We start from the raw sequence: 118,843 nt of genomic DNA, 5'->3' as shown, positions 1-118,843 counted from the left end.
TTATATATTGGTTTAATATTGGTTGTTATATCTGACAAAATAATTCAGTGTAGACTTTTACCACTATAACAACAAAAAAAAAGAAAAATTATAACTTCAGCTGTACCGAAGCTCAAATAACATTTGCAAGCGCAATCGTTATAACATTAAAGGGTATAAAAAGATCTTTATATTGACTTTCATCGGCCAGTTTGGATTTCAGCTCTATGACAAAGTGGAACAATCTGAGCAATATGTTCGGATATTATAGCTTTGTAATAATCTATGCCACTTTTTTTTAATATATTTTGCTATGTAAAAAGTTCTCTAAGCGGATATTCTAGTCTAGAAATTAAAAATCGATTTTTTTTATTTTCAAAGTTTAACTCACTCAAGCATATGTCAACAAAACGATTTTCCGAAATTCGATTATTTTCGAAGGTATAAGCTTAAACCGCGTTCAGCTCATGACTTTCCTTTTCAAAACGGTACCCATGACTTTTCATGTTCTGCTGAACTGATTTGCCTGCAATTTTTAGTGAGTCTTCTTTATGGACTTTTCCAATTCTGGCACAGATTTTAATTTTTATTGTTTTAAAAAAATTAGAAACAGTAAAAAAAATTGTACAAAAATTTGTTTTCTTTTGAGGCAGTCGCTATTTCCAGAAAAAAGGCTATTCGTCATTAGTTCCATAAAGTGCTACATTATTCTACATTTCAGATTGAAACACGTGGAAGATTTCAGTTTAATATATTGTATTAATGACTAATATCTTAAAATAATGATGTTCAGGGTATAATTTTTCATGGTATTCGAGAAATTTTTTAATTATTTTTGATCTGTTGGAGAATACAGTCCGTCAACCAATGAGTTTTTAAATTTACGTATGAATGTTGGGCGCTTACCATTTATGAGTATAATTTCAGGATTCCACAATTATTTTGAGATTTATTTAGACAGCAAAATAGCTTGTGTTAATTACCAAAAAAAAAGCGGAACAACAGTTGTCAATTAGTTTTCACGCCTTTAATTAACAAGTAATGTGAAATAGACATTGTTTAGAAAATTACCGGCTATCCTGATATATAACATTCACTTCGGGATTTTATTTTATTTGTATGTTTCTAAAAAAATCTTCTCAAGAATGTATATTCGTTTATATGATTTTCAACTGTATTAAAAATACCTCTTTTAGATTTCGGGGCCACAAATTTTTTCGGGATCATTTCGGGATTGAAAATTTATGATTTGAACCTTCCTATAATGTTTTTCTGCAGATATTAAAACCACAATTTTTTTCGGGATCAATTCGGGATTGTATAATTAGAAGTTTGTAGGAAGAGCTGTTAAAGTATGATACTACCCACATACAACACACTGCATGAATTTTTAATATTTCATTTTTTTCCGAAAACCGACATAATGTAATGCAAAACTTCGGGATTGCTTAAAAATCTAGCAATTAAACCTAATTCATGAGTGCTTAGGGATTATATTGTCAACTCCAAAAATTTTCGGTAACATTTCAAAAAATTACACTGAATATTGAAACTCCTGTGCTTTTATTTGCTGAAACAGTATTTGCATCTTTCACACCGCTCAAAAACGCTATGTAATACGGTAGTAGCTGTTGATGGTTCTCTTTTTATGGTAGTCAACAAAATTATTCCATTCGCATCCCAAAATACAGACGCCTGCTGACTATTGCATCGCGCGCAGTCTACTATATAGAATGACTGTTGACTAGGCTTCGGAGTGAAATCATGGAGACATGTTCCATCCATTATCATATATCGAAACCTTAGGTATATTACGCTTGAACATCTTCAAACAATGCTCCGAATCATTAATTCGCCGTTATTTTTGGCCAAAAGTGCGCTCGCGCGGCACTAACTTTTCACAGAGCTCTCTCATAACCAAATATTCGTGAATGATATGACGTATACGTTCAGTTGATATCTTAAAAGTGAAGTAAAAAACGTGATCAAATTTACTTTGTGGATTTTATTATCATAGGTAATACATGGCGTATGAGTAACATAATTTCTTCAAGTTTGACATATAGTTTTAAACATATAGTGTAAAAACTTATCGTTATGATCTTCTCTTTCGTTGAGCCACCAAAAATGTTTTGTGAGAAAGCTGTTCAGAACTCTTGAGTAGCGAAACTTTTTCAAAAATTTTTGATTTTTCTGCGTCTAAATCTCCAACTCATCACCATGCTTAATTATTTCAAAATCTCTTTACACTCACGTCAAAACTAGTAATACCGCTTTTTCCGCCAGGCACATTTTTCAAGTTCCCAACACAACGCGCTTCGAGCTGTTTGATAACATAAATAATTCATTCATGCACTCAAAACATTTCAAGCAAATTGCCATTTGTTATGAATTTAAGATATGAAGTTTGTTACTTTTTGATATCCCACACTGAAGAAAGTAACAAATATGCCAATGCGTTTGTACTTGTAAATGTCTGGGTGTGTATGCATTACATCTAATTTTAATCTGCTGAAAACATCAAGAGTAATTTACATGCTCAAGTAAATCAAATGTATAGCGCCAGTAAATAAAATAAGAAATTCTTAAAAAATATGCTAACATAGATTAACTTTTGTGGTGAAGTAGGATTTTTCAGCCAAAATTTGTTGAATAAGGATTTAGCTCAGACAAATTTAATCGAAGTGTAGTCTAAGTAATTGTAGTAGTATTCATTGGATTTATTATATTTGTGATACTTGCACTGGTGCAAACGCTTCTTCGAATAGCAAAATAATATTCAATATTAATTGTATATAAGCTTTATCAAATGGACAAATAAATTGCATTGTTTGGGCTTCAAAATGCAAATATTGCAACTTTATCTGTAAGTGGCAACATTAAGTAATGAATTTATCAGCTGACAAGCACATGATATTTTATGATATTCTCCAAGCATAAGCAGAATTCAGCATTATAATAATCGTATACTTGTAAATAAGCAAAAGTATATTTATGTATTAGAAGATATATAATTTTTCATATACAGTTATTACCTGCAATAATCTTAAATAGATGGGAGATAAACTCTACTGCTCTAATGCACAAATATAATATACGACATTAATGTGGATTGAGAAATTTAGACAAGCAATTATGCAAATGGACTTAAATTTTCAACTTGACAAAAATGACAATTGAATCTCTGCACAATTTGCTGAACAAAGTTTCAAAACAATTTGGGCTAAAAGTGTGCTTAAAATGCATCAACAACTTTATCACTGTATCCATATATATAATAGGTATATAGATTTGTCTGCAGTACAAGTATGTGAGTGGGTATCTACATAATTTCCGAGCACATGGCAAATGTCTAAAGTTATGTGAACTGGAAGAGGGATAAATTTGGTTGAATTGAATATTTAAATATATGCGTGCATACAGATGTTCAATGTCAGAGTTGCTGAAAGTTATACAATTTGCAAGCGTGTAAGTGTTAAAAACTAAGAAGTGCTACGATTTCAATTAAACTGTTTGTACTAATAAATAATATAAATATTAGAATAATACAATTAAGTTTAATTTATTTTCAACCACATATACGAATCACTGTTTCAACAATTATTTTTTAGTGTAAAAAATATTGATGAAAAAGAAATTTCCTTAATTACTAAAAAATATATTTAAGAACCTCGTATTAAAATTAGAGACTAATTAGCTTAGCCGTTTTCGAGTAAAATCGTCACCAACTTTGTAAACATCATTTTGAGAAAAACACGTTTAAAGTTTGGTATTGTTTTTCCAAGCCCTCTGAATCGCCTTTTCCAATTTGCTCGTAACTTCGAAAATATTCACCAGAACGTTATGAAATTTTCTTTAAATATATCTACATACATTTAGAAGACTGAAAAAACGCAAATTTTCCTGAATTTTTTCTGAAAACTTTTAAATTTACTGATCCAAAAATTTGTACACATATTATGGTATCTTTAAGCTTTATTTTAAGACTTAAGTCGATTTGTTCCTATGAAATGTCGAATCAAGTTATTTTAAATTGTTTTATCACATATTTTTGCAAAATTCACTTTTCAGAATAATCTGCGTGGTTTAATTTCATAATTTTATTAGGTCAATTAAGAAAATTACTGTTTTAAGGATTTGAGATTTGAAGTCAGCAGAAGAAAAAGAAGAATAATTTTTTGCGAAAAAGGCGTCGAGTTGAGGTCACAAAACATAAGCTTGTCAACATAACTTAGCCTACATTCAATGGCGCTCCAAGAATTAGACGAAACTGAAAAAGCAAGATTCGCTGAAGACAGCCAACAACATAAAATTGTATTACGCATTGACTTGCTGGTAAACGCTCATTTAGAAGGTGACAATGAAGATTTGTATTACAATAATTGAAGTTCTCATTAAAAAAAAATAATCGTTTATTTTAAACAAGAACGGATCCTAAGTTTAGGCATAGCCTTAGATTAGACGTTGATATTCCTGATAATATATTTTTTCTTCATCGTCACGTATACGCAGCGTCTTATTTTCAGTAAAATTATATTGCCCTGCTCAAAACAAAAAATTATTTTTAATAGTCAATAGAGAGGCTTTTAGTTAAGTTTGGTTAAAAAATTTACGAAATTTTTAGGCTTGTTAATTTTGCTACACCCTTTATGTACTAACTCCTACAGAAACTTCGAATTTAATCATTCATGAATCAACTGTAAATTTGTTACTCTCCTTTTATTTACTTTCAACACTAATATGATTTAATTACGCCCACTACATTATATTTTCTCTTTCAAACGTGTTTAGGTATATTTTATAACCTTTACGAAAAGGCACTGAAATAAGAAAATAAAAAAAAAATACAACGGAAGCGCAAAAACACCCCTTTCTATCGATACTCAGCAGAAACAGCATAAAAGTCATAAAAACACGTTTACCCGTCACCATAAACATATACCGTATACCCATAAACACTTGCCTGCATACATATGTACATACACTACATACTCGCATATAAAATGTTTGCGATATTTACACACATCAATGTAAGTCATATGACTTAAATTTTCAGCTATTGCGCGAATAAACTTTTTCTCCTCTTTTTACAGTTTTATTTGGTAACAAGCGAACAGCCAATAATCGAAAAACACTCGAAAAGTGCTTACACTTTAATCACTGAAAATTGCCAGCCGCGAGGAATTTTTGCGCTACTCGCAATTTTACCTCAACAAAGTTACATCGCAAACATATTTATCGAGTTAAAGCAAGTTAAATTGGATTATTGGGAAAGGGGAAGCTTTCTCGAAAGTTTGGTAAATGTGTGAAAGCGAAAAGCTTTAAATTTCGCACGAGCTTGTAAACTGTTCAAGTGGGAGAGGGATTTATTTTTATTTAAGCAACAAAAATTTGTTAAGAAGTTGCAGACATTCCAATTAAATTTACGCAGCTTTTATGGCGAAGGAGGACATTTTAATTCATATTGTAAAGTAAGACTTTTATAAGCAAATCAAGAAAAAACATTTTCCTCGGTCACTTCATTGAAATCCGTCGCATTTCTGGCTCAATGTGTATGTAAACAAGCAAAATTGTCGCATTTGGGACGTAGAGCAACCTGAAGAGATTCAAGAGCTGCCATTTCATCCAAAACAAACTGTTGGTTGTGGTTTGTGGGCCGTTAGAATCTTTGGTCCATATTTCTTCAAAAATTATGTCGGTGAGAACGTAATCGTCAGTGGCGACCGTTATCGCGCCAACGATTTGTTATCTGAAATTGAAGCACGTGATCTCGACAACATTTAGTTTCAACAAGACGGCGGCACTTTGCACACATCGCATTAATCAATGGATTTTTTTAGAGAACACTCCGGTAAGCAGATAATTTCACTTTTTGCGCCGCTAGATTGGCCGCCAAGATCGTGTGATATCACACGGTCATTTTTTTTCTGTGGATCTAAAGTCTAAGGGACAATCCAGCTTTGCTTCAGGCCTTGGAGCAAAATATCACGCATATCATTCGCCAGTTACCAGCCGAAATAGTCTAACGAAAGAAAGAGTGAAAATTAGGCTCAATGTGTAGGCAATAAATGCTGAAAGAATGCTAATAAACATTCCCCATTAAATCAGTAGTAAATGTTTTTTTTTCTTTAAAAAGGTAGGGAACTACGAAAAGGGTAGTTAACTTTTCATTAGGTGAGGGTTGTGTAAGTACGGGTTTTATCTTCTCTACCAGCTGAGTTTCCAGAATTCAGCACTTTTTTTGTTAACTTCGGTGCAACCAAAATTAAAATTTTTTCTTGTTTTTTTTTTTATTTTAAAGGTCATAAAAATGTGACAATGCGGTATACTTCAGTAATCTCTTTAATACGAACACAAAGAAGCGTGAAAACATAAAAAGTAAATCTTTCAGAGCAATTAAAAACCGCGCGAAAATAATTAATTGGACTATGGTCCGTTTGCTGTACGCTCAGCGGCGACATTTCGTATAAAAAACAGTTGAATTCTCGCACTACAAACTCAGCTGGTAGAGGAGACAGAGCCGGCGCTTTCACAGCCCTCACTTAATAAAGAACTTTCTGTATTTATTTATATATAAATACAAGGACTTGCCGATAAATACTTAGCGTCACCGTCAATTAGTGTCACTATTAGCATAATGCCGCCAAATCGGTCTGGTGGACTGGTAGTTATTTTCACAGTAGTGATATTTTTACCGTGTTCGAAAGCAAGCGTATCCGCGGTTTTTAGAAAATTGTAAAATAGTCAATATCAGTCGATGATTCAATTCATGTTTTACGATGAGAAATATCTTAGTGAAAGAAGAATGCTTGGATACAGTGGCTCTTTTCTTTATGAGATGGGACAGGTAGAAATTGTTTTAATGAGATCGCACGTCGAATTTCTATGAACCACATCTAAGTGGCCGGAAAACGGACACCGCACAGGATAATGTGACAAAAGTATACGATCTCATATAGACAGACCGCCGAGATGTCTTAGCATAACAGTCTTTGACGGCATTTAAACGCAATTCGAAGTATTTAATTTCTGCGAAGTTTCATGACGGTCAACATATGTATGTATATGGATTCATTGGTACAGCGGCCAAGAAACAGTTGAAATAATATACTACTCCGCAGAAGACAAAGGCTATCAATAAGTGAAAAGAGACATTTCTATCGTTTTCAGAATGAGTTTTTATCGAAAGAGTGGCAGAATGACGACAACACTGCGCTATATCGAATTAATGCCATCAATGATTACAGAAATAAGCAATGTTCAACAAAGAAAAAGTGGTATTTCAAGCTGTGGTTCACACCTCCGCAAACGGTCAATGCCAAATGGTCAAATTACTCAACGAACTGGCAGAAAACATGTTTTTTGAAAAGGTTAAGGAAGCTAGAATATCACAGGGACAATTATATCTAACTTTGTTCATAAATAGCTCTTTTCCAAAAATATCCATTTTCTTTCGAAAACCAAATACTTACCGGAACACCCTTGTATTTGTATGACCGCCCACTTGCAAAATAATATACAATTCAGTGTATCTTTACAAAAACAAAACAAGCGAAGCAAAATTGCATAAAATTACTGCTTTCAGCTTTCAACACTCAATAAGATCCGCAACACTGCATTATAATGCCACGACAACACAGGCGCAGGCAGACAAGTTCACAGTCGAGCCCTCAGCAAAGTGTCAAAGTGGAATCGAGAGTGGCTGAAATGTTTTTAAGTGAAGCATTTCAAGCTCGAACGAACAAACGAACGAACTGCCAACTGAAAACAAATTGACTACAGACAAAGTTGGTTTTTTGGCATTACGCGTGAAATTCATTTATTCAGCGCAGAGTTTGCATTTCAAATTTTACGCTATTGCAGCAACGATCAGGAGGTACTCGAAAGAAAACTTCAACGAAATTATCTAAATACTCCCAACAAATATTGGTCCAAGTTATCCAGTCGAATCTCATGCCTGCACGTACTCAAACGGTGGCAGCTTAAGAAATGCACAGGATGTCATGAATAAAGGGTGTACTAATGCATTTGCTAAACACTGCAGCTACGATTCATATCAAACCCCTGGGAGAGCATGTTACAATAAGAAACAAGAACAAGCAAGGAAGGGTGCAACCGAACATTTTATTTTATTGTAACATGCAAGAAACAAACCAGGGAAATACCTTTACATGTAAAACGTCAACCAGAGGATCGCAATCTAAACAATTTTATATATAAATATACTCTATATACAATGGCGGCTTCAGAGGGGGGCAAATTTCCTACACCCCAAAAAAAAAAGATGAGGAACATTTTCGGTCCATTTATTCAGACACGACAAAAATTGCGGCAGAACTGAAAGTCGACGAAGTGAAACCAAAAATCTGCGGGAAAATCATATTGACTGCTTGATAGTTAGATTCAAAGGCCTAAGGATAATGAAAACGTCGCCATTTGGAGCTCATTTGAAGCTCAAAGGTGAACTTGATCACTGGCAGTGTCATTGGGAGCAGAAGCGAAAGGCAACAAGTTACCGACTACTGCATTGGAATCGTTGAAGAACTGACTTTTGGTCCTATTCCACATAATTTATACTTTTCTTCGTATATTTTGCCCACCTCCTGTGACGAATGTGATATTTGAATGTTGTTTTTCGACACTTCACCGGATGGAAAAGTGGCTGAGGGCGATCATGCTTCAAGATAGATTGATCGGCCTGGCGTTGCTGCACAGGCATCATGTAATTGAAGTCACTGCAAAAGAAGATCTCGAAAAATTCTCAAAACTTGGTCCATATCGTTTTGTTTTCTGAAATTTTTCTATTCAAAAACGAAAGTATATGGGAGTTGGACTAATATCGACCCGATTTTATCTATTAACTATTATCATTCCACATACTAAAAGATTTTCCCTGGGTTTCATTAAAGTACCTCACATACAATCACCAATCATATGGAGTCAAGTCAGCTGGATGTTCGAAAATCCTGGTAATAGTTATTTGGGGGGTAGGTCAATTTTTCGTCCTTGACAATTTTAGACACAAACATCTTCTGTAATTTTTATTGAGATAACTGAAATAAGGGGCGATATATCTAGTATTAAGTCACCTAAAAGTTCGAAAGTCTTTATATTAGGTACAAGTATACGCGTGCTCAGGGAAGTATTGACCCGATTCAAACCATTTTTGGTACATAGAAAAACTATTTTCAGAAAAGGTTTCTGCCTGAATTTCAATTGTATATCTCACACATTGACCGACTTCGGTTGTATCAAAGCTATAATACGCTTCAAACATCCATACAAAATCCCTTACAAGAACTTTGATCGATCAGTCTATATGGTAGCTATATGCGATTAGATCTAAATGATTTCTTTGGAGAATGCACCGTTGTCTCGGATAATAACTGTATACCAGCCATCTGCTAAACAATCGATCTAAACGATTTCTTCGGGGACTACATCATATCATATATAAAACATTAGACAGATATCGGCCGTTCAGACAAATGAGCAGCTTTTAAGGCCGTTGTTGAAGTCTCAGTCTCGGATTCAATAATTTTAGCTAGGATTCCACTGAAGTTAAGGAGTTATGGATTGTTGCGAGTTTTTTCTTTTAAGAAGCTAAAATTCAGAGGTTTCAGATTTCTGGTCAGAAGGCTTTATAATGTAATTTAATTTTCCTTTTAGTGTATTCAATTTGATATAAGAATCGTAAGGAGAAAAGTCTTTGCAGAAGGAATATTATTTTGAAAATATTTTATCTAGATGTACTTATTTATATGTATCTATATTTCTCACGTATCACGTTCAAACATTAAATACTTGTATATTATATACCTTGCTTTGCATACATTGTATCTATAGAATGTTGCAAATCTTAGCTTTCGTGACACTATTTTAAGTGTAATCAAGCCACGAGCTTGATGAGTACTGAAATATTTTGCTCTATTACAATGACTGCTTAGAAATGCGAATACATGCATACTACAAGTAGAGCGCTGGGTTTCCAAATTAATTTAGGGTATTTTTTGGCTACTTTGTTTTGACGGAGAAAGGAGTTCATTCACAATTTTGCTTGTATATAAATATTTCATTCACATTTGTTACATTCTCGATTTTAAGAACACAAGACAGACCAGTGAGTAGTAACAGACACAGGTATGGCGGTGGCATAAACGGAAATAAATTAAGTTAAGTTTCCCGATCGCATAAGAATTTATTAACGTAGTTAAAGAAGTATAGGAGGATAATTGTCAAATCAAATCTGAACTTTAGGGCATTAACTTGGCATTTATGTTTGGCATTCATCTCACAAATTACCACGCGAAGGCTGAAAAAAATGCAAGCGTTGCGAACCTGGATATATTGGCGAGAAAAATTTTGGCAATAAGATAACATACATAAAGAACTATTCCGCAAATGTTACGGAAACAATTTGAAGAGACTTTCTAAGCGATTTCTTACCCAAAATATATTACAGTCTGGCAAGCTTTAGATGTCAAAGGGATCAGTGATCTATATACGTATATACGAGTATAGGTCAACAGTAAAGCAAATGATTCGCAGTTTCGCTTTGTTTCCCTATGTGTATATCAATTACATAAATGCAAAACGATTTCGACAGGAGTAGCCACCTAGGACACGTAATTCAATTCCGTGAGACAATTTTTTATGAGGTACGTCAAATCAACAAACTATGCTGAAGAACCAGCTACGGTCGGCACGTTACTGGAAGGTAAGACCGGTTGACCAGCCTACTATCATTCATAATACCACTGCGACTTTGGCTAAATGCCAGAAAATTTGCAAGTTAATAAATTTAAAATAATAATTTTCTGTTTTTGAAATACTTTCTTTACCTCTAAAAAAGCGCCCTTTATAAATACAGTTTCTACACTTATGGTCAATGCGCTTTTCAACAGCGTCATTCACTTGTAGTAGATGAAATATTTAAGCTTTTGTGGTATTTTTCATTATTTCCATATGTCAATATTTATTCATGTTAACTAATTTTAATCTCAGCAATCGAATTACATTTCAGCTTTTTGATTCCTGCATTGACCGCAGAAATTATGCACATAAAATATTTCAACGGAAAACTTATAATATCCAATTAATAAATACATATGTGAATATAAAATCTACTTAAAGACTTTACTTGGCACTTGTGTCTAATTGGATCAAAGCTATGACCATAAACTTTGCAGTATGACAATAATTTGAAATCGTTCGGTCAGAAACTCACGCATCAATTAAGGAACTTTTGAACTTTACAAATGACTGCAGTCAAATCAGCAGCCGCAGTGTAATTGTGTGTTCTTGCCAACTTTATTCGAGTAGATATGAAAGTTCGATACAAATGAATGAATCGGAAAACAAAAGCAAATTTTCGTTTGATTACAAGCAATTGCCAACTGCAGCACATTAAATATTTTCGTATAAATGATTCATATATAATATAAAATATTGACATGTATGTAAAACAATAATTGGCATTGTGTAGATGTGAATGTAATCGCAACTAATTATGCAGAGATTGCAAGTTTATTTATTGCTCAAATCATTGTTAATTAAACATTTAATTTTACTACTAAATATATTCCTAATTGTTTGCGCTAACAAAGATAACTTTATCATAAACAAATTGTTTGTGAAACGTGTTATCTATTGATGTCAAAAATGACCAGGCTTTGGACAGCTAAACGAGGTTTGATATATAACAACTAAAGTTTTTGAAATAAAAAAAAAAAAACAATTCAGTTTTGAATGCTTTTAAACATACCCAGCAAATATAAAATTGGCCATATTTTATACTTTGAAATCGTCAATAAAGGTGAAAAGCAATCCGCCGACTGAAAATGAGTAAGTGTCCTCACACTGTAACAGCCAATCACGGACAATATCTTTCGTCAATTCTGTTTCCGGTAATTTTGATGTCAAAAATGCGCCCTTGCTCTGGAAGTTCGAGTTTTAGTCGGACCATCATGTAAGCTCTGCTTCGACATTTCCCATAATCTCAAATTACACAAAAGCTTCTTTTCTTTTTTTTGGCGTTGACATCGCTTACGCGGCTATAGCCGAGTTTACATGCAGTGCTATAGTCATTCTTCCTTTTCGCCATTTCACGCCAATTGGAGTTGAAGTGTATGCCAGGTCCTTTTTCCGTCTGATTTTACTAACAAATTGGAGGGTCCCTTCCTCTTCTTCTGGCTTCCAGTTCCTGCTCGTTTCGAGATGCCTCCTCGAATACTCTCAGAGCTGGAGTATTTTCATCCATTCGGATGAGATTACCTAGCCAGAGTAGTCGCTGTCGCATGGTATAGGTCACCGTTCCATCGACTGCCGTGAAATTCAGCCGTTGCTAATACGCAAAATAACATCAATGTCCGTAGAACTCATACGTGCAGGCGGGATGATAAAGTGACTTGTAGAACTTGGCTACTAAGTCCGTTACATAAAAATCCCTTTTCCATTCAAAAAGGAATGGATACAAAAAGAAACTCATTGAGCTGCTCACCTTACGTCCAAGCGTTTAATTCGAACCTGTTTTGTCAACAATTGTTCGCATGTGAAGGAAGCAATCGCCAAAGACATCAGCTTTGGCCGCTAAAATGGAATTGTGTTCATTCAAGACAACTCCACCCACGCATATCGATAGCGACTCACCAGATTGCTCCGGAGGCTTATCAAATGAGAAGTTTTTACAAAAAAACATCCAACTATGTAATTCGCGACGCCTAGACGTGGCCACAAGTGAAAATTAATATCGGTTTCCTGTTTAAAACGAAAACTGGTGATGTTTACAGGTGACGAAAACTCAGACTTAGACGCCACCAGCTTTTGAAATTCAACTGGCTCTTGAAATCCAAGTATACGCTAATAAAGAAGATCTGACGTTTTCGAGAAAAATTTAATTCAGCGATGAAAGTTCGATTTCTGGCTCAATGTGTAATCATCCGAAAACAGAATTGCCAAGCATTTGGGACGAAGAGCACAACCTAAAGTTCCGCAATCCCGTTTTCGAATTCAGGCCTCATCGTCCTCCAGTTACCAGTCGAAATGCACTAACCTGCAAAATGCCTTACGGATTTGTACCCAATTTTATACTTCACCGGATTTTTCCGGATCTTAGGTTTCAGGTCAAGAGATCTATTTTCTTATTTCCATATATAAAGAAGAACAAGAAAAGGTCATATGGTTTCTCTCTTTTGAAAATGGGGCGCCGAAGATCAATAAAAACGATCAGAAAACTGACAATGCAAAAGCGGTAATCTGACTTTTGCTTCTGACCAATGGAGTGTCTTTCTTTGAGTTTCAAAACGAAGGTCTTTCGACACGTGCTCAGTCTCTTTTCACGAAAGCTTGGAATCTATCTTTCTGCCAGTTCTGATACGGTTTTTGCTGAATTCGATTAATATTAATTTGGAACGCCGCAAAAATTGAAAGCGTTGGCTCGAATAACTTTTGAAAATCCGTCAACACTTCGAAGAAGCAGTAAGTACTCCTTATGTGTTATGGTGTTTTAGTGCAAGTTTTTACACAGAAAATTCTTCACTTCTGTCGGTATGAAACCGTAGATTTTTTTAGAAAGCATGTATTTTGTGAAATACCCTCTTCGATAGAGAGTATTGTCCACCCGACTCTTTCCCGCAGTGGCTTAAAAGCAATATTCCTGGTATAGCTGCAGTATTAATTTTGTCAGAAGTCCACATTTGAATCCATTGAATTACTACTGTTTGTGGTCAGAGTTGGAGGACATCGCTTGTCGAATATTCTTCTTTGTTGGCGTAGACACCGCTACCCCGGTAGATATCGCTGAATTATTCGTTCATTGGTGTGTTTTTTAAAAGGGGGGCCCCAAACACTACACACAACCATGGGGAGATAGGGTAATGATTCACCTTCTTAACTTTAGCTTGCCTTCAACTGGGGATGGCACCAGAGGACTAACCAGAGGACACTTGCTTTAAGACCGGAAGTCGTGGAGCTGTTTTAGCCATACGTAAAAGAATCTATTCTGGTCACTCTCGAGTGAATGGCGCAGAGATGAAGAACTTTCTCACTTGCCGAGAACTTCTACACAAATTTGAAGAGTCTTAAAAAACCTTTAGTTCGTCTTCAATATCAACCAGCGGGTTTGGCTGAAAGCAATGGGTAACCATTTTCGAATAAATTGCTCATTTAGTAAATGTTTTATTAAATAATTTATCTTTATTAAAAAGTATTATAGCTTCAGTTTTATTACGGACTTTAACAGAATTGCAAATACCAACTTCAAAAACGTACCTTAGGATATCTTAACTTTTACCGTAGATCTGCTAAATCTCTGAACCGAAACACATATTGTTGCTTTCTTAACAAAGACGAGTTTTTATCTAATATGAAGGAAAAGTCTTTTGGATTTCACCACTTAGGAAAACCAGTTGAATATCAGAATACGATAGAACGAAGAAGAAGTTAACAACTAAAGGTTATTAATTAGATTCATTTTTTGAACTTGTAGCATTTATAAACTTTTTGGACTTCGCTAGGCTTATACACTACCTTTTTCTAAAATATCTCTCTCATGACGGATTTGCCCCAGAAAAAACTTAATAGTTAGTCATTTAACGCTCCCGCCAGGGGTTGCCTCCATTTATGATATCAAATTAAAAGGAGTGACCCCGTTAATGTGATGCCATAAGCTTGGCAATTATGCCTAATTTCAAAAGAGTGATCGCACCTACCCACAAAATAATTTACAAACCTATTGGTTGGGGGGAAATTTAATGAAATTGTAAACAGGATACTTTACACAACAACCCAAGCAGATGACAATGTGTTTCATTGTAATTAGCCTAAGCCAAAAGGGAAACAATAATAATAATATCAACAGCAAACGCAATCGCAAAGAACAAGTGGCCACGGCCTTAGGGACCTTGTGACTTTTTCGGACTGTAAAGTAATTGCATTAAAAAGCCTTTTGCCACCTTAACGGACTTAAATGATGTAAAATATTGGTTTGATTTAATTGCCACAGCAGCTGAAAAGTCAAATGCTGTGCAACATATAAATTTATTTTATACATATTTTTTATTCCTTTTCACCATAAAGATTTTTATGAATCCTGCGGGTGTCTGCCGATTTACAACCTGTTACAAAATTTTTATGTGCAACATTTCCAGCAGGCTGTGAAGGAAGTCATGTCATAGGACATAAATGTGGCGTGAATGTGAAATGGATATAAATACACATACATATAAATGAATACATATGCATGTGTGTAACATATTTTTCGTAATCTCTTGCAATATAGACCTGAACGGGAACGGCTTCCGCCTAATATCCCACACACTTACATACATACTCTTCGTGTATGTTTTCGTACCCAACTCATTACTTTCATAGGGTATTAATGTCTTTCGGGTTGTTTTGCGCACTCGTTGTTTTTGTTTTTCCTTTTTTTGTGTTGGTTAGGCACTTGTTTGCCCTCCAAGGGCTCTTTTTCATTTTTTAGACCTCCGCTTGTCTGACCTCGTACCAGCCAGGCATCGATAAGTACTTGTCTTTATGAGTGGTTGTTATGGTCATCATGGCCCTATGTGTGCATTAGGCAAATATCTTTGTATGCACAACATAGTCATCTGCCTGCTTTTACGGTTAATCGTTTAACTCGAGCTCTACGCACTGGCATCCGGTTACATATTGATGATTTGACCGTCATCTGAATTTCATTCTCACACCCTTCGCTATTTGCAATTCAAGCCGAAATTGTGTTGGTTTTGTGTTTATTGTTTGCAACTCGGAAATTATTGTCAAGGCTTTTGTTATCAGCTTTCATGCGTTACTCTCAAACCGTTTATGTTTCGCCTTCGCATAGGTGTGTATGTATTTGTATGAATTTGTAAATATTTTTTTTTTTATTTTACGCCCAATGTTTGGTCCACTGTCGTTTAAGGACACTCGAATTGGTAATGCGTTGGAGTATAATTGAAAACGTGCCTACAAAAAGGGGTTGCAATTATTGTGAGGAGCTTGTTGAAAGTTCGGGAAATGTCTGGGGGTCAGAAGAGGCAAAAAAAACGCCAGATTTTTCAATCAGAAATACAAGATATATTGAGATAACTCAATTCTTAAGTTGGGTTGGGTTCGATTAGCACAGAATGAGCCATTTTAAAGCACTATGATCAGACTTCTATAAACTTGCTATCTTATTTTAATTTTGCTCTGAAACAACTTTGTCCTTTCGATAAACTACTTATGTATGTCCGCTCTGCTTTTTATGGACAGCCATTCAAGGTTTGGTGCCCGATGTTCTCCACATATTCTCTGTCTGGTTTGTGCTAGAGCTGTACATACACAATGAAAATGGAAATCTGTTTCCTTATTGACATCTCGTTACCCCTTAGAGGTTAAAAGGTCATCACGTGCGCGGATCAGGCATTCTTGAATTTCTTGACGATTAGTGCAGCTAAAATTAGCTACGACTTCGAAGGCCTCAAGTTGATGCTTATACCCGCCAGGAATACCTAAAGAGGCCTCGTACTCGCATTCTACACCGTTATTCATCCTCAAAAAGAGGAAGTCGCTACCTTGGTGGAACGGTAACCTTAAAAACCTAAGGACCCAACTTAGATAAACCTTCATATATTGAAGAAATATATTATTTAAAGACCAATGGTTCAGCGAGGCACTCCTCAAGGAGGATACAACAATTTCTCTGTCCACCACTGCTAAATATCTGGGGGTTGAAATCGAAATTAAACTAAATTGGAAGATTAACTTAACCAGCTAAGTAAAGGTTAATCAGACTATATTCCCTCAAGGTTAGATTACAATAGCCATTTCCGGGTGAAGATACACTTCGAGTCCAAAATGGACTGCGGAGTGGTTGCGGGTGTATACTCCGATAAACACGAAATCTCACTATATCCGTCTACAAACCCAGCCAGCATCTTCCAAGTGGAAATACTAGGTATAAAGAACGCCTGTTATCCACTATTGGATAATTTCGGTTAACAGAGAGCAACCATATACACGGCTAGCCAGGCAGCACTGCTGGCATTGTCGACGGCACTAATTAATTCCCGAGTAATTGCAATTGCAGAAAGGCTTTAAGCTCACTGGGGAGTAAACTCCACATGTCATTAATTTGGGTTCTCGGCTACAGAGACAACATTTTCGATAATAAAAAAAGGAGACGAGTTGGACACACTTAGAGCCTCTATAGATGAATCCGAAGCGGAGTTGATACCATATCCGCTAGAAATGATCAAAAGACAGCTTTTTATTCACTATGAACAAGTAGGTCAGAGCAGATGGAAATCAGCAAATATGACCCAAATATAATAAGACTAGAATCAAGGACTTACTACATAGGTCCAGGAATGTTTTTTTCATACTTACTGCAACTATAACGGGACACTGGCCGTTTGGAGAACACGCGCTAAAAATGAGTCTGCCCTATATTCTTAAGTATGGTATCAATACAAAAAGGGATCTAATCGACATTGGCGATACCGTTTGCAGCCTCATACTACAGAAATAAGTTCTTCCCTTCTAGTTTCTTCTAGTACCATTATTTGCATAAGGAATATGCCATATTTATTATGTCTTGGTTGTCCAAGTTTTGCATTTTATAGGGTCTTGGACATTTTTTCTGGGTGTTACAAATTCCGTGGCAAGCCTAATATAATTTTTGTTTCACATTGATTACTTTATTTTTAGCAGTTTTATTGCACAATAATTACATCATAATATAACAATAGCTATTGTTAGATTTGGTTTATATTCTAAACAATAAGAAAAAACAACCCAAAATACTAATATCTTATATAAAAATGCCTTCTCATATATTTCACTGATCCACAAACTACGTTACCGTTAGTAATGATTTTGAAAGCTGGCAATAATCGATCACATAACACGCCCTCTAATATTGATACTTTGATCGGTCCTCCGCTGGCTACCACTTCTATGTGCTGTCGGATACGGTCTATCTCCTTTCCGACGTGGAACATGTGTGCGCTCTTCTCCAACTGTTGTTACTGGTGCAGCTGCTGCACTCAAAACTGGTGTAGGCGGTGCTGTTTGCTGTTCAATAAATATCGGCTTATTAAGCATATGTATAAGATGTTCCGGAATGGTATCTAAATCAGACATTGGTGTGTAGCCGAAAGTAGAAATCACCACATTTGCGGAGGGACCATGAGTACGTGGACTGTTTGTGGGTCGTCGTAGTGCGGGTGCTATCATATTACCTAACGGACGACTTGTGCCAACAAACAAAGGGGCGACGTTTTTCGGTTCCATGGGCGTATAACCAGTGATAATAATATTCGGCTGACCCGGTAGTGGTGTAGGTTCCATATCTATAATACCATCATTTATCATGGTTCTGTCTATAACATAACGTTTGCTTTTGGATGCTTCAAGCTTATTCTTTTCTTCTTTGGATGATTTAACATCACTTGCAGATAAAATGCTGGCTTCGGTGTGTGCAGCCCATGAGGGGTACGATTTTGCCATATCGTATGGCTCGGCGATTGATACTTTCTTGGTTGGTACCAATGCTTGTACGGGTTCACATAGCATCTGCGGTACTACGGATTCAGCCATATTTTCCATATTCAACGATTGCTGCGCTGTTAATAGCGCATTGTTCGACTCGGATTCTACAATCATTTTATCTGCTGAATTCTCAAGACCAGTAATAACGCTCGTTGAAGGTGTTATGAGTGTGCTTTGAAAAGGTTTTGTACTTTCCGTCATGCTATTTACTATAACAACTGGCGTCCCATCCTTATCTGGCAGTGTTCGCATTTTTAATAACATTTCCTTAATCCCATCGGACAGTGTGGTTGATTTAGTATCATCGGAACTTTCTTTGTTGACTTGCTTTACGGTTGCTGTGAGTATTTCGGCTAAAGGTCTCGCATCAATTTTTTCATCGGCATTACTAGTAATATTTTTGTTTAAAGCTCTATCTGTTACTTCTGAAGTTCTTGCTGATTCCATAAATTTCATCTTTAAGTCAGCTTTCCGAAATGGTTTAACTGAGCCGCATAACGGATTAGCTTCCGAAGTAACGGCGCTTAAAGACTGTAGCGCCTTTGCCACCGTACCAGCCAGTGGTAGAACATCTTTAACCGGCAATGATTGTGGTGTAGGTGCAGCTATATGCTGATGATTTGGCGGCGGTAGTGGAGGATGTGGAGGAGTCGCTGAAGTTAGTTCTTTACTAATATTATAGGACGGTGTTGGAGGTAGTGGAGGAGTCGCTTTACTGATATTATTGGATGGTTGTGGTGGAAGTAAAGGAATCGATGAAGTTAGTTCTTTACTTATATTATAGGACGCTGGTGGAGGAAGTGGAGGAGTCGCTGAAGTTAGTTCTTTACTGATGTTATAGGACGGTGGTCGAAAATTCGAGTTTGCAACATTCAGTGTTTGTAGTGCCTTGGCCACCAAGCCCACTTTTACTGGCACATCTGCAGTAATGGTGTCATCTGAACTACTAGTTGGCGGGGATGTTAGTTTTGGGGAGATATGAATAGTTTCAGTTAGCGTTTTCAAAGTGCTACTAACAGTACCTACTGCGGATTGTGGTGTTGCATGTTCAGGCGCGTACTGTAGGGTTGCATTTGTGCCTAGTAATGACGTTGGAGTGGCCAAAGCTTCGTCCATAGGAGGTGGTGTTCTGTTGGCCATATTATCGTTGTGTGCTTTCGTACCTCTTTTCTTTTTGTTTTTAGTTGTGGGTTTCTTCTCTACAACTAGTTTGGGCTGTTGCATATTGAAACTCTGTCCAGGTTTAGATGGACTAGTATCAAAGAATTTTGTTGGCTGAGGACTTCCCACAGTTTTGAAATTTTTTGTTTGAAATCGTGTCGGAGTTGGATATGTTTTCTGTTTACTTCTCGCTACAAAATTTTGACTTGCTGGCTTCATTTCTTTGTTAACTAGATTCGATGGATTTTTTGGTCTTGGTTTGGGTGACTTTGGAGGTTTCTGTTGCCAGCGCTCTTCATATCTATGCTCGTTTCCCATTTTCATCATTGTTTTTGATTTCACTACGATAACTGTTGGCTGTTGGAATTCATTTTGGCCTTCAGCCGCTAGTGAAGGAGTGTCGTGACCGCCTCCTTCAACTCTTAGCTGATTTCCTATATTAGGGACTTTTAATTGGTTTGTTGCACTAAATTTGGACGAGTGACGAATAAGTTTTTGTATGATATTTGTCGATGAATCAGAACTTTCGACCATCGTTCCTACCGAATCGCTTTTCAATTTTTGAATTTTTTTATCTAGACGTTTAGCATTCGGGAAAAGCTTTGTGTTCGCTGTTAAATTTTGTATGGCTTTTGATACATTTGACGTATTTGGCACTTTTTTACAACGAGCTGGAACAATGGACCCTTGAGAACGATTAGAACAAGGCGATCTCGTGCCACTTGCAAATAATCCACCGCTATTCAATTTCTGTGTGAGTTTGCAAACTTTAGATTCTGGCGCGAGAGATTTTCTTCCCGGTAATGACCTCAAATCACCTGATTTCTTACGTAAAAGCTTCACTGTGCTTTCGACGGCAACGTCGGTTTTGGGCTTCACACTTTTTTTCTTGCCCAACCGTTCGTTTGGTTCAGCCGTTGGTTTGCAATTTACCAACCTTGTGGTAGGTGTTGTCTTTGCTCGCGGATTTGTTTTTGGTATTAATAATTCCGATGGTGGTGGGGGAAATTCTTCATCTTGTGAGTAATTTTCTGGTGATGGTGGTGGTGCAGGTAACAGTAAATTGGGCGCGACGACACCACGAGTATAACTCAGAGCTGCTTGTTGACCATTAATCGGTAGACCCTCTGGTAGTAGAGTGTCTGTTGGTTTCAATTTCGTAGTGGCGTGATTTTTTGCACGGCTGTTGGATTTTGTGGCAGTTATGGGTTTCTGCGACACCTTATAGGGCTCCCTCGAATTACAAGCGGCTATCAATGGAGAAGCTTCAGACAGGTTTCCGATATTGGAGTTCATACCATTTATTATTTCCATTTGTATGGTTTCCGAAGTTTTCGGTGAGACCTTTTTGGTGTCGTTCGAATTAATACTTGGTTTTAATGGGTCAGCTGCTGGCGGTTGTAATATAATTTCATTTTCTTCAATATTTCCCAGAAGAATTGTTGACTCAACCCCACCATTTAAACGATTTAACTTGTGTGCCTGGCTGTGGTTCATTAAATCATTATTCTCAAAAGCTTTCATTGTATCCTCAGATGCTTCAGTTGCATCGGGTTTTTGTACATTTTCCGCGATATTAGTTAAATCTTGCGAATTTTCTACCTTCGATGGCAAATATCGTTTACGCCTGGGTGGCACTGGTGGTCTCTCCTTATGCGCACCGCCTAAACTTCTATCTGTCAAAATGGGTTTCTCATCTTTTGGCGTTTCAGAGAAGGCACTCAATTTTTCCATGTCATTCAAAACAGTAACAGATGTTTTCGATGGATTTGGTTCCTCAGGTATTGGCGGAGGCAAGACATTAGGTTCCGAAAATCGTGCTAGCTCCTTCTCAAGTTCTTCATTCAATATTTGGTTAATTTTCGTTTTGGCAATTTTATTGATTTCATTAACAATTTTTGGAGCCACGCCCTCTGTCAGCGTATTTGGTTGCATTGTTACATTTCTCTCGTCAGTAACTTCCATTGCAGGTTGTTCTTCTAAATACGTTATTTTACCGATATTATTTTTTATGCTCAAAATATCAAGTGTCGGTTCTGCTCCACTGACGGTTTGTATGCTAACGCTACAACGATCCGGACGTGACGGAAAGCCTGGTATTTGAGATTCGCGCAAGCCGGTGGTAAAACGTTTTATATCTGATTTGAATTGGAATTTTGCAAAATATTCGACAATTTGACGTTGCTTCTCAATGCCGAACTCGTTGATTTTCTGTATCGATAGTGAGCGCATGCGCCTATACCAATCATTCAATTTCTCCCATCTTTTGCGATCGCCATCTATCGGAAACATCATGTCCAAGGCACCAAGACAAGCGACAAAGGAAATGTCGGCGGCAGTTAACTATAAAATACAAACAGAATGAGAGAAAAGTGATAGATAACAGGCTCTTAAAGTGGAATGACAAAGCTCGAACAGAGAACTTAGCATCTTTAGAGAAGGTTTGAAAGAGGAGAGCAGATAGTACTCAGAGATAGACCCCCACTAAAAATACAAGAATATGTATGTGAATATTTTTTAGAACCTTTTTATGAATCTAGCAACATAATTTAATTAGAATATCTGAAAATGAGGCACCCCGGGTTAAGCCTTTTTCAAAATCAATGCCGGGATAAGGTTTTTTTCCTTCAAATAATGTTATATAATAATTATATAAAGAAGTATTTGGAAAGAACTCAGAATTTAAACAAATTTTCTCTCGTTTCTTTAAGAACTATCTAAAATAATTCAAATTTAACGATTATGAGACCCGAAAATCTTTCTATCTATGTCAATCGACACTAAGAGCCATTAAATGAAATCCCGAAAATGCTTTGAATATATCTAAAAATAATAATAGAACAACTTCCAAAACCTTACATCTGTCTTGTTAATTAGTCCTAAGGATCTCTCCTATTAAATCACACGTCCCCAAAGAGACCACACCGCTTCACTCACCACAGATCCCGCCATGAACTGGCTATCGCTCAGATACGCTTCCATTACATCATAGGCATGTTCCACCTTTTTTTGATGATAATCCACATCTGTTTGATAAATGGTTTTTCGCACTAAATCCGTCTGTAATACAATCATTGTAAACACGTAAAAGACAAGTAGACCACTGGGTACTTACCATCAAATGTCCATGTATACGATGCAATACTTGACTCTCGAAGAATAGGCGAGACAACACGCAACAATGCCGCTTGTAACATTTCAAAGCAATCAATTGATTTGCCTTTTCGTTGTCATTATTCTCACAAACATAAGAGAATATCGCATTGCCGGTGATGATGAGATCCTTGTGCACCATAGTGGGTACGGTGAGTGCTGGATTGATTTTCGCATAGGCCGGTTTCAAGTGTTCACCTTTGATCATCTCGACGGCGCGCAGCTCAATGTCGACATCCAACATATTCAAAATCATTAGAACGGCACGCGAATGCGGATTTATGTCGTCGTAGTACAAAATTGGACGCACATTATAATTACTGTTATTGGCAAACATTTTCGTGGAACGATTATAATTTGATTTTCAAAATTTCACGCAATTTTCACTTTTGCAATGTGATTAGATAAATTTTATTTTTGAGTTAAAGAAAGACGTTAAAAAACACTGACAATTTATTGTTTTTGCTGATGATTAGAAGAATTTTATACAAATCATTTCCAAAATGCTTGAATTTTGAAATTAAAGGAAAATTTTACACATGACTTTCACCTTGATTTGTAAAAAGAGACTGATTGTTGAGTTTACAGTTTTATTACATCGAAATGGAATTAGAAAGCAATGAGTTGTAGGAACAGTTTTCAAATGATTGTTACATATAAATTAGAAGATTGAGTTGTAAAGGGTGATTTTTTAAGAGCTTGATAACTTTTTTAAAAAAAAAAAACGCATAAAATTTGCAAAATCTCATCGGTTCTTTATTTGAAACGAGTGAAATGAATCGGTTGGAAATGATGTAATTCACAAGAATTATAGGAGCAAGATTGCGCCACCTCGAATGTGTCCCAGACTAAACAAAAAACAAAAAAAAACGAAGCTAAATACCCTTCACAGGCTCATTTCTGTTAGTAACTATGTGTCCGAAGTTTTCCCTCAAAATGGCCATAGAATCGCGAGCTGTGTGGCATGTAGCGCCATCTTGTTGAAACCACATGTCTTCCAAGTTCAGTTCTTCCATTTTTGCAACAAAAAGTTTGTTAGCATCGAACGATAATCGCCATTCACCGTAACGTTGCGTCCAACAGCATCTTTGAAAAATACGGTTTGATTCCACCATACAAAGAACTTGACTCCGATCATTCAGTTTGTATGGCAGCTATATGTTATAGTTGCTTCACCCAAATCGGCAATTTTGCTTATTTACGTAGCCATTCAACCAGAAATGAGCCTCATCGCTGACAAAATTTGTCGATAAAAAACGGATTTCCGAACACTGATTTTGGTAATAAAATTCAATGATTTGCAAGCGTTGCTCGTTAGTAAGTCTATTCATGATGAAATGTCAAAGCATACTGAGCATCTTTCTCTTTGACACCATGTCTGAAATCCACGTGATCTGTCAAATACTAATGCATGAAAATCCTAACCTCAAAAAATCACCCGTTATTTGAAACGAGTGAAATGAATCCGTTGGAAATGAACAAGAATTATAGGAGCAAGATTGCGACACCTCATATGTGTCTCAGACTAAACAGAAAAAAATAAGAGTAAAATCTTCGCGTCAACTCTATCTTTATTGTGCATTATATAATATATGTATGACCGCATTAACATCAGAAAGATATACTTGAAATGTGATAAATAAGAGAGTCGAGGCAATAATACTTTGATTCTTCTTTTTTAGGAGTGAACTCTATTAAAATATTAACTCTACAAGTTAGATTTGATGCTTAGCTGAGCTTTTACTTTCATTTCAGATAAGAGTTCTACTCTGTTCTATTCTACTTTAGAGCAATCTTACCTTTAGTTTCATGCCACCTTCAATTGGATGTAAAAATTGTTTGTCAGAAATACTCCCAGATTTGGCAATACCGGCTGAGGGTTAATAGCTTTTTCTTTCTCCTATTTTGGTTGTTAAGGGAAGGAGCAATAACTGTGGTACATAGTGACTTAGCTAACCACTTTGACCGATATACCACATATACCTAATGGGATGACCTGATTTCAACCGCTCCTGGCGGCAATGTTTGTTTACGAATTTTTGTCGGATAGGCAATCTTCATAAGATACCGTCGTATTGAAGTCGGCATGCACGAGTCATCGTATTCGCTACAGATGCACCTCATCCGGATCATTTGTGAAATCGGACGCCTGCATACTAATCCCCAACTCCGTTTCTATATTCTATATTTTCCTTGCGGGACCGCCAACAGGCATTTCTTCACAAATAGACGCTTTAGCCGGTTATCTCTATATCTACAAATTTTTCAATACTTTACAGTATACTACTTTACTGTAACTGCCAGAATACCAAAATGAGACTCCTGACTAACAGAATCACTAAATTACTATAGTCAATATTAGAGACATGAGACAATCGTCTCACGCAGAATACCGACATAGATCTTGTCTCTCTAATCCATCTCTCGCTCTTTCTCTGCCACTGTTTCCTTCTAAGTTCTATGTAGACTCTCGCGCTCCATTCTCTAACAAAGTTCCACACCTGTTGGGATCGGATTATGTGCGGTACTCTTTTCTAGGACTTGGCCCTTTCTAAGATGTTTTTCTAATTCCTTTCTTTCATCTTTATAACATAGACATAGAAAGAAAATGATACACGGGTTTTCACTCCCGCATCCACAAAAAGAGCAATTATGCCCATCGTCATGTCCATATTTGTATAATGCAGTCGTGCTAAGTCAGGGACCGCGTCAAGGAGTAGTCAGTTTTACTGTGATACCTCTCAACCTTCGCTTGCACGTTTCTCATTAGCGCATGTGGCCATCTATCTTTTGTCGTTTTGCCACTCATTGAGGCTAGTTTACCTGCATTGCTTCCTCTCTTCGTTAGTAAATCGTCTGCCAGTGCTTTTTGTTTCGTCGAAAATTCTTTTGAGCTCCATCTCCGTAATGTCTGATAGCATGATACCTGAAATAATTTCAATTCGTGTGACACAGTTCGGAAAGCACAAGTTACCCTGAGTGCGCTTAATCGAACTACTGATTTCGCCTTCACCGCATATGTTTTGTGCTGCAATGATGTTCTCCAAACAGCGGCGAAGTACATTGTATTAATACTGACTGGCTCACTTTTATCAGAAGAGCGCATCTGCTCCAACTATGTCCACCTATGTTAGCGTATATGAAGTAAAAACAGAACCATACCTTTTAACCAAGTTTTGCTCCAAATATTGGATCTACCCAAATTCATGCATATAAGAGACAAACCACGTCAAGTGGACCCTAAAAATTTTGCTAAATCACCGATTTTGCACACCTCCTGATATAAATATTTCGTCAAAAATTGAGTTTTTCATAAAGTTGACCGAAAGTTTCAAAATCATTAAAGTATGTAAGGTAAGGGGAATAGGAAATGAACGGAACCGATTTTATTCATATTTTACACCAGCCCACATTATCACCGAGAAACGCATATTTTCTAAGTTACTAAAATTCTGAAATTCGGTATCTAGAGTCTTGAATCAAACCTTTTGCAACCCACTTGAAATTATTCAATTAAAAATCTATGTAAATAATATTAATAACTTTAATTCACAATATATGTATATATGTATTTAAATATATTTGTTTACAGTTCTTCTATGCAAAAATTTGTTTACTACTTTTCAGCAGCATTTTCTTGGCTCTCAGTGTTTGCCTCTTCACTAGCGGCTTCTTCTCGCTGCTGCGTCACCTCTGGCGCCGCAGTCACGCTATTCGGAAATTTAAATTTACCAAATCGTTCGATGACAACACAAAGTTTTTCCAGTCCCGTCTGATTAATGTGATATACCGGCAGTGCTTGCATGCGCCCAAACCAATCGTTCAATAGAGGCCATCTATCTGCGGCGCCAGCAGCAATCGGAAACATTAGATTCACCGTACTCAATGTGGTCACGATGGAGATATCGGCAATTGTCATCTGCCGGGGCAACGCAGATTGTATGTACATACATTGGGATACATTGTAAATGCACATAAATAAGTTATCGTAAATAGTTGGTAAATATGTACATTTTATTTTAATGTGAATTTGTGTGTGTGAAGTGTGGGCATGAATTTGTGTAAATTTCGGTAACTGATACCCCAGTTAATCAAATGAAATTGCGGTTATTCTGATTGATCTTTCGTAATAAATCGGGAGAAATAATAATATTATAACAGTAAAGTGAAGGCTGCTAAGTGGAGTGAAGATAAACGTGCATTACTTTTAGCGAATTCATTTTTACATTAGGGTGCTTTAAAAAAACATTTTAAACTTTTTTCCAAAAATACATATAAATATTCTCGTAAAATATAAAATAATTAATACAGTAATTTAATTTTTTTTTTTAATTTTCAAAAACTGAATTTACTATTGCACTACGTATGCCCCTTAAGATAAAAAAAACTTTTTTAAAGTTGAATATATAAATAGGTAGCCCAATTTGTTCACACAAAAAATTAAAAACATTTAGAACAATTTAAGAATTTCTTACAGAAATTAAATACTAAATTAAAGATTTTTTGTTACTTACATGTTCACCTGCCATATATTTGTGCCGTCGCAAATACGTCTCCATCATATTATACGCCTCCAACAGTTTGCGTTCGTGCAAAGTTAAATCGACACTTGCGAAACCACCGCGCACTATACCGGACTGAAAATACGGTATAAAAAATCCAAAATAGATTACTATTAAAAATATTTATGTATATTCTACAATACTTCATAACACTTTACTACTTTATACTTAAAAATTTTTGACTACATATACATACAGAAGCTACATAAGTAATTTTACAAGGCGATCAAGGCAATCGTGTGACTATCGACTTTTGATTCATTGACTGAAATTTTAACCGAAAAGATAAAAGGAAGTGTTAAAGCGGGACTATTTTTCCTAAATACTAATGGACAAACAGACAAATATTGTTAAACTGGCTTAACTCGTTACCCTGACAATTTATTCATATAATTTATATATACATATATACTATATATAGGATCTCCGACGTTTCCTTTTAAGTGGTATAATGTTCGTAGAGTATACATAAATATCTCACCTAATTTTTTCAGCATTTCGGATACGACACACAGTTTTTGGAATCCAAAAAATTGGCCGAACCATGAACAAGAATACTACCAAAGATCGAAAAAATTACCAAAAAAAAGTTCGCTCACTTTAAATCAAATCCTCGAACTTCTAGTGGTATGAAATTTACTCATATCCAGTCAAAGCAGTTGAAGCTTGTTTTCAATCTTCGAGTTTTTCACTTTTCTAAGGGATATTTAGGACTAACAGTTAAAAATTCAATCCTAAGCTGTAGCAATTTTACGACGAAGCTGAGAAGATGTTAGAAAATTTGTATTTTAATCTGGGACCAAAGAATTCGTTCCGAAGTTTTCCTTTTTTCTTCCCTCCTCAAATTATAAAAGCTTGAAGACTGCGTGATAGAGATTTCGATGCTCATTTGACGCTTATTTAAAAATGTTTTAGGAACTTGGTGAAAGCTAAGAGAACTAACCAGGAAGTGTTGATTATAAATGAGTCTAGTAAAGTCTCGTTCTTGAACTCAAGCAAGAAAGATTGTTACTTTCAACTTTTCCAAGTATAAGTAAAACGACGAAGCTTAGAAGAGATAAGAATATTTATACGATGGCAGTTTTGAAAATGTATATAAAACTGCGACCAAAGAAATGACGACGATATTTTCCAAGTGCTTTTTGGTTCCACTTCAAAAAGGTCTCAGGTTATAAGGCTTCAAGCCTAACATTTCTCAAAAAATGTTATTTACTATGTTGGTAGGACTGTCCTTAATTACTGTACCAAATATTGTATAAGCACGATCTGTCGACTAGGTTGTTTATATCAGCTGTTTAAGTCGGTACACCACAGTAGTGCTTTGCATTTCTGCATTAGATAAAAATATCGAAGAAAGAATTTGTCTCAAATTTTGTATTTCTAACCGACTTTCGTGAGCGAATTCGTTGCGAAGGTTAGAAAAGACTTACGGTGATTCAGTTTTATTAAAAACATAAGCCTAGGAGCGGTACAAGCCTTCAAAGACGGTCGACAAATCGTTAAAGACACGCTTCGTTCTGGACGACCTTTGATCTCTTTAACTGATGAAAGTATTAAAAAAGAGAAGGATATGGTGCTTGAAAATTGTCAGGCAAGTGATAGAGAGATAGCTAAAGGTTCGACATCTCTCGCAAGTTCGCTCGATTGATAAAAGAAATTTCGCTGAACCAGCTGAAGGCTATAGCAAAAAATGCCTAGAAAAGTGTTTAGAGGACTGGAAAAACTGTTGGTACTTATATCTTGTGCGGATTATTTTGAAGGCAACAAAATAAATACTGATAAATAAATAAATATTTTGCGTCTTTTCCGTCTTTCTTTTGCCATTCTCCGCCTGTGGACGTAAAGTGTTTTTCTTTCCTCTACAATTTTTTAAAGTTTCCATTTCAAAGTATATGTATGATAAATTGAAAGTGTCTTCATATAACTTTCACCAAAGCGACACTTGAACATGAAAATCGATTGGTTTTAACTTTTTAATCTATTGAAAATTACAGCAGCCATAAAGCATGTACTATATGCATGTCACCACGCTGCAAATTGAAGGGGGAGAATTTAGAAAACTTTTGTGGTTTAGTGGTTTCGCAACGTTCGAAAATCAATCAAATTGATTAAAGCCTTGGGTAAATTTAGTTCTAAATTATTTAAAACTGCTGAACTTAAAGCACTGTTACTAAACTGGTTGAAACGGAGAGTCTAATCGGTCGTTTAAAGTCATTGTAAATTTAGATTTTAAAATGTTTTTGTGAAAGATATAAGTACGAAAATGATATCTAGTAAAGTAAGTCCCGAATTACTAATTTCTAAAATTTTGTTAAAGAATTTTAACCAATATTTATTTTTTTTTTTTAATTTATAGAAACAGTTTTGAAAACTATTTTCATACGACACTATTTTACTATTTTTATCTACTCACCAAAAACTCACTATCTCTTCGGAAGAGCACCGTGCCCTCGAAAAAGAGCATATTCCACACTCGTATGCGCTCCTCATATGATAAAGGCCATAATTTTTCGTCTTCACTATCCTTCTCGAATTTCTCACAAAGGTGTGTAAGAATTATATGGCTGTCGGTGATGACCAGATTATCATGAACCAAAGTGGGCACCGTGTGATTCGGATTCAGCTGAGAGTTCAATAAAACAAGTAATTAACAACAAAAACACGTATTCATATCACATTGGTTTTTCACCTCTAAGAATGATTTTTCCAATTGACCGCCCTTAAACAAATCTACATATTTATATTCCACATCCAACTCCAACAATTTGATAAGCATCATGCAGCTGCGTACTGGCGGGCTGACATCGTCGTAATACAATACCAACTTGGACATTTTATCACTGATATGCAACGCAGAGTAAGAACGAAAGAAAATAAGCCGAAATGAGTTGATCAGCCGAATTTTAATGCTTATGCGATTTGAACGCGAGGAAGACTAACTTCAGCGATGCGTTGAGCGGCGCTTTTAAGCCGCACTTGAAGGTGCGACAAATACATACATGTGTGTGAATACATACAATACACACACACATAATCGTAATATATAACTATTTACATATATATGTATGTAACGTTTCTATATATGTATGTATGTGCATAAACCGGCATTATTTTGCAAGGGTAATTGGATCTCCTACTGTGACTTGAAGATGCTTCCAAAGTAGTTTATAAATGATTTTGATTTTTCTGTACATAGTCTAAACCTGTTTTTGTTGTTGCAGCGGCAAAATAATTTCCAGGAATGGTGTCGAGTTGATAATCCTTGGCCGGGTAGAAATTCGAATCTGTTCTGGTTACTTAGACCCGACTGTCGTGGGAACGGAGTTTAAGCCTCAAGTAAACACTTGTTGAATGAAGGTTAAGGAAAATTAATATTAAGGACAATGTTGGATGATCTTCCGACTACGGACGGACAACGGTAAAATTTGGTTTGTATGGGTAAAATGTGATTGTATCCGGTACCGAAGTTTCTATACACGAACAATCTGTTTTAATCGTTCAATTTGTACGGCCCGTTTGGGTGGCAAGATAAGTTCTCATCGACGTCATCCCGGGAAATGCGTTCTGTTTCCTTGGAGTCGGGCCTTAGGGAGAAGGATGTTAGATGTGTAGGATTAGATGGGCATGCAAAAAGGTGGTCATGCATATGTCCAGTATACGTATACTTGGTATGTCGACATATACTTCGTATGTCGAGGTCGATTCTGGATAAGTAGGAGTTTAACTTGCTACAGTATCCAGAACGAAGCTACGCAAGGTTCACTCTAGATTCTTGCGGCAACTCGAGATCGTCATCCGCAATGGGTAGTGGTTTGATTCCAAGTACGCCATGCACTGAAAGAAAGTCGATGAAGATGTTAATGGCTACACTTTGAATAGGGATCAGTGCATATGTGAAGTTTGTGGTTTTGTGTCTAATGTTAAGAAAAAACTCTTGATTTCAGCGAAAACTTCCCCCGCGGGACTGCTGGGAGAGGATTTATGTTCCTTAACGGCCTCACTGTGTAGGTGTTCGATCGAATACATCAAGAGCCATCCGGTGTGCAGTGCTCTGGAAAGTCTGAAGCTTCTTCGTGTGCTTTGCACTGCATGTATTGGTGCAGCGTAGTTAAAAACCGACCGTCCAATCGCCTTGTATATTGCCAACAATGTTTCTTTGTTTTTTCCTCATGTGCTGCCGGCTAACGACTTTAGGTTGCGGCTCTGTACTTTCCACTTACCGCGGTCGTATGGGGAGTGAAGGAGCACAGTGTTCCACCTAAAAACTTAAGAGTATTGACAGATGTATTTTTAACGTCATCGACTGTAATGTTAAGGTCTAGTCAAGACTCCTTCGTCCAGTTTGTGAATATCGTCGCTCCGGATTTAGTGAGAGAGTGTGTTAGGCTACTTGTAGAGAGAGAAAAGATTGGAGTGATAGCGGTTTTCTTTTGAGCACATGTCCTCAATTCCATTGCTCCACAACAATACTGTGCAATCAGCAGCGCACGGGATGATAGAAATTCCCTCTGGTTGTTGAGAGAGTTTCGAAATTGTAGAATTGAAACAGCAACGAGAAGAGCACATCACCCTGCGGAATATCTGTTTAATTCTTCTCAATTTGGAATTTTTACTTCGAAACCGCACGGGTAATTACCGAACGCTCAAGTAGATCATAGTCCACCTCTTCAATCCTGGAACGAGCGTGGTTTGTTCAATTGTGATTGAGAGTATTATGGTTTTTGGTTGAGGCCATAGACTATTCCACAAGATGTTGTGGTGATGCTGGACACTTTGCGGAAGCCATGCTGGTGGTCTGCTAGACTCAAGAGGTGAGTGAATATCGGGAATAGCAAGGCTTCACTACACTTGACGGATTTCCCAGGATTCAGTAGTGGAACCACTCTTCCAACTTTCCACACATCGGGTATTTAAAGAATGGTCAGCAACAGGTTGAGAACCTTGATTAAGTAACTTACTCCCGTGGAGTCTAGGTGCTTTAGTATCAGCTGAGCTACAGTGGTCCGTTATCGACGCCCCGGACAAAGTATAGGATCCTGTGGGAGAAAAGGAAGAGTGAGAAATATCCCAAAAACTAAAACACGATTTTGCGATTTGGCATATACTATACATATATAGTACATATGTATATATTTCATAGACGTTTCAACGTTTCTTGTGCGATATTTAAGGTAGTATTGTTATAAATATATTATTAGCATAAATGTACATATGTATATGTATGTAAATATTTCTACAAATGGTCTGTATACTGTTAACTAACATAAAATTAAAGAAAAAAGACCGTAAATATTTAAAGACGATACGGTTTATGTACTATTTTGCTATATACCCTTGATTATCAATTATTCCTTTTTTATTTTCAAAAAAAAAACATCATAATATAAAAAACCAAAAGTTTTTCAATGTAAACTCACCATAAACACTGCTCAGCTGTTCAGCTGTCAAAGGAACATCAGGGCATGACATAACCTTTTAATTTTTACTTTTCCGATACTTGCGCGTATTTTCTCGTAACAATAGTAATTTTAACAAATTTTAAATAAATATAATAATTATTCAGAATACAATAACAAACGATGTATTTAACGCGTCGGTTACCACGACTTTGCACAGGCACATCACAGTTGCTTGCCACCAGCTGCGGAAGATTCAATAGCAAAGTAGCTGCGTCAGAAGATCGCATTGAAATACCGAACCGGGTACAACGTTCTCCTACTGACATATTAAATGCATTGGCTAGCACAGTAGGACGTGATCCTACGGCACCACATTATAAATATCATGACGATCCCTATTTAATACCAATGTCCAATGTGGGTAAGCGTACATTTGCTATGGCACAAGAGGCCGGACGTAAAGCTGCTAAGTTTATAAAGGAAGAACATCGCGACCTTTTTAAGGTAATATTTACGGTATAATTATTTAATTTTTTATATTATTCATCCAATTTGTTTTACAGCACCAAGAAGCTCAACCGTCTATTGAAGCATTTGCACCACAAATGGTATTCACAGAGGAATCCGATGTTAATGCTGATACATTGCAAAACTTAATTCGACACTCCCAAATAACCGATGCCATAACAGTATACAATTTGATGAAGCAAAAAGGTATTGAAATCACCAACGACACAAAACAGCAATTACTAGAGCTCATATGCTTTTATAACAATGAGGAACCATTGCCGGAAGAGTGGATTGAGGAACGTTGGTTTAAGGCAAACGCAGATGCACGTGAGCGCAATCGTAAAACTTGGAAGGATGGCGAACTAGCTGAACAGCTTTTCGGTGAAATAGAACCAAAAACTGCGCAATCGTATGCCGCACTTATAAGGGGCATGTCAAAGTATTTCCAAGTGAGTTTTGTGATATTTTTTTAAGCATAGAATGAGTTTAATTAATTTATAACATTTACATAATAGGCTGAACGCGCTTATGCACTACTACAAGAAGCCACAGAGAAACAATTTGAGTTAGACACGCAAACCTTTAACGCCGTTATAAGTGTATCGAATTTTTTAAAAGAAACAGCGGATCAGCGTTGGGAGCTTTGTCGCGACTTACTTCAACAAATGGCTCATCAACATTTGCGTCCTAATTTGAGCACATTAAATGCGTTACTAGAAGTAGTGAGCACTTTCGGCAACTTCAAATTTGCACGCAGCTCCGCTCTAAAAGTACTAGCAGAATTCAAGCAATTGGAAATTGAACCAAGCCTAGGTACATACTACTATCTGTTGATTATATTCTGTCGAGAGCGAGGACCTGTTTCACACATCATAGTCGATATCTTGAATGAGATAAAGGGACGTGAATTTACTATACAGCATCCGAAGGACACATATTTCTTTGCTACCGCCATGGATGTGTGCCGCAATCACTTACATGACAAATCCCTAGCCAAAAAAATTGACGAATTATTACATACTGGGAACAATTACGATTTGATTGGTGATACTTATAAAGAGTCAGTATACTATCGACATTATTTCGCGCTACTCTGTCAGACTGAACCTATCGATGAGTTTATGAAGATATACGATTTACTTGTACCTAATGTGTACATTCCAGAACCGGGTATAATGGAAGAAATATTGAAAGCTGTCGAAATGAATGGCGCTGTCGAGCTTATGCCGCGCTTGTGGTCCGACATGGTGATTTTTGATCACATATCACGTGAAAGTTTAGTCACACGTACACTCCAAATATTAGTTGATAATCCTGCCCACGAAGATATACCTTCTCATCAATCTATACCCGATCAAGTGGGTAAAATCGCGTTGGATATTTATAAGAAAATTGCCGAACCCGAAGGACGGCGGCCAAAGGATTTGCAGTTTACAGGCAAAATGATCGGTGATATATTGATGTTGTTGGTGCGAAGTGGTGATTTTGAAAAAGCCAGCGAGGTGTTTACGCATATCGACAAAAACCAACATCGCATACCGGGCACACCTTCCGAGAAATGTCTTCAGGAATATGTTGACAGTTGTATTGAGAATAAGGCGCCTACAAAGGCTCTAACTTGTTTGCAATATGTTGTTGAAAATAATATGGACTCACAACCAATGGCTGAAAGAATCAACGCTGGTTTCACCCTTAACGAGGTACATTTATCGAAACTTAAATCTCTGGTTGGAGAAAACTTCGTAAGCAAGTGACTTTGTTAAAAAGGATGATCTGTAGTTATTTTATATTTAAACTAGTTTCGTAATAATTGAATACCTTTGTTGTGGCAATAAAGTTGTTACTTAAGAACAAATGTGAAATTTGGTGTTAACTGTTCATTAACTATATAAAATTATAGATAGAAATATTTTTATTAAACAAACACTGGTTTAAATCCACAAACAGTGTAAAATTCGATTCACGTAAGATAAATGCTTATAAAAATTCACATAATATACGGAATTAGACTAGAGATTCTTTACTTAGATTCGCATATGTCAATACTGAAGTTTTATCGACGCTTTTCCGTCTCGTCTATAACATTCTCCCAATGTATACCATCATGCGGTAATTCACTCTGAATGAATGGTGATATCCAAGTCAAGTGCATACGCTTGCCCAAAACCATTTCCAAATTTCGTCGTAAGCCAAGATCATACCGTTTCGCATCCCGCTCACAGTCCTTACCCCCACGTATTATAAAAGGAGCATGATAAGCGATAAGCACAATAGAATAAGCACTTGTAATTATATTCAGCATGTAGATGAGCAAATAAAAATTTTGCCACGAAACATCGAGGCAGAGCATAAACATTGGAAATACGATTTTGACGGCGGTAAACCAATTGACGTAAATCTCCGAATGTAGCCACCAAAAGTAGATACTATTATAAATGGCGGCATATGTGGCCCCAATGGCCAAATAAAGAACAAAGAAAACAAAATAACGATGATTTTGATGCCCAATACATGAACCAGTAAAGCCGCAATGATGATCCCGTTTGAGTATGCATGTATCACATATGTTACAATGCCAAGAACGCGGTGGAGCCAACATTTCACAAACCGAACAATATCGCCAATAGTGGCGTTGACGTTCATTTGTCGGTGGCATTAATACTACAGCTGCAAGAAAAGTATGAATTAATTTAAATGGATGATGTTTTCATGCACAAACTGACTTCTAGCACTTGTGTCTACCAACATGCATGCCAGCATATTCGCTTTCAAGTTAAATAGTAGGAATATTCCAAATAAGCATGTAAGCCAGTAGATTGTTCCATTCGTCGCATGGAACTCAGGGAGAACAACGGTCAACTCAAATACGAACGTTATTGGTACGAAAATTATCATCATTAAGCAACATCCAATATCGCGCAAAGCCCGTGGAAAAAACTTACGCCGCAGCCGCATATTTAATGAAATAAATTTAAAATGATTATTAAGCTTGTATTTTAAGAATTATTTAACACTTTTAAGTAATATAAACAAATATTTTCCATAGATTTTAGCCAATTTGCAACGAATATTCTTCTTCTTTTTCTGAATAATTTTATTCTACAAAACTAGAGTTGCCATAATATATATATTATTTGTATTTTACAGGTGCGTTTTGATTTTAGCCGGAAATAATCGAAAATAATAATATATCAATATAAATTATATATATATGATATTATAATATACATATTGATTTTTCAATATATTTTTAAGTAATATAATAATTATGTTTACCAAAAAAAAAAAACAATCAAACTTTTTATTCAACTTATAATGAGACGATATTTATTATGTTAGAAAACAACACTATAATGAAAAATATTTAACAATTATAAATTATGTTCAGGTATTTACTCCGAAAGAGTTCTACGTGTTCGACGTAACTTACGCTGTCTTTTATTTCTTTTTCGCGATAGCCTTACTAATGGCATACCTTCCTCATCATCCCAGTTCGCGCCATCTTCTAACAACTCACTGCTTAAAAAAGGCGACAGCCACACCAAATACATACGTTTGCCAAAAATTGAACGCAAATTAGTGTATAAATCTCTACCATAGGGATAATCTAAACGTCTTTCATACGAAGTACTTCCATTAATAATTGGTATCCAATGAAAGACCAATAGTATGGACGATAAAACAACCGCTACTACGTTCAGATTATAAAATATCAGTGGTACATTATCCCATATACCACCGTCAATTGTCATTAATATTGGGCAAATCATTTTATAGAGGCTGAGAATACGTCGAAATATTCTAGCGTGCACCCAAAACATGTAATATGTAAGGTAGCCGATAGATAATGCTGAACCAATAAACATATAAAACAGAAACATAGCAAAAAAACGAAAATTATAGTGACCGATGCAACAACCCGTGAATACACAATGATGATCACGTTTCAAAATGCATGTTTTGCAAGCTGAAATAGAACATATTTATTAAAAATGTAATGCTGTATTATTTATTATTTGTATATTTATTTACCTTTGCAGTGATACGATCTTGGTGGTACCAACCTTAAACAATGCTTACAGGTGTACCAGCCTTTGGTGTGTGGTTTTCGTGGAATTACCGAATCCAAGTTTATGGCTATAAACAATTTAGTATGATTTAATATTTTTTTTTCGTTTCACTAACAAGTCACATTATTGAATTTACCATCTACGCTGGTGTCCACCAGCATCGTAGCAATCATATTCCCATAAATATTTGTAAAAAAGAATACGCCCAATGTAAAAATGAAGTTATGCATAAACGTGCGCGGTGGATGTATAGCCGGTACAACAATAACTAAATCAAATAAGGCTATTGGCGGCATAAAGATTGAAATTAGCAAAAAACAAAAAATATCACACCATCGCCTGGGAAAAATATCTTTCCGTAACCTCATATCCATATTGGTTATAGTTAGTAATGTTTAAATGTTTTAAATAAATCAGTTTAGTTTATTTATCAGTATTTATGTTTTATGTGTAGCACAATTTTATATAGAAAATGCATCAAGAGCAACTGACTTAAGTAACAAGTTGTTTATTTGCCATAGACTAACTAACAAATAACAATTTTTGTATGAAAGAGAGCCGGTGACTGTTATCACGTGAAAAACGAAAAGATAAGTTAGCAAAGAGCGCAGATATTGTATGGAGCAGGTGGTCAGACAACACAACGTCATTATTTAAGCAATAACGGCTTTAAGCAACTAACAATATCTCAACTTTAGTGGAGAGGCAAACGTTAGAGTTAGAACACCAAATCCCGAAAGGTTGAAGTAAGGTCGGGATTTATTAGCTTAATTAAGACATAAAAAATAAGAAATTTAGAGAACTGCGCCACAGGACTCTTTTATTAAGTTTTCTTTCCTAAACGTTCTTTTAGCCACAACATATGTTTAAATACATTGTTATTATTTCCCTTGTACCCTGCTCATTACTCACTTGTATTATTAAGTATTAATTACATTTTATAATATACCCACGAGCGGTACTGATAACAAATAGCTCTGAAAAACTCGGTAACCCTGAAATTTACAAAAACAATGTTACTTTGAAAATCATAATCAAAATAAAAAGCACGAAGACAAAACAAATGTCAGAAACTAAAATATTGTGAATTGTTTCTTTTTCAAGAAGTTGCGTGAAGCCAACAACGTGTTTGGCTACAAAAACGCAATTGGACGATTTTTATTTTGGTTATTTACCAAAAAATAGCTGTAAAACAAGGCCGTGTTGTGCTTTCTCATCAAAACTAAGATGGTTCGTCACAACAATCAGTTGCCCGACAATTTGCCGCAGCTGCAAAATCTTATAAAACGTGATCCCGATTCATACAAGGATGATTTCCATCAACAGTATCAGCATTTCCTTAGTAGTTTGGAAGTGTTTGCCCTCAATCCTAGTGAGGAGAACAAATCTTTAGATGAACTGGTGATGTTTATAGCGCAGGTTAATTCTCATTTAAATTGTATTTATTTAATATGTTAACAAGTGTTTTCTTATGCAGGTCGCGCAATGTTATCCGTCTGAATGTGAAAAATTCCCACAACATCTAGTGGACCTGTTGAAAAATCATGCTACAACACTGGATCCTATTATGCGCAATTGCTTCGTTAAGGCTTTGATATTGATGCGTAATAAGAATTTGATACCAGCTATTGACTTGTTGGAATTGTTTTTTCAACTTTTAAGCTGTCCTGATAAGAACTTGCGTTCTTTCCTACAAACACACATCATAAATGATATAAAAAATATGAATGCCAAGCACAAAGATATGAAACTTAACTCGGTAAGTGTAATATTAAGTTTGCAATTGTAAACGTTAATTGAAATATTTTATTTCCAACAGACACTGCAAAATTTCATGTACTCCATGCTGAAAGATGCTAACCCAAAGGCTGCCAAGATGTCAATAGATATTATGATTGAGTTATATAAAAAGAATATTTGGAATGATGAAAAAACCGTTAATGTTATAGCAACAGTAGGCTGCTTTTCAAAAATAATGAAGGTATGGCTGAGCGAGAAAAATAAAGAGGTGTTGAAATACTAGTAATATTTTTATATACAGGTGCTCGTAGCATCTTTAAAATTCTTTCTAGGACATGATGAAGATGAAAAGGGTTCCGATGATTCCGACAGTGACAACGAAGTAGACCTCAAAGGTGCTATCATGCAAAATCGTGTTAATAAAAAGACAAAGAAGCGGAAGAAGCAATTGGAACAGATTAAAAAGCAGGCCGTAAAAGCGCAGAAGAAAAAGAAGAATGCGCCGGCTTTCAATTTTTCTGGCATTCACTTAGTGCATAATCCCCAAGGCATGGCCGAGGGTCTATTCAAACAACTGCAGTCAACAAACGAGCGCTTCGAGGTCAAACTGATGCATTTGGATGTTATCTCACGTCTGATCGGTATACATGAGCTATTCCTGTTCGGTTATTATCCATATATTACCAGATTTCTGCAACCACATCAACGACAAGTCACACGCATAATGCAGTTCGCGGCACAAGCCTCCCATGAGTTGGTCCCTGGCGATATTATTGAACCAGTTTTGAAAACAATTGCTAATAATTTCATTACAGAACGTAATTCTAGCGATGTTATGGCCATTGGTCTAAATGCAACACGTGAAATATGCATGCGCTGTCCCTTGGCTATGGGAGAAGACCTATTGCGTGATTTGGCTATGTACAAAACGTACAAAGAGAAATCTGTTATGATGGCTGCGCGTTCACTTATTATGCTATATCGGGAACAGTTGCCGGCATTGCTGCACAAAAAAGATCGTGGTCGCTTGACAGAAGCTCAAGCAGAGCGCAAAATTCGCGCTTATGGTGAGGTCGAAGTGCACGAAACGATACCTGGAGCAGAAGCTTTACTTAAGAACTCCAAAGAAATCGATTTGGGAAGTGATGATGACAGCGATAGTGACTCCAATGACGGAGAATGGGTAAATGTTTCCCATAGTGAAGATGAAGGTGCAAATGGGGAAGATGACGATGAAGAAGAGAGTGGCGATGAAGTTGAAGAAGACGAGGATGAAGATGAAAGTGAAGAGCAGGATGAAGATGATGAAAGTGAGGATGAGGAAGATGAGGAGGGTGAAGAAGACGAAAACTCAAAGAAGTCACTAGCTAGCGAACCGTTAAAAAAGAAAACAAATAATAAGGATGGTGAGAAAAGTAAAGAAAAAGATGGTGTTCAAGTTCTTGACGTTAAAGAGGCAGCTCAAGAATTAGCTATGACTCGCATTTTCACCGATGAAGATTTCAAGCGCATCAATGCCGCGCAGCTCAAAAAAACGGTTACAAATGCTCGTAAAAGACCACTAGAAAAAGACCGCTCAGAATTTGTAAAATTAAATAACATTGAAATGATTTACAAAAAGCGCAAACACGACAAAGAATCCAGATTAGAAACAGTAAAGGCGGGGCGTGAGGGTCGTGAAAAGTTTGGTTGGAAGGACGGACGTAAGAACGAGAATAGTTCCAAAACAAACCGAGAAAATCGCAAACGAAAGAACTTTGTGATGATGCGACATAAGGCACGATCGAAGGTGAAGAAAAGCTTCCGCGACAAGCAAAAGGCGATGAGAAAACATTTACTACATCAAAAGAAAATGAAATAAGGGGTTTCGCGGTATATATTTTGTTTGTGTATATAATTTATACAGTTGGATTAAACTAAATATAAGTAAAATTGTAAGGTTTTATTATTTCTTTGCATATAAACGCAGCAATCTGGATATTTTAATGAGTTTAATTTATTTGATTTTTAAATAGATATTACATGGAAATTCGTTTAAATATCTTTTTTTACATTTTTATTTCATATTTAATTTCCTTAAAGTAATTTTTCTTCATCCTTTTATAAAAAATCGATACTACTTCTGCAAAGTACCGAATAAATATCAGCATTTATTCAGTTTTTATCTCCTTCGCTTCTCTGATTTCTTCATACGCTTCGGTCCCTTCACAAAACACCAATCTACCTGTATAACTTGACCCATAATTTCGGTACCGTGCAAAGCTTCTTTAGCCGCCAACGCATTTTTATGGGTCTCGTATTCGACTAGCGCATAACCTTTGGAGAAACCGGTTCGTCGATCCAAATTCAAGTGAATATTCTTAATATCACCAAATTCACAAAACTTCTCTTGAATATCATCTTCTTGAGCTTCCTCATGTATTGATGTAACAAACAATATCCAGCCTTCAACGGAACGTTGTGGGCCCGGCTCAAGTTCATCCTCATCTTCGTGACGTACACGTTCATAACTTTGTATGGGCTCTCGGGAATTACTTTCGCTGCCAAATCCACGACCCTTACGGTGCTTGACTTTCTCCTTTAGACGTACAATTCCCTCTATAGCAAAATAAATATGTATGAAGTATTTCATTAGCGTGTACGATTCTCTTTTAGTCAGATGTTTTTACTTACGATCACCATCCTCATCAACTTCAAACTCTTCGGCGTTATCAATATCGAGCACATCAGCCATTTTTAATTGATATTTATGTGAAATATATTATTATAAAGATAAATGTCCGATTTTCTTTACAATATAACTAAACAACGCGAAATATTTCCGATATTGCCGCAAATGGTTAGACGTGAAGTTAGCAATGGTGGAACGACATGAAATATATGAAACAAATGTAGGGGCCATGAAAATTGTAAGAAAAGTGTGCAAGGATTTATGATTTAGTTAACTGGATCCACCTGTAATAATAGTATTAGTTTTTGCTGTATGAACATTTGTATATTTTATCAAAATGTTTATATTTCCATATATGTATAATAATCAGATGTTAAATAATATGTTAGAAAGATTTCTGTAAACGTTGAAAATTGAAAAATTTTGGAACCTTGTTAATTGCCCAAACTTCATAGATTTAGGATTCGTTCATTTATTAAAATGTGCGTTTTTTTATTTTGTGAATAGATTGGTTTTCAAGCATAATCCATCAATGTATTAGTGTTTCGGGTAATCACGATTCTCAGTCTTTTAAAAAATGTACAGTTTTTAATTCTATCACTTTTGGCAGCACCCTGCAACAAGTTCAAAATCATGAAACAACCTGAAAATGTCAAATGTATTTTGATGTTTCCTGATGCAACCCTGTAAAAGGGCTAATCACAATAATGAACAGCTGTTTTCGGGTTTTCGTTTTAGTATTTGCTTCGAACTTTTGGCCTTTACAAGTTAGTTGGTCCAATTGGAATTTTCTTCCAACTTCATGTGGTTAGTACTTTCAAACGCAATTTTCTCGGTGCTACGAAAAAGTTAAATGGAAAAAAAAAAGTTTTGTTGCAAATAACGCAGATAAAATTTAATACTTGTTTACAAATACAATTAATGGAGCATATATTAAATAGTCATATATGGCTCCGTGTGATATTATTGGCTGAACCATTTGCAATCGACATCGATTCGCGTTTGATGATGTCATAATAATATTTATTTTATTTTTGTGTATCAGAAAACAACAATAAGTCAAATCAATGTGAATATATTAATGCTAATGAGAATCTTAAAAATATTATTACTTGTGCATTTTTTTCAACGTTTAGGTTGTGTTGCAGTATCATTGCGACAAAATCAATAAGGATATAAAATTAAACATACCGAATTTGTAATAAATAAAAAGTGATATTAAAGATTTGTGAAAATTGTTTGAAAAGTTTAATGTCCAACAATAGCGCTGTTGGTTAAAATTTTACTCCTGCCACATACATTTTTGACGACCAGATCATCCGTGTAACCTGAGGCCGCAACAATATGGTTTTCGAATCAGTGGTCACCGATGTACTAAATAAGGTACTAGGTGATTATGTCGAAAACTTGGATAAAAAACAGCTGAAAATTGGAATTTGGGGCGGTGAGTTTATTACAATAACTATGCATTTAATATATATCTAGCATAACATCATAAGACTCCCATAAAGGTGCCAGTATCGAACACATTTATTAAAGTTAAACACGCGAATTTCACATTTTGTATCTGCCTTACTTCGACTAGTCCCCAAATGATTAATTCATCTCTTTCGTTTCGGCACTGCCTCAGTGACCTTATCCTTCAAAAAAAGCTATGCGTATAACGCGTTGTGTGTTTCATTTATAATGTAGCGGCAAGAAATATATGTATTTTCGTATAGAACCAAACAAAAAATTTATATTATAAAGCCTATCATCACTGACAGTCTGATTCGCTGCCTCTTCGTGCTTGTATGTTGTTGACCTAAATTATTTGAATTATACTTTTTTCCACACGTTTTCTTATTGTTGTTTTCTATGGCACTTATCTGTTTGTATGCTTCTAGTATTTACATATTAACGCACAATTCGTGTTAGTACAAACCACCATGTTTGTTGGGTGGGTGGGAGCTGCTGCTGCCATTTACTAAGGGAAGATCTGATGTTTGTGTAATTGCCTTCGCAACATTCAACTGTTGCATGCGGTTGGTGAATCAGTCATGCTCCATCGCCGTATTCTTTTAATATAAAACCATCCATGTACATCTGTATGTGTATACTTGTTGTTTACATAAAGTGTTTTTATACCTTTATACTATTATTCAATATATTATAAAATCGAAATTTCTCACGTTTTCTAAAATTACTTACTCGTAAAAGGAGAGCTTAAAATAACAAACATATGTTAGAAACTAGTTGCAAACAATTTCGTATAACGTGGTTCATAATAATATTTCACAATTAAAAAATAATAAAGTAAATCAATCTGCGAATAATTTACTATATTTCGTTTGCATCTACTTATTTCGTTGTTTTGCATCAATCGAGACATATTGCTATGACGAATCGCAGAGTTGGCTCACAGCACTTTCGAATTGCTTGTATAAAGTAAACTGATAATGTGTCTCAATCTTATACATATATGTATGAACTTCGCTATTGATAATACTTGCTCTGAGTACCGGCATTGAGTTGACCGACATTTCAAATAGACTTCAGTATAATTCCACCAGTGCCAAAACGGCTTGACGTGCTGTACTTAACTTTCTTTATAAATAAATATATATACATATGTACATGTATACGTAAGTATATACATAATTCTATATATAGCTGCAACTTATTTTATCTATGTTATAAATAAAAATGTAAATTTGAGTAATTTTTTTAGAATTTAATTAACTTTGCAATTCTAAATTACCTAAAAAATTAAGTTTGCATAAATTGTTGGCTGTATACATACATATGTATGTATTTATGTACATACATACGTCCGTACATATAAACATTTGCTCACATCCATTAAACATAATTTAACATTGACATTGAACTTTTCCGTTTTTGTTTATTTTCTCATTCATCTTGCTATTCCACCTTTTTTAACCACTTAACTCCGAAGTGATGTCATTAATTGTGCGGCATTTTTATATACAATACAATAAAAACCAAAAGTTTGTTAAAATTTGACTTTAAATTTATAGCACCGCAAAATTTGTTATTTTTTGGTTTTCGTCATTGCTCCCCTTAGACTGTTATAAATACAAATCAAATCTTCAGGCCCTTTGGCTATTGGCGTATATTTACTTATTTATTTAAATATTTAAATAATTCGAATTGGTTACGCTTTACATATGTATGAAATGTTCATGTGTATTGATATGGATTTGTGATAACCACTTCATTCAGCTTTTTTTCATTAGCTGCATTAACTAGTTGTCCCTGACGACATCGTTTCGATTACTACGCAACATGGGGCTTCTTTGGCGCTGTTGCGTTTTTACATCATGCGTTTTAAAACCACAAGTAGTCCATCTGCAAAGGTACATATGTACATAAGTATTACATTGAGAATATAAAAAAAAATATAAGCCTGTATTCGAAGTATTATGTATTTGTTTAATTGCAAAGCAATAATAATAATGCAGCATACTCAGTTTTGCAATTTAAAACCTGAATATTGTCTTTTAGACACTGGTGTGACCATTGAACAAGAATTAATCTTGCGATTAGTGCTGAATAGGATAGGGAAAGTTGTATAATTTCAGGACGAAGTTTATTACAACCAGAAGGAAACGTCGGATACCCTTCAAAAATTGCATCGAATCGGATCACAAACTGAACTATCAACATCAACTTATTGTATGGAAAACTTTTTATTTGACGAGGTATTTTCATGAAATTTGGTATGCTTTATTATCAAGTTATAGCTTCGGTGCAATCGAAGTTAACCTTTTTTCTTGTTTTAGTTCAAATTTAGTATGGTCGCGGTGCATTACCTCGTAATACTACCTATTTATCTATCTGTGTATCTACATACATATGTATAAACAAATAATCTGAGAGTAAAGAATGCATTGCACATAAATTCGGTTGTGGTTACTCCAAGAATTGAATACCGTTAAAGTGAAATGTGTTGTAACGGTATAAAATATACCTGAAGTAAATTCGTGGAATGGTGCCCAGTTGACAGTCCTTAGTTTGATAAAAATCCGGGTCCGTTCCGGTTATTTAGAACCGACTGTCGTAGGAACGGTAAAGGGGAATGTCGATTTGACCGCTTTTGAAAGCATTTTTATGGAAATTCTCCATTTTTCACTAAACAGCCACTTGTTGATTTATTTTCTCCTGTATATACATTGGTATGTATGTTCATTTGTAATATTAAAAGCATTTCAGTTATTTGATAATATTTCAATGGCCATTTGTTTCACCACTTGGCATCAAAACGAAATGTACTCAACACAAAAAAATTATAAATCTTTATAGTATGATACATACCCTGCAAACCATCAGCGGGTAAAAAACCAGATAATCAGTGGGTAACATGGTGGTAAACGAGGGGATAAACATATAGAGTGTGTCTTAGGCCGACCGAATATTTAACCCACTCACGTACGTATACATGTGATCATACAATAAAAAAATAACCCGAAAATGTGCGTTAGTGCATAGAGAAAAAATGTGTAGTTGTATTGAAATATTTGTCACAAGCGGGTAGCCGTGGTTGGCTGGGTATATACATACACAAATTCAGCAAAAATCGTGTGGTATGACGTCATGTGTTTTTAGCTCCTCTAAATGTATGAATGTATTCATGTACATATGTTCTTAAAATTAGTATGCCTAAACTTCTCGACTTTTTTTTCCCTAAATAATGACTCTTTCCATTAACTTTAATTAAATATACATATGTACATATGTGTATGTATCTGACTTTATAGAACAAAGCTGAGCTTTTATTCTTGATTTGCTTGTTTTGAGCTGAGTTTACGCATTTACACGTTCCACATTTGTTGTGTATTGTAACAAATACACACTTTTAGGCTGTCTAAGACACTCTAATTTATGTAAGTTTGTATTTGTGCGTTGTTCTTGTCGCAGCTGGAAAGCAATTTGACCTCCAAAGACTTTTGTAACCAGTTTTTTTTATAGTTTCTTGTAGAAAATGATCCGCCGCTAGTTTATCAGCATACATTTTAAAGATTGTGTGAATGTATATAGTATACGACAACCGGTGTTTTTACAAGGCCTAAAATTCAATGACTATGATAATTTATAGGCATCTAATATTAAAGAAATTATGTGTGCAAGCAAATATACGAGTATATGTACATATGTACACAGTATATAAATCGTAAAATTGTAAAAAGTATTTATGTAACTTTAATATACATACATATGTATGTGTGAATAATTATACAACTATAAAAATATACTGTAATTGTAGTATATTTATTGAGCAAATTAATAAATTGGTATTTATTTAAATGAGTTCTAAGCACACGAAGTATTTAATTAGTACATATATATATATATGTATATATTCATGTATGTATTTATGTTTTGATTTACTTTGCTCCGCGGCGTTCTGTAACCGGCAGGTTTACCGACAAATTCACTTTCACCGCACGAAATCACGGTCATATTTCCGGTGTAGCGAAACTGTTCTGCTCCGTTATCATTTTGTTATTATATAAAATATTATGTACAATATATGTCCATATGTATATGAGTATGTGATTATGGCATATATGTAGATATGTCAGAAAAGTGTAATTTTCTGGGAATATACGACTCACCAGACTTTTTCGAGTTCATGAAATCTATATAAAGAGAAAAAAATTGAAATAATTTTGATTTGGCTGTATACATATGTATGTATATCTCTATATAAGTAATAGTAGTTATGCCATTTATATATAATATTATTATATTTATATATGTAGAAGTAATTCTATTTTAATCGTGTTTATTATCTCTCAAGAAAATTCTTATCCGTTAAAAAATACTACTAGAATACTTTCTATATGTACATGTGATGGATATACGAGTATGTATATCTATATATCACATGTACCATACATACATATGTATGTATGTATGTCTGAGATAAGAGGTTGTTTACCGTCTGAGAAAAAGAGTACCTGTTTGAGTTCATGCTTACAGACTATAAGCTAAATGTTGTGTTTGGAATTTTAGAGGCTGAAAATATATTCCAAATAATTTTGAGAAATGCTGTCAAGAGTTCTTGATCTGGTTCTTCAAATCTCTTTCTAATAGATATTTATCAATATACCATATATTATTACTGTACAAAAATATTTATTTTTCTGTTTCAAAATTTTTTTTATGAAGTATGAAATTAAATAAATTTAAAAACAAGAAAAATTAAATAAGGTCTTTCGAGTGGTATCTTTGCAATTTTCTACGTTGTAAACTATTGTCTCCAGCAGTTGCTCCAAACGGAAGAGGTAACGTCTGTTAAATTCTTAGATGGTTTCCTTAACAGTAAACAACTTTACATCCCGCTGGAGGACTGTAATTTCTCATATAGAAAGGAGCCCTCACTATGGCTCTTCAAATCTTTTCCTAAGAGATCTTTATCAATATACCATATATTGCTATGTAAAAATAAACGAGAAAAAATATCTTATAGTACAGAAAAAATAATATACAAATGTATAGTTTCTACAAAAAGTAAAATATTTAAATATTACACCCCCAAAACGTAAGAAAAATTTCTCAACTTAAAACTACATCAATTAAAATTTGTCAATTTGTGTCAGTTTGTCAACCTTTCATATTAATTGAATTTCTCGAACAGACACTCCTCATAAATTTGAGAACTATGGCATGAACCATGCCGTGCCGCCAATTAACCTATGACAGCATTGTGAATACATTCCGCTAGAAATTTATTGAGCATCTATATTTGGTTGAGGAATTCATATTTAGCAGCAAAGTATTAATTTCAAGAATTTTAATTAATTGAATTTTTGATTAAACTTTTTATTCTGCATGAGTATCGCATACTCGCATTTAAGTTTTTTACATAAATATATTTAAAAAAAAATATAAATATATTTTTAATCAAAATTTATTTAAATTCCGCAAATAGTCGATTTTTATGGTTTACACCACTATAGGAAGTTAACCTAATTTCAAAATGTTTCCCGGGAAAAATTGATGCATAAATAGTATGTTTATTATATTATGTATTAAGCTTTATGTATGTATATAATTAAATTTTTATAAAGTATTTACTCAGACCGGACATTTTTCTTCAATTTAAGACCGAAACATACTTTCAATATTTTTTATACTATTGCAACATGTTGCTACAGAGTATAATAGTTTCTTTTACCTGACGGATTTTTTATCACCTAAAACAAATCTAGATACATATGTATATATGGAAGGATATGGTGTTATAATTATATATAAATGATTAGAATTACGAAACGAGTTAAACGAGAATGTCTGTCTGTTCTTCCGTCTGTCCGTCTATATGTGCAAGGTGTAACTTGAGTAAAAATTGAGATATTGTAATGAAACTACTAAGTTTGTTTCGTGTTCTTTGGCAAAAAAGAGAAAACAAGTTTGTAGAAGGGCCATGCCCCGCCCACAAAAGCATAATTAAGTGCTAAATTAGGATATAAAACCGTAATTTGGCACAGGGAGACGCTTGGTCCCATCTTCTAAAAGTTTTAATGTACATACATATCTCCTAAACCATTTAGGATACAATAGCCAAAAGAAACCCTTTAAGCACCCCTACCGACAATGCAAAAATACTAAAATTTACCGATCTAAACGGGGTTAGATTTCCGTTTATATAGCCTTTGGCCGGGTAAAATCTGGATCAATTCCGGTAATGTAAAACCTAACTAATCTTTGCCATTCTAACGGGGAATAGGTACCCGTTACACAACAACAATGTAAAAATGGATGAATGCGAAAGATAACCTCGTGCCCTCCCCATATAGCGGTTCTGTTAAAAATTTCTAAAAGAGGTATATATAATGCCATGGGCACTCTTCGAAATAGTATGAGTACACAAATCAAGCACCAATGAATATATCGGCATGCAAATTTACGCGAAAAGTGTCTTTAAGATTAATTTATCAAAATCGGTACATAATTGTTCAAATACCCACATATCGAATAAGTGGACCCCAGTGCGTATGGTTTACTTTTTACCGAAAATATCGTTAAATCTGTGAGAGATGTTATTGAAATACGGAAAAATATTTCTTCGATAATAATAAATTCTTATATCAAAAATGGGTTCATTTGAGTCAATATTTCAATATTCAAGTATTTTATCGAGTTACGTTTGCTGCAGTTAAAGCTATTTAATTCGAAACTGATATAATTATCATCATAAAATGTGTGAGGGCTCCTTATGTACATATAATTTTGTTCCACAGTGTACATATTGAGCAATCATATTATTGAATTCCAGCAAACTGTCTTTACACTAATTAAAATTCCAAACGTCTGACTATTTTGACGTATTTGTCGAAAATTGCTTGCCAAATTTCACCGACCCTTGAATGCCGACGTTTTTTACAACACAGTTTAAACAATTAAAGCATTTTTATTAATAGAAAAATAATTTCGTTATTATTTTCCACTTAAGACAAGAAAGAAGTCGCAGTAGTCGTGGCTTTAGCCTCGTATCATTTGCTTTGTGTAAACACTCACTGCTCATTGCTCACTTCTAGGCAATAAATAATACGAATCTAAGTATATACAAATGTATGTATGTATGTATGTATGCATGTATATATGTATGCAAAGGTGTAAACAGATTTTCTCACTCACATCATCATCGACTGTTTGTTTACAATGCCACTGAACCGCACCTTAGGACACAGTTTCGTTATCAACACCTTCGCCGGCATTGGCTTGTTTCATATAAATATAATTTCACATATGCGAAGATTTGTTTTATATGTATAATGTATATATGTAAGTAGTTTATAATAATAAGACTCATACTATTGTTAACACATGCTCTATAGTATTTGTGACTTGTCTAAGGTCGTTTTAAAATAAATGAAGGTGCGTTGACATCTTCATTAGCACAAATTAGCCGCTTTAAATGACGTTTTAACGCTCTCCAGCTTTTTCTATTAAAATTTGCATAATTACTAAAAATTCTAAGCACAGAATTATTATATACATATAATATATACATATGATTCATTCAGTGATTTAAAGGTGACCAGGTTTTAGTGATTTCTTTGTTAGTGGATTTCTACCTTTATTTCTGTGAAAGTACATTCAATGTCATTATGTATGGAACTCGATTTCTCTTGCACTTCTTCTGCATGCTTGCAGAAGTTCAGTCCCAATTTTCGCCGGTTTTCAAGCATAAATCGGCTGATACTGCCGTTCGATATTCGTACGAAGTTCATCAATTAATCTGGCTTATTAGCATGGACCACTTAACGTAGCCCCACAGGAAATAGTCTAACGATTCGGGATTCAAGGGCGCTTCATGGAGTACGTGTGGTTTGCTGCCTAACCAATAACGCATATTTTGCTTACTGACGAACCCATTCAGCCAGTCAAGAGCGTCATCGCTCAAGATTATTTTCCGGATAATTTCAACTTGTTGCTCAGCCCAAGCCACTTCAGTTCCTGCGTCAATTTGATCTTGTAAGGATACAGGCCAAGATCTTTTCGCAAAATTCGCCACAACAACGTCACAGAGATGCTCAACGCTTGAGAACGACAAGTTCTGTGGATTCAAATTTTTCCACTAAACGCTCAATTGTTCGTCTGCCAGGACGATTATGACGACCATCCATTGGACGTATCGCTCTTGACGTTGCGTCCACTGATTCCGAATTTCGGTAGTAAATTTTAATAATTTCGACTCGTTGTTGGATCGTATATCTTTCCATATCTCTGATGAAATGGTAAATCTTACTGAAGAGAAATGTGAAAAGAGCGGATAAAAATATGGCATCCTTTTTTTTTTATTTCTTTCGTGTTTTTTATAAAAATAATTAACCGCAATTCCCTCGTATTTTTTATGGTCACCTTGCCTCCTTGTACGTGTCAATTATGCAGGTGTGTGATTCTCATTATAAATTCACTTCCAAATATTTAGGTATATTTGTCATACAATTAAATGTATTGCGTGACATTTGAATATTAACGGACAATTGCCCCGTCACAAATTAATTAAGAATAAACCCCCGGAGATATTTCATTATTACGGCACATTTTTTACAGAGTAATTAGGTAAATTGTAACCAAAAACATGTAAATGTATGTAAAAGTATTAGTCATTTGAGGCCAAAGTAATATTTGGACTTTTTAAAAATAATCAAAGTTGATAGCTTTTCATACCAGAAATCACTCATTACATTATGATAGCAGATACTTTTGCTGTACATTTAAAATAATTATTAACCGATTGAGCATTAAGCCACATAATACATAATATGAATTCAATGCAAATACAAGTGTAAATATATTTATTGCTAATTACCTTCCCATGAAAGTTGTATGTCTGTATACTATGTAGGAAATTGATTGGTACATTTTTATTACGGTTATCACACTAACTACGAAATATAGTAAGTACATTAGGCTGTCCGTTATTTTCCAAGGTTATCTTTCTTTTGTAAACACTCTCACTTTATTTTAAATTTAAAACATGCTTAAATCATTTTATTTTTCACATAAATTTAACGTGAGATTTGATGGAGGCGCGTTCAAAATTGGTCCATGGGCATGGTCCAATTTTGAGATGTAAACACATGTCTCGAGACCCGGCGAACCGATTTGTGCCAAATTTGGTATATGATGTTTCCCTGACATTTTTCTGTTAGAGTGTGCGAAATCGGACTACAGCCACTTGCCATATAACATAATTTTAAATTCCATCTGATTCCTTTCTTTCGAGTTTATAAATCAAGAAGCAATTAATAAAACGTGATACAACAAATAATTTCTTTAGAGTATGTTATATCCAAAAATTGTCCAAATCCAACAATTACTGTTCATGCCTCTAGGCACCGAATATTTTGACCCTGGCACCTGTGGTCGTCGTTTTAGCGAGAATATTGGTCAATGTGTGAGATATACTTGTATAATTGAAATTCAGAGCGAAATTTTTCCTGATAGTAGTAGGTATGTATGTGTCTTAACAATGGGTTGAACTAGGTTAAGGGGTTACATGGGTTTCTTCAGATAAAAAACAGCATTTTTTCAAAATATTGTTCTCATATAGAATATAAAATATTTTATTCCAATTTTTTATTGTTATAAACATAGATTATTAATAAAGAAATTCTGAAATTTTTAGAAAAACATATTTTTAATTCGGCCGTTGCAACGCCATTACCTTACAGGATCAGTTAAAACCTTAACTTAGAACTTGGTTGAAAAAAAACTGAAAATTGGATTTTTGGCAGATATTTTTACAAAAAAAAAAACGAAAATTACAGTGAAAATTTCGCGATTTTTTTCAAAAAACCTTTGTCCAAATCTTTACGAATTGTATCTCAAAGACCTGTGTAAAATTTTACGAAGATCGGTTGAGTAGTTCTCGAAAAATCTTGCCAATCGACTTCAAAACACACAGTTTCGAAAAAAACGCTTTTAAAGACGGCGTCTAGCTAGACACGAGCGCACAAGGCTCTATCTTCGAAACTACTTGAAAATTAAAGACATTTTTCTAGTGGTGTTGTAGAATTTAATATGAAAATAAAAAATTATAGATTTTTTGAAATCCGTAAACTCATCTAACCCCTTAATACTTTCATTAGCACTCATATACCTTATATAAAGATTTTCGAACTTCCAGATAACTTTATACTGCATATTTTGGCAAATATGTGAGTTATCTCAATGAAAATTACGGAACGTGTTTTTCCTTAACAGTGTATCTTTGTGCCTAAAATAGATAAAATTAGGCGAAAACTTGAGCTAGTCTACATATAACTAATACTAGGATTTTCGAACATTCGACTGTCTTTACTCTAAGTGATTGGCACACTTTAAAGTATTTCCCTGGCTTTGATTGTTGCAAGTTGCAAGAGTATAATATGTTCGGTTGCACCCGAACTTAGCCCTTCTTTACTTGTTATTTTTAGATTATCTATTACTTTTACCATAACTAAATAAATTTTGTTTCTTTTTTTGCAGGCGATGTAGTTCTACATAATCTAAAAGTTAAAGAAAATGCCCTCGATGAGGTCGATCTGCCAGTGCAGCTCGTCTATGGTTTTCTGGGTAAGTAAAATATACTTATAACCGGAAATATGTGATTTGGCGGAATAGGATTAAAATTTGTAGGGAAAAATTGTATTTTTAATAAAAATTTTGCAAATTTTTTGTTGTACACATTCTGAAATGTTCTTTTTTAATAATTTTTTAAAACAAAAAGTTTTTACTACTTAAAAAATACATGATTTAGCATGTGAACGCTTTCAAATTAGAGGTCAAAATGACTATTGTGTGCCGATGGTTAATATTTTTCAAATAGTTGAAGTTAAGTTTTATCCCTAATTCAGTTTAATACAACGGAGTGGAGGTCTTCCTCTTCCTCTGCTTCTTCGTTTTAATTATCTTCCGAGGCTGTTGTTTTGTTTTCGTTTGGGGCGTTTTTTGCGTGGTGATTCCAAGACCCAGCGCACAACCCTCTCACTTTAGCTCGCCGTCAAACGGATTTTCTTTGACTTCCCATGGGATACTTGGTCTAAGACTGGAAGTCATGAGCTGCTTGAGGCAGATGTAAAAGAATCGTTTCTGGCTACTCCCAAGTGAATGGCAATCAGAGAAAAACAAAGTTCTTGCCGAAGTCGAAAACTAAAAAAATATCTCTACAATTTGATTTGGTTTAGCCGCAAGACAAAAAATCACTTTCATTTTTTAGCTTTTGTAGCATAGTGTAATTATTTGTTTTGATATTTATGCGCAATTATCAGCTTAACTTGTGTGTGAAAATTTCTATTTATATTTATCTATTTATCAATAAGGAGGGTAATAAATTAAACTTATTTTTTTTCGTATGAAAATAAGTTTTTAGAAATCAAATTAACCCTCTATAAAACGATTAATTGATTAAAAATAGCCAGAGCACTTAACAGTGACGGTAATATTAAACGAAATGAATTTTATTGTCTTTTAATTACCCTATAATTAACTTATGCACGCAGGTAAGCTGGTCTTAAAAATACCATGGAAGAATCTCTACAGCCAACCGGTGATTGCACAGATCGAAGATCTATATATGCTTGTGGCACCCAAACAGACTGTACAATACGATGCTGAGAAAGAGGAAAAATATGAATTGCAAGTCAAGCAAGCGGCGCTCAAAGCGTTGGAGGAGGCACACAAAAAGGAATTGATGAAAAGTATGTAAATTATGTTCTCAAATAAAAAATGTAGTTTTAAAACAACAATTATTTTCTTGCAGATGAAGCCAAACCGGATGCCACTTTCTCCGAGAAGTTAACGGCACAAATTGTCAACAACCTACAAGTGAAGATATCGAATATACATATACGTTACGAAGACGCATCAACGACGGGTGAGAACTTTGCGCTCGGTGTGACTCTCCATGATCTAGAGCTCTACACCACAGATGAGAACTGGGAAAAATGCTACCTAACGCAGCAAGTGAGTCGTGTCTTCAAAATCGCCAATCTCGACTCTTTGTCTGCATACATGAACTGCAGAACAAATATGTACTCGGCGCTATCCAAAGAGGAGTTGGCTGAAGTATTTCGCAAAAATATCGCACAAAAAGATTCGGCGCCAAACGATTACAATTACGGTGCGGATTAAAGCACATTTAATACTTTAAAATATGTTTTTTTTTTAATAACTTTGCCTTTTCGACAGTGGTCGGCCCGATTTCGGTAATGGGAAAATTACAGTTAAACATGAATCCCGAATACGATACGCCAGCATTCGTGATACCAAAGATCGATTTGGCCTTAGAAATGCAAAAGCTGCGCGTCGGCTTAACGAGCACACAATTTCAGGAAGCTATAAAATTGGGTGAATCCATGAATCGTATGCAATTGGGTGTGCGCTATAGGAAATATCGACCGTTCAATACGCGTAAGTGAGATTTTTGGAAATGTTTAGAAATTTTTTATAAAATATAAGCGTTTGAATTTATTTTGCAGCTTATAAGAAACACTACCGCGAGTGGTGGAAGTTCGCCATAAATAGCATTTTAGAGGAAGACATCAAGAAGCGCAATAGGGAGTGGACTTGGGAGCACATTAAAGAGCACCGACAGTTGTGCAATACATATGCGGAGGTAAAATTAGTTATTGCTACGATTGTTGGCGAGAAATATGCTATAAGATGTGCCTAAATCTTTCCGCTTTTTCTCCACAGAGTTTCAAAGAAAAGGAACTGTCTAAAAAGCCACCCGCCAGTCTCACTGAAACCTGCACCTTACTCGAACAGAAGTTAGATCTTTTCAATTTGGTCTTGATACGTAAGCGTGTACAAATTGAAGTGGATAAAATCCGCAAAGATGAAGAAACGCGACAATCGCAAAAGAGCGGTTGGTTTGGCGGCTGGTTTGGTGGCGGTCAAAAAACGGAAGATGGCGAATCCAACGATATTGGTATAGTGCCGGCTATTTATGAATTTATCTTTTTATAAATAAAATATTTGTATTTATTACATTTCAGTTAAAAAACTGGAAGCTGCTATGACACCAGACGAAAAGTCGAAGCTGTACGATGCTATCGGCTATCAAGAGGGCACGCCGCCGCCCGATATGCCAGTGCAATATGAGGCAATAAAAATGCAATTTAAATTGTTAGCACTGGAAGTGGGGCTCTATGATGATAGCGAAGTGGTTGGTAGAGAAAGCTTCACTTTGGAGCAACTTAAAACGCTTATGCTTTTGAATTTCTCGATGACAACTTGCAATTTAACACAACGTCCCGGTGGCAATGCTTTAAGGTAAGTTAATTTATACTTTTTTTTAGCATAAATTATTTGCTAAGAAGAAAAAAGCTATAATAACCTTCACAAATACAGAAGGTTCCAAACTTCATATACCCTCTTCAGGTTATAAATATATGCTATTATATTTTTAATATTCTTAATTTTTTAGCGTTACTGTGGGCATGCATGAAATCAAGCTGTTAGGCTTGCACCAAGATAACGTGGCACCTGTGTTGATCGAATCGAAAACAACCGATGAATTAAATCTAATTGACGTATTCTTCGAGACCAATCCGCTCGACAAGAAGTGCGATCAACGTATACGAGTGTCGGCGCGCCCATTGCAGGTCGTCTATGATGCTGACACGATTATACGATTAGCAAAGGTATTTACACCTCCCAAAGCGAATTTATCCGAATTGGAGTTTGCCGCCACTGAACGCATGGCCAACTTCAAAGAGCGCTCAGCCACTGGCCTGCAATACATGATCGACTCGAAATCTGTGCTGGAGATCGATATACAATTTATGCCCAACATTATCATTGTACCGAGCAATGGCAAATACAATCCGAATTGTAATGATAATTCACTAATTGTTATAACATTGGGTAAGTTCATCGTTTCGTCGAAACCGCACAATGTTTCGTCGACCGATCTGATCGATATGCTGGAAGACACCAAAGTCTCGATATCTAGCGTATTGGAACGTGCCTACGATCAAATACAAGTCAGCATTGCCGATATACAGGTTGGTTTTATCCATTAAATTTTATTTGTTCGGCCTATTACTTACAGCTTTCACTTACAGATGGTTGTGGCTAGACCCGGTGAAGATTGGGAGAATACGCTAGCCTCAGCTGTACAATCTGATATGCATATACTACGTCCAACATCCGTGCTATGCAATGTGTGTTTATGCGCCGTCGACGATGATCCCCGTTTGCCGAAGATGAAAATCGAAATTGAGTTACCTTCGATTGCATTGAATATAACCGAAGATCGCATGTTCGATGCTTTACGCGTTGCCACAAGCATACCATTGCCGGAGGGTGAAACAGCACAACCATCATCCATTACGAGAGCTATAAGCACAGCCTCCTCGAAATTATCATTGGCAAGTTTCTTGACACAAGAGAAGAAGGCGAAGAAGAAGGCAGAGAAAGTCGATCTTTCCGCGGAGATTGTACAATATACGAATTTAGAATTGATATTTACATTAAAAGAATTTACCGTTGCTCTCAATAAATCTGTGCCCATTAAAGAGCCGCATTTAAGAGAGGGTAAAACTGAGACGACCGAATCGCCGATAGACTCAACGGCGGAATCACCGCAAGATTCGAATGCTTTCGGTACACCTGTGGAAGAAATGCCGAATGACATTGTGCTGGATAAAATTGAGAGTTGCACCTCAACCACTTGTGCTGTTGAAACCATACTGTCGTTCCATGTGCTTGAACTGGGCGTGAAAATGTACCAACGCACCTATGAAATGGTGGTGGAAGCTAAGTAAGTAGTGGCTGTTTTAAAAAGTAGATTTTAATTAAAGGCGCTCAAAAAAGCAATGCAGAAAATATGCAATAAATTGTCTCTACTCTCTCTTCAATCTTTCAGTTTGGGCGCTGTCAACTTAAAACGTCATGGTACTGCCGAAAGTGCACAATATCAGTTGAATATTATCGATACGCCGAGATTTTCTAAAGAACTCCAATATTTGTTAACCGTGTCATATGTAATGGCACAACGCACATCGCCCGAATTCTTCACCAAATATAATGCTACAGAGCAATTGATTAATATTAACTTTTCAACTTTGAATATAACTCTACATCAAGAAGTATTATTGCAATTACTAGAACTAGCCGATTCCATACAACGTAAATTGGATACTGTACTCAAGACGTCAACATTTGCCGATAACACACCCAAAGATCGTGTGGGCAATGCTGGTGATACCGGAATCCTTAGTAAACTGGCTGTTATTGCTGAGGAGGGTGAAGAGGACGATGTGCTAACTGCTTTGGCGCCTGCTAAAAACCGGCCACGTCAAGGAAAAGTGGTAGACAGCATACAAGTTCACATAAAGGCGAAATTGGAACAAGTTTCGTTGCTGCTGACATGTCACAAACGGCCTTTGGCTTCAATGCAAGTGCAACATTTTGATGCGAACGTAATTTTGAAGTCGTCGTACACGGAGTTGAACCTGCGCTTGAAGGATATCGTAGTCACAGATTTGAATCCTTTGACGAAGCATAGTGGTGTAAGTTTTTTTTTTTTATTAGTGCAAAAGTAAAGATTAAATTTTTCATAAATTTAAATTTGCTTCAGATTCTTTCCATTGTCGGCGATAATGCGCTCGAGTGCCAGGTCATAAAGTTTAATTTAGACGAAACCTCCAACTACAATTCGGATGATATGCGCATAACCGTATCAATTGGCGGCATGAAGATTGTGTTCCTCAACTGGTTTGTCACCGGCGTTTTGGTATGTGCTGTTTACCGCTTTATTTGTCGTTGTATATACATAATCATTTCTTTTTATTTTCCTTCAGAGCTTCCTTAATAATTTCCAAGCTGCGCAAGCGGCGCTTGCTCAAGCCAGTGCTGCCGCTGCGGATGCCGCTAAACAAAACGCCATGGTGGCTTATGAAACTGCATCGCGCATGAAGCTCGATATCAAAGTTAAAGCACCCGTTATCATTGTACCGATGGATTCGCAAAGTTTTAATGCCATCGTGCTTGATCTTGGCTTTCTCTCATTAAATAATATAACAACTGAAGTTGATGTACCAAGCGACAGTCGACGTGCTGTGCTCGATGAAATTAAATTGGAGCTAAAAAATATGCGTTTAGCAAAGGCTGCCATTCTATTAGATCAGGGCCGCAGATCGTCAGTCGATAGTAAGTTTTGTATGCATAAATGTATGGTACACAAAAATAACTGTTTCTTATTATAGCTGTCGATATGGCTTACGGCATCAAGTCGCATTTGAATATTTTGGATCCAGTTAGTTGTGCTTTAATCGTTAAACGCAACTTATCCAGCACTTGGTACAAAGAGGTGCCGGAAATGGACATATCTGGACATTTGAAATCCATTGAGGTAATATTTATTCCCTGAACGGTGTATTTTATGTTTACCACGAAGTTTTTAATACCCAGTTGAAAACGTCGAAGACCGTATAAAACATTAATATAAATTGTCAACATGACGAACTGAGTCAGAAACGTGAAATGAGGGTGACTCTTGGGCAGATTCGTTTTGGATACTGTAGCAGGTTAAACTTCTACTTATCCAGAATAGACGCTGACATATTTAATGTGTGTCCAACGTGCAATGAGTCCCCGCATGACACAGGTCACATCTTTGCCTGCCCTGCTAACCCTACTCATCTGACACCCTTCTACCTTTGGTCCGACACCGTCGAAACAGCACGTTTTCGGGGCCTACCGTTGGATGACGTAGGCGACAACTTATCTAATCCTTACTATCCTAATGGGGATTAGGTACCCGTTACGACAACAGCAACTAGCTGAGTCGATCTAGCTATGTCCGTCTGTCTGTACATACGCTTTAATTTTTGAGGTATCGATCTGAAATTCTCCCCAAGAAGCTACTCACTTCCTGGAACCTCTTATCTCAGACTATTGTAGTATATAGCAACGCTACAAATTCCGAACATATTGTTCGGGGAGGATCACAAACTGAACGATCCAAATGAAGTCCTTGCATTGTTCTGCCGAGTTGACTGTCCTTGACCGGATAAAAAATCCGGATCCGTTCCGGTTGGGAACGGAAATATCTTTTTATATCTTTTTATACTTTAAGAAATACCGCTGTGAGGAGTATTAAAGCTTCGGTGCCGCAGAAATTAACTTTTATTTATTGTTTTATTAAATAAAAATTATATGCAATAATTAAAATATATATTTTGTTTTGCATAAAAATACAGTTTAATCTATTCATGGAAGATTACGCTGTTATAATGGCAATATTGAATCGTAATTTGAGTGAAGGCGCAGACGAATTTCCACCCGTCGAGGAACTCGAACGTCCGCAAACACCAAAATCGCCGGATTTACGTGCACAGGACTCTAAAGGGGATGTGGAATCAGCAACTGGCAGCAACACAGCTAAACGTAAAGTGTCAGCTATCGTAAGTGCCAGTAATACGCCACAAAAGAGCACGGTGCATGTGCAAATGAAATTCAGTTTTCTGTTTGACGGTGTGGTCATCAATTTGCTTTTGAGTAAGTGTGCTAACTTAAATAATATATAATACTTAATATATATAATTTTCGAACTTTTTTTCTGTACGCAGACAACGAAGAAGGCTTAGCACGTTTCGGCTTATATTTTCTCTCACTGAAGGGCAACAAATTAGTGAATGGCACGCTTAATACCTCCATTGTGCTATGCAATATACAAATCGATGACACACGGAAATCAAATCAAAGTCCTATTAAGAAATATCTGTGTCGCAAAGATTGGAACGAAAGTCAATTGCATAAGCAAACCGAACCAACAGCCGATATGATAGATGCTTGCAAGACGGAGCTGAATTATATGCTGGACTTAACGGCCAGCATAAAGGAGGATGATATTTTTGGTAAGAAAAAAAAATATATATATGTCGTGTATAATGTGAATTATTGCTATAAAAATTGCGGTTATTATTGACAAATCTTTACTTTTTAACAAAATAACTACTGAAAATGTAATAAATTTCTCTTTTCTCTTTTTTCAACAGCCGAGGTGCGCGTCAGCAGTTTTGATTTGATTTTGTGCGTTGACTACCTTTTGAAATTAGCCGATTTCTTTAAATTACCCGAAGATACCGAAGCGCCAAATACGCTTAAAAAACCAGAACTAAAATCCCCAACTACTCCTGTTGTAACAAATATAGGTAAAACCCACATAAAAAGCACAGTTTCCAAGCCGAAGCAATTACATATACATTTCTTCTAATTTACAGCCTCAACGTCCACGCTAAAAGCCACGTCGAGTGCGACCTCCGCCCAAAGTGCCGCTGCTAATAATAAAAAAATGAATTTAGTCCTACATATCGAAGAACCGGATATAATCTTGGTCGAAAATCTGGACGATATGAATTCCAATGCTATTATATTCAATGTGCAGGCGCAGCTCAATTATCGCGCCATTGGCGAAAGGCAGAATATCAATGGACAAATCGATTCGTTGAAAATGTATATGTGTTCATTTATGCCCGAGCGCCGTGAAGCGACGCGGCATTACATATTGCACCCATGTATGATAAGTTTGCACGGCTCTACGCCGGAAGAGGAGGGCTTACATGTTAGCTTGAAGCTAAGTGAGATTATGTTGAATGTCTCGCCAGCCACCATCGAACTGTTGAATAAAGCTATGCGCAGTATAAGCGCCGAAAATGCACAGAAGGAGACGAATCAGAGGCTGGAGGCTAATTACAAACAACTGTGGTTAGAAGAACGACTACAAGAGAAACGCTATTGGTTCCTGAGAGCTGGTAGGTTCACTATATTTATAATCTGAACTTGTTGTTCTAAGTTTGTACGAAGTTTGTAATATTGTATTATTATTTATTTTCGTTCCTTAGACCGTGCTGTTGAGGCGTTGGAGTACATTGAAAGTCATATAACAACGGAAACGCAAAGGCGTAAAACTGAAAGATGTGTCGTTGAAGTTCCTAATATCACAATTGTCATCGAAACGGGTATCGGTTACTATACGAAGCCGCTGATAACGGTTGATACGCGCTTGAATGCGATTATAAGTGATTGGAGTGATGATCTAAAAATACGCGGCTCACTTACATTGAGCACCAACTATTACAATGAGTCCTTAGCCGTGTGGGAGCCCATAATTGAAATGAATGAACACATCAATCGCAACGGTGAACAAGAGTATCTGCCTTGGGAACTAACCTACAAAGTGGATATAATAAATCAGAAGAACGAAAACGATAACGAAGAGGAGCAAGATGAAGAAGAGGAGTTGGGCAAAGTAACACAAATCGCCATACATTCAGATGAGGATCTGCAATTTACAGTTACCAAGTCATGCTTAGATCTTTTAAGTGTGCTGGGTGAGGCCTTCTCACAGGCCATACAAATTGAGGGTCTTACCAAACCCGAAGTGGTAGCACCTTACGTCGTGGAGAACGATACTGGCTTCGATATTTCCATAAACTTTAGACGTGGCATATTTACGCTGCACGAATGTCACTCGCCTAAAGCAACGGTGGGCACAAACTTGAATAGTTCCTTAGTATTCGCTGCTGAGGATGCGGATGCAAACTTTACACCAGATCAAGTAAAGGATTGTACGATTTCGCCTGGCGGACGCGCCTATTTGCAAACCAAAGATTTGTCTACGATCACCAACGAAGAAGACGAGGAATATAACTTATATGTGCAGGTAAATTGAAAGCAGTGAAGTGGTATATAAGGAATTGAAGTAATTATTTGTGTGAATTACTATATCTGCAGGTGGGTGGCATCGATAAAGAGGTTGTGCTACCCGTATCCAAATCGGATCAACGATATTTCCCCCTATATCGCGGCTCGAATCAAGATCCCTGGGGTATAGTGTCGGAGGTGCGCTCCGAGTATGGCACCACAAAAATCAATATACACGGCGTGGTGAAAGTATGTATAAATGCGACTGCTTCAGTCCACATAATTATATGATGAACTTTTTATTGTCTCTTAGGTACACAATCACTTCACCACCACTCTGCTTATACATCGTTATAAACAAGGTGCGGGTAGAGAAAAAATTTTGGTAGGTAAGGTGTCGCCCGGACAAGTCTTCCATGTGCCGCTGCACGCTATTTACGCAGATATTAAGGAATTGCATTTCAGTTTGGAGGTAAGCTCACTTTCGACTTCTGTAGTCTTCCATATAATGTAATATTTTTTCTTCTTAAGGGCTACAACATGTCTGTGCAAGGCATTAAATGGAATGATTGTCCCACTGATCTTGACTATTCAAGACAATTACAATGTGATCCTTTGGACACCTTCGAGACATTCTATATTAATGTGAAACGTGTTAAAACCGAGATCTTCCACGAGCACAGTGACAAATATACCATACTAAGCGCCTATTATACGCTGCATTTGCGCCCACCGGTATATCTCTGCAATGCATTGCCTATTAGTATTAGTGTCTCGGTAGCCGGTTGCAGCGTACGCAGTGCTGAAAGTGAGAATGTTGAAAAGAGTGCAACGAGTGCGGTCAAGGAAGATATGTTGGATTATGGTGAGAAAGAGGTGGCACCGGGTGACGTGCTGCATTTGCCAACGGTGAAATTAAGTGGCAAATCGCGTGAAAATCGCAGTTTCCTTGTTGTGCGGGTGGGTTTTTGTCGAGTTATATTGTCTTTTGTATGATTTTATTTAATTAAATATGTGTTTTCTACAGCTAATCCAATACTTGGAAAAGGATTGGTCTTGCACCACCGAAATATCTGAAGATCACAATGATATGGCTACCTGGCGCTTTAGTTCCTACGACTCTGAGGCGAAAATGGATATGGATTTATGCGTTCGGTAACATCTATTCTTTATCAGTTTGTTATTAAACTCAACATACATATATTTAATATAATTCAGTTTCGAAGATCGTCGTGGCGCCTTACAGATATCACTATACAGCCCATTCTGGATGATCAACAAAACCGGCTTGATGCTTAGCTATAAAACTGATGCGGAAACTGTTGATGTACTCTATCATCCACCGGAGTATAATGGTCCGATCTTGTTCTCTTTCCGTGAGAAATTCTTCTTTGACAAAAAAGCTGCCACAATACGTGTCGATAACGGTGAATGGAGTAATAAAATACCGCTGGACGTTGCCGGTTCTATGGGTGCTGTCACTTGCAAATCCAAAGACACGCCATATCAAGTGAGTGCGCGCCCATACTAAAATTAATTAACGGTGTCAAAATGTTTTTTTTCCCTTTCAGATTGGCGTACACAATCATTTAACCTATAATTCGCTCACGAAAATGATCACATTCATACCATTTTATATTGCAAGTAATAAGTGCTACTTCGAAATAGATCTACAAGAGCAAAGTAGACCGGGTGATCCATGGATAACTGTAAGTGTCCATTCAAATTAATTGTTATGTTAATTGTGCATAATTTTCTTTGCTCTCCTCCCTTGCAGGTGTTACCCAACTCTTGCACACCGCTTTGGCCCAAAGACGATTCCGATTTAATGCTTATCGCACGCGTACTCGGCCAGTGTACACCGGCTTTCAAGTACTCAGAGGCGCAGTGTACGTTGCTTAAACTGCCCGGCAACAAGGTAACTCTGGCGATACCGAAACAAATTTCACATTAATAAAAACCGTTATTATTTGTCAATATCTTTCAGTACGGTGGCATTAATGTTGATGTGCAGGCCACTGAAGGTGGTGTTTATATCATATTTAATGAGTTTAATCCTGGTGATGCGCCCGGCTTAATCATTAATCACACCAACTTACCAATTGTGTATCAAGAGAAAGATGTTAAAGATAATGTGGTTGTGAAACCGTTAACCAAACTGCTGCACGCTTGGTCACATCCATCGGGCGAGAATAGCATTGTCTTTGACTTTGGCGAAACGATTAATGACAAGAGTAAAACTAAAGCCGAGACCGATTTGCGACGCGATCAAATCGGTGAAATGAAGTAAGTGTTGCTTGATTTATCGAAATAATATTTTCTTTAAACATATTGTTATACTTGTAGAATCAGCGACGGTTCGACTGCTTATTGGGTTACGTTTTTGGACGGTTTGCAACGTGTTTTGCTCTTTACTAAAGATGTTGGTATTGCTAAAAAGCTAGAAGGCAGTGGCACCATACAAAAGATAACACAGTCAGTTGAAGTACGCATCCATGGTATTGGCTTTTCATTGATAAACAATGCGATTAACACGACCATCTTGTATATGGGCATAGCAAGCTCGGGTAAGTGTACGAAATGTTGGTGTTATACCGATAAAGTTTATGTGTGAAATTCAACTTAAATATTTATGTACATACATTGTGACAAAAAAGCACCCGGAATTGACTATCCTTAATTATTCTTCCAAATATGAACGCGATCTGTCAACCAGTTTGTTTACAGCAGCTGCTTAAGTCAGTATATCTCAGTAGTGCGTTGCCATTTGTACAATCGATAAAAATATCGAACAAACAATATTTCTCAAATTTTGTATTTCTATCCAAATTTTGTGAGCGGACTCATTTCGAATGTTGGAAAAGGGTTACGGAGATTAAAAAACATAAGCTTACAAGTGGTACAACGCCTCAAAGACGGTCGAGAGATTGTTGAACATGATTGTTGACATGACTCGTACTGGACGACCTTTGAAAAGTGAAGTATATAATGCTTGAAAATCGTCAGGCAAGTGTTAGAGGGATGGAAAGAGAGCTCGACATATCTCGCGATTCCATTCGAATTGGTTTGGTGGATATTTTGGGCATGAAACGCTTTGTTGCTCAGCTCGTCCCGATAAAGGTCTCTTTGGACATGCTTGATCGTGCGAATTCCGATCTTGTATTCATGACGATGAGCCATTGGTTTATGAGTTTGACATGCAAACAAGTCAACAATCATCGGAATGGAACCTTTTTTCTGTCGATCGAAGAGATACAACAAAATTCGCTGAAGTAACTACCATAAAGGTCCGCACAAAAAGCTCTTATGAAAAGTTTTTTGAAGACTGAATGTTGGGATAAGTGTATTACATCTGGTGCGGATTACTTTGAAGTCGACAAATTAAATATTGATGAATAATTAAATATCTTGCGTTTTATTTCCAATTTCCGGGTACTTTTTTGTCACAATATATATAATTTTTTTCTCACAAAAGTTCTCCAATAAGCATATTAAGTTGAAATTTCCAATCAAATATTACAGGCGTTATTTGGGAGCAAAAGAAGAGCGCCAAACACTTCAAGCAGATGAATATACACGAAACCGCAGAGCTTGAAGAGCAGTACCAACAGTATTTGGTGGATCGTAGTGTGAATCTGGTGAAGAAGTACTACATGGATGCCAAATACGAGGTACGACCATATACGATATACCAAAATAATCAATATTAATAAATCGCAAATTATTTTTATTTAATTATTTCAGATCGATTTCAAACATATGATACTTAAAAAGAATAAAGAACGTGAAATACATCGCACCTTTTATCCAGGTGTTTGGTTCAAGATGCGCACTTCGCCTTATCAAATGCAGCTACACGCTAAAATCAACAAAATCCAAATTGACAATCAGTTAAACGATTATATCTTCCCAGTTGTGCTGGCGCCCATACCACCACCGAAAAGTGTAGCCACGACTACCGTACTGAAGCCATTCATCGAAGTCAGCGTTGTGCAATGGGTGGTGCCGAACTCCACTGTCAAACAATACAAATACGCAACAATGCTTATACAAGAGTTCCATTTCAAAGTGGATTTGATATTCCTCACGGCGCTCGCCGATATGTTTGCTAGCAAAGTGGACGATGTACAAGCGGCGAAACTCTTCAATATGAATGTCGAATCGATAGAGAAGCCATTATCTGATCTGGTCGAAACGCATTCTGCACAGGAGCAAAAGAATTTCTATGATAATTTACATTTGGGACCGATTAAAATACACGTCAGTTTCTCCATGGCCGGCTCAGATACCACAGCATTGCCGGGTATACTCTCCACGCTGGTACAGGGTGTCGGCGTTACTTTAACGGATGTTAATGATGTTGTTTTCCGACTCGCTTTCTTCGAACGTGAGTATCAGTTCTTCACGCAACAACAGCTAACTTCGGAGATTACAACACATTATACCGGCCAAGCGTTGAAACAATTGTACGTGCTCGTTTTGGGTTTGGATGTGCTCGGCAATCCTTATGGCTTGGTTGTTGGCCTGAAGAAAGGTGTCGAAGATTTGTTCTATGAACCATTCCAGGTAAATATTCATTACATATTTTGTTATGAATTTGTTGCTAATTTGTGCTGCCTCCACAGGGTGCTATACAAGGACCAGGCGAATTTGCGCAGGGTCTGGCGCTCGGTGTTAAATCACTTTTCGGACATACTGTCGGAGGCGCAGCTGGTGCTGTATCGAAGTAAGTGTAATCACTACGAATGCGCGTTGACACATATTTTTTAAATAACTATTTTATTTGTTTTAATTTTCTAGGATCACCGGTGCAATGGGCAAAGGTTTGGCTGCACTCACATTCGATGAAGAATATCAGAAGAAGCGTCGCCTGCACATGAATAAGAAACCACAAACATTTTCGGAAGGCATAGCGCGCAGCGGCAAAAGTTTGGTTATGGTGTGTTTGAAATTATATAAATATTAGATAATATGTATTTTAACCTTACTTGACCGTTCCGCAGGGCTTCGTTGATGGCGTTTCGGGTGTGGTGACTAAACCCGTCGCCGGCGCGCGTGAAGAAGGTGTTGAGGGCTTCTTTAAAGGTGTCGGTAAGGGCGTCATCGGTTTTGTCGCGCAACCGACAGCTGGTGTGGTTGATTTTGCCAGCGGCAGCTTTGGTGCAGTGCGTCGTGCTGCCGAAGGACAACATGATGCAATGCGTCTTCGTGCACCGCGTTATATACATCAGGATAATGTCGTGCGTCCTTATTGTCGTGCCGAGGCGGAGGGCAATCGTGTTTTCAGGTATGTGCCCAAATAAAAGTTAAATAGTTATGCAATTAAAAACTAATATTTGTTGATTTTTCTATTACAGAGAAATTGAAAAGGGCAAATATGCTGCCACTGATGTATTTATACACTGTGAGGAGTTAGTACCAAAGCATGAGTACTTCGTCGTTTCGAATCATCGCATTATACATGCAACGAAGAATGATCTTTTCGGCACATACACAGTGAGTTGAATTAAAAAATAGTTATTGTTTAATAATAGTTGGTTAACTAGTAGCACTTCTTTCTTGCTTACAATCTGCAATCGTTTTTAATGTGTCTTCTATCCGAAGATTATTTTTATACCCCGAACTGTGTATATTAAGTTTGCTTTGTGACATCCGGAAGGATAAACCGGCTATAAATGATATGTATTATCAGCATGATGAGCTGAGTCGATTTATAAGTGTCCGTCTGTCTATCTGTCCGTCAATGTATAAGGGAACTAGTAAATAAGTTTTTGAGATATCGATCCGAAATTTTGCACACGACCTTTTCACTCCAAGAAATTGCTCATTTGTGGGAACCGCCAATATCGGACCACTATAACATATAGCTGTCATACAAACTCATCGATAAAAATCAAGTTCTTGTATGAAAAAAATGTTTATTTGACAAGATATTTCTATATTTGACAAGATATTTTTTGAATATTCTATATTTATGTATATTCCTTCGCTTTCACTTCCAGGTCCAATGGAAATACCGCCTTGAAAACATCGACGTCTTTACGCCCACAGATAAGGGACTGGAAATCAGACTGAAAAAACAAAACAAAAAAGTAATGGGCATGTTTTCAACTAACGAAGTAGTTCGCAAACAAATCACCATAAAGGATTCAAAACGTCGTGATCATTTAATTGAAATATTGGAATCTCAACACAAGAAAGTGTAACCTTTTCTTCCGCTTAATATGCGTCATGTACGGCAGCTGTAGATGCTCATCGTCATCACCATACTCACAACATAAATGTTTCAAAATTCAATGGCTGCAAGCTACATAAGCAAGTTGAAGCGCTTTTAAGCTGCAAACGCAACACAAACGACATAAATTCAACATCGATTGAGTGCGCACCGAAAAATTTTTACTAAAACAAACAGAAATAAGAATAAACAGAATTATGAGAATTGATATTTTAAAATACTAAAGATAAGCATATTGCTGTTTTATAAAAAATCAAGCACTATGTACTTTTAATCACTAACTTATAAGCTTTTCTAACGTGGATACGCATTTCTATTCTTTCTTTTTAATTTTTTGAAATTTATTTTCTTTAATTTTTTTAAATTTTCTAATTTTTTTAATTTTAATTTCTAATTTTTATATTTTTTTTAATTCATTTTTATTATTAATTTTTTTTAATAAATTTTTTATTATTATTATTTTTTTTAATTATTTTTTTTTTTAATTAATTTTTTTTATATACCGAAACTGTTACGTATAATGTTATACACGCTCTTTCGTACACTTGTACACCACCATAGCGCCGGGTATTTTAATGTAGGGGAGCCTATGTAACGAACCTTAATGAAATATTTTCCGTCTTTTATCGTTTTACATCACGAGACTACCTCGTTGTTACTGCTAAAGCAAGAAAAAGCAAACAATAATTTTCCTCTGAATTACTACTATTACTTTTTTATACATACTGAATATTTCACAAAAATATATAATGTACCTAAATACATATATACAAAGTACATATATTCAATGAAATAGTTAGCATTAATCACATACATGATTTTGTTATTAAAAAATTCAATGAATAAATACAAACGATATTATTGTTGTTGTAGTTACATTTTTACGTTGAAACGTTTTTATAATTGTTAGCAATCATAGCGAGAAGAAAACTCAAATGAAAGTATGAGATACATAAGTAGCAAAAAAGTGTGAGCCTTTTCCATGGCATCTTTCATCGATTTCCGAAGGCATACATAATACAAAAAAAGAAAACATTTAAATAACTTTCATGAATAGTACATATATATCCATTTTACACCAAAGTATTGCGCTTTTTGGCCGTATGTCTGATATTTTTTGTTTGGTATTCTGGCCTTCAAAGAAAACTCTGTTTTGCTGCGATAGTTGAGTAAACAACACAATAATGCATACAATAAATTCACAATATACACTTATAAATGTATTATGTTAATATACATACGATTTTTACACACATATATATATATATAAATATATATTTACAATCATATAAATGTTATCTGAAATAAATGTGCGAAAATATTGAAAATAATTAAGTACGGTGGTGTTTTTGTAAAATGAAGGGAGATTAACACTACTAAGAGACAAGACTTTGTTCATAATTTTAAAAATCTTAATTTATTTCCAAAACCTATGTCGTTCGCCTCAAAGTAATCATTCCAATGCCAATGCCAACGCCTTTTCCAATCCTCGAAACAGTTGTTAAAGTCAATTTTGGAATACCCTACAGGACGCGTTGTGATTTAATGTCTTCAATTGACTCGAAATGGCTTCCACGGAGCGGTTGTTTCAGTTTTCTGAGTAGCCACAAGTCACACGGCGCTAAATCAGGCGACTACGTTGGTTGCGGCTCGATATTGGTTAAAAATTTGGCGAAATACTCACGAAGAATCAATGCAGTATGCGACAGTACATTACTGTGGTGCAAAAACCAAGAGTTGTGGGCCCATAATTCCGACCTCTTTTTACGTATAGCTTCGCGCAAACGACGCATAATTCTCAAATAGTATTCCTTGTTGACAGTTTGGACGGTGGGAAGGAATTCGGAATGCACCACACCCGATAATCGAAGAAAACTCAACATAACATTGATTTGTGAGCTGCTTTGACGTTGGGTTTTCGGCTTCTTCTTACCTTTGCCACGATATTCAGTCGATAGTTAACCTGTTTCCAGGTCGTAAGCATGAATTCAAGACTCATCCCCAGTAATAACATGTTTCATGACATCCTGATAGTCGGAAAGCATTACTGTTTAATCGTCGATTTTCAGTCAGTCTTAAGCCTTCAGCAGATTTCTCAGTTGTTATTTAAAACATTTCGTAAACTCAGGAATGGTTTTCGTTATAAAACGGTGTAGCGCTGGCGCAGTACCTAATATACGAGGTTTGACAATTAAGTATTGAGACTGATTTTATTGTCGCGCTTGTTTAAAACCTGAAATTCCCTTTTTCTTTTTCCGGCATCCCTCCCCTCTCCATTGATATATGTACCATCGCTCTAGCTTGTTTAGTTCGCCTGCTGCGTCAAGTTGAGTAGACGTGTGTTTGTAGTGCTCGTCACGAAAATGGAAAAACGAAATCAAGAGCAACGCGTCGCGATAAAATTTTGCGCCAGATTGGGCGAAACAGCTTCGGAAACGTACGCTAAAATTGTAAAAAAGCACACAATGGTTGACTCCGCGCGCCCCCGCCCGAAAAAAGCTCGCATGAGCAAGTCGAAGGTGAAAACGATGATTATTGCCTTTTTTGATAGCCGTGGAATCGTCCACAAAGAATTCGTTCCACCGGGGAAAACTGTGAATCAAGTCTACTATTGCCAAGTACTCGAAAGATTGCGAAAACGAGTCAACAGCTCGTAACTGGATCCTTCATCACGACAACGCGCCGTGCCAGTCGAAGCGTTCCACAAATGTTACGAAGCATGGAAAACGCGCTGGAATCGCTGTATAGCTGCCCAAGGGGACTACTTTGAAGGGGATGGCAGAGTTGTAGAATAATTTTCAAATATAATATACGGTTTTTATGGAATCAGTCTCATTACTTAATTGTCCTTCCCCGTACCTCCATGCATTTACGCAAGTATCGTCGTTACTTATTTTCTTATTACCAAACGGCTCGTATGCGATAGTAGTAAGTGCAGTCCTTTACAGAACGTAAAAAGCATACATGTTTTTCTTCGAGCCTCTTGCACATGGCTTGGAGGTTTTGCATGTCCATAAGTCATTCCATATCGCCCTAATCTGTCTGTCAGCCCTTTTGGAAACTTCATTGCAAATTGTTTTTAGTGATTTGTTTCAAGAGGCAAACGGATGTCACTTTTCGTAGTCTAATCAACTATTTCCTTTCCAAGTATATACATACATATATCTACTGCCTATCTGCTTCTAAGGACAATCCCTGCCTTAATTGCCGCCTGGCCTTGCCGCTTGCCTATCGAATTTCGATAAAATATAAATCTTCTTTATGTTTGTTTCCTGCGTTGTTAGCTAATGCAGCTATCTCTGATCTTAAAGACTTCCGCATGGAAGATACTGCAGTGTTCCGGAAGCATAAAGGATCGTCTGAGATTTCGCTCCGAGCAATATACACACCACTGACCATTTTTTATCCATCTGTATAAACGTAATAAGTTCCGCAGGCGAGTCACATGTCACTTAGTCTTTTAGTGTGACTTGAAACCTGAGGGTATCTATTTTATACACAAATCTCCACTTATTGAGCTATGCTAGAAGATCGTTTCGGAGAATTTACCTAACGCCACCAATCCTGCAGCTGGATTGGCTGCAGAGCTTTCCACTGCAATGCTGATTGGTGGTAGTTTGAGTAGCTTTACTAGTAAATCCGTTAGAGTGTTTTTTAGCGCTCTCGTTATGCGGAGAAGAGCGAGTCGCTGTATCCACTCCAGCGATTTTCTCTATATGATTTTGTTGACAGCGGTCCACCACACCAAAGCACTCTACAACAAGATTGGCTTTGCTACCGATGTGTAATACCATTGCATGATTACTTTAAGCTGGACTTTTGCACTTTCTACTGGATTTTTTCACTTTCTACTCCACATTGAGTTTCGAAATCAATTGGCAATGCAAAACTATATCCAGATACATACGAGTAATATTCTTCTTAATTGTTAACTCAACTGCGTTGACCCTCTGGGTTTCCATGTCAGGAAAGTACTTTGTCAAATAAAAAATTTTCTATACAGAGACTTGAGCTTGATCGCTGTATCCTAAAGTAGTCGTTTATCGACGGTTTTAACAAGTGAGCAGTTTCTTGAGGAGAAAAAGATATGTCCAAAGTTTCTGATCGATCTCTCAAAATCTGTGAGAGTAGTTCACGTATATAGAGACGAATAAAGATATGGACGTGACTGAACCGGCATCAGCACGCTGGTCATTTATGTATACATACATATATTATTTATGGGATCTGGGCAAACTTAAAATATTCTGTTAAAGATATAACAAGTTATCTTAATAACAAAAAAGTCGTTTACTAGAAAATGTTGCTTTGGGACTACAAATTAAAATCCAAATCAGTCATATATGCAAACCAATAATTAATTTTAGATGCATATGTACTTAGGTTCAACCCTTAAAAGAAACAGCATGGAGTTTTATATTAATACTAACAAAAATGATTTATTCCAAACAGTTCTTTAATAAAATAATGAATACTTTTACGCTTGAAACTTTTACAAGAGCGCTTACACAACTAAATATTATCAAAAGAGAGTCAATAATTATTTGAGTGCCTATCACACGATGCACCAACTAGCGCGGCTCTTACACGGTAACGATTTTTCCGATTTAATACTGGCAACGCTGTGCTATATTTTCTTTAAGAAACTGCTCGGTGGCGTTGTCACAGTCATTATGGGCTCGTAATTATTACAATCTTTGTCGCAGAAGGAACTCAGTGAGGCCACAGCACTGCCCGCCAACGTCTCCATTGTGAGCATGCCCATGTGTGCGCTCGTCTCAAATTCTTTGATTATCAGATCGACTTTGCTCTTCATGCTGGTGTCGACACCGGCGCTGCAACTCGAAAAGGTGTTCTTCAGTATCGGCGATGAGGGATTACTGCTATTAGTGTGTAAGCCATCATTGACACCACCACCACCACCACCATCGACAGCATCATGCGAATCGAGACTTTGTAGTAGATTTTCCTTTTCACTTTGTTTACACTTGGCCGGCGAGGATGGCGCTGAATTCGATGAGCTTGTGCTGCGACCCGAAGATGTTGTCTTGTTCATGCGATTGAAAAACCATTTATCAAAGCATTTCACACCCACACGATCGTTAACACTAACAGTGTTGTTGCTGCTGTTGTTGTTGTTGCTCGGACTGCCATGCACGCTGTTGTTACTCTTCTGTGGACTGACATTTGGTGTTGTGGATTTACGTTGTTTCTTGTTCTCCTTCACTGTGTTCGGTGAGGTTGGTGTTAACGCCAAAGCTTCCACATCGCTGGCACTGCTGCCGGAGTAAGTTTTTATAAGCGCCTTTTTTAAGCGTTCCGGCGTTGGACCGCCGGACAGCTGACTAGACAACTTGCTATGCACATCCTTGACAATCGATTGGAATTCGAGTTTCTCGGTATTGAGTACGCTGTTTTCGTTTAAATTCAATAGTTCGGCGGTTTCCAACTCCGATTGACTTGTGTCGGCCGATTTAACAGGTTGCGGTGGATATTTGGGTATGTCGTATTCCAGTTCATTGATCAAATCAACTGTGGCTGTTGCATCCTTCTTGGTTGGTAAATTAGGTTTAGGCTTGTTCGAGGTTTTTTCAGTTTGAAAGAGCGGTGAGGGTTCTTCGTAAATGCAGTCGTGCGTTGGCGCATTGTTTATGTGACTCATGAATGTCATTTTCTTGGCCATAGGCGGTGTTGGCAGTTTTCTTGTATTCCTTATCAAACTGGCCGGCGATGTGTCTCCACGTATGGCCGCTTCGACGGCGATAATCCATTCTTTGGCATCCACCTCACTATTGGCTTGGAAGAGAAATTTCTTATTGGGATCGGCTGTTGTAATTTGAAAACACACTTCACGTCGCTTGCCCTCGCCATAGTGTTCGATTTCGACGCCGTTGTGCTTTAAATACAATGTTATCGTTGGATGTGCTGACGTGGGTCCGTCGGCATAGCACAGCAGCCAATCGTCAAGCACACCGCAGTAGTATTTTTTACACTGATCGAAGAACAGACGTTTCTCGACGCGCTGCAACTGTCCAAATTTGGTGGCGTGCTGAATGGAAAGATGTCCGGCTGGCAAATCCATATATGGACAATCGATGGCCTGCATGGGTTCGAGCTCTGGTGTTATTGCCTTTTGCATTTCGTCTCTGCCATGGCTGGAAACTTGGCATATATCGTAATTTTGAGAAATGTTATCATCTTCATTCGCATCGCTATCCTCCTCATCTACGTCAACATCCTCATCACTGTACGCTTTACTGTTGGTTTTGTTGCCAAGACGCCCCGAACAACGAAACGTTTTATCGCTTTTCATGTCACTATTCCACTCATCATACCAACTGTTTGCTAAAATATGCAATTGAAAAGAAAAAAAAATTAAATTAACTTTTAATTGAATGCTATTTTACATTAATTAACTCATGGCTGTATGTGTTGTATTTGTAGTAGTGGGCAGCGCCCAGAGGTCAAGAGTTTAGTACTTACATTTTTTGCCACTCGTTCTGCCGCCACCGCCACCGCCTCCGCTCATATCCAAGTAGGAGGCGTCTTCATGCGATCGCTCTGTCTGCTTCGTAATGTTCTTTGTTGCATTATTGCCTTGGCTGCTCGCAGTTGTGTGTCTTGTGTGCACTTGCATTGACGGGTCATTGACCCTATTAGCTCCATTGATTCCATCATAAACTTCGTTTGACTCCATTTTGCCATTGACAATAATGGACTTATTGTTATTGAGCGTTGTTGCGTTGGCATCTTTCAGCGCGCAGTTTGCTAGGAGCATCTCACAGCGTATCAAGAGTTTGAGCGTTGCATCTGCCTCGGTCACATGAAACATATTCGAGGTATTCTCATATTCAGATGTCTCGAGTGAGGCACGGAAATGTTCGCGTACATCTGAAATTTGTTGGAAATAGAAATTTTTGTAGTTAAACTGCAGATTTAAGTTGGCAAAAATAAATATTTTTTTGCTTATGGATTATGCTTTGTTGTTAATTATGAAAATTGTAGGCTTTAGGTCTAGACATGATGTATGTAAGTATTATTCATACTACCGTTAACGTCGGTCGGGACCTGCGTGAGATTCCGCAAGATATTGGTTTAATCGCATGTTGTAGAGAAAATGTTTTTATACCGAAAATTTATGATTTACGGAAAGTATTAATTTTTTATTTTCATTTAAAGAAAAGTGCTGTAGAGTCGCATAGAATATATGGTGATCATGCTAATTTAGAAGCAAAGCTTGGGTTAAGGGACAATGCTCAGTGTTTGGTAGGACCAGGTTGTGGTATATCATGAGCTTCTACCTGGTGAAACTGTTCATTTTAAACGCCACAGACAACAAATGAACCAATTTGAACCATGCATTGATCGGGAAACGACCAAAATAGGCCAGAAGACACGGTAATTTTGTTACACGCCAATTCAACTGCTCACAAAGCAAAATCGGTTCAGGACACAAGCAAAGTACTTGGCTGAGAGGTGCTACCCCAGGTTAGTACTTTACACTAGCCACTTTAGTACTTCATACAACCGGACCATTTATTAAAGGTGTGTGGTGCCATACTCATCGTCCAATTTTGGCAACGTTCCTGGGAAGCCCCTTTGTTCCAATTCATATCTCTGACGCAGTTATTGGGTTACCGCTTTTTGTCTTTCAGCGGTTTTCAACATAACTGTTATATCGATAATGGGCGGGGTTAGAAACCAATTTAACCAATGCCGAAAAGATATACAAGGTGTGTTCAAAAAGTATCCCGAATTTTGTGTTTTTTCAAAAATTTTTTATTTATTCATGAATATCTATTAGATATTATGCCAACGGTTTTTCCAATCTTCGAAGCACTTCAAAAAATATTTTTTTTTTTTATCTTCTTCAGCTCCTCCTTCGATGCCGTCTTTATCTCGTCAAGAGAAGCGTAACGGCGTCCTTTCATGGGCCTCTTCAGTTTAGGGAACAAGAAAAAGTCTCAGGGCGCCAGATTTGGGGAATACGGTGGCTGCGGCATCTTTAGTGTGTTGTTTTTGGCCAAAAAGTCGCGCACAAGCAACGATGTGTGAGCAGGGGCGTTATCGTGGTGCAAAAGCCAATTTTTGTTCTTCCACAAATCCGGGCGTTTCTGGCGGATTGCTTCGCGCAAATTGCGCATAACTTGCAGGTAATATTCCTTATTGACCGTTCTTCCCTGTGGCAAGAACTCATGATGCACCACGCAATTCGCGATACTTTTTGAACACACCTCGTACAACGTCTGTCGCAAAAAAACATAGTTCAGCGAAATAAGAGACAGTGGCTACGTTGGCTAAAGGTAAACCATAACGGTATGCAAAAGTTGTGTTAACGGAACAACCTAATTATGAAGCAGTTCTTTGACTATGTTTGATCTCCAAGTCTAGCTTATAGTGTGACCCACTAGCCCTGAGCATTACAAACGGTCAAGTTGCTGCTTTAAAAAAAAAAATATTTTTCTTGACGTTGTTCACATACAGGTAATTTACAATAAAATATAATAGAGATAGAGATAAGCACAGTATTTCATTTTAGTTAAAGCGGGCGAAAACAATCTCAGCGGAAAGCGATTTAAAACCACATGCACCCTAATAAACGAAGTAATTGTGAGCGGAACTATAAATCGCAATTAAAAGCGCTAAAGCGCAAGTTAATGATGTAATGAGGCTTGTTTTTTGTTTTTGTTTTTGGAAAACAGTTGAGTAACTCAACACCTTGCTCCTAGTCAAGCAGCTGCATAAACTGTCAAACTAACTAAGCTTTTTGGGAGCAAAAGTCAACTAACGGTAGTTTAATGAAAGGTGTGCGTATAGGTGTGTATATACATATGTATATAGTGCATGTAAGTATAGTTGTACCTAAGAAATTTCAGCTATTAAAATGAAATTAAACTTACAAAATAAAGTAAAATCGTGATTGTTGTAATATAAATTGCCTTACCCTTAAATTTATTAGATTTTTTGTTGTTTTTCTTATATAAATATGTATGTATGTATGTACATACATACTTTTCAAAATTTTTCCCATATAATGGGTGAGCCAAGTTGAGGTACTTTTTCCCGATAGCCTTTTTGACAGATAACGTGTGAGTCGTGTCAAGCTATCATGTTATTTTTGTTCAGGGTTGTTTGACATTTCATCATGGAAAGACTTACGCCAGAACGACGTTTACAATTCTTTCAACTTTATTACAAAAATTTACGTTCTGTAAAGAAAGTGTTTCGGGTGTTTCGCTCAACTTACGGTCAACAGAATCGGCCTACTGAGGTTACAAATCGGAACACCATCACCCATCTTGAGACCCAGTATTCATTATTGGATATATAAACCACGTCCAGGACGCAGTAAAGAAAGAAGTAAGAAGTCCAAGAAGATCCGACGTTTTCGAGCCAAATTTTGTTCAACGATGAGGCCCATTTTCGGCTCAATGAATATGTAAACAAGCAAAATTGCCACATTTGGGAGGAAGAGGAGTCTGAAGAGATTCAAGAGCTGTCATTTTATACAGAAAAAAACACGGTTTGGTCTGGTTTGAGGGCCAGTGGAATCATCGGTCCATATTTTTTCAAAAATGATGTCAGTGAGAACGCAACCATCAATGGCGACCGTTGTCAACCCATGATAACCGACTATTTGATGCCTGAAATTGAAGTTCACGATCTCGGCGACACTTGGTTTCGAAACAAGACGACGCCACTTCCAACACATCGCATCTATCAATGAATTTATTGAGAGAACACTTCGGTGAGCAGATAATTTCACGTTTTGGGCCGGTCGATTGGCCACCAAGATCGTGTGATATCACACCGTTAGACTTTTTCCTGTGGGGATATGTAAAGTCTAAAGTCTATGCGGACAATCCCGCTTCGATTCAGGCCTTGGAGCAAAACATCACGCGTGTCATTCGCCAGTTACCAGTCGAAATGCTCGAACGAGTCATCGAAAATTGGACTCAACGAATGAACCATCTGAGATGTAGCCACGGCCCACATTTGTGCTAGATAATCTTTAAATAATGTTCTTTCGAATGTTAATAAACAGTCACCATTATATTTGAAGTTTGTTATTAAGTATCGAACCTCGAAATGGATCACCCTTTACTTATATGTACATATATCTAGCCCTGACTAACTCCACCAACGAACTAATTCAAAGATTAACCAAAGCCAAGTGAAAGAGTTTAATGAGGCCCTGGAGCACTGTGACTATTAAACTGTACTTAAATATAAACATACTTATACATACATATACATACATGCATCTCTGTGTCTGTATGTATGTTACCCAAAGTTATGAACTCCTCAGTCAACGATTGTGCTCTGAAACTTAAATGACTTTGTAAAAAGCATAATAAAAACCTGGCGAGCTGCTAAACGATGATGAATTCATAAAAATTGCGAATGTGTTAATGTTGCGACATGAAAAGTAAAAGCCGGCAGAATAACGGTAACAGCGTTTAACCAAAGAAAAACTGCAAAATTATGAAAATAAAAAAAAACATTAAAAATATATTATAACCGCGCACTACTAACTATTAACCTCAGACCAAAGACAATACACAACAACGCAACAACATAACAACAACAACAACTGTAACATTTGCAGCCACAAAAATGAAACGCGCGAATGAATAATGTATTACAAAAGCAAAGAAAATAACAAAAAGAATAAAGCTGAGCAGACAGAAACCGCAAACGCTGTTACAAATCGAGCTGTTGTGGCAAAAATAAAATAAAAATTTAAAGAAAAAATCACACAAAATAAACTAGCGACTACTGCGAGGCACTAAACAAACAACAAACAAGTTGAAAAGCTGAGGAAGTCAACAATTGCAGCAAGTTACCTGTATATTCATACGTACTTATGTACATACGTTGTAGAATATGTTTGTATTTATGTGTGTGTGTTTAAGTGAGTCAAACAAAATTACAAGAAGTTTATTAGATTACTAAGTAAGTCGGTGCGAGCGGCTAGTTAGAAGCAAACTGATCTACTGGCTTTGTACATATACATATGTATGCATGTGAGTAAAAGGTTCTTTTCGATTTTTCGCAGTCTCAATTTAGCTGACGCCGAAGAGGCGTGTCTAATATTATAGCATTTCATACAATTTTGGGGTATTTATAAAACCTGCTAACAATACTTAAAATATATAATTAAGTAAGTCAGTGTCGGAGTTTTAATATTGGCCACAGCAAAGTGTGTGAACTGATGTAGAAAGTCTTGTTCCACAATAAGTAGGTTGCCAAGTAATTTGCAACAGACAAGCGTCCGGTGATTTGTGGCTTCGCGCCACATATTTTCATAATTTTGCGAACATGCTAAAGACATACATATGTATGTATGTATGTAGGTGTTTATTTGAATATACATACATACTATACATATGTATGCAAAGAAAGTTTTAGTTCAAGAAAATTTAATTAGCATTATTTTCGGCTGCCGGTGCGTTGGAAATTCTGGCGGTACCCACTTTAAATTATAAAAAAAAGTCTAACAATAATTTTCATTTAAGGGGTTACATGTGATAACGGGTTTAAAAAAAGTCAAGTTGCACAACACCTCTAGAATATTGTCGTAAATTTTCCAGTTGATCCGATTGATAGTTTCACACATACAGCCTTGAAAACTTGTGTGCTCGAGGCTAGCTAGGCTAAGTGCACTGTCTTTAAAGATGTTTTTATCAAAACTGTTTTTTTGAAGTCGTTTAGCAAGATTTCTCGAGAACTTCGCAACCGATCTTCATGAAATTTTACACATACCTTTGAGATTTGATTTTTAAAGACTTGGACGAAGGATTTTTTCCGATTACAACTACTTAAAAAATAAAAAAAGTCCCGAAATTTTCCTTGAAATTTTAATTCTTTTTGAAAAAATGTCTGGCAAAAATGTGCTTCAGTGCTTGGTTTTTTTCCTTCGTCCAAGACCTAAGTTAAGGTTTTAACTAAAGCACGTATTTAGATAATCTAGTAAGGAGTTATCCTGATAACGCGGGTGCGTATTTTTTCCGAGGGGTTACCGGAAATAGCCCCGCAATGACCGAGTTAAAAATATTTGTTTTCAAAAATTTCAGCATTTCTTTGTTAATAGTCTATGTTTGTAGTAATAAAAAAGTCTTGCGGTATTTTTCGCTAGTTGCTGAAAGCGCGTAGTTCTAGTTTTAACCCCGCATCGGGTCATGCCATACCTTTTTCGAAGTTCATTTCACGCGCTAACACGTGCTGTCATTGATTGTTGTTTCTTTTAAGTCGTTCGTGAGTTATGGCGTCGCAAACATGGAGCTAAATAAAGAGAAAATACGGCATATTTTACAGTACTACTACGATAAAGGCAAAAATGCATCTCAAGACGCCCATAAAATTTGTACAGTTTATGGACCCGATACAGTTTCCATTTCCACCGCACAACGGTGGTTTCAACGTTCTCGTTCTGGTGTAGAGGTGGTCGAAGATGCGCCACGCTCCGGAAGGCTTGTCGTCGAAAGAGTTATAACCTTGATCGAAACTTTAGGCGTAGCGTAGGACCAGTTCTATTTAATTGCCCTGAATTAATTTTCTAAAACCTTGACTAAGAAAAAGATCAAACTAACAAGTTTTCTTGGAACTCCTCCTCATGTAACTCAAAAAAATTAAAATTCTAAACCTATCTCTTTTTTTTCTTTCTCTATTCATATTTAAATTAACAGAGGTTGTGAAATTGGAAAACTTTTTAGAAGAATTAATACACTTACAATGTGTAATAAAGATAGTCTTATTGGAGCTTTGAAGTTATCTTATGTCATTGTTTGCTGTTGAACACTATGGTATTATCTCGTCACTATGATGATCAACAAACTCTTGCCTTGACAAGTTCTATAAAGATAAGCATTAAAACTTGAACTTTGAATTTTATCCACTCTTCTTGAGTGGGAAATAATGTCACGTAATAGAAGTATATAGTTTGTTATGGATGTTAGTTTTGCGAAGAACGATGAATGAGTCGTCACATTTAATTTTTGAAGGTTAGTTCGTTTTTATACCCTAAATAGGGTGTATCAAGTTTGCCAAGAACATACATATAAAATAATCAAGAACATGCCCTTGTGGGCTTTTTTTTTATTTGAGAATATACTATATCTTAATGATACATGACATGAATAATTGTTCAAGGTAACGGTATAGTCTCCAAAGAAATTGTTTATATCGGACTACTGTACTCGTAGTATATAGCGCTCGTAAGGATTGAACGATCAAAATCATGTTCTTGTATGTAACTTTTGTATTCGTAGAGAGAATTACAGCTTCGGGGCAATTGAGGATAACATTTTTCTTTCTTACAAAAAAAAATATACAATTTATGATTTAATGTACAGAAAATCCTGAAGATGTTGAGCGCTTTTAGATTCAGATAAATTGACTGACAAATGTTGTTTGAATGCCAAAGGCATTATTAATCAACATTTTTTCTGATTGAAAATGAGTTCTTCGGATAAATGATCGGAAAATTTTGGTTCCTTACATCAATCATTTCCCTAAATGATAAATGCTTTCAGCAGGTGCGTAAAATTAATAAAAAAGCGGTTGTCAGCAGCCACCTACTATTTATTTGATTCGAATCTGTTAGATTACTCTCTATCTATATCTCGCTCGTTGAGGTATGGTGTAGCGAAGGTGTTCTATGCTAATATGTAGAAGCTGTGACTTAGCAGCTACCTGCGTGCAAAACTGCAAAGTCATATGCAAAACGGTGGATCGAACAAGAAATTCCTATTGTCACTCAATAGAAGAGATTGTAGGAATATGAACAGATTACTAACTGGTCACTTTCTGGTGGCGACATAAGCTCACAGAATGGGGCTGACAGATCGAGAACACTGCAGGAAATGTCTAGAACAAGACACGAGTAAAACAATGGAGTATCTCTTGATCATTTGTCCCGCATTGGCGAAACTACGCTGAAAGCATATGGGGTCCCCATGGTATAATACATTGGGGGAGGTATCGACATTGAGACTACGTAGTCTGCCAAACTCGCGTCAGGCGCAGGCATCCTAAAGGAATGACTATTCCTCTTGGACCTAGTAATTGGACTCCATCTGGTATCGCAAAGGACCAAAATTGGTCTATGCGTGGCTCATTGGTCAACCAGATTAACATAACCTAACTTACTAGTTGGCGAAATGGCAGCAGTGAGATCTTTTTTCATTCGGAAAAACCTGTACAAAACAATTGAGACATGTAAAAAAGTCTTATTATATAGAGATCTTTTGTTTCGAAGATCTTTGAAATATTCAAAAACCATTATTATGGAGTTAAGCTATTTTTGCTTTTAAATTTAGCAATAAAAGGGAATATTTGTTAAGGGAAGCGTTTCCAAATGTGAGAAAATTTTATAGATAATATATAGATATGGGAGATACGCAATGATTTACGATAGGATTTATTGTTTTAGAGAAGAAGGAGCTCAATTCATTTGTAAATTTTGAAATAAATTAAAGTATGCATTATAGTTGAGATAATAGAAGTTATAAAAATTGTTATCTAAATTATATTCCATAAAATTATAAACTTTACGAAACAAACTCTGTTACGAAGGCATAAAAATATCGACCGACTTGTGCTAATGAGTGAACTTGCTGTTCAACTTTTGTGCTCCATTTGGTGCTTCGATAGAATTTGAATTGTCTGCTTTTCCTTCTTAGTTGGGGTGCTTTTTCCTAACGAATGTTTTAGTTGTTTCCAAAGTTTCCATTAGTTTAGCTTTTGCTTATTCCGCTGCCATTTTTTACATTTTCTTATGCAAAACCAATGAATCGTTTCAACTACCTCAATTTTAACTGTAAGTGTGGCTTTAAACTCATTCAAACGGAACAAGAAGCGTCAGCAAAGTATGACTTCCGGTATAATACTCTGAAAAAAAATCTCAAAAACTGGCACGCTCAAGAAAATTGTTTTATACGCACACACACACCGAGCAATGTAAGCATTTTCCACGTAAGTCATAGAAATTGGGGCCGGCACTTAGTGGAGTAGAACTTGCACATATGTGCGAAAACGTTATAACACTTGGCAATGAATTCACTATTAGTATTGTCATTGTAGTATATCTCTCGGAATGTTTGTAAATATTTACATACAGTTAAGCTTGTCGCACAACACCGCTATAATGCATAAGTGATAGATAGTGGGGGAAATATTCAGCGGAATTAGTCAAGCATAACGACTTACCTCGTAGAAATTGCTCGATATCATTAGCGGCCGGTTGCTCTTTCCGAGCCATTTTCGGGTGTGTACGCGCTCGCCTGCTACGCCTGTATTTGTGCTGATTTGGTTTTAGTATATTTTTAGTACACTTTTCACTTTATGCACGTAGTAATAAAGCCATAGATCGCCCTGCTCTGTGGGAGGTGAGGAGTGGCTGTGTTTAAATCACTTTTCAATTTTTTGTTTTCTCGTCTTATTTTTTATTTGTGTTTTTATTTAATATTAATTATTGTTTGTGTTGTTTATTGATATTTTATTTTGCTATGCAACACACTTTTTACATAATTTTTTTGTGGATTTGTTGTTTCAAAAATTTTTTTATATGTTTTTGAAAACGCTTTTGGTGCTGTTAATGAAATGTATTAGCGATTTGGTGTTAAAAGTATATCAACGATCAGCGGTGACTGTGATCACGATTCGCACAGCTGGAGCGACGCTAGATTTTTTATTTATTATTTTATATAATTTTCGTATGTATTTATTTTTTGTTTATGGGTTTGATTGTTTTGCACTCTTTCTTTAGCGTTTATCTCACTTTATTTATATTTATATTTTTATTTATTTTATTTTTATTCATATATTTTTTTAAGTGGTTCACACCATTTTCAGCTGCGCAACTGATTTGGCTTGCTTTTCGAGGAACTGGATAGCTGTGCGAAAATATAATTTTGTTCTATTTAGACACAGAAATCAAAGAAAATATATTTGTTTGTAAGATAATAAGATAAAATTCTCAATATTAAATATATTTTTGCACAATTTTATTATATATGTATAATCTTTTATTTTCGACAATAATCCGTATTTATTCCACTCTAATTTATTTTTTGATTATTTTAATTTATATTATTATTTTTAGTTTTTTTTTAACAAAAATTTTTTTTTTCAATTTTATTATTGGTTTTTTTAATATTGAAGTTTTTTTTTAATTATTTTAATTATTTTAATTTTTATTATTTTTAGTTTTTTTTTTTAACAAAAATATTTTTTTTCAATTTTGTTATTGGTTTTTTTAATATTGAACTTTTTTAAATTATTTTAATTTTTATTGGTTTTTTAAATTTTTAATTTTTTTAATAATATTTTTTCATTAATTGTTTTTTTCAATAATTATTTGTTTTTTTATTATTTTAATTTTTATTATTTTATTTAAATTCTTTTTAATAATTATTCCTTTTTTAATATTTTTTTTTCAATAACTATTTGTTTTTTTTTAATATTTTTTTGATTTTTTATTAATAATAAATAAAAATAAATTTTTTTTATAATTAATCCTTTTATAATAATAATTTTTTTTCAATAATTTTTTTTTTTTAATATTAAACTTTTTTTTTAATTATTTAAATTTTTATTATTTTAATTTTTATAATTATTTTTAATTATTTTTTTTTTAATAATTATTTATTTTTCATATGAAACTTTTTCTTTTAATCCATTTGCCGTTTAGTAGCGTCTATTAATTCTGATAACAACATATGTTCGCGTGTGATACCCCGTCGTGTGTGCGAGCGCTGATCGCGTTTGCTTTTGCTGAAACTCTCGACACAACAGTCGCATGCAACTGCTGCTGCTGCTGCTTCACGCTGCTGAAACAAAGTCAGCTTAGTCAGCGAGCAATCGATCTGTCGGTCACATGCCGTTCTCCAGTCCACACGCCACAACAACAACACAATAAGCACACAAATACTGTAAATGTATACATACATACATATATCTATCTCTGTGTGCATGTTTCTGCATATGTCTGTATTTATGTGTGTGTTGGGCTACCCGCATGCATATTGGAATTCTATTAGTAGACAGCAGTGTATTCCCATTCGGCGTACTATTTATGCCTCCCACAGCGTCACCACCCCACTGCTGTTGGCGATGCTGCGGCTGGAACTATCACTGCTATCGTTACAATTGCCGGTGGCCTGTTGCCAGAGTTCAATTGGTGTGTTTTTCCTGTGCTATGTTTTTTGGTTTTTGTAATTTTGTTATTGTTGTTAATTTCACTGCACTGTGCACTGCGGCAAAATGTTGCTAATGCTATTTATTGTATGTTTAGTATCTACTATATGTACATTTGTATGCGTGTGCTATCTTTATGTTGCTGCGGTTATTTTTATTATGCTCATTGCTACCGTTGTTGTTGTTGCTGCTGTTGTTGCCGCAATTGTGGTCTTTACCATCGTGGCGTTACTTGTGGTCTACGAACTCTTTCAACAAACAGTTTTTCATTCGGCTCGTACATTCTATGCCCCGCGTGCTTGATTTTATATGTGATCATTTGGTCTGTCTATCTGTATATATGTACATACATATGTACATATGTATGTGCAATATGTTTGTTCGTCAGTCTGTTGTCTGCCTTGTTGTATGGTTATTTGTCTGCCCGCTTATTTAAAAGTTTTATGTTTGTTTGTTTTATGTTGGTTTTACGAGCGTTTACTGCCTCACTCCATTCGCGGTTCATTGAAATTGTGTCGTCGCGATGACGTTATTTGTGAAATACTCGTAAGAACTTCAAGCTCTGGAAAGTCTTGGCAGATTTCATTGTTGCAGATAGATGATAATTGTTGTTTGTAATTTTGTTTTATTTAACTTTCTACGCAAAGCTATATTTTTTTCAAGATTACCTTATATAATGAGCTGCTTGAGGCATTCTTTCGAAATTTTATTTTGGGTTTGAATCAAGCTTTAACGAACTCTGAGAATAGCATAACTACAATACCAGCTTCAAGTATTTCGCAATATTACTTTTGCAGAATACCGCCTACCAAGTATGCGTACGAGGAAGTGAAGTCACTTTCGAAATTTCGTAAGCTATGACTACGTATTCTATTTTTTTACATTAAGTATAAACTCGTAATATACCAAGCAGACTGGAAAGTACTAGCCGAGTCGTTGAGAGGCGTCACTATAATTAAGATCGTATGTTTTGCAGTTGAATCTAACCTTGAAAAGCCAATGTATAAATTTCATAGCTCGCAGAGAAAAAAGTAAAAAATTTCATTCGATTTATTTATTCGCAGAAGGTGTGTCTACTGAAATGTTTCAAGCTTAGTCAGGAAAAACTGAGAAGCTGAGAAGAAAGTGTCTAGATGATTGAACCTTGTTGATCTTCGTATTGGCTTTGTCAGCATGCAAGCGACGAGACATGCAGCCTCTCCGCATATTAGCCTACCGGACAATGCTACAACCTGTCTAAGAGCGAGTGGTCCAGACGCCTACTTGATCTTGTAATTGCACAAGTTTTGGTTGTTGGACAGCGATTTCCAAGCGCATGGAAAGTCTATAGGTCGAAGACAGCGGAGTATCAACTCATTCACAAACTGATAAAATTTGGGTAAAGGTGACCACTATTACAAGGCAAAGCAAAGCCTTCAGTTTCCAGCGATTCCGCTGTGACGGACAACAAAGTAAATTGATGTTAACGATAAAGAGATAAAACCCTCTTTGATCTTGAACACCGCCCGCAAATTAAATCCAGTATCGCCGCACTGCTATCGAAGTGAATGCATGCCTCTCTGAAAGAAACTGCATTTCAGAGAAGTACATCTACTGCTACCTTGCTGACGGTCAACTTCACTTGAGAGTAACTGTAGAGGTCTGGTAGCCTGGTAGCCTGAAACTAGAGTTGATGGAGAGCAACGACGGAAGATTTCTACCTACTTTTACTTCTGGTACTTCTACTATTCCCCTAAGCTTTCATTCATACGTTAAAAAGCTCACTGCATTTCTGCTACAGCGCTTCCTATTTAGGATAAATCCCAACTGCTTCGTTTGTCCACAAATTGAAGGCTAAAGCCTTCCGATGAAGGGTGAGAAACATCTGGGAATGGTTGGAATTCTGCTTCTAATGAACTTCTCCAATGTTTTCAATAAAAACGAGGACATATTGATAAACCTTAAGTACTTGGGAGTTTCGTGCGAGTTTGTCGCCCTTAAGGATGAATGTGACCTGTCTCCAAGCCATCAGAAAGTGATCGATTTTAAAGTAGTTTATGTAGATGGGCCCCAACTAGCGGCATGACACCTTTATCGCCTTATAAAACTAAGCAGGTATCGTACGCTAGCGGAGACTTAAAAAGTTTGAATGAGTTTGGCGCCGATGTGAGGCTGAAAAGTCTGTGCAGCCTTCGCGAAGCTCTTTCTCTCTGTTGTAGATTGGTTTTGTCGAAAGTGAACAGTAGTAGTTTTACTCAACAGCCAGTAACAAGTCCCATTTTTTAAATACATCAAGGTGGTACGATCCTTAACGAGCATACGTCTAAATCCTGAGGATTCATGGCATGCGTTTAGGCTTCCGCAAGAGCTCTATGCGAGGGAAGGGCTTTTGGTTTAATAAATAATGTGATTACTAACTGTAATTATTTGTAGATACTCGTATTATATCTTCATAAAAATAGGTCCACTGTTACATAACCAAATATTAAGGACCACGCTACTCAAACATATTATTTATTACAGGTATTTAGATTGAAGTATAAATGTCTGGAGTACTTCCTTACTTATTATTTATTGCCTTTAAACTAAAAGCTCTACTCCAGATAAATATTTAGGAAATTTAAGAAATTAACTCACAAAAACTGGAATTAGCATTATCATATTTTTATATACACACACACACGTATGAACATTTGTGAATCATGTACATACGTAATATGATTCATGAATGACAAAACCAGACTATTGCCATTAGATCACCAAATTGTTTACTGTTATTATTTAGTCTGAATGAGAGTGAAATTGCATTTCATGTCGAAAAGGTTGAAAGTGGAAGACAAAACAATTAATTATGGGACAATCATTTTACATTAAACGAGCGACGAGTATAACATTTTATATATACGTACACATGTAAATGGGTCGCATGCTGAGATGGGCGTTGTTCCGTTAATTGTCCAGTTTATTAAATTTTATTGTAAAAATCTGCACGAAATCGCTTTATAACAATGGCTTATAATATAAACGACCCGGAATGGAGTGTACAGCGTGACATCGATTAGATCACACAGTGCTCGTGCTAATATTTAAAACTGACGTTGCAGTAGTTTAGTAATAAAAGTGTAAATTTGTGTTGGGATTCGTAATAAATTTATTTTCAGATTTAGATTTTTAGTAGCTAATTAAAATTTTATAATTAGCAAGTAAAGTTTGTTCCAGATAATGTAAACGAGTACAAATATACATAAGTATGATATACATACATACAATACATATTTGCTTCCAGTATGCATTATTATATGTAAATGTAATACTAAAAGCTTTCGGAAGCTTTCTGAAAGTTTGGATAAAATCTCGCCTACCTAGTATATTTACATACGAGGCAAGTGAAGTGACTTTCGAAATTTCGCAGGCTATCACCACGGATTCTATTTTTTTACATTTTTCTATAAGTATAATACCAAGCAAGCTGAAAAGTACGTGCCGAGCCTTGGAGAGAGCGTCACTATAATTAAGACATTTAAAAGCTTTTGCAAGCTTTCTTAAAGTTTGGTAATTAAACTTTGATTTCCAACATCTGAAATTCTTCTGACTTATATCTCGTTCCCGATGTTTAATTAATATTATTGATGCAGAAGGTTAGGTTAGGTTAGAAGGTCGATCAGAAGGATCGAGCAGAAAATGCCGGTCCACTGTAATACTTAGATGCTGTCAATTCCGGCTACTTCACCACGTTTATTAGAAGATACTTGTATGACTGCCTAGATGTTTCAACATCAGTCTTGCAAAAGCTAGGCAATGTTGGAGGAGAAAGTGCCTGGATTTAAACCGCTTTACCTTTAACCATACAATTTTGGCTGCCTCAGCATGTGCGCCTATTGGACCTGTAAAAATTATATGATTGCGGCAAGATGATTCTTGCTGAGAGCAAGTACAGTGGATCTCCTACATTCCCCTCTAGGCCAAAAGGATCTCATAGTCTCACCGCAGATGTTGTTGACCTGCGCGTACTAAGCTCACGCGAAGTCTAAAAGGCTAGCGTTAGAACGCAAGAGGACGATCCCATCCCTATGTAATCGAGAGAGGGGTACCCTCTCTTGCAAGCTGTATAGATTTTTTGAACAGTCCTAGTATAAGATCATATGTAAGTATGTATATCATCTGGTCAAATTTGACCCGGACTGAGAAAACAAAATTATTTTAATATTTTTTTCTTTATCGAATTTTCCATACACTTGCTATATGTCTTGGCAGAAAGGGCCTCTATTTAGGTTTTTGGTTTTGGGGTTTCGGTTAATTTTTGAAGATCTATTCGTTAAATTATCATGACAGTTTCAAAGTCATATTCATAGGCCCACGCCACGTCCCATTGATAAATATTGCGTATCCTATATATTGCTAAGAATCCTTTCTGCGACCTCTACTGGGGGTCATTTTCGAAAAAGATTCAGGTCTTTTGGTAATAGTCTAGCATTGCCACACCTCTTAGCCAAAAAATTATTCAAAATGTGGCGAATCCATCCATTAGGCATATTCTGCTATCTTTCTGATGCCAACATGACAACTTCCGGTTTAATCTTCACTAACAGAGACTGACTGACTCGTATGAGGCAAGTTTTCGACGAATTCCCAAACTTTATTGAATGCTCTGTGTTTGAACTTTACACGAATATAAAAAGTTTGTACTTAGGAAAATATTTATCAAATCGGTTTGCGCGCGTAGTCCAAATGGACCAGTTCGGGTCAAATATGATCGGAAGGGATAGTATAAACATGACTATAGTTTTCATGAGTTCCTATATACTTATATGAATATGTGTGGGTACCATTAATGACACATTTATTTATGTATGCATGCATCCGTATTGAATCATTTTCTAAAATGTTAACATTTCGGAGAATAGTTTTCCAGCTATGCTTCATAGTCACATATTTGCCATATCCGCAAAACTACCTAATTTGAGAAAAAGTGAAAAAGTAAAAAATAATATGAAAACGAAATAAAAATCGTCAACAGCGCCATTTGATCGCCTTCATGCGCCAAGTTAATTAATGTAATTTTATTTCTTATTAAAGCTGAGCTCATTGCCACCGTTCAACAAGCGTTCAAGAAAATTGCTGTGCCATGAAAGCAATTCATGTACTACTTGTGGCAGCAATGAGGGGGAACATCATGCATGTGCACATCGCCAACTTGTAGTTGATACATGAGTCATGTTGAATGCCACCAGCTAACTAATCAAGCGACGCAGCGAGCACTTGCAAGGCGGCATTTTTGCTTTTTTCTGCAAACGTTGAAAACTCGACTGGCTGCCAACAAATGAAGTATTGAACACAGTGAGTGCGAAAGAGTATACTTATAGCAAATTTTATTTTATGTAGAAAAAAGCCAATGGTCACCCATTAATACATATCTACAGGCATACCGACATGCACATGTAAACGCATATCCGCAAGATGCTTGTATGAAACCATTAATTAAGGCGATATTTCATGCGGATGAGATGTGGATGGTTGCTTGGTGCGTCGCCACCAAACCATGTGTGCCATTCTGTGAGTGCTAGTGTGAGTATGGTGTCATAAACGGTAAATGGCGTGCTGTATCGTCGTTGATTTGGAAGATGGGTAGAAATTGTGGTTCATAATTCAATAGAATACAAATGTATGTATGTATATATTGCCATGAACTTCGCTGCTCTTTAAGGTTAAATGTTCATATCGGAATAGTTGAACTAACGATTGCTTAAGTAGTTTTAATTTAAATTAATTCTTTTCAGTGGAAAATATTAAAAAAAATTGAAATAAAATTAAAAGGTCTATAAAGATTATTTAATAATAATTTATACGTAAATTTATACTAAAAATGAGTGCCATAAAAATAAAACCTCTGTCATCTAAATGCTCTGCAGTTGAGCTCCCATTCACAATTCTCGCGGAAACGGCCCTCTCTGTTCAGCATTCTGACTAGTGAAAATCACATCGCTAACATCTAAACGTCCATCAGTCCAACTAATCCCCATACCACCCAGATCCCTAATGCCCTAATACATCGAGCGTTCTGCAATTACATACACCCGGTCCTCTATCCTGTTCCACAAAAACAACCCGATCTATCAGATTGGTGCCTCTGATACAAAATGCATTCAGAGACGCATGTCCCATAAGCAGAAAGACAGGGTTACCCTCAAAAAACCCAACGTCCCGAATGTAGTCATAAGTGACTCGGTCGTTAGAACTATTTTCTCAACAGTCTTGCCGCCTACGCCTGACCCTATCATCTAAAGCCTCCTGCTCCCTAGATATCCCTCCCTCTGCACATCATCATCGGAAATCCAGTCATTTCGCAGCAATAACACACTCAAGCCCCTTCTTAATCTGAATGCAGCGGCACGTTGAATGACAATCAGGTCAAGAGGGCACATACCTGATGCTGACCCCGTTCACCCGGACAATCGGTGGACGAACCGGCGACAATCTACCCTTAAGCAGTAGGGTCACCGTTTTTTCATCGATATGTCCACCCTCACACCTAAACTCCAACTCTCTAAGAGATGTCCTCCAGTTCGCTCTAGCCCAGACCGCGAGCGACTTTCGACCAGAAGAAGAAGGTCGTCCACATACGCAAAACACTTACAGAGTGGATCGAGCTGAGCTCAAGCAGAGAGTTCATCACGAACCACCTCAATCTCCACACTCCCATTCATACCAACTAGAGAGGCCTTTCTGTCCGAAAAGTAACTCCGCCAAACAGTAATTTCCGGCACCAAGCTCCTCCAGCCGTTGCACCACTCGATCCCAGCTTAGGCAGTCAAACGTCTTCTTAAAGTCAACAAATATGCTGAGGACATATGACAAGGACATATTTGTTGACATTCTCCCAAACATCATTATGGACATGAAATCTATCTATCTATGAATCGATCTACTTCGTTGCGCTGACCATTTATATTTATATAGTATATAACATATAATGCCCCTGGCGTCTACTTCTGAGTATTAACAACTTCAGGGAGAACTTAATCTACTAAGTTCAGGGTATAAAATATGTACATATTTTCGAATTTTCATGTTTATATACACACATATACGTATATACATATAACGATTAATACATATGCCTCGCACATTCATATCTTTTTATTCCAAGATTTTGCATATCATGCGTTGAAAAGCGGTCAATCGTAAAATGAAGTCGCATCTTTCGGCTGATCAATGGCATATGTTGTATACACTACATGTAGAAAACGAGTGTGATTTCACTTTTAACTGTAACTGCTAATATACATATGGTGCATATGTACAAATGTATGTAAATCGCTAACAGAGTTCAATCCGAAGTTACTAAAGCCTATTACTATTAAAGAAAAATGTTTCACCAAGGGAAAGTATTTCGCCATAATTCGCAACAATTTGTTCATATTTTCAGTTACGTATTGGCATATTGTTCATTTAACCATTTAACTGGCAAAGGTGTTTTCCCATATTTTCACATGATACACCAGAAAAAAATGGTATGAAGTTTCACTCTCAGGCAGGTGAACTATGAACTGTGCACTTTTGGTCGCAATTTTCACTGTCGAGTGGCATAATCAAACACTATTGAGATAAATTATATACTATATAAACACAAGAAAAGGGACGGAATTTATATTTATACTTAATAACATGAAGAAATGTCAACAAGAGATGCGATATCATTTATTTAGAAGCATAGAGGTTAGAGTAAGATCGAGATCAATTTCGTCGCTATCTTGGGTACATGGGAAGGTCCGACGGTTACAAATATACTTTTTTATTAAACTAAAGTATTCAAAAAATATATATAATTTACAAGTATTAAGATAACTCTCAAAGGGGTCTTATGGAACTATTGTTTCAATTTTATCATTTTTTTACCAGCTACATCTTAATCAGGAAAAAGCACTCCTAGAATTTCATTAAGATATCTCAGAGGTTGACCGCTATTTCAGATATAAAGTCAGCCATAAGTTTAGGTATCTGGGAGCTTTGGAAAGTTATGGTCCGATTTCGACAGTTTTTGGACGATAGTTGCCATAACTTGAAGACACTATTTGTGAGGCTCTAAAAGTGAATTCTTCGATTTTTACAATATCTGAATTTATTGAACAAAGAAGTGCGATAAAGAACAATCTCATACTGCATTGGTTGTTCGTGATCAACTAATAACATACCGCAATCACCGCATTCGCTTTATTCACCTTCGTGTAACTTCTAGCTATTCAACAAATTCACATTACTACACCGAGGACACCGTTTTGACTCAAATTGAGGATATAAAAGCTGAATCGATGAAGGCTCTGACGGCCATCACGACGGAGAATTTTTCCAATTGCTCTGATGACTGTAAAATTCGTTGGCATAAGTGTATTGCAGGGGGGAGGGGATTACTGTGAAGGAGATGAAATGGACAAAATTCGCCTTTCAATTTGATCACAGTAGTATGTTGTAACGTGATGGTATAAGACGGAGTTTAAAATTCCGACTTTGTCCATTTGCAACACCAACCTCCTCAGAGTGTCATAGAACACATGAATAATGTTTTATTAATGTACTATATTTTAAATTCTGCAAAGCTTCTGAATTCCACACTTTCTTTAAAATTATTTTTTAACTAAAAGTGCCCATAAAGATAAGTTATGAAATAATGTTGAATATGATATTTCAAACAACGCAAAAGTTTTTGAAAATATATTAGAAATACGGAACTTCCAACTTTATTAAATAACTGTTACACTCAAATTTAAGCATGTTAATAAAAAAAAATTAGTAAAAGTTAGATTTCTCAAACTTGTTTCTCACAAAAAGTTATCGTTCTTAAGTTTCTGAGCTTTTTTAATTTTTAAGATTGCAGCAAATTACCAAAAATTATTAATTATATAAATAGCAAATTAAAACAATTTATATGCCTACAAATTTTACTATTGTGTGCTTTATTTCAATTCCATTTTGAATGCAACACCATAAATGCACGATCGGAATTATTTTTTAATGAGCTATGTGGACTCACATCTGGGCTGAGCCGTTCATTGCTGGAATATTAAGTTTGATGACGTTTTTCTGCGGCTTTTGTTTTGTCACAACAACGACAAAAATATTACTCATGCCAAAATAAATATGTACATATGTTTATGTACATATATAAACATATAGTATATGTCATACATATATGTATATACATGTATATATATATACACGTACGAGGTGGCAAACAAAACACCTGCCATTTGAGAGGAGAAATTGAAAAAGAAGCACTGTAAAATTTTGCATAATTTATAAAGCAAAAAATCAAATGAGTAGTGGATTAACGAGAATATACAAATGAATGAAATCGGTACGAAATTATTTGTTATTATTTGCATTGGGGAAAAAAAAAAAATAAAACAAAACAAAAATAAAAAATTAAAACAAAAATTAAAAAAAAAAAATAACAAAACGACTTGAAAAATATATATGTATATGGGAAAAAATAAAATAAATAACATAAGTGGGCATGTAAAGAAACCACATTGCACAGTCATAAATATTTGCCGGCATATTTAATATGCCGAAATGCTTTTAAATATTTATGTACGTACATATATGGTATTTATTTAAACAAGTGGATTCTTATCAGTGCTGAAAACGTTTGGAGTATTCAAAAGCTTTTTTAAATATTGGATGCCATAACTTTTTACATATTATATGTTTTTACACTCTTGCAACATGTTGCTAAGAGTATAATAGTTTTATTCACCTAAAGGTTGTGCGTATCGCCTAAAACTAAACGAGATAGATACAAGGTTATGTATATACAAATGATGAGGATGAGGCGACGAGATGAAATCTGGGTGACTATCTGGCTGTCCTTCCGTCCGCCCGTGCAAGCTGTAACTTGAGTAAAAATTAAGATATCTTGATGCAACCTGGTATACGCGTTTCTAGGATCGTAAAGAAGATCGAGTTCGTAGACGCCCATAAAATGCCATTAATCGAAAACTAAGCACAAAATTAAGATAAAGAACTTTAACGTGGCACGAGCAATCGCGGTGGCAATGGTCACCTGTGGGAAACAATTTTTGAAAATAAATAATGACATTAGAGTATGCCACCTATGACCCAAAACTGTACAAATCCAAGCAAAACTTTTCAAGCCCCTAGGTAGCAAAAATGTGGACCCTGCATATACATATAGTCGATTTTTCACCGAAAATATCGGTCAATGTATGGTATATCCAATTGAACTTCAGGGAGAATATTTTCCTGTTAATAGTTAGTATCTCTGTGTATCAAAAATCGGTTGAATCGTGACAATATTTCCATGAGCCCCCATTTACCTAACATCTTTGTGCCTAAAATACAATAAATAAAATTGAGCGAAAACTTGACAAATAACTATATTGCCTGATTTCCCAGTCTTTGTTACAAGTTGCAAGTGGTTGAATGTTCTGCTACACCCGAACTTAGCCTTTCCATACTTGTTAATATTTTATTTGCTAAATTTAGCAATGAGTACATAAAAATTGCAAACTAAACTTGAATTCAACTAAATTTTACATTGGATTTTTTTTTTAAAGAATTATATGTGATTAATTTTCAGATTAGTCGATTGCTTATTCATCATTTTCTCCGAAGTTCTTTTGGTTAAAATTTACAAATGTTATTTTGAGATTTGAGTGAAATATCTTTGCCAATTTCATCCAGATCTTATGAGGCCTTACGAACATTAGCGTTGGACTAGAATGTTCAAATATCAGAATTTTTGATGTTGGGCTAAATTTCATTTTAGGGTCATAAAAATATTATTCCAAAATTATTTCTTCAATAATGCTTGAAATTTTCATCCAGATGAAATGTTAAAATTGTATGTATTTTACTAGCCAGTTTATGTAAACTAACTAACTAAAATTAAATCGCAGATGGCAGAAATTCATAGAATCATCGACGAACAAAGGGCCCGTTGAAACAGTTGTTTCGAAAAGTGGTCCGGTATTTTTTAACCTAAAGAAAGCGGCGGAGACCCTATAATGTATGTGTTTAAATGTCCGTCTCTCTATTCGTCTGTCTGTCTTCATATATGCGAACAATTCTCTTAGTTTTTGAGATATCGATCTGTAATTATGCAAACGTTCTTTTCTTTCCAAGAAGCTGCTGAAGTTGAAGGATCTGCCGGCATATAGCTGCCATACAAACTGAACGATCTAACTCAAGTCTTTGTTGGGAGAACTTTTTTACTTAACAGTTATTGTCTCGAATCTTGGTACTCGTATAAACTATTATCTCAGACTTTGCTACAACCTCTAAAGAAAGTGCTCAGATCGGACAACAGACAGCTGCCATACAAACGATCGGAACTAAGTGCTTGCATGGAAAGCTTTCTCATTTGACGTGATATCTTTACGAAATTTGGCAAGGATTATTATGGCAATAAGACAATCTTCGAAGAAAGTGTTCAGCTCGGACAATTATAGCATTACGCTGACATACTACTGGGATCAAATTGAAAGGTGAAATTTGTCCAATTCATCTCTTCAAAGTAATCCCCTCCCGAACGAATTTTCCAGTCATCATAGCACTTGGAAAAATTGTCCGTCGCGATGGTTATCAAAGCCTTCTTTGATTCAGTTTTTATATCCTCAATTAAGTCAAAACGGTGTCCTCGGAGACCTCATGTGAGTTTGCTGAATAGCCAGAAGTTACACGAAGATAAATCAGGCGAATGCGATGGTTACGACATGATATTAGTTGAAAATGTGGCGAAATGATCACGAACAACCAATGCAGTATGAGATGGTGCATTATCGCACTTTTTTGATCAATGAATTCAGATATACTTGTAGTAAAAATCGAAGAATTCACTTTTAGAGCCTCACAAAACGACGCATATCTCATATACTAATGAATATTTTGTCGTGAATTGTCACTAACAGTACTACCAACTTACAGAAAACCCGATTCGAAATACACGCGAAGTATAAATTAAAAATTCGCCTTTCAATTTGATCACAGAATAAGCTAAACGGTCGGAATCCAGTTCTTGTAAGGACTTTGTTTGTATCTCTAAAGGGCATTTATTACAGCTTCAGTGCGACCAAAGTTTACGGCTTTTCATGTTTTTTCTTCACTCCTTAAAGTAGTAGACAAAGTTAGGTCTTTTTGGGGACTGATCTAACCCCTTAAGCGATCCCACGAGAGTATCGTTTATGTAAATGGAATGAACCAGAAATTAATTCGGCAGTTTTCTTCAATAATCGTCAGAGAATTTTTCTACAATTTTTCTTTCTGCTACAATAACAAGAATCACTGAGCGAAAAACAATCTATACGAATTGCTTATTTTATATTTTTAACATTTTTTAAGTGTTGAATTTTAAGTCTTATTGAGAAATTTTGAGGTATAATGGCACCAGCTACATGAACACTGTATTGAAAATAGTTATATATGTACATACATATGTATGTAAGCATTTTTATGCCGCATAATATGCAAAAATGACCAATGAAGGTCGCTATAAAGATATGGAAAAAAATGCACTGAAAACTAAACGTGCCAGTGCAGAAAAGTCGTTGTATTTTTGCAGACCTCACTTGTGCGTCATATGCCCATATACTTGGGTATGTTTATAACACAACTGAAACGTCAGAAAGTTTGTATGCATGAGGGCCATTTCCGACATTGCACGCAAGACACTGGCTGCATTTCCTGCATACAAAAAAAGTAATGTTTTAAAGCACTTTTGCTTCAACTCCACAACGTAGAGCTTTCGATAGTTTTCGTTTCCAGGCAATTTACAGCGGTTTCCTGTGTCATTAGACGCGCGACAAATGTTGTCACTTTGTTGCAAACACGATACATACATACATTACGTATAAGAAGCACATAAAGTAATAAAAAAAAATAAATTAAATTAAAAATTTAATATATGAAGTAACAACAACTTCTTTCTTCCACTGTGATAACACGCATCCATTAGCGCGTGGACAGTGCAGCAGACTTTTGATGGCATATAAGGCGATTTTTATGTGGTTCTTGGTATCTATGGTCACTTTTTTATGTATTTGCATCCGGTGCGCCGATAGCCGCCAACACGGTCACTCTTTTATACTCTATGCATGTGTGTGTGTATTATTGTACACAGACTGTCGCCACTGTCCACCAACACCGCCCAACCGTTTGGCCGACAACTAACCCGTTTTGTTCTTTCGCTCGTTATGTGCTTCCACATGCATAAGTAGGTTTGCATTAAACGTAAAATTTTGCACTAAACATTTTTATACTTTTTTTATTCAAATTTTCACAGCTTCATTTACCATTGCTTTTTTGTTGTATTTAAATTTTTTATTTAATTTTAATGCACATACTATTTATTACACATTCAATTCGCCGCAGTTCAATTGACCGTGTGCCTCATGAGCGTCGCGCATGCGTACCTCCGTACCGTTTCGAGTCTTAAACGCGTATGCGCTGCATGCAACCAAATCAGCGTAGCCGATGTCTCCAGACCAGCCAGCATACGGCCATCCATTAGCAGTTGACTAAAAACACCACATCAGTGCTAGCAACGAGCGCCAACGAGCAAAGTCACTGCCACATGCTGAGTGTGTCGAGAGCGTTGTGCTGTGCACAGTGTGGTACAGAGGGTTCTTTTGAAGATACTAAGTGGTAGAATTAATAAATAAATATTTATATTTGGAATTAGTTTGGGTGAGTTAGACGATTTTTTATTATGGAGTGGTTGTATACGAAAATATTTACCAGGAGAAGAACTTTCTATGAGAGGTCGTCACTAAAATTTAATCTATACATATGTTTAAAAGTTAGACCTAAAACAAAAGGAATATTCTGGTAACGAAAATAACGTTACAATCGACCACAACACCTGCGGGATGGGATAGATATCGAGAGCTGAAGAGGGAAGCGAGACACATTTGCAGACAGAAAATGTAAGAGGCCGAAGTGAGTGAGTATGAAGAGTTTGACAAGCTGGCCGAAGAGGGTAATGCTCGAAAATTCAACGAAAAACTGCGGCGACTAACAGAAGGTTTCAAGACCGAGGCATACTCTTGTATAATTTAAGGCGGTGACCTAGTAACCGATGTCCAGATGGAGGTCTGCTGAATGGCAGTGAAAGCATAACACCAGGAGATGTCGCACCCCATTCCCCAATCGATGACGATGGAGTATACCGATGATATTGATGTCATTGGTATCTGTGCTGTTAGTTCTGGATTCTCCGAACTGGATAAGGAAGCTAAGCAAATGGATCTGATAGTAAACGATTGTAAGACGAAATATCTCCTGTCGTCAAACAAGCAGTGGCGACTTAGCTCCCATGTCACTGTTGACAGTCATAACTTTGAAGTCGTAGACAGTTTCGTCTATCTTGGAACCAGTATAAACAACACCAACAATGTCAGCCTGGAAATCCAACGCAGGATAACTCTTGCCAACAGGTGCTATTTCGGACTAAGTAGACAATTGAGAAGTAAAGTCCTCTCTTGACGAACAAAAACCAAACTCTATAAGTCACTCATTTTCCCCGTCTTGCTTTATGGTGCAGAGGCTTGGACGATGACAACATCTGATGAGTCGACTTTACAAGTTTTCGAGAGCGCTGTACCGGCCGTGGGAAGCAAAGGAAGATGAAGATCTGCAATCCCTTCAAAATACCAGGTGGAGAAAGATCTGGCTACACTTGGAATCTCTAATTGGAGCAGAACAGCGAAAAGGAAGAACGACTGGTAGCGGTTTACATGTTTGAAGTCAAAAATCATTAAAAAAACCAATATAGGGAAAAAGAAAGTGCTGTTTCATCAAGACAAGACGCCTTGTCACAAATCTTTGAAAAGGATTGCGGGATTGCATGAGTTGTCTTTCAGCTTACTTTTGCGTCCACCATTTTCTTCGGATCTAACCCTCCGCGCCTTCTTCCTGTCCACAGATCTCAAGAGAAAGCGTGCAGGAAACATATTTAACGGCATTAGAGAGATAATCGCCGTAACTAGAGCTGTTTTTGAGGCACACCACAAACTGTACTTGAAAAGCTTTAGCGAAAAGTTGGAGGATGTCTGTAGTCAGTATATCGCCTTGAATTGTAATTACGTTGAATACTAAATAGAATTTCGCTAACTGATGCGAACTCTTCAGCCCGCCTAGCATTTCCGTTTTTCAAATTTAATCACGTTTTTTTTATCAAATTTAAACACTGTACTTCAATCTGAGCATGGTCAATCAAGAACGAAGAGAGTTTTGCAATAGAATGAAGAAATGATTCGCTTCGATACTCTTTTCAGCTCATACATATTGTGTGAATCACTCATATGAGCCGCAATGAAAAAATCGAAAAATAAAAAACGCGCACGAACAATAAAAATACGCAGAATTAAGAAAAATAAATAAAAATTGCACAGCAGAGATGAACACTAAATAAAATAAGCTATGTGCCGCACTTGCGCTTAACCACAATCGCGTACGAGGAGTACGAACGCGGTTTTCACTAAGCGGCGGCTTCATCCACTGCCGGACAGGAGGAAGCAAGGAAGAAGTGGAACAAATGCGCGGATGACGGCCGAAGTGATTGGCTGGCAGTTTGCATGGCTGGTTTATTGTCTATATGGTTAAGGTTGGCGCACGGCCACCGATCATGTCGTTGGGGATATGCGCGCAAAGTTGCGAAAAGCAGAAATACAAATCAACAACAAAGAACGTGTATCGGCTACAATGAATAAATAGTCGCTTCAATAAAGGCCACCACAACCGGAGGTGCACCAGTGGCAATTTCGATCGAAAATCGAACGCAACATATGTTTGTATGCGTATATGTATGTGTGTGCGGTGCTCCACTGCGGCCACTTTTGTGGTGTTTTTGTTGTTATCTGCCTGTCCGTGGGCAGGTAGATGGTGCATGCAATCAATTGTGCGCTACAAACGGCATGCAAAATCGGTTGGTTGGCATATTAACAGTTTCAAAATAATAAACTGCTTGAACGCTTATTAATCGTTCAAAGGCCGGCACGAAAGTCATTCTTCCTTTTGGCTGTTTGGCGTCAATTGGAGATTCCAAGTGTAGCCAAGTCCTTCTCCACTTGGTCGTTTCAACGGAGTAAAGGTCTTCCTCTGCTTTCCCTAGCGGGTGCGGCGTCGAACACTTTCAGAGCCGAAGTGTTTTTGTCCATTCCTACGATATGACCTAGCTAACGTAGCCGCTGTCTATTAATTCCCTGACCTATGTCAATATCGTCGTATATCTCGTACAGCTCATCGTTTCCAATGACTGCGTTATAAATCTTCCGCAGAACCTTGCTCTCGTAAACTCGTAACGCCGACTCATCAGATGTTGTCATCGCCTATGTCTCTGCATCTAATAGAAGAACGGGGATGTTGAGTTGGCTTGTAGAGTTTGGTCTTTGTTTGTCGAGAGAGGACTTTACTTCTCAATTTCCTACTCAGTCCGAAGTATCACCTGCTGGCAAGAATTATTCTGCGTTGAATTTCGAGGCTCACTTTGCTGTCGGTATTATACTGGTTCCAAGATAGACGAAATTATCTACGACCTCGACATTATGACTGTCAACAGTGACGTGGGAGCCAAGACCGTCCTTTTTTTTATCGGAATATTAATTTTAACTCAAATATATGTTTGATGAAGCATAAAAGCGAGATTTTCGATTCCCCTTTAACCACTTCTAGAATAAATTGGCAAAGATATGCCGCTTTTAGGGCTTTGACCTGTCCTAACCCATTAAAAGATCTTAAGTCAGCTTGAGTGAAGATAGTACTTTGATTTCTGGTAGAAATGCATGCAAATTCTTCAAACTTCTTGTTTATTAGAAAATGAAGAGAGTATAGAACTTCTCCGTTGCAATGCCGCTTATAGGGTAAGCTAACTTGTTTCATATTTAGGCTACAGACAGTTGGACGTGTTGCGAATTTACGTAGGCCAGTTGTCGCGTCTAACTATTAAACACATTTTATAACTTATTTAGCACTTTATTAAGGAACTTTAGTGGTTATGCCGATTTTTGGCGGAAATTAAAGATAGAAAATGTTTTACTTAAGTCTGAAAGTTATGCCAAAGAAAGACTTTCAGGAAAATTGCTGTGGTAATAGATCTCGGATATGTATACGGATATATTCAGGTACGTATGTAAATATAGGTCCGCTCGGATTCGAATTTTGCAGACTCGACTGTGAGCTGAGAATTGTATAAAGAGTCGTTAATCTGAACATAAAGGTCTAAAAAATGTTTTCAAAAGTCATTTCATATAGTGATTGTTGGGCTGCTGAATTTTAAAAGTTTTATATAAAATAGCAGACCGACTAATCAAGGAAGTTTCCAATACTTATTTCAATGTTTATATTTCATGCTCACTACAGAAGGTTTCGCTATACAACATGTCCTTGTCCACATTGCGCATTATAATTCTTTAGTTGTCAGTTAAATATTGTAAAATGTGTGCGTGTATATAAATAAAGGGTGATCCATTTCGAACGTCGAATCTTTTTTGAACTTTTCAAGAGCCCATAGAGCGAAACGATGTCGCTTGGGAAGGTCGAACGGCTTCAGTTCTTGCACATGCTGTATTTTGTACACTTTCAATTTAAGATCTCGGCGTAAAATGCGTCAAATCGTTCAAGTCTTTCCATGCTGAAATGTCAAACAATACTGAACAAAAATGATATGACAGCTTGACACGACTCACGCGTGATCTGTCGAAAATAGCTATTGAAAAAAGTACCTATACTAGGAACACCATTTATATAAATTTGTTCTTAACTCCTATACACCTATAAAGAAAATAGAACGCTTTAAACTAAACAACAACACTGGAGAGATTCAACCAACTCGTCTTAATTATTAATGCACAACGAATTGATTGCAGACCATATAAAAAGCTTACAATATCTTGTTGTAGGGTTCCACATATAGAACATCACTTCCTCGCCTTTTATTGTAGAAACTGCCGTAAATACTTTTCTACTCTTTAATATGCGCACAACAATAAATAAATGCATATGTAGGCACAATAATGTGGACTGCAAGCAGACTAACCGATTTGATGTGCACCGATTTGAGATTTCGAACGCTTTGAAGGCGGGAAAGAGGTGGTCATCGGCAAATCGAATGGCGGCTCTAGAACGGCGAGAAAAGCAAACGCAGAAGGTCGTCGCTAAGCGCAGGCCAAGGATGTTCTTATGAACATACGAGTATGTCTGCACATATCATACACATATACACATTTACACATGCGCAGACAAAAACTTATATGTATTTATTCATACAAATAACTGATATGAAGATAGCATGATGGCTTTCAGGTGTATCGAAATGAATGTTAATCTTTTTTAAAAAACCTTTGGAAGTTAAGTAACTGAGAGAAGTTTGCGTGTCGGTCAGATGTTTATATGGAAATATGTAAGCAAGTGTATGTGTGTATGTATGTATGCTCATCATTTTTTGTAGGTTTATAAATCAGCAATAAAATTTGCACTAAAATAAATTAAAAAAAAAAGAATTATTATATATGTATAGCGTATACAAATGTATGCCTGCATATTTGCACGCATGTGCACAATATTCATTCTTTTCATAGAGGCATTATTCAAAATACAGTAATTTGCCTAATAAAAATAATTTATTTAACAACAAGAGGTGCCTAATCTAAACACATATTCAGAATTCTATTTGTGTAAGAAATTTTCTACGTACGCAAGCAATTTTAGGATTTTTTCAACTCGGGTCCACAACTTACATGCAATATACATATGTATGTACATCTATGTCCATCCATATGTATGTATGTATATATCCAGTTTGGCAACTCCACAATCATTACTGATGAAATGTTAAGAACTAAGTTTGTGGTCACCAAAAAATAAAAACAAGTTGGAAAAGAAGAAAACAATAAAAAAAGAATATCAGACATTTAAAGAAGCTGCTTATAAACCACATATACGAAGCAAGCAAATATTGCGTTAATAACTGTCAAAGTACCGCTTTGATGTGTGTCTTTTTTCGCCTTTTTGTGGCAGTGAAGCAAAAAAATTATGAAATTGACACAATTAATTTTTTTTTTCAGTGTGCATATATTTATTTCATACCGTTATTTGAAATAAACAGAAAACATATGTTCAAATACTTTGATGCAGAATTTTTAATAATAAAAAAAATTAAACTCGCTTGATTAGTCAGTTTATAAGGCATGTACATACTACTATGAGCAAAAAATGTTAAGACTTTGTTCATAATTTCAAAACAGTTTCCCCGGATAGATCGTTTGTGTTTGCTGAATAGCCAGAAGTCATACGGAGCTAAATCAGGCGCGTACGGTGGTTGCGCAGGATATTGGTAGAAAATTTGTGGGTGCATATATCGTGGTACAAAAACCAAGAGTTGCCGACCCATTTTTCGATCCTCGTTTTACGAATAGCTTCCTTGTTCACAATTTGGCTGGTCGGAAGATACTCGGAGTGCACCACAACTCGATAATCAAAGAAAACTGTCAACATAACCCTGATTTTTGACCTGCTTTAACGTGTTTTTTCGGCTTCACCTTTGTCACGATATTTCGTTTCCGGGTGATCCAAGACTCATCACCAGTAATAATACGTTTAACAAAACTCCGTGTCAAACTTCTCCTTATATAAAAAAGTTGTCCATAGGTCTCTTAGGGAGAAAAAACGTGCAAAAAATTTTCAGAACCATATCTCAAAAAGATTTTTTTTATAAAACTTTTAATATTTACTTTTAACGTATATACATAAACATCTTTGCACTTGTTGATCTACCCTAAGGCAAACATATTTAAATCTCTCGCAAATACAGTTAAATAAATAAAAACAGGCATGCCAACAATCATAAACATAAATCTACGCATGTAGACCAGTTATCAACTTTCACACAGAAGCTCCATTGGCCTATTACATACAAGACGCAAACGGTTAAAAAAATGGTTAATGGGCAAATTTTCATTGGAAAATTCTTATAGCCGAGTTTGATGTCTTTGATTGCAAAATATGGCCGTATCTCGATTTCTCACAGAGAAAAAACAACAATATTGAACGTCTATTAGTGTATTGTAGAAACAGGTACAAAGTAAAGCTCCATAGAGTGGAGTTGTGTATATTTGCACTTAGCAAATATAAACATTCACACACATGGGCATATCCGCACTTTCTACAGCGCGCTTAGTTGTTGTTCTTAGATTCAAAGTTCTCGTTCTGCAGCCTTGACTTTGGCTCATTGATTGCTTTGACCAGAGAATGTCTGCAATATATTTATGTTTGCTTACATGTGAGCGTGCCACATGCAGCTGCTTGGTTTACTGGCCAAAGACCAAGTGGTTTATTGTCTCCCCGACTCCATCTCCAACACACTTTAGCTATTAAGTAAATGTCTATGTCTGCTGTCAATAGTAGTTGCCTAACAACAACAGGTTTTTTGCGTGTTCACGTTGATTTTATTATCTTTTTTTTTCAAAATATAAATATACGTACATACAAATGTATATGGGGAGTTACAGATATTTTTCGTGTCGAATAAACCGCAATTCGCATTGGAGTTTGGTCTTCCTCTTTATATAATTACTTAAAAACTTCATTAACACTGTTCACTAATCGAATCGTTTTGAAGAAGACTTTAAAAAAGAATTTTTTGTATGTATGTATGCTTGCAATATTGTTCATATAACTATTATATAATATATTGGTATATAAAAAAGAAAAAATGTTAACTTCAGCTGCACTCAAGCTAACCACAATACCCTTCACAGGTGTAAAATAGGGTTTAAACAGACACTTACTTCCATTTTGATGGATCAGATTGCATGATAGCTTTAAGCTTTGCAGTCCGATCTAAACAATACCTTCGGAGATAAAAAAGTATTATATACAAGGACTAGATTTACATTGATCAGTTTGTATGACAGCGTTATGACCGCTATATCTTCCAAAACTTGCCTGCATCTGCGCCTCTGGGACAATGCGCACTTGTCCAATGGCAGCACTTAAGTCACACCGCTCCACTTAGTGATCAGACAGACGGCGAAGCATACCATTCTGCTCATGACAACAGAGGGGTATGGAAAAGGGATGATAAATGTGTCTCAATAAATGTAGGCCTTAGAGGAAGATACACCACTGGCGCTTTTTCAAAGAGACGATGTTACAAAGAGGGTAAACTTGTGGACTGGAGTGTTTCCACACTTGGTTTAATATTGATGGGCAGCTCTATTAAGTGGTTTACACCGGAGGACATTGGAGCAGGCATTGCGGTACCGCATACCAAGCTTTCCATACCCATGGGATGTTTTTCGAACTGTTTTCAACCAGAAGTTGTTGTTGTTGTTTTAACGGCTTCAACCAGAAGTCTTTGCCATAAGTCAGTGTGCAGAAATTAATCTCCAACGCAACTATTGTAACCAGCGTATCGATCTCAGCAAGAGATTATGAGATTAAATTGCTATAATTGGAACAGTGTTTAGGAAGGCTTAAGAGAGCTACTCTCCTCACGGAGGAGAGATTAGGTAGATAAAAATAGCAATAGGTATGCGCTATGCTCAGCTGCTATTGGCAGGTAACAATCTAGCAAGGTTCAGAGATATGATATACCTCTCCCGAGATAAATTCAGAATGCTATGGATTCTTATGCAAACTGCCGGTTTTACGACATGGAACCGGAAACTCCAGAATACCTAAATCTAGATTGTCCAGCGATTTGTATACCCAGAATCAAGTTTCTTGGATCCATTTATGTGGGCAGGGGTCACATAACCTCGATAGCGCCCAGAAAGTTTCTGGTATTCGTCGGAGTGCTGGGCCTTGTGAATACATGTAATGGAGGAGAGGACATATTAGACCCAAGGTTGCGGTGCACACCTCATCTTATTTCTATTCTATTTTATACTTGTATGTATATATTGTATATGGTCTCCGAAGTTTCCTTCTGTGTGTTACAAACTTCGGTGCAAACTTAATATACCCTGTGCAGGGTATAAAAATAGTAAATATATATTAAAGGACTATGAATCACAAATATCTGATGTTGCATTGATGGATCGTAATCCAATAAGCTGAAACAAAAGTAACAAAGTTCTAGCATATTTCGTACTAAAATTCACTCAAAATAATAAAAACAAATAGTTGTTTTTTTTTCTTTAGTCAAAAAAATGTAGTGGCATAAATAAGATTAACTACTTTTTCTGTTTGTAATTTTGTTTAATTTTTTCTTAACAGTAATTTTGTATAAAAATACAAATATGATATGTTTATCTACTATACATTTACTAGTTTAATGACTATAATTATACTACTTTCTACTTGAGGTACCTATTTAAGTAACGATTCCAATCTCTTCTGCGTCGCATTAGTAGCAGATTTAGTTGCAGTTTGGGATTTTAGTAAAGCTGCCAGTTGTAGTAGTGAATTTTGTTGTTGTGTTTTAGATTGTACCGCCTTTGTTGCTATATTCGTAGGTTTAGCTTTTTTCTGTTTTTGTTTTTTAGCTTTGAGCGGCTGACCAAGATTGGTGGTGGGTTTAGTTGTTGCTTTATTTGAAGGATTTATTTTAGCCGCAACTTTATTAATTGGCTGCGGCTTTGATGTGTTTGTAGCTGTTGGTACTTTTTGCTTAAGTATACTAGGTTCAATTTGCTTTTTGTCATTTAATTTTGTTAAATTTTTGGTTTTGTCAACTTTTAGTCCAGCTGTTTTATCCTTGATTTTCTTCTTTTTCTTTTTTGCGTTAACTAGTGTGGTTGTAATTGATTCAGGAGTTGCGATTTCTTCTAAATCTATATTGTCTTTATTTTCGCTATCATTTTCTGTTTTACCAGGTTTCTCCAGCTTTATTGAGGTCTTATGTTGGCAGAGCTCGCATTCAATAACCTGGAATATTATATTTATAAAAGATAAATTTGATAACTTAATTCCATTAGTTACTCACCACACTGCTTAAAACGCGTTTCTGTAACCATTTGGCCCTCTTGCGCTGTTTTCTGGTTAGTGCTCTTCGTTTTTCAATGCTTGTTTTTGCTTCATTTAATTTCTCGATTTGCTTTTTTGCTTTAGTGGAATAGGCAATTTGTTGTGGCTTCAAAAACATTTTATAATTTGTTTCACTCCATTTGCTGCAGCAACGGGGGCACATTGTGTTCTGTGAGAACTTGTCCTTTGGTAGATAAATGTTAGCTTTTGCAAGCTTGCGACAGTTTGTCATAAAATATGATTTTAGTAATTTTTTTGTATGATTTTCGGGCTCCAAAACTTTTGCACAATCCCATAAATACTTTACTTTAGTTTCAGCACTCATTTCAATGATTTTATTTTAACTTCAAGTTGTATAATGCGCCAGTTTACTTATGTTGTGTTTTTAAGATCAGCTGTTCGGCGCGGTACCATGGCTTTTCTTTCACTGAATGCACCACTTTACGTCGGCAATAAATTGCTGAAGATGTCAAGCAATTGTGTAATCGGTACAATAAAAAAATTATTTGTAAAATGCTTTTGAATTTTATGTTGCAAATAACATAAAAAAGTTTATATGTTGACAGTCTCAGATAAATACAGTAAAATTCTGACTGCCGCTTAAAGAATTATTACATTTTATTCAAACTTATATAAGAACATCCGGTTCAAAACCGAATTTTTGAGTAACCATATCCGTTTAACTTGACACAAAGTGGATATCCGGTTCTTAGCAAATATCTGTTGTTATTGCAACACTAGTGCATTCTTTACGTCACTAAATTCAAACGGTACTTTCGCGCGTCGGTGAAAATTGAAAGATGCGAGCTTTCATCTAGTAATTTCATTCATTCAAAATTGATTTCAAAGAAGTTATTTAAATTATTTATTTTGTAATATGTGTCAGTGAAATCAGGAGCAATAGTGGACATAATGTGCCAATATGTGAAAGTGAGAAGAAAATTGTATAATACGTCGTTCTGCAAATGGCAGCGTAGGTGCGGAGGCTTTGTGTGTTGTGTGTGCAATTTTCCCGTAATTGAAGGAAGATGTGAAGTGGTTGTGAAAATAGTATATTCTTATATTAAAAAAGTTAATTAATGAAAGTGTATTTATAAAAAATGAAAAAAAAAAATCTTCAAATGAAATTGCACACCACGTCATTTTATAATGTGTGCTCTGTAAAAATGGCGGCGTAGTGGGAAAGGCTTTGTGCGTTGTGTTTTCTCTTAATTGAAGGAAAGTGTGAAGTGGTTGTAAAAATAGTATATTATAATGTTATAAAAATTAATAAATGAAAGTGTATTTATAAAAAATTAATAAAATTCTTACCACGGAATATCTGCACACCCCATTATCTGTTGCTTCTATTCTCGTTGCATCGTAAAAACAAAATCCCTCATATTTAAGTATGTCCGGTAAGTGCTAGACGTTAATTTATTTCTGTTTAAAATATCTATCTAGATAATTAAAATGTAACACTAAATTCCATTTAAATAAATAACACATAGTGAATTTAGAATACTGCAAGTTTAACAAAATTCTGGATATCCAACAAATCTTCCTTGGTATGAGGTTAATCTAATTTTGTGTGGAATTGCTTTACATGTATGTGTGTACATGCATCGATGGTTCTTGTTAAAGAATAACAAGCATTGGTCCTATAACTAATTCGTTGCATTTTATCTTGTACCGTTAAGTTCCAAAAGCTGGTTTACGCTCGCAAACGATTTCTTACATAAACTCTGAAGATATAATTTCAAAAACTCATACTATGTACCGGGAGTTGGAAGATGACTTCAATTACATTGCTCGGTTCCATTTGTCCTACACACGCACTCATTTGGCATAAAAATGCAAGAAAGCAGATGCATACCTCGCATATGCATATTAATATTCACTTAAGTTAAACCTTTTTTGGCAAAATTTGTCCAATTTCTTTATTTATAATTTTTCCAAAATCAGCTGTTTGGCGCCCGTGCACATATTGATATTTTAGCACCGCCTGAACGTACGCTGCAAAAGTTACACATAAAAAGCGTTAGATGTCACTGTAGCTTTATAACAAAATATGAAATGGAATCGGAACGGATAGTTAGAAAATTCGCAAAATTAAAACTTTATGAAAAATTGATTTCAAACTGTGATCCTCAATATAAATTTCCGGTTGCAACTTCAAGTATCTTTTTACGGTTTAAACCGGATGTTAACTGGTTAAAATCCGGTATTTTCTCTTGTAAGATGAAAAAATTATTCGTTGTGGTTATTTATTTAAGAAATTTTTTTATTTATTTAACATATAAAAAGCAACAATACATTTATAAGCATTTCTTTATCATATTTTGTATATTAAATAGTATTTAGAATAATTGTGGACGGTGATTTCTGAATATCTGAAAGTGTAAACAAAAACTGAAATAAGTGCAGCCTAACAATGGCTGCGCAAAGATGATCCGTAATCTTTAATGTCATCGCTACTCCGCTGTTTGCAAATATCTATATAAGTTTATACATATATAGATATGATTTGGAATTGATGATTTGTCCTTTTTGTTATTGCTGTAGAGATGAGTATTGCTTATGATTAGTTGCCTTGTTGGTGATATTCGTGTTTTTGGTACATTCTTCAATTTTGTAATAAGTACCTAAAATAAAATAAAATAAACAAAACCGATTTTTTAAAAATACATTTTTTGAAAACGTATGGTAGTTGCTTAAATTTTCACTATTTAAATCGAAACCGTTGCTTCTGTTTAATTTCGAAAACACACATAAAATCACACATTTAATGCCTTACAAATTAATAATTCTTGGTTGACCTCAATTCAATAGAACTTAATTTTATATACAAAGGCAGCTTAACCGCGTCTAATTGACTAACCTCGTTTGCCTCATATTTACTTCATGCGTTCGTGACGTATTGTGGAAGCCAGATAGCATGCCAGTATAATGCCCAGTATTTGTATGAAGGCAATACCAATACCCACACCAATTAAAATGACCGCGTTCTTATCGATTCGCTCTCTAAGTTTGCCCACGCAACCCTCCTGTTAAGTGAAAAAAATAGTTAAGTGAAAACAAAAACAATTTTGAACATTAAACTTTGTTTTTAACTACTGCATGTATTTACCTGAAAATACTTATCAACGCCCAACGCCAACGACTCAGTACAGTGTCCAACGGCTTCATCTATGTATTTTTCACGACAGCAGCTGGCCGGCAGAGTTTTATTGAGGCTAAGTGTACGCCAATCGGCTGGGTTGTCGACACCGCAACACATCAACTTCCGCTGCACATTATCCCAAGCCATCATATCCTCATGATTTGAACGTTTTATAGACTCTTGCAGTGAGTTCTTAAGCATCATTTCCAGGTCCGCCTTGAAAACAGCTGCGGCAATGCCCACGGCTAACTCAACAATAAAGATGATGGCGAGCAGCACGGCATACTGAAAAAGAGAGAGAGAGAGATGGAGAGGAAAATAAATTAAATTAATAAATCCCTCATATGCTCTAAATAACAATCACTTACGGTGAGCAGTAGTGTTGGTGACTCCTTGATGGCGCCAAAACAACCCAACGATGCAATGAGGAATATGATTAAACCGGTCACAATCAGCACAATGGGTGGCGCCGTCACTCTACCCTCGACAAAGTGACTGAATTGGTTGACATCGGCAAGGACAACCGCACCGGCTATTAAAATACCGAGCCCTGATATCTGTAAATGAATATCAAATAATTCGATAAAAATCGTTGCAACTAATGTATTGTTATTCAAATGGATTTGTTATTGATCAGCAACGTAAATTATTAGCCTGGGCGTATGTGGCAATAAAGGCAGTAAAAAAAATTGTTTTTCTTATGAAATATTTAAATGCACATAAGGCAAAGTACTCACTAACGAACTGCGCTTGAAAGGTTAGTTCAATGTCAGATGAGAATTTGCGATAAATGTCCATTGGTGCCACATGAAAGGTACAACTGAATTTGCATTGGCTTTGCGCCAGTGCCCAATTGCTAGTGACCATTATTGTGCGCTTTATTATTCGTGTTTATCTCAAATCCAAACTCTTATTACAACAAATTTCCTTAATATATGGCGCAGTTAGTTTTGACGGGGCTCCTAATGTCACAGTTAAGGCATGTCATAAAAAAATCATGCACATTGCATACAGCAGAAATATATACATATATACATACATTGTTATGTACATATGTATATTGTATATGGATAGGTATTGCGTGTGGTATTAACAATGGCATGACATGCCGCGCTTCTAGTAAATCTATGCAACCGTGTGCTTTTCTAATTGACCCCTGTATACTTACATACATTTTTATATAAATATTATATATATTTTTATTTAAGCAAGTAATAATAATATCTACCCTAAAAAGGATATACTAAGTTCGTCACGGAACGAGTTATGTCGATTTAACTATGCTCGTCTGTCTGTCCGACTGTATATAAGCGAACTAGACTCCTAATTTCTGAGATTTTCAAGAAATCGCCTATTTGTTGGCACCGCCGGTAGCGGACATCTATTTTATATACAGCAGCAATTCAACTGAATATTAAGTCCTTGTGAGGAAAAAATCTTCATTTGGCAAGATATATTCACGACGAAATTTGTCATGATTTACTGCCCAAAGTCTAATCTCCGCACATATTTTCTCATCGGACCACTATAGTATGTAGCTGCCATACAAAGTTACCGATCAAAATTAAGTTTAAGATCTTCTGCTATAGAAAATTCACTTGTAAATGGTATTAAAGCTTCGCTGCAGACGAAGTTATCATTTTTTCTTATTTTTATTTAGATATAGTTCTCTTTACAGTTCAACATACTAATAATAGCGCTATAAAAGTTAAAAAGTCTATGAATGAATTATTCGTGTGAAAAGGACATTCGATGCCAATATGTATGGAACTCGATTTATTTTGCATAGCCATCACGGGCACGCTTGCAGAAGTCCAGACGTCGAACCCAATTTTCGACGGTTTTCAAGCATAAATCGGCCGATACTGCTGTAATTTCTCGTTCGATATTCGTACGAAGTTCGTCAATAGTATCGGGCTTTTTTGGCATAGACCATAGAATTGACGTAGCACAGGAAAAAGTCTGTGCCTGTTAATTCACATTTTTCACTAGACTGTTAATTGTTGATCTGACAGGACGATTATGATGACCATAAATTGAACGTAGCGCTCTTAAAGTTGAGTCCATTGACTCCGAATTTTGGTAGTAAATTTAATAATTCTTTCGGTGATAAAGTGTCAAATCTTACTAAAGAGAAATGTCAAAAGGGCAGGAAAAAATATGGCGTCGTTTGCTGTCCCTATCGGTCTACTTTTGTAGAATCGTTTTGAAAAAACCCGTTACATAGTTTAAAAAACCTACAAAAGTATTATTAATTTATTTTTAAGGAATTAAGTGTTTTGAACATCTTTTTTACAATTAACTGTATGTTTTTCTATAGATAAATCAATATCAAATTCCAGTCTATTCCCCACAAGAGAAAAAAATTTGGTTTTTTGACTTCGGCTGATTTGATTTATAATTAGGGGTTTTATACGGTATTATGTCAATTTAAACAAGAATAATAAATATTTTAAATTGAAAAATTTAGTTTGTTTGGGCCATAAGAATGTAAATTCGAATTTCGCGAATAAAACAATTTTTTTTACAACATGAAAATAAGAAACGCAAACATTTTGGTTAATTGAATTTTTCACATAAATTTTGAGGTTAGGTGAAAAAAGTATGCATACAATACATTACCTATATCATTTTAAAACTTTTTCCTATAAGACTGGTAGTTTTACCGGAAATTGAGATAAACCATACTTATCACTTAAAAATGAAGCCACGCCCCTCCCCTTCCTTCTTTTGATCTCAGGTCGGCCGTAAATTATTTTTCCCTTAATATTTGTAATTAACCTTTTGAAGGGTTTACCCAACTGGAATATTTCTTCACACCAAAAACATTAACCAAAATGTGTGCAGTCGACACCTAAGAGATTTTGCAATCCTCTGCTATCTCTCTGATGCCAACACAACGCTTTTCCATGTTATCGTCTTAACAGAGGCGGATGGACGACACGCAGGGGGGAAGTTTTCGATGACTTCCCGACCTTTATTGAACGCTTTGGACCACATATATAATTATGTTAGTGATAAAGACTCCCCAAGACTGTTCTTTTTGGCAGCAGTTACTTGAGTTATACTCAGTTTGGTTTCCCATTTCGTTTGCCGGCCATAATATTGCAGTCAATGCGAACACTATAGAGTAATGATTAATGACTTTTTCGTGCTAGAATTGGTGCATGTTGATGTGGTCGATATGGTTCCAACAAAGCGGAGCTATATACCATACTGCTAATGTAATAATCAATTTTTATTGAAGGAAACTTCTGGTGAGCGTATTATTTCGCGTCGCGGGTCGTGACCTCCGCATAGGAAACATTTTTGAGCGTCGTCAGAGCTGGCGTGTAAATCAAAACATTTTTAATATTTTTTCTTCAAAATTGTATTGTATATTCTTAAAATATGTATAAATATGTACACTCTAAAATTTTAACTAATTTATACACTAGTTTGTTTCTTAAGGTGTTACATGGGTTTGCGGGCTTCAAAAAATATAAATTTTTATTGTCTTATTAAATTTTTCAACAGCTCTGAAACATTGTCCTAAACTTTCAAGCTGATCAGAATGATAGTTTCGGAGATGCAGCCTGGGAAATTGTGCGCTCGAGTCTAGCTAGGCTAAGTGCGCCGTCTTTAAACGCGTTTTTCTCGAAACTGTGTTTTTGAAATAGGTTGGTAGGATTTCTCGAGAACTACTCAACCGATCTTCATGAAATTTTACATAAGCCTTTGAGATACAATTCTTAAAGACTTGAAGGATTTTGTTTTCAATTACAACTATAAAAAAATGTCGTGCAATTTTCATGTTTCTTTTTATAAAAATGTCTGCCAAAAATCCAATTTTCAGTTTTTTTCCTTCGCCCAAGTTTTAAGTTAAGGTTTCAACTAAAACTCGTATTTTTTCACTTTTGATGATTCTGTAAGGAATTATCCTGCCAACGCGGGTGCATCTTTTTCGGAGGGGTCACTGGAAATGACAATGGCAGAGTTTAAAATATTTTTTTTGAAAATTTTCGGAGTTTCTTTGTTAATAGTGTATGTTTGTTATTTCATTTATCTTTTATATATATAAATCTTCTGACCGTGTGTTTGCATTTGAACTGCTCCTAAACGGATGGACCGATTTTGATGAAATTTTGTGTGTATGTTCAAGAAGATTCGAGAATGGTTTAGATTTACAATTTGGTCCACTGGAAAAGGTTTTTTTTTAAATTAACTTTTCATTTGTAATTAATTGCTAATTTTAAATGTCTGACCGATGGATGGCGCTACCATCGCAGTATCCAATATTCAAACCTTAAATTGGCGTAAACATGCATTCAACAAAACGATGCCAAAGTAAAAGGCGACATATGTAGATCAAGTTTTCATATTGTAGACAGAGTTGTTCGTTCTTAAGTAATAAATTGGGTCATTCAATACATCTATGGGTACCTATAATATTTTTTTCTTACCTGCTAACTATTGGAGGGGGTATCTTGACAGGCAATTTACAATTGCAAAAGGTCTGGCATAAAAAATAGTGGCATAACTGAAGTGTTGATAAAAAGGTCTATTAAAATTTGAGATATACAGAAATCTTTTCGAAGCATTGCACAGAGCAATGCAATATTTAAACGGGAACGATGAATACATATGTATATGCGTACAATTTCAAACTGATCCTTCCTGAAAAATAATAAAATTGCTAAATATTGGGAATGGTAGAATAGAACTGCAATCAAATGCACAATGCAATGAATTAAAACTGGCTCATTTATCATTCGATGAATAATATACCACGGGCATCCCAAAAGACTGATGCCATAACCTTGCCAGCCGATTTTTTGTCTTTTCACGCTTGAGAACCGTTTCTTAATATGCAGTCCACTAGGCTGACAATCGATTGGACTCGATTGATTTCACTGATGCACAGCCCAAATTCAATAGTATTTTTACCCCAAAAACCAATTCTTTCTTAACGCACGAAATTCTTTATGATTAATTTGTTTGTAAACTAATACAAGTTGCTTCACCAAAAATGCGATTATTCCTTAAATAATATTTATAATCTAACTAATAGAAATCATATAGATGGTATTAATAGGACTACCTATGTAACAGCTACAGTAAAACTTGGGCGTGTCCTCTAGTTAATATATAAAATATTTCATTTTTTATATGTGAACAATTTTTTTGAAAAAAGTTTGTTTTTACCCAAGGAAAACCATGTAGCTCCTTAAGGTAATTATATTTTTTTATCACGTTAGAAATCTCTACAAATTTGAATGAATCAGCTAGTTTGGTTAAAATTGTTAAAAGCGTTGTTGTTGCCTTAATGTCCTGTTAGTGTTAATTACAAATATGTACAGTAAATTAATGACGTGCACCGCTGCACATAGCCACTCATCGTAATTTACATACGGCCACACGCGTACGTACAGGACATTCCCCTTCATTAATAAATATTTACTTTGAATGACAATCATTAATGAATACACCCCACATTCATATACTCGACCACCTTATTGCTTTGCCTTTTATCTTGCTTATGAACTAGGCAATTAACAATAATATTTACTTACCGCAAAAATGATATTGAAGGCGAACAGTATGTACTTGACCAAACTCATGCCGCAAGTACGCATTTTGAAATTCATTTACCACCGGAAGTGCAACAATAGGGAAGAAGGGTAGCAAGGTGTGAAGTTTCTCAACTCAACGGCAGATTTTTATCTACTAATGCTAATGCACAGGCACACAGTATTTCTTCTAATAAATATTTTATTTATTTATTTATTAAATGCACTTAGTGAGTTGTTTTTGTATTTCCAGTTTTATTCAAACACACATTCGCCGCAAGCAACATTTAACGGTTAAATGTTGTGGTCGAACTAAGTACTTCGTTTGCGCAATCACGTCCGTTCAATTAGGCGGTTCAGAATGAACTGACCACTACTTGGTCGCAGACTTCACCAACAAAGCTGCAGTGCTTTTAGGCGCACAAGCGACGGTGTGGCTAAAATAGCAACAAATGAATACAGTACATGCTCCCATTTGACGCGCTCTGGTTTTGGACGCTTGCGTGAGCTGTATGCTTTAGTTGTTGGGACGGTTGGAGGGTATTCTTAGTAGTGAAGTCCGCAGTTAGTTTCATTAATGTTAACTATTTGCTTTCTAATTCGTCAATTGGGTTGCACGAGTGCCGAACCCTACCATCGTATGCCTTGATTACAGTTCCCCGAATGGCTGGTAGTGTGGGCGCAGTAAAAGTAAAAGTGCCGAGAAATCTTCATACATATACGTGTACCCGATCCGTCCAACGAGTAACTAGCGTCACCCGCTCTACGTGGCCGCATACCGCTTAAGAGTTTTAGGTTTTGTTGTCGTCTTATGTTGGCTGCCCGCT

The 118,843-nt window shown here is 36.1% G+C and overlaps 10 protein-coding genes across 15 annotated transcripts; 3 read left to right on the top strand and 7 right to left on the bottom strand.

Annotated features, from left to right (window-relative positions):
- Positions 1–17,639: 17,639 nt before the first annotated feature.
- Positions 17,640–30,496, bottom strand: LOC105233506 (uncharacterized). Its single transcript, XM_049452741.1, has 7 exons — positions 30,076–30,496; positions 29,800–30,009; positions 27,339–27,461; positions 26,445–26,743; positions 22,787–23,186; positions 22,609–22,731; positions 17,640–22,014 (listed from the first exon to the last, which is right to left on the bottom strand). The coding sequence occupies exons 1-7, from the start codon at positions 30,217–30,219 to the stop codon at positions 17,857–17,859; spliced, it is 5,457 nt and encodes a 1,818-aa protein (XP_049308698.1). The 5' UTR covers positions 30,220–30,496; the 3' UTR covers positions 17,640–17,856.
- A 2,357-nt stretch (positions 30,497–32,853) lies between these two features.
- Positions 32,854–35,157, top strand: LOC105233505 (protein PTCD3 homolog, mitochondrial). Its single transcript, XM_011215608.4, has 3 exons — positions 32,854–33,289; positions 33,349–33,744; positions 33,811–35,157. Exons 1-3 carry the CDS (start codon positions 32,966–32,968, stop codon positions 35,047–35,049), a joined length of 1,959 nt encoding a protein of 652 aa, XP_011213910.2. The 5' UTR covers positions 32,854–32,965; the 3' UTR covers positions 35,050–35,157.
- Positions 35,158–35,189: 32 nt separating this feature from the next.
- LOC105233504 (probable palmitoyltransferase ZDHHC24) lies at positions 35,190–36,405 on the bottom strand. Its single transcript, XM_011215607.4, has 2 exons — positions 36,019–36,405; positions 35,190–35,962 (listed from the first exon to the last, which is right to left on the bottom strand). Exons 1-2 carry the CDS (start codon positions 36,248–36,250, stop codon positions 35,349–35,351), a joined length of 846 nt encoding a protein of 281 aa, XP_011213909.2. The 5' UTR covers positions 36,251–36,405; the 3' UTR covers positions 35,190–35,348.
- A 158-nt stretch (positions 36,406–36,563) lies between these two features.
- On the bottom strand, positions 36,564–37,967 carry LOC105233503 (probable palmitoyltransferase ZDHHC24). The gene is made up of 3 exons (XM_011215606.4): positions 37,502–37,967; positions 37,328–37,432; positions 36,564–37,262 (listed from the first exon to the last, which is right to left on the bottom strand). The coding sequence occupies exons 1-3, from the start codon at positions 37,737–37,739 to the stop codon at positions 36,688–36,690; spliced, it is 918 nt and encodes a 305-aa protein (XP_011213908.2). The 5' UTR covers positions 37,740–37,967; the 3' UTR covers positions 36,564–36,687.
- A 488-nt stretch (positions 37,968–38,455) lies between these two features.
- On the top strand, positions 38,456–41,083 carry LOC105233502 (protein SDA1 homolog). Its single transcript, XM_011215605.4, has 4 exons — positions 38,456–38,784; positions 38,843–39,124; positions 39,185–39,346; positions 39,407–41,083. The coding sequence occupies exons 1-4, from the start codon at positions 38,593–38,595 to the stop codon at positions 40,964–40,966; spliced, it is 2,196 nt and encodes a 731-aa protein (XP_011213907.2). The 5' UTR covers positions 38,456–38,592; the 3' UTR covers positions 40,967–41,083.
- On the bottom strand, positions 41,078–41,981 carry LOC105233501 (RNA-binding protein 8A). Its single transcript, XM_011215604.4, has 2 exons — positions 41,779–41,981; positions 41,078–41,703 (listed from the first exon to the last, which is right to left on the bottom strand). Exons 1-2 carry the CDS (start codon positions 41,837–41,839, stop codon positions 41,267–41,269), a joined length of 498 nt encoding a protein of 165 aa, XP_011213906.1. The 5' UTR covers positions 41,840–41,981; the 3' UTR covers positions 41,078–41,266.
- A 483-nt stretch (positions 41,982–42,464) lies between these two features.
- LOC105233500 (intermembrane lipid transfer protein Vps13) lies at positions 42,465–70,502 on the top strand. 3 transcript variants are annotated; one of them, XM_049450684.1, is made up of 36 exons: positions 42,465–42,583; positions 42,913–43,220; positions 53,765–53,851; positions 54,778–54,975; positions 55,038–55,397; positions 55,466–55,687; positions 55,756–55,892; positions 55,973–56,207; positions 56,275–56,551; positions 56,706–57,285; positions 57,346–58,043; positions 58,149–58,794; positions 58,863–59,018; positions 59,086–59,434; positions 59,491–59,636; positions 60,487–60,784; positions 60,856–61,143; positions 61,285–61,440; positions 61,510–62,040; positions 62,131–62,951; positions 63,023–63,181; positions 63,246–63,404; positions 63,464–63,892; positions 63,960–64,087; positions 64,151–64,442; positions 64,504–64,641; positions 64,710–64,850; positions 64,920–65,218; positions 65,279–65,499; positions 66,455–66,603; positions 66,677–67,498; positions 67,558–67,658; positions 67,733–67,871; positions 67,936–68,219; positions 68,290–68,428; positions 68,935–70,502. In XM_049450684.1, the coding sequence occupies exons 2-36, from the start codon at positions 43,121–43,123 to the stop codon at positions 69,136–69,138; spliced, it is 10,089 nt and encodes a 3,362-aa protein (XP_049306641.1). In that variant the 5' UTR covers positions 42,465–42,583; positions 42,913–43,120; the 3' UTR covers positions 69,139–70,502. The 3 variants fall into 3 exon arrangements, with proteins under 3 accessions (XP_049306641.1, XP_029409348.2, XP_049306640.1); XM_029553488.2 differs by lacking the exon at positions 42,465–42,583 and adding an exon at positions 42,590–42,786; XM_049450683.1 differs by lacking the exon at positions 42,465–42,583 and having other exon boundaries at positions 42,590–43,220.
- Positions 70,503–73,579: 3,077 nt separating this feature from the next.
- Positions 73,580–108,781, bottom strand: LOC105233499 (uncharacterized). Of its 4 annotated transcripts, none has more exons than XM_049452247.1 (4): positions 99,704–99,798; positions 84,378–85,063; positions 75,651–76,058; positions 73,580–75,512 (listed from the first exon to the last, which is right to left on the bottom strand). In XM_049452247.1, the coding sequence occupies exons 2-4, from the start codon at positions 84,427–84,429 to the stop codon at positions 73,795–73,797; spliced, it is 2,178 nt and encodes a 725-aa protein (XP_049308204.1). In that variant the 5' UTR covers positions 84,430–85,063; positions 99,704–99,798; the 3' UTR covers positions 73,580–73,794. The 4 variants fall into 4 exon arrangements, with proteins under 4 accessions (XP_049308204.1, XP_049308205.1, XP_029409349.2 ...); XM_049452248.1 differs by having other exon boundaries at positions 99,653–99,791; XM_029553489.2 differs by lacking the exon at positions 99,704–99,798 and adding an exon at positions 99,653–99,669 and having other exon boundaries at positions 84,378–84,759.
- On the bottom strand, positions 108,579–109,734 carry LOC125777427 (uncharacterized). The gene is made up of 2 exons (XM_049452257.1): positions 109,285–109,734; positions 108,579–109,226 (listed from the first exon to the last, which is right to left on the bottom strand). Exons 1-2 carry the CDS (start codon positions 109,648–109,650, stop codon positions 108,669–108,671), a joined length of 924 nt encoding a protein of 307 aa, XP_049308214.1. The 5' UTR covers positions 109,651–109,734; the 3' UTR covers positions 108,579–108,668.
- A 1,827-nt stretch (positions 109,735–111,561) lies between these two features.
- LOC105233498 (CD63 antigen) lies at positions 111,562–118,392 on the bottom strand. Its single transcript, XM_049452263.1, has 5 exons — positions 118,020–118,392; positions 112,836–113,024; positions 112,435–112,752; positions 112,186–112,351; positions 111,562–111,949 (listed from the first exon to the last, which is right to left on the bottom strand). The coding sequence occupies exons 1-4, from the start codon at positions 118,092–118,094 to the stop codon at positions 112,202–112,204; spliced, it is 732 nt and encodes a 243-aa protein (XP_049308220.1). The 5' UTR covers positions 118,095–118,392; the 3' UTR covers positions 111,562–111,949; positions 112,186–112,201.
- Between the last annotated feature and the right edge of the window lie 451 nt (positions 118,393–118,843).

Source organism: Bactrocera dorsalis, chromosome 3, assembly GCF_023373825.1.
Source record: "Bactrocera dorsalis isolate Fly_Bdor chromosome 3, ASM2337382v1, whole genome shotgun sequence".
In the NCBI taxonomy this organism is placed as follows: Eukaryota; Metazoa; Arthropoda; class Insecta; order Diptera; family Tephritidae; genus Bactrocera; species Bactrocera dorsalis.
Note: the sequence above shows the minus strand (reverse complement) of the source record. Positions and strands in the feature narration are given on the sequence as shown.

Excerpts from the sequence above, each read along its gene's own strand:
- LOC105233506 (XM_049452741.1), bottom strand. The coding sequence starts at position 30,219 with ATGTCCAAGTTGGTATTGTATTACGACGATGTCAGCCCGCCAGTACGC. Across the intron at positions 27,462-29,799 it reads GAAGAGATAGTGAGTTTTTG|TCCGGTATAGTGCGCGGTGG; the intron begins GTGAGTAGATAA and ends CCGTATTTTCAG. Across the intron at positions 22,732-22,786 it reads GTATACATGGACATTTGATG|ACGGATTTAGTGCGAAAAAC; the intron begins GTAAGTACCCAG and ends ATTGTATTACAG.
- LOC105233505 (XM_011215608.4), top strand. The coding sequence starts at position 32,966 with ATGTATTTAACGCGTCGGTTACCACGACTTTGCACAGGCACATCACAG. Across the intron at positions 33,290-33,348 it reads AACATCGCGACCTTTTTAAG|CACCAAGAAGCTCAACCGTC; the intron begins GTAATATTTACG and ends TTTGTTTTACAG. Across the intron at positions 33,745-33,810 it reads GCATGTCAAAGTATTTCCAA|GCTGAACGCGCTTATGCACT; the intron begins GTGAGTTTTGTG and ends TTTACATAATAG.
- LOC105233504 (XM_011215607.4), bottom strand. The coding sequence starts at position 36,250 with ATGCGGCTGCGGCGTAAGTTTTTTCCACGGGCTTTGCGCGATATTGGA. Across the intron at positions 35,963-36,018 it reads GGTAGACACAAGTGCTAGAA|CTGTAGTATTAATGCCACCG; the intron begins GTCAGTTTGTGC and ends CTTTTCTTGCAG.
- LOC105233503 (XM_011215606.4), bottom strand. The coding sequence starts at position 37,739 with ATGGATATGAGGTTACGGAAAGATATTTTTCCCAGGCGATGGTGTGAT. Across the intron at positions 37,433-37,501 it reads GGTGGACACCAGCGTAGATG|CCATAAACTTGGATTCGGTA; the intron begins GTAAATTCAATA and ends AATTGTTTATAG. Across the intron at positions 37,263-37,327 it reads AAGATCGTATCACTGCAAAG|CTTGCAAAACATGCATTTTG; the intron begins GTAAATAAATAT and ends GTTCTATTTCAG.
- LOC105233502 (XM_011215605.4), top strand. The coding sequence starts at position 38,593 with ATGGTTCGTCACAACAATCAGTTGCCCGACAATTTGCCGCAGCTGCAA. Across the intron at positions 38,785-38,842 it reads TGGTGATGTTTATAGCGCAG|GTCGCGCAATGTTATCCGTC; the intron begins GTTAATTCTCAT and ends TTTCTTATGCAG. Across the intron at positions 39,347-39,406 it reads GCTTTTCAAAAATAATGAAG|GTGCTCGTAGCATCTTTAAA; the intron begins GTATGGCTGAGC and ends TTTTATATACAG.
- LOC105233501 (XM_011215604.4), bottom strand. The coding sequence starts at position 41,839 with ATGGCTGATGTGCTCGATATTGATAACGCCGAAGAGTTTGAAGTTGAT. Across the intron at positions 41,704-41,778 it reads AGTTGATGAGGATGGTGATC|AGGGAATTGTACGTCTAAAG; the intron begins GTAAGTAAAAAC and ends ATTTTGCTATAG.
- LOC105233500 (XM_049450684.1), top strand. The coding sequence starts at position 43,121 with ATGGTTTTCGAATCAGTGGTCACCGATGTACTAAATAAGGTACTAGGT. Across the intron at positions 55,398-55,465 it reads GCCAAACGATTACAATTACG|TGGTCGGCCCGATTTCGGTA; the intron begins GTGCGGATTAAA and ends CCTTTTCGACAG. Across the intron at positions 64,642-64,709 it reads CGGGTGATCCATGGATAACT|GTGTTACCCAACTCTTGCAC; the intron begins GTAAGTGTCCAT and ends CCTCCCTTGCAG.
- LOC105233499 (XM_049452247.1), bottom strand. The coding sequence starts at position 84,429 with ATGGCTCGGAAAGAGCAACCGGCCGCTAATGATATCGAGCAATTTCTA. Across the intron at positions 76,059-84,377 it reads TATCGAGCAATTTCTACGAG|ATGTACGCGAACATTTCCGT; the intron begins GTAAGTCGTTAT and ends AACAAATTTCAG. Across the intron at positions 75,513-75,650 it reads CAGAACGAGTGGCAAAAAAT|CAAACAGTTGGTATGATGAG; the intron begins GTAAGTACTAAA and ends TGCATATTTTAG.
- LOC125777427 (XM_049452257.1), bottom strand. The coding sequence starts at position 109,650 with ATGAGTGCTGAAACTAAAGTAAAGTATTTATGGGATTGTGCAAAAGTT. Across the intron at positions 109,227-109,284 it reads AACGCGTTTTAAGCAGTGTG|GTTATTGAATGCGAGCTCTG; the intron begins GTGAGTAACTAA and ends ATAATATTCCAG.
- LOC105233498 (XM_049452263.1), bottom strand. The coding sequence starts at position 118,094 with ATGAATTTCAAAATGCGTACTTGCGGCATGAGTTTGGTCAAGTACATA. Across the intron at positions 113,025-118,019 it reads CCTTCAATATCATTTTTGCG|ATATCAGGGCTCGGTATTTT; the intron begins GTAAGTAAATAT and ends ATTCATTTACAG. Across the intron at positions 112,352-112,434 it reads GCGTTGATAAGTATTTTCAG|GAGGGTTGCGTGGGCAAACT; the intron begins GTAAATACATGC and ends TTCACTTAACAG.